General features: G+C 43.9%; 1 protein-coding gene and 1 pseudogene across 1 annotated transcript; both read right to left on the reverse strand.

Annotated features, from left to right (window-relative positions):
- Positions 1–34111: 34111 nt before the first annotated feature.
- On the reverse strand, positions 34112–106317 carry Tnfrsf21 (TNF receptor superfamily member 21). The gene is made up of 6 exons (XM_021186473.3): positions 105785–106317; positions 84253–84904; positions 82318–82812; positions 57672–57937; positions 37760–37988; positions 34112–35586 (listed from the first exon to the last, which is right to left on the reverse strand). Exons 1-6 carry the CDS (start codon positions 105878–105880, stop codon positions 35357–35359), a joined length of 1968 nt encoding a protein of 655 aa, XP_021042132.1. The 5' UTR covers positions 105881–106317; the 3' UTR covers positions 34112–35356.
- Positions 106318–115671: 9354 nt separating this feature from the next.
- Positions 115672–116004, reverse strand: LOC110312167 (PCNA-associated factor pseudogene; annotated as a pseudogene).
- Between the last annotated feature and the right edge of the window lie 28175 nt (positions 116005–144179).

Raw genomic sequence — 144179 nt, forward strand, 5'->3', positions numbered from 1 at the left:
TCTGAGAAGGAATTTAAAATTATCAGAATATGTAGAAAGCACAGAGACATAACGTCTAAAACTTAATACAGTTTGTAGGAACAACTGACTGCCTGGACAGTTCCCAATATTCCTTATACTGTTGGAGCATCTGTCTTCAGCCTTCTGGTCCAGAACGATCTGATGGACCATAAATGAAGCAGGAAATATAAAGGACTAGCTTACTCTGTTTTGGCAGAGCTTAGCAGTCAACTGTCCTGCATCCATTTGTCCCTTCTGGACAGTAATTGTCTGTGGAATTAAATTAGGCTATTTCTTACCAGTGGCTAGCTCATCACAATCAAAGCAACTCCAATTGGGAGGTATTGATACTCAATACCTTCTTTGCAGTGAGATGAGGGTACTGTTAGGAGCAGACATGTCTCCTAGTCAAAAGATCTATTAATAGTGAAATGATTTTAAATGCCATATGTTGTGGACCTCTGATGTGTTTGAAGACCATCTATCTATATGTAATATAATTGAATTGTTAAACATTGATTACTCTTAGTTATTTCCTATGTGAATAATCTTGAAAACACTTTATTGTAATTAAATCAGAATCTAATATGAGCATGAGTTTACTATCTGACCATTAACTTGCATCACATAATCACCCTAAACCGTTTGTGACAGTACCTATTAGAAGGACTGGGTCTAAGCCTTGTATTGTATAAATGAGTTGTATAGGCACAATGCCTGTCTAAGAGTAACAGAATTGATTTTAAATTTTATATCAATATACAAAGATTTATACCAGTGAAAACCTTAAACCTGTATCAATATATAAATTCTGTACCAATGTAAGAAAATATAACTTTAGGTCTGCATCAAAATGTAAAGATTTCTACCAACGTAAGATTATGACTATAAAATGTTTTGTTTAAGAGTAAATTTAATAATCCATCTCACATCCCTAATTTCCTATATTACTCTACTTCCCGTTTTCATTTTAGCTCTCTTCCTTTTACCTAAGAAAGTAAGGCTAGAGAAAAGGAAAGAAAGAAAAGACAGAATCCCTAAGTCTAACCTCTCTAGTTTCCTCCTTGTCTAAAATTATGACCATTTCCAAATTATCCCTAATATGTTAAAATATCTATAATTTATAAAATAGCCATAGCCAGACACCTAAGCCCAAGGAATCAAGATGACAACTCTCCATAACTACTTCCTGCTGAATTGGGGTGATGAATTTTTAAGGGGGTGGGGAGGGGTAGGAAAATAAGAAAACTTGGTTAGAGTTAAGAAAGCTACTTTTAGCATTTGTTATCCAGTCCCTGTATGCTTAGAATGTTCAGGGCTTAACTGAAGTCTTCGCTGGATCTGTCTGAAAGGCTGGATGAACTGATGTCATGGGAATCAGCAGCCACCCCTAAAGCTGCTCTGGAAGCAGGTCTCTGGAAACAGCATCAGGTGAGGCAGGATGAGGCAGCGAGCTGGGACAGCGGGTCATCTCAGCATCCCCAAGGATGAATCTTGTCAGAGCTGTATCTCAGTGTTTCATTCTGTAATATATGAATCTTACAACCAAATCTTTATTTCTATAAAAAATATTTGTATGGATTGTGAAAGGTGCACAGATCAGTTAAGGATGGATTTTTGCTCTTTGTTTGGGCAGGTGAAAGACAGCTCTCTTTTTCATGAATTAGTTTGATCAATAACCAATTGTAATAAGTCTTCATCCATGCCATGTGGAGGACGCTCTGTGCCAGGTGCACTAACCAAACAAACAGATGCAATTTGAAAATTTGTGAATATATCTGTGTTCGTAAAATTATAGTATATTCTCCAGGGGGTGGTGGCATACTCCTTTAACCCCAACACTCTGGAAGCAGAGCCAGGCAGATCTCTGTAAGTTTGAGGTCAGCCTGGTCCAGCATACCCAGAGCTATACAGAGAAACCATGTCTCAAACAAACAAACAAACAAGTATGGTCATAGTATAGCATCCCCTGTGCACATACACAAACCTGTGCGCATGCCCACTGAGGGCATTGAGTGTCCTCCTCTGTTACTTTCTGGCTTTTCATTTGAGGACGGATCTCATTCTGAATCAAGATTCAAAGTTTCCTGTCTGTGCTGGAAGCCAACTAACTCCAGCAATCAATCCTCCTGCCTCCACCTCCCTCCAGAGCTGGGGTTACAGGTTTTCCCCGGTATGTCAGAACACAGGTTCTGGAATTCACACTCCCATCTTTATGATTTCACAGAAAGTACATTTAACCACTGAGCTATTGCTCTGGCTTCTCGGACATGAGTCTCTCAAAACAAGAACTCGATACACAAGCCAGACTTACCCTGGGATTTACTCTAATGCCCAGGCTAGCTCCCATCTCGGGAGCCTTCTGCTTGAGCCTCCTGAATGATAGGGGTACAGCCCATGTCACCACCCAGCTAGGAGTTGCCAAGCTTTGTGACTGTGAACTAAGTTACTGTGCTTTCTCCTGCCATTTCCTCTTCCAACACTTAGATAAGAATACAGGAATAAACACATGTCAGATTGGAGTGATTTTGCTAATACTACCACCCACCCCCACTGTGCTAGGATCTCGAAATGCCAGAATAATCTTCTCTTCCCCTATTATATACATGCATATGTTTGTGCACACAATACAGAGGCACTGAAACAATTAATAAGATGAGTCTGAGGTGATGGCTCAGTAGGTAAGAGCATTTGCTATGCAAGCAGGGGGACCTGAGTTCAAATCCCCATAAAAAGCCAGGCATTGCCAGGCACTACCATGTATCCCTGTAACCACATCTTTGGAGGACAGAGACAGGCAGATTCCAAAAGCTTGCTGGCCAGCCAGCCTGGGTGAAATGACTAGCTTCGAGCTCAGTGAGAGGCCCTGTCATATAGAACAATATATTTGGCCTCTGCATGCTTACACATAGACTCGCACACACAAATTCATCTGTACACACACTATTGGCAGTTCCTTTAGGCTCCATCCAACAGCTTCCTAGCAACAGCTTGAGGCTTGCCGGGTGTGAGCCAACCTGGTGTATAAAAAGGACTGCTTGCCCTCCCCTTCCTCTCTCTCTCTCTCTCTCCCTCTCCCTCTCCCTCTCCTTCCTCCTCCCCATCTCCCTCCCCTCCCCCTCTCCCTCTCCCTCCCCCCTCTCTCTCTTCTCTTTTCTCCTTCCCTTCCTCCCTCTCTTTATCTCTCCCCAGCATGTTCCCAGCTGGCCTCTCTCTCTTTCTGCCCTCCTCTGTCCCCCACTTTCTCTGCCTCTGCCCCTTTTCCACGTCCCCTATCCCTTTTATACTAAGCCTGTGGTGTGACTGGTTCCTCAAAGCCTTGGCAGAGGCCTGCTGAGATGCTCCTCATCCCCAAACATTATACCACAGCTATTTTATGAAACACAACAATATGCACACCACACAACTTTTAAAAAAATAATAGAACTATAAAAGCAGCTGGGTGTGGTGGTGCAAGCTTTAATCCCAGGACTTGACAGGTCAGGCAGAGGCAGGAAGATGTCTGTGAGTTCAAGGCCAGACTGGTCTGTAGTAAGTTCTAGGACAGTCAAAGTTATTATACAGAGAAACCCTGTTTTGAAAAAAAAAAAAACAAATAAACACAAAACAAATTCTTTATATATATATATGTGTGTGTGTGTGTGTGTGTAAAGAGGCAATACTATGAAAAAAAACTCTTTAAAAGTCCTGCATATAATTTCTAGCTGATGTAAGCACACAGGATCAGGAGAATGGGAGACCGGGAATGTAAATGTGATCAGGATAATGAGGGTGTGGGGGGCAGAAGCGCAAGTGGAGGTGGGGCACTGAGGTAGGCACAGAACCAAAGGCAGAGAACTAACATTTTGGAAGGCCAGCAGAAGGCCAGCATCGGCCTGAGAAAAGGACATATCCTTGGCTTAGAAACTCGTAACATTTAGAGTTACATATTAGCTAAATGACCTTGAACCCAGTTGCTAGACCAAGGCTCATAATAATCCCCTCCATTACTTATGGCGAAGATTAATATAATTAAATGTGATGACATGTAAGAAGCAGATGACAGAGGGCATTGTGGAGGTCTAGTAGGGCTCAGCTGGGCCTCAGTTTGAATCTACTTTATAATTGAGTGTTGTTGATCAGCCTTGGTTTGGCTACATAGTGTGTTCATTGAGATGAAGGGGAAAAATCAATCAATTCGTTCCCTGTTACAATCCAGCTCACTCGTGCTAGAAGGAGTCATATCTTTTCTTCCCTAGAATTCAGATGAAGACTCCCATTGTGCTTCAGAGACAAGTGAGAGAAGTAGCTGGGGTTTACCAAAGACAAACTTCAGGGGGTGGGGGCTGGACAGGGATGGGAGGCGGGGGGGGGGGGGTAGGAGGGGGGAGGAGGGGGCGGTAGGGAGTGCGGGGTGTGTGGAAGGAAAGCACCAATTAGCTGCGAACACTTCCGCTGTTTTCAGTAAAATTTTGACATCTTCCAAGAAGTCGCCTTTCCGACTCTCTCGGGTTTTATCTGATTAACTGGACAGTCCACAAATTCCCCAACTGTCTCACCCTTTGTGTAGTCAAGGACTTGCCCTGGAGCGCAAACTGGAAATGAACTCGGTGTGTGTCATCGCAAGTTCAAGTTAACAAACAGGCTTGTTGCAGGGCGGGGGCTGGAGGCTTGTGAAGTGAGTTTCTTCACTTGGGAAGGCTCCGTCCCAGCCTGGAACCTTTCTGGACAGCACCAGGCAACCCATTCAAATAAGGCGTACAGTTGCCTTCCCTGGTTCTGCAGCTACGCTAAGTGGGGAGTATCCCTTGAACATTTCACAGTGACATTTAGGATGTCAATCAATAGGTCTCAGCAGAAGAGGGGACAGCTGCGGAGGAGGCTAATGTGTCACCCAGCTTATCTGTAGATAGAGGTGGGTTTTCTGTCTATTGAGCCATTAGTCTTCTGTGCACCTGTTCCTCTCTTCAGAGTAGCAGTTCTTGTTCATCCCACCTCCATCTGGCTCTGCCTTATCAGGGAATTCTTAAATGCCCTAGAGTTCAAACCGAGTGGGAGTCCTGGGTTCCTAGAAATAGGACAGTAAAAGAAAGAACACCTGGGAAGCATCCGTGTTCTAGGTGTAGCCCTTGTAGGTGCTGGGAAGAACACAGTTTCTGATGCTTTTGTCGGGTTTGGGGAGAGAGTTTGTCAACAGGGGTCTTCCAGGGGATTCAGTGCTCTAGGCCCCAGTCCAGTCCATTTCCCCATTTCCCTGAGGATCTGAGGAATGAGAGCCAAGCACCATCCAGGGCATGGTTCCTACTCCGTCTCCATTCAGTTCTCACAGCTCTGCCAGGCTCTTTGTCAACTTCTTTGTGAGGGGAGGAAAATATCAAAAAATCAATAAAAGTAGGTCAGGCAGTGGTGGCACACGTCTTTAATCCCAACACTTGGGAGGCAGAGGTAGGCGGATTTCTGAGTTTAAGGCCAGTCTGGTCTACAGAGTGAGTTCCAGGACAGCCAGGACTACACAGGAAACCCTGTCTCAAAAAAAAAACAAAAAAAAGAAAGAAAAAGAAAAAAGAAAGAAAGAAAGAAAGAAAGAAAGAAAGAAAGAAAGAAAGAAAGAAAGAAAGAAAGATCAAGATATTCTGTACCTAGGCCCACTTGTCCCTGACCCAAAGCCTATGATGTAGTCATTACTTTCTCTCTCTCTCTCTCTCTCTCTCTCTCTCTCTCTCTCTCTCTCTCTCTCTCTCTCTCTCCTCTCTCCCCCCCCACTGTGTGTGTGTGTGTGTCTGTTTATGTGTGTGTGTGTGTGTGTGTGTGGTGTGTGTCTGTCTGTGTATGTATCTGTGTCTATATGTGTCTGTCTCTGTGTGTGTGTGCGTGTGTGTGTGTGTGTGTGTGTGTGTGCGTGCATGTAGTTAGGGTACAAACAGAAAACTATGTGATCGAAGTAGAACTCTGGGTATTAGTTACCGCTCATCCTACCTTCACCTGATGGGCTGTCAAGACTGACACCAGCCATCTGCTTCACCTGCATCTCCATACCCTCTCCTGAGTGCAGGCCGTATTTGTTTTCTAACATCTTTCCACTCCCGTTTTCACGGCTCTCCAATCCATGCTTCGCTTGCCTCTGCCTGCAACTCAAATCTGCACCCGTCTCTACCTGCTGGAACCCTTCAAGAGGCTTCCATAACCATGACTCTGTCCTAGACATTGTTTTGAATACTTCTATATGAGGTCACTATGCCATACCATTTTCAATTCTGTTGTGGCGAGCTGCTGGCCGGCCACAACACAATTCCACTGTACAGCTGGAAAAGCGAAAACCTATTGAGTTATGTCCCTTGCCCAAGAACAACCACTCATTCATAGGTAACATAGCTATAGGATCAGCGCACTTAACCTTATACTGTATGCATAGTCTGAGCTTTGAACTTGGCTTCTCTAACCTCTTTCCCTTCTCTATGTTCAGCCACTGGCAACTGACACTTAGAATATACTGTGCCCTTGAACTCTGTGCCTTCTTGTCACTTGCCTGTCCCCTCTGTCAAAACACAACCCTCCACACCTACAATTAACCTGAATCCATTCTCTGAGGCTGAACTCAAGGGTCATAGTGTCTAAGGAGGACTTCCCATGGACACAGTCACTTTCCAAAGTTTATCTAGATGGATGGACCAGTTTGTCCTTCTGTCACTGCCTACTAAAGCAAGCTTAGGACTCATGAGAAGAACCTGGGTCTTAAACATTGTGTTCCTTCAGTAGCTGACACAAAGCAGATGTTCTGGGAGTTTTTTTCTTTTTCTTTTTTTTGGTTTGTTTTTTTTTGTTTTGTTTTGTTTTTGTTTTTGTTTTGTTTTGTTTTTTATGAAAAACGTTCAAGTAGTAAATACACATTGAAAAGCCTGAGAAAAGAAAAAAATTTAGAACGGACTGAAACATCCAATAATGTAGTTTGACCTAAGAGAGGTTAAATTAGTCTCCCAATGCTTTAGCCAGAAAATGGCGGATAAGATTGGAATCAAGTCAGTTGTCAAGGCTCATTCCAAATTTTTTTTTGTATTTTAATAGCTCTGCACTTAACCCATAGCATATGAAAACAAAGAGTAAAAACTAATGATTTGGACACTGATATTATTTGGAATGAGCATACTTCTTTCTTAGAAAAGAAGTCTCCATACAGTTGGGTAGTAAGGCGGGAGGCTTCTCAACGTGAATGAGCTAACACAGTGACTGGTTAATAATTAGAGTGAGGAAGCACAATCAACTCTGCTTGGAACCATCCACTCATGTCCCGACGACACCAGCTGCCATGTCAGGATAGTTTGACGTACTGAAAATTTACAGGCAGATTAAGTGTTTCCTCTGTAGCTGAGAGCCCTCATTCTGTTGGCCATAAAATTTTATACATTGGATCTTTGCCCTGAACACACTCTTCTCCTTCCCATTCCCCAGACACATGGAAACCTAACTTTCTACCTAACCAAGCCTCCAACCCTGCCACGACGGAGTCCTTGTTTCTGCTCTTCTGTGTCTGAAGAACAAAGATATCACCACCCCTCCCCGACTTCAGTTGTTCTCTGATCATTCCCATGTTACCTTCTACCCACTAAACCCAACTGTGACATGCTCTCTCTTTGCCCCTGCTCTGTGCCAACTTCCAAGTCACCTTTCACTTCCTGAAGATTTTAAGCACAATATCTAAATGTGATCATTTCTTTAATTTAGTTTTAAACATTTAGTTTAAAACATTGTTTCCTTTGTTGTTTCGCCCACAAGCTCTTCCATGTATACATTGGCATTTGTTGTTGTTGTTGTTTGAGTTCATACACATGCCTAGCTCTCAACTCACTTCTCTTCGTCTGCTTTCCCTGACAACCTTCACATCTTCATCTACTAGCTCTTCCCAAATATCTCTGAAATCCACGCGTCCTACTCAGGGAGCCCCTGAGCTACAGACTAATATCCTGCCGGCTGATTCTGCATCAGGAAATGAGCTCTCTGCCTCTCTTCCTTCTAAGTCTGGCTTTCCTTAGGCACTCTTTTCTCCTAGTGAATGATAACAGGGTAAAAGAGGATGCTGAATGGGACCTTGCCTCGCTATCAACTCCCAGCATTCTCTTGGGCACCATCCCTGTTCAATCCTTCTGTCTTGCTGTTCTTATAGATGTTGTGTGGTCTACCCTGCCAACCCTTAACTAAACTGACTTATTGGTTACACTACACTAGCTAACAAAGCATGTTACTACAGGAAGACTGGACCACAACTTTAAATAGCAGTTTTATCTGTAGAATTGCCTTAAATGTTTTAAGTGGAAAGCTAAAATCCTTCATCCAGCCTATTTCTTCTTTTGTTTCTTCCTATATAACCCTATTTATTCAACCCAGCATTCTTGATGCTGCCGGAATAACATATTTATTCATTGAATATTTATTAAGTACTTGATATTGATTAGCCTGACACTGTGCTAAGTGCTGGGAATATTATGGTAAACATGACTTTTACATTTGTAATCGGCTTATGCAAACAAAGAAACTAAAGAATGGCATGAGCTAATCTAGGAAGACAGCTGGGTACTCAGGCATTTATCTCTTGATAAAGTTTTATCTCTAGGCTCATTACTGGAAAGAGGCTAAGTTTGGGGAAACTGTTCCTAAGGGGAGTAATAATTAAGATGAGACCTGAAAGTTAGATATGAACCATTCAGGCATGGTGTAGGAGAGGGCATGTCCTTAAGACGGCAGGAGACATACTCATAAAGATGTAAGAAGAGGAAGAACTGACAGAGAAAAGGCATCTGAACATAGATAAAAAGGAATACAGCGGGGGACAGGATGTTACAGATGAAGACCACAAGGAACCCGAATGTCAGTGCGGACATCGACATCGAGGTTGATGTGACAAGTGACATTGGCAAGAGGCCAAGGAATGAGGGACTAAGGAGGATCCATCCAGGTAAACAGCGGAGAAGTCATTGGTGACCACTCCTTCTGAGCAAGGTGCAGGGACTAGATAGATCGCTGTGGAAAGAGACAAGAGTGGACCAGGGCTGGGGATGTGAGCCAGGCTGTGCTTGCCCAGAACACCAGAAGCCTTGGGTTCCATCTCTAGTAACAGCACAAGTCAGGCGTGGCAGTGCACACCTGAGGCAGGGCAGGGCACACTTGTCATCCCAGCACTGGGGAAGTACAGGCAGGAGAATCTAAAGTTCAAGGTCATCCTCAACTAATCACATGGTCTGAAACTATCATAGTCTATCATAGTCTATCATAGTCTGAGGCTAGCCTGGAACACATGAACCATGCCTCAAAAAAAAAAAAAAGAGTGGGGAATGTGTGTGTGGAGGAGGGGAGGATGGCCCAAAGACTGAACTGTTGATTAATCTCAGTGAAAATATCCAACAATGTGTCCTCTGGTTATCTCTTCAGCCCCAGTTAGACTCCTTCTCCTTTCCCTCCACTGCCTACATCTTCATCCCCAATTTGTCTTCCTGTTAAAGTCTTTTCATCCTTCATAACCAAATCAAAGACCACCACTGTGTCCTGCATGCCCCTGCCATCCCACAGTGAGGATGGACCATTTGGTAAGCACAGGGAATTTCGCTGTATTGGCATCTACTCCCAGCTCCCCAGTCTCACCCACAGCATGTCCTTTAAGTGACTGTCACGGCATCTGCTTCGCTGGCTTGTGGTCTGTTTAGCTGTGTGCACTTGTCTCCTTGGCTACAGAGTTCAGGGAACTGTCTGTGTATTTGTTATCTGTGAGCCTCCCATAGTTCCAGGCTAAGTGCACTGAGCACGGTGTCAGCAGCACAGAACTCTGCAGGCTGCCCTCTGACTTAAGCTGACTTAAGCATGAGCTTTTTTTATGACATCACCTTTGCCCTTGGAGACAATGACTTTTCAGACTATCGATATGATGTCACTTGGGCTTGCAAGATCCCTCGGAGTAGAAAGATGCTTGCTGTGCATGCCTGACTACTTGAATTTGAGCCTCTGAGCACACAGTGGAACGTGAACTCTGAAAGTTTGCCCTCTGACCTCCATATGCACACTGTGGAACATGCACATGAACAGATACACACATGCATACACACACAGTCACACACAAACACAATAATTATAAATGAAAAAAATTAAAAACACTATCTACAATAAGGCTTTAAGCTCTTTGAATTTGCTTAAAAAGTCGTCTCTATCTTCTTAATTTTTTTCACACTACATTTTATATACTTTACATATTCTCAGTTCTATAAAACAGGTCATTTCCTTTAGCATACATGAATGCATATGCCGTCTATAAACCAAGTCTATGCTCTAAGGGCAAGTAACTCAGCTTTGAAGCTTAGAAACCGGAGTGGCAACTGATTAATGAGGTTGAGTTAATTATTCACACATCTGTCTTTCTAGAGAACAGTCCAGGGAATTGTTTAACCAGTCCAGATGAGAAAAGTGACATTGAACGGAGGGATTTCTAAGGAACTATATGAAAGGGACAAATTCCAAGTGCCTGATATGGCTGACTTGAAGACAGTGATGACAATGGACAAAAAGACCCCTCTACTGGTCTCATGCACACTCCTGCACGCGCGCGCACACACACACACACACACACACACACACACTTGCATGCACGTAGAGATGAGAGGAAAATCTGTGAGAGCTGGTCTCAAGGCTCAACCTCAGGTCATCGAGCTCGGCAGCAAGTGCCCTTACCCACTGAGCCATCTCGTTGGCCCTAGATTCTTAGACTTTGTGTGTGTTGTATTCTGTACGGCCCTGGTTATATGTGTGCACATGTGAGTAAGAGTGTGTACATGTATGTGGAGGACAAAGGCCAACAGGCAGTGCCTTCCTTACTCCTGATTCTGCTTTATTTTATATATGTACTTTTTAAAGATAATGTCTCACTATGTAGCCTTGGAACTTGCTTTGTAATCCAGGGTGCCTTCAAACTTGCAGACATCTACCTTTTCTACCTCCCAGATGTGCTACCACACTCATATCTAGCTAGCTAGCTATACTATCTATCTAATCTATCTATCTAACTAACTAACTATCTATCATCTATCTATCTATCGCTATTGAACAATACTATTTCTATTTATCTATCTCTATCTATTTATCTATCTATACTATATCTATCTATATCTATCTAACTACATTATCTCTATCTCTATCCATCTAGGTATCTATCTATCACCTATTATCTATTTATCTCTATCATCTATATTATCTATCTATGTCTATCATCTATCTATCACATATCTATCATCTGTCTATCATCTATCTCTATCTGATATCTATCTATCTACATCATCATTATTATTAATTTGTGCCTGGGTATTTGCTTGCATGTGTGTCTGTGCACCATGCATGCATGCAGTATCCTTGGAGGCTGGAAGGGCACATCACATCCTAGGTCTAGGGTTACAGAGGCTTGTGAACCACTGTGTAGATTGCTGCTAGAGCTGAAACCAGCCAGTGCTTTTCACCATGAGCTATTGCTCCAGCCTCTCCCTTTACTTCCTGAGGCAGGTTCTCTCATTCATGATGGATCTCACTGATTCCTTGAACTGGCTGATCAGACAGCCCCAAGGATCCACTTGTTCCCTTCCTACCCCTGCTGGGGTTACAGGCAGGCACCGTCACATCTAGATATTTTTAGATGTTGTTCTGGATGTCTAAACAGAAGATCTCATACTTGCAGAACAAACACTTTACCATGGAGCCATCTCTCCAGTCCCCATCAGTGCATTTTAGACAGCAAGCACACGGTTGGCCACTCCGCCCTGGTTTTCTCAGTAAAGATGGAAATGAATGTACTGCTCCATTTCTTCAAGAAAGAAGGAAATTCAAAAGTACTGAGCCTAAATGTTAACTTCTGCTACCTTGACAGTAAAAGTATCCAAGCAAATGATGCATCGTCAAGTTCCTTTCTCTAAACATGAACTGTACATTTAAAAGGAAAAATATCCGGCTTTAAATTCACTAGACTACAGCAAAATGGAATACATTTTTTTGTACTGATCCAGTCATGTGACTTCTTTGCTTACTCCACAAGCACGTAAGGATCAGTTATTTCTTCAGCTTCGGAGGGAGAGGCACACAATAGTAATCAAGGGAAACCATGTGAGTCTGGAGTAAACAAAACTCTAAGCTCAAGTCAGAATGAGAATTTGGAGTAGTGAAAAAGAGGAGGCTGCCCCCGAATACTGAGGAGCATAAAAAGCACGCAGCCTGTCCTTGTTTGATCAATTATTGCGTATTTAGCAAGGGTGAAATTCACCACTTAGGAGAGATCGAATATGCTGCTTGCTCTTCATTACCGAGCATGGCTGTACAGGTCCAGACTCAGGACATATGTTACTATTACCAGATTAGGGTTTCAACCTGATCCCCCAGCTAGCCAGGTTTGGCCACCTATCCTGAACAAGCCAATTAAAAGAGCCAAATTAAAATGGAGATTTATTCAAAGTGGCCACAATGGAAAGAGGGACAAAGGAAATAAGTGACCACTGCATCCAAGTTTGATTTCAAATTCCATACATGAGGGTACATAAAAAAAGAAAAGATATGCATAGTTGAATAGTTCAGACAAAGGTGTGGCCTCTGCCCATGGCCGTCTCAGCGCCAAGTTTCTATGAAATCATCTAATAAGTTGCAAAATTCTTCACAAAACATAAGGTCTTCCTCTGGATGTGCCTGGGATTTTGGCTATTTCTTCTCCCAGCTGGAGATTCCTAGGGAAATTCTTTTAGAAGCCTGATAGCCAAAGAGGGGGTCATAAATGGCTCTTTAGAGAACTGGTTCTCAACCTGTGGGGCGTGACCCCTTTGGGGTTCAAACAACCCTTTCATAGGGGCTACCTAAGACTATCAAAAACACACATATTTACATTATGATTCATAACAGTAGCACAATTACAGGTATGAAGTAACAACAGGCAGAGGCAGGCGGATTTCTGAGTTTGAGGCCAGCCTGGTCTACAAAGTGAGTTCCAGGACAGCTGGGGCTACACAGAGAAATCCTGTCTCGAAAAAAAAAAAAAAAGATTAGGGGTCACCACAATCTGAGAAACTGTATTAAAGGGTCCCAGCATTCTAGACTTAGATTGTAATCATCTCTGCCAGAGAAGCTGACTACATGGTGACAGTTAATAGGCAACTACTCATGCCAACAGGGCTCCTTCATATGTAAGGTGGATGTCCCCAGGTCATTGATATTATCAGAAGTAAAGTCAATGGACCCAAAGGTTATGAAGAACCATTGAACCTAAGGGGAAAGACGGGCCAAGGAGCCCCAGGGGAGTGGACATCCAAGCACCCTGTTTCCTGAACAGAGACCAGATGCTACTCCTGATTTGGTTGTTAAGAGGCTATTTTAGGGGACTCGTGTGGTGTTTTCACACCTCCTCTCTTCCAGTTCAAAACTGCATTTATTAAACAGGAACAACACTTAGCACCAATAGGGAAACAGCATTGTGCTGTCGCTCCTCCCCTTGCCCGCCTCCTCAATGCACCTGCCAATCTCAGCTTGTAACGCCCACAGGAAACCCATGGTGAAAGACCATCGACATCTAGTTAAGCAGTTGCGCTCAGAACAAGGGAGGCAACAGAAAGCAAATCTCAGTCCTAAGCAAAACCATGTCCAACCCCTCAGTAGCAAGACAACCCCTCAATGATGCTCGATTCTCAAAGGCACTCTGCATTCATTAGCAGTGTTAAACTCATAACCAAAGCCCAGCCATCAACAACCTATAAAATCCACAGCAGCTGGGCATGGGTGGCACACACCTTTGATCCCAGCACTCTGGGAGGCAGAGGCAGGCAGTCCCCAGGTCAGCCAGGGTTCCATAGTGAGACCCTGTCTCAAACCAAACATGCAAAACAAAATAAGACCAACAACAACAATCCCACAACAGATGTATAAAAACCCTAGGTCTTGCTTGCTTGCTTCTTGGTGTTGTTTTGTTTTATACACTTTATTTTATGTGCATGCATGCATGCTCTGTGTGTGTGTGTGTGTGTGTGTGTGTGTGTGTGTGTGTGCGCGCGCGCGCACTCGCACGTGCACATGTGCTCACCAGTGTTGCTTATATGTATACTTCCACATGAGCGCACGAGTGCACATTAGTGTGTGAGTACTGGTTCTCCTGTTGTTAGGACAGCTAGTTCTTCTAAGGCTCTTTCTTTATCTTCCCTTTCAGAGTAGTTCTGGTTAGAACCAGGACTCATCCAGATCAACACACTGACCCTTCGAAGGGCATCCTGGAAGGCTAGAGCTCAAAAGGACTTAGAGAGGGAAGGACCTGAATCACTGCTGTGCAATTGGACCCTGAGGTCTGGAGATGGTGCAGAGATTAAGCCACTGAGTGGCTGAGTGGGACCTGCAGCTCGGGTCCAGCTCCTGCTCAGCATGGGAGTGGAGCACAGACACCTGCCTGGAGCTATGTTTGTTACCTAAAAATTCCACCAATGAAAGAAAGTGGGTGGACAGAGTCTCACCTTCTCATTAACTTGCTTTCCTGGATTTGGCAGCACATTGTGTCTTTCCAAACCTTGCTCCTTGGCCTAGTAACAACTTTTTTTTCTTCAAGGTTCCACCTGAAGAAGCAGAGGGGAGTGGAGAAGGTTTATGTAAGTCTTGTGTCTAAACAGGTTGGGAGAAGGACTAGAGAGAGGAGAGGGGTATTGTGATATGAACCAAAGAGCAGCCAGGGTCAGCTAAGGCCATTTGTCTACAAGGATCCCTGGTCAAAAGGGGGGATCTCTTTTTGCTTCAGGAGATGCCACCCAGGCTGGGTAGGTTCTATAGTTTAACCTCTGAAAACTCCAGCTTGCTTGGGCTAATGAGACCTGGAAATGTTACACAACACCACAGCACAAAAACAAAGCTGCTGGTGACAGGAGACACAGAGATGAATTGTTGGGTCCCATGGAAAACTCCAGGATTCCCACCCAGTCTGGCAAAAATGTAGCTTGAAGCCTGAGGCTGGAGGAAGTCTAGAAATTTCCAGCTCCATAGGGACTTCTTGACCCTTGGTCTGAACCTGCCCCAAACCGAGACACTTTATATCTCATGCCAGCCTAATCCTCCTGAAGTATGTTTTCATCTCGCCCCTCCCTGGACCAGGTCCCTCCCTGGCTCCTCGGGGCCTCCTGCTTCAAGTCTCAACTTTGCTGCCCCATGCCAGGCTCACCATCATCCATTTAGCCCTGCCTTCTTCCTGGTTCACATCCCTTCCCTCCCCTACACACTCTGCCTAAATCATACACAACTGCATCCTCAAATAGTTTCTCTGCTCATTCCTAGCCCTGGTACTCCTCCCCCCTCTTATATTCAGAAAACCATGTCTTCTCTCTGTCTATAAACAACCTATCCATCATAGCGTGTGTCTAACTAACTGGTAACTATTGACCCATAACACTAACTCTGATAGTAAAGCACAGATGTGAGATGCTAACAACTCACTGGACTAACCCTTAACACATTCACGGTACTAATGACCCTGTGAGTTAAGGACTTTGATTATCCTCCTTTTCCATCTCTGAACATAAGAAAGGGGATATGGCCTTGGCCATGGTAGGACCTCTCAGATTTGGTGTCTGTTGAATATAAGAGGCCTTCAGTGGTCACAGGAGAAGAGACAGCCCTACCCCATCCTCGGCTGTGGGGCCTTTAAGACTTCTCACCACCTTGCCCTCAAATAATTTTTCTCTGCACAATGCCATAGTCCAGGAAAGGCAGAATTTGGCCTGAAAGCAAGAGCTTAGGAAAATCTGTGTTCAGCATCTGAAGTACCCAGTGCCTTCTCGGGGTATCTTAGACAGTGCATATGCATATCCCATCTTAAAGGCATGTGTACGCATTCAGTTAATATTTAATGCCCTCCACTTGAGAAGAACCCATAGTTCCTGATGCGCTATTTTGTAGTTTTGTTGTGAATAATTGTCAAGTCCCCCCAAAAGTAGAAGCACCTTATAAACCCCTAGATTCTACAAGAATCAGTGCACAGCCAGGTTTGTTTCACCTGTGCCCTTTGACACGAATACCCCACTCCAGACCCTGAGAGATTTGTGCACAAAACCCTACTCACTACATCATCTCAAGGTGAGGATATCTGAAGAAGAAATGAAAAGTTTATGTGAATTGAACTTTCCCCTAATGAACAGTGGAGCTTAGGAAAGAGAAACAAACACACAAGGGATGGACAGAAAACACATCCACCCTGCTTAAATTGCTTCTCGACGTCATGTCTCCCTACTTTATTCTTTCCTTTTTCCTTTTCTCCCACATGTGTATGCTTGTGGGCTGTGTATGCATGCATGTGTATGGATGTGGATACTCCTTCATGCCCAAGCAAATGTGGATGTGGGAAAGAGAGATTGGCACTGGATGTCTTATTGCCTCCATCTTATTCATTGAAACAGGGTCTCCAGCTGAATCTGGAGCACTCTGATTTTGCTAGTTCAGCAAGCCACCTTGCCCTGGAGCTCCCTTTGCCTCTGCCTAATTAGTATTGGTATTATTGGTGGGCTGCCATGCTCATCTGGAATGTATATGATCTTGAAGTTCTGGTTTCCAGTCCTCCTGTTTGCTTAGCAAACAATTTATGTACCTAGCCACCTCTCCAGGCCACGGGTTATTCTGTATCGTCGTTGTTGTAGACATTGCCCTGTGCCTGACAGTATTAATGGTCTCATTTGTGTTTGCCTTATGAACTTTCCTTGCGTTGAGAGCACCCAGTTAGCCAGATCCCTTTTCTCCCCTTACTACACACAACCCCAGGTTTCATGTGGCTCCGTGTGGTTTACCATCCTCCCATCTTTCCATCTCAGTTCCCTACCTTCCTTCCAAGCAAATCTCTAGTAATGTTCTAACTTCCTTTTCTTGGCTCCTGGCATGCAGAGGTGAAGTGGAAGCACCTACCAGGCAAGTGAGGGTGGGAGCACCTCTCAGTCCATGAGTGAGGACTGAGAGAAGCCATCCCGGAGGGCATGGTGGTGTGATGAGTCTTGGAGGGGAGGAAAGAATTAGCTAGTACAGGAAGGGATGGAAGTACTTGGTGGATGGATGAAAGACATCTGGGGCAAAGGAAACATCTCCAACAAGAAGTAGAAGAAATTTAGGGTTATTGGGGAATGGGAAAAAAGTGCTATATAGCTGGCTCAATGAGTTGGAGTAGATAGAGGGGCAGATAGTGGCGCTTTAAACAACTTCAGTCTTAATACTGATTGGTCTTTGGGAGCTAGATGGAGCAGGGCTAATAGGAGGGAAGAATTCTTCCTATAAGTAACAGCCATGAGGAACTCCCCGACCACCTGTGGTCTCCAAGCCATTTTCATTTTAGACATCAACTTCTATCAGAATCTATTCTGTCATGACCAACATCACAGTGTCCTCCAAAGATCTGTCCCCGATGAAGAACTGACCTGACATCTAAGACTATCACCCATGGCATGCATATCTATTTAGTCTGCAAACACCTGCTTTCCCAGAAAATGTTTTCAAAACAGAAACGAGCCCAAACATTATTCTTACACATTTGCTTCATTGATGCAACAACATGGAAGGATGTTGGTATAAATAACTCACTTTAATGTAGGGATTGTTTTTTATCAGGTTGACGGTGATTTGCGGCACACCTGTCGAAAGATATTTAAAACAGATCGCATTCTAGCACAAAGGGCTGTCACATCACTTAGCTGAGACTTTTGAGGCTAGATGAGCAGGAACCAAAATGGAATCTAGGCTGAGTGAATGCCCGCTGAGTCGGGGCAGTGTGTGGACTCACTATGGCCGAACTGGTCTATTCACTGCCTGTGCTTAGCCACTGAAAAGTCTGTACTTTGCTCTGGACTTATTACACTTGGCCGGTTTCAGAGTTCAAAGGCTGGTGGGTAATGTTTTTTATTCTAGGGGTCATGACTTTGAATTGCTGTGAACTATGTGATAGAAAGCTCTGAAGTGGCACAAGTCATTAAATGACCTCTAATGTGCCTCCCTTTTACATAATGCTCCAGTCTTCATGTTATGGGTATCTAAAGCACTTAAATTTATGGCAAGTAAAAAGATTTTTTCTGGACTAAAATTAAACCAAAATTTAATCCACAGGTTAAAATGGACTTGTTTAGCTGGTGGAGGGAGGCATTTGACTGTTGGATCTAGTTTCACACTTGACAAGATTTAAACGCACAACTTCATCTGGGCTTGCGAGACTTAGTTTCAGGGATCAAGAGTCTTCATCCAAGAGAGAGCACTGGGATTTCTCCAGGTCCCCTTCCATCCAGATAATATTTAATTTCTATCCATACCCTTGTTTGAGCCCAGGGTTCACAGAACTGTGCTCCTCCTGTGGCTCATGGGTCTTTTTGTTTTGTTTTGGGTTTGGGGGTTTTTGGTTTGGGTTTTGACTTTTAGGGTTTTTTTTTGGTCTTTGGGTTATTTGTTTGTTTGTTTGGTTGGTTGGTTGGTTGGTTCATTGGTTTGGGGCTCTAACTATATTGTCTTACCTGATGGTTCTTCTCCCTACTCTTGTCTCACCTGGAAGCTCAGCTGTGCCCCTTATCCTAGGGATTAGATCCAATCTTACAAGGGGAGAGCTGTTACAGGGAGATCTTAGAGCCCAGGTTCCCTAGCTTTAAACTCTCCCTTCCCTCAGTCTGTCTCTATGGAGTTTCTGTCTTACCCGGTCATGTTTGACTGTCCAACAGAGGCTCCTAGCATGGTCCCTGTCTGAGTCTGCGCTCTGAGTCTAGGCTGGGCTCCCACCTATGCTTGGACTTTAGGCTTTTAAAGTGTGAGACCTTGAAATTGGTCCTTGCCACCTCCAAGTACTATATCCCTGAGACGAATGCCCCCCGGAGTCTGCCCCCCAAGGATCAACATCTGTGGTTTCATACAGACCTTCAGACCGCATCCGCTTTCCAGTCCACCCAGGCTCGTTGCCTGATAAACACAAGAGAAAGCAAATGCGCATGTCCACCTCTACCTCAGCCTTGGCTGGGTTGTCAGTGCCACATTACCACCTCCTAACTGCTTCTCAATGGTATCTGCTCCATCTCCAGACTCTGATTTCTGATTAGAATCAGAATAGTAACCATGTCTGTCACGTGACCTTTGGGTTCTCAGAACCCTCAAAGCCACCCTAGCATCTGGGATAGTCTCTTACTCTGAACTCTGAACTTGACTTAAATGTAAAGACATACCCAACAGTGACGGTCCTGGACTCCTGACTAGGACCAGTGCTCTTCCTGGGTGAAGCGGGATTACCAATATTAGTGTCTCTTTTATTTGCCTCTGAAGAAAATAGCTGTTCCATGAGGCAATTTAACAAATTGCATTTATAAAAGCAAGCAAATTAAGATTTTTTTAAATTAAGTTATACACTAATCAGTGTGTTTTACATTGTCATGCAAATTTAATAAGTTCTGTGTCAGTGATGTTAAGCAGGTTACTGCATTATAGACTTCTTGGGCCCTTTAATATACAGCTGGGAAACATTGAAATGTTGGTAATGAAGGGTGGTGAGGGGCGTCAGCAAATAAAATACTTGTACACAAGCCCTCAGACTTTAGCTCACTTCCTAGAAGCTAAGAAAGGTAAGAGAGAACTGACTCACAAAGCTGTCCTTTGGCCTCTACGCATATGCAGTGGCAGGCACACATCCTACCTCCAACTATCACAAATAAAATACCAGCAGTAGGTTGGCAAAGACAGTCAGGGGTGTAGTTGTTTTTCAAGTATATTGGCCTATTGACGGTTTTCTTGGGGTACACTGTATATTTTACCAGAAGTTCCATGAAAACAGATACTGTGCTAACCTTCATTCTCTGATACAAACTGGAGCTGCGTCCATCAATAAAAACTTGACTGAGAAGGAGAGTCAGGTTGGGGAATAGTCGGGGCTTTTCTAAACATTAAATGAAGTAGTACTCATCAGGGATGCACAGACTGTGGGTTCAGTCCCCAACGCTGCCATATTGAGAAAAAAAATTATGCTCAGAAGCAAACTCTGAATGAATTAGAGACTTAAAGGTAACACCACAGATGATAAAATTTTAGAAGAATACAGAGGGGGAAAGAGCTTTGCCTTTATTCTTGGCTACCATTTCATGGATACATCACCAAATGCACAGGCAACAGACGCAAAAGTAGACAAGGGGGACCCCATCTACATAGTTCCGTTTCTATTGCTGTGATAAAATACCGAGTACAAGGCGATTTATAGGAAGAAGATTTTATTTGCCTCATGATTTCCAGAGGGATAAGCGTCCATGATGGTGTGAGGCACGGCAGCAGTCGGGCATGGTGAAAGGAGCAGAGATCTGAGAGCCATGTCTCGGACCACAGGCACAAAGCAGCAGGTATGAACTAAACATGTGGGAAGCTATCTGTTCTCAGAGTTCACTCCCAGTGATACATTTTCTCCAACAAGCTTGTGGTATCCAAACCTCCCCCCAAAACACCACCAACTGGGCACTGTACTGGCTGGTTTTGTGTGACAACTTGACACAGCTGGAGTTATCACAGAGAAAGGAGCTTCAATTGGGGAAGTGCCTCTATGAGATCCAGCTGTGGGGCATTTTCTCAATTAGTGATCAAGGTGGAAAGGCCCCTTGTGGGTGGAACCATCTCTGGGCTGGTAGTCTTGGGTTCTATAAGAGAGCAGACTGAGCAAGCCAGGAGAAGCAAGCCAGTAAGTAACATGCCTCCATGGCCTCTGCATCAACTCCTGCTTCCTGACCTGCTTGAATTCCAGTCCTGACTTCCTTTGGTGATGAACAGCAGTGTGGAAGTGTAAGCTGAATAAACCCTTTTCTCCCCAACTTGCTTCTTGGTCATGATGTTTGTGCAGGAATAGAATCCCTGACTAAGACAGGAACCAGGCATTCAAATGCCCAGGCCTGCAGGGAACACTTCTCATTCAGACCAATATAGCATCACAGAAGAAAAGAAAACATTAACAGAAAAAAGAGACAACTCAGGAAAAAGGATAAAAATATTACAAACCATCCAGCCACTAAGGGGTTAATTATCAAAGTATATAAGGAACTCCCAAGATGTAATAAAATCCCCAAACTTTCCAAACAGCAACACATTTACTATCCTGACATTAAAAGAGGCTGAAAAATTGAGTAGAGCTGACTGATACAGCTCAGAAGTAATGCTCTTGCCTGGCATGTACGAGGCCCTGGGTTCAACCCTCATTACTATAGAAAGTGGAGAAGGGAGGAATAGGGGGTAAAATAATTAAAGTATTTGTACAAGGAAGTCATATGAGTGACCCACAAGAATATAGTCACTGACATCAGAAAGATGCAAATCAAAACCAACATGAAATATTGCTTTACATCTGTCACAGCTACCATTACGAAAATAAAGTTGTTGTTGATGATGACGATGATGGTGATGATGATGATAAACCAGTATTAATGAGGATATGGGGAAACTCCAAGCTTTTTGAACAACTGACAGAATGTAAAATGATATGCCATGTCAAAAGAGTATAGAAGGTTCTCAAAACTACATCCAGAAGATGATGGCTCAGTGGCTAAGAGCACTATCTGAACTTCCAGAGGACCTACGTTTGGTTGCCAGCACCAATAAAGCAGCTCGAAACAGCCTGTAACACCAGTTCCAGGAGATCTAACACCCTCTTCTGACCTCTGCAGGTAGGTACTGTACACGTGTGGTATACGTGCATGCTAACAAAGCACCCATACACACAAAATAAAAATAACTATTTTTTTCAAAATTAAAAATTGAACTCTTACATGATCTAGTATTCAAAAGAATTTTACCCAAAAGAACCAGTCAAAATATCACAAACAGACATTTTCACCCCATACTCATGGTAGCTCTATTCACAGTAGCCAACTTAAGGAAACAACCTGTATGATCCCTCATAACAAATGAGCAAAGAAAGTATGTGCATGTGTATGTGTCTGTACACATGCACATGAAAATTATTCAGCCTTAACATTATGAATATTTCTGTAATACATGAGAACGTAGGTAAACTTTAAAGACATGCTAAGTGAAATAACTCTATCATAGAAAGACAAATGCCACACCTGTCATTTTATATGAGATATCAAAACAAGTAGTCAATTTGTATTAACAAAGTGTACAAAGATAGTTCCTACCAGGTAGAGCTAATGACCCATGGGAATTACTAAGTTTATTAGAACAAATAAGTTCTAATATACACTGTGATGGTTAGCCTTAACTGTCAACTTGTCACAACCCAGAATCACCTGAGAAGAGTCTTGGTTGAGAAATTGCCTAGATCCTGCGAGTATGTCTGTGGGAGACTGTCTTGATTGTTGATTGATGTAGGAGGACCCAGCCCACTGTGGGCAGCAACATTCTCTATGCAGAGGGTCCTCAACTATTTTATGGCAGGGGAAAAACAGAAGCAGGCAGTCAGCATGCAGGCAGCAGGCATCCATTCATTTTTCTCTGCCCTTTACTATGCGTGTGATGTGACTATGCTTGAGTTCCTACCTTGCCTTCTCATAGACTGTCTACAACCTGGAACTGTAAGCCATAATGAGCCCCCTTCCCTTCCCCAAGTTCTGTTTGGCCAAGGTGTTTTATCACAGCAACATAAATGAAGTAAGAACAGGACTATTTTAAGTTTTGTAAGAGTGTAGACTTCAGCCGGGCGTGGTGGCATACACCTTTAATCCCAGCACTCGGGAGGCAGAGGCAGGTGGATTTCTGAGTTCGAGGCCAGCCTGGTCTATAAAGTGAGTTCCAGAACAGCCAGGGCTATACATAGAAACCCTATCTCGAAAAAAAAAAAAAACAGAGAGAGAGAGAGAGAGAGAGAGAGAGAGAGAGAGAGGAGTGTAGACTTCATGCAAACATCTACTCAGCCCAGATAAAGCACCAATGTCAGACTAAAGAAACTATCCTACCAAAGTGTCCATTCAAAAGCCAATGTGTTTATCTGGATTACTTACAGAATTATGGGCAAGAAATTACTTACAGGAACATTGGACAATACAAATACAATACTGCATTACTCAAAAACCCTGAGTATAGGTGATGATTCATGAAGGCTGTATCCCAAGAGCTCTCTACATGATTTGCAAACAACACAACAGACTGGAGAGATAATCCTGTCTCCACAGAGGTCCTTACTATTTATATAACCTTGGGAAGAGAGGGGTGTAATTGTCCTATTGTTGTGACAAAATATCATGACAAGAACAACTTATGGAATTAAGAGTTTATTTTTAGCTTTTGGGTCTGGAAGGAGAAGAGTCCATCTGCAAGGGACAGGCATAGTGGCAGGAGCAGGAAACCAAGAGAGAGACTGACTACATCTCCAACCACAAACAAGCAGTAGAGAGGGAGCAAATGGTAAGTGGAGTGGGGTTATATATTCTGAAAGCCATCCCCCAGTGACATACTTCCTATGGCAGGACTGACCATACCTCCCAAACCTCCCCAAATAGTGCCCACAATTGGAGACCAAGTGTGCAATGCCTGAGCCTGTGGGGGGCATTTCTCATTTAAATTAAGCTTACCTTTATCCAGTGTAGTGGTTTGAATGAGATGTCCCCCATGGTCTGGGCAGTTAAATACTTGGTCCCTAACTGATGGGTGTATGTGGAGGCTTAATAGGTGTGACGTTGCTGGAGGAATACATCACTAGGGATGGGCTTTAAGACCTCAAGATTTGTGCCATTTCAAATTTAGCCTCTCTGCTTGCTGTTTATTGTTCAAGACATGCGCTCTCAGCTGCTGTTGCAGCCACCGTTCCTGCCTCCAGATATGATGCCCCACCATGATGGCGCTGGACTCATTCCTTTATAAGCCCCACATAAACCCTCCCAAAAGCTGATTGTGTTTATGGTGTGTTATAAAAGGAACTAATACTCCCAGCGATCCTGCTCCTGGATATTTGTCAAAGAAATAAAAATCCATGTCAATACCGTTCTTATGTGGTCACAGCAGTGTTATTTGTAAATAGCTTCCATTAGAAATGATCCAAACGCCCTTCAAGGTGAGGATGCCTAAACAAACTATGCTACATTCACATCAACGAGGAAAAGCCAGTCTCTGGAGGTTACATGGTATGTGATCCTGTTTCTCAACACTCCTGGACATGTGTCCAAAGGGAGGAGCAAATTTATGTGTGGGTGTACATAAGTATGTACATGTGTGTAGGTGGAGACCAGAGGAGACCTTGAGTATTCTTCCTCACATGTTACGCACCTTGCTTCTTGAGACAGAATCTCTCATTGGCCTGGGCTCACCAAGTAGGGCTAAATGTGAGAAAAGGTAGCATTTGGCTTGCTACAAATCCCAGTGGTTCACCGTTTCTGTCTTCCCAGGGCTAGAACTACCAGTGTATGCTACTACCCAAGCTTTTTCTCATGGGTTCCTGGAACCCAACTCTGGTTCCTGTGTTTCCTTGGATGGTACATTCACCCCAGATCTCATTGATGTAAGACTCTGTAAGTGACAACTGTGTGGAAGAGTTGCCATGTCTGGTGGTGAAAGGGAGGGTACAATTGTGAACAAGAGTGTCCTTAGGGACATTTCATAGTGCTATTTCCAGATGGTAGTGGTGGGTACAGGAATCAGTACATCTGATGTTTAAAATATATCAGAAAAGTGTGTGCAGAAACCAGTGTGAACCACCTAGCTAGCATCCATGTTTGCTTGGTAATATAATAATGTCTATCTCCTGGTTTTGATTATATCTAAAGCTAACTTACTTGGGGGAAACTGGAGGAAAAGAAAATGTGAACGTTATAGTATTGTTAAACTTAATGTGTTTTAAGTTATTTCAAAAATTTAAAAAATAATCCAACTATCAATGTCAGACATGATGATGTGTGTCTAGAATATATCACTGGGATGGTTAGGTCAGGGAGTTCATTAGTCCAAGGATAGCCAGCCTTCCTACCACATGTAAAAAAAAAATAATAATTTTTTTTAACTAAGTGTCCAGCAAGCCCAGTCATTGACAGCCTGGGATTGATCCTTGGGTGGGTAAAGAACCAACTCTTCAATGTTGTCTATGATCTCCACATCCTGTTTGTAGCACATTCGTTTGCATACACACATAACAAATATACTTTACATTTTAAACGTATGTCAGTAAGGAAGGACTGGAGAGATAGTCCAGTGGTTAAGAAAGGGCTGGAGGCATTGTCTGGTAGTTAAGAATGCTTATTGCTCTTATGGAGGACGGGGGTTCAGTTTTCAGTGCCCACAGACAGCTCATAGTTTCCGAGGCTCCCTTGAGAAGCTGTCTTCTGTTCTCCATGAGCTCCTGCAAGCACATGGTAAGCATAAACGCATGCAGGTACATAAACACATTTGTCTTAGTCAGGGTTTCTATTCCTGCACAAACATCAGGACCAACAAGCAAGTTTGGGAGGAAAGGATTTATTCAGCTTCCACATCCACATTGCTGTTCGTCACCAAAAGAAGTCAGGACTGGAACTCAAGCAGGTCAGGAAGCAGGAGCTGATGCAGAGGCCATGGAGGGGTGCTGCTTACTGGATTGCTCCCCTGCCTTTCTTTCTAATAGAATCCAGGACTACCAGCCCAGGGATGGCACCACCCACAGTGGGCCCTCCCACCCTTAATCACTAATTGAGAAAATGCTCCACAGCTGGATCTCATGGAGGCATTTCTTCAAGGGAGGCGTCTTTGTCTGTGATAACTCAAGCCACACAGAACCAGTCAGTGCAATATGTGCATACATTTTTTTTAAAAGATACCTTTTTTAAAAAATCAATAAGGAGGAGTATGGTTGAGTCAAGGCAAAAGGTTCCAGGCAGGCAAGAGTCAAGTCACCTCACTTGCCACTTGCCATTTTATGATCTTGAGTCAGTCAGTTCTACAGATATTCTTCCTGGCTCCACCCTGTGCTAGCTGTATAATGCTGGGGCCATCACAATGCGTGTCTCAGATTCCTCATCAACAGAGTGGAAATAGTGCCTGTTCCTATAGCACAGGCTTCAAGTGAGACTGAGCAATGAGCACCCCCGGAGCCTTTGAACATTTGCTCAGAGAATGAGCTCCACCTGAGGTTGCACTTGGCCTGTCTTCTGCAAAGCTGCCACATGCCTGGGCCTCGTATCTCCTGATGATGGTTCATGATGAGCCTGGAAACAGGGGACAGCCACAGTAGAAAAGCTATGGCCTCCTTGCTTATGTGGTAGAGCCCACAGAACACCTACAGTTCACTTTAGAGCACTGGTTCTCAACCCGTGGGGGTCACGACCCCTCTTGAGGGTTGCATATCAACATTTACCTTATGACTTATAACAGTAGCAAAACTACAGTTATGAATTAGCAGCGAAGTAATTTTATGGCTGGGGGTCCGCCTAACACGGGGAACTGTTTTAAAGGGGCACAGCACTAGGAAGGTTGAGAACCATTGCTTTAGAGTCTAATGTTAAGCTGGCATCAAGCTTTTTCTTATCGTGGTCAAAGCTCTGAAGAGGATAGAATCGCATCGATCAGTTCCTGACTTTTGATGCGACTTATCATTGAAATTACTAGGCTTACACTAGAAAATTTTATATCCCTTTTCTTTGAGTTGTATTTGGTGTCTGGGTCTTCAAATACTTCTCTGGAATGTAACCATTATGCTTGGATATAATTAATTACTGTTTCCATATTTCTCATCACTTACCATCATTATAAGAACGTCTCTCTTCGTGTCTCTGGCTATGTTGTGAACTTCTGGCAGTCAGGAGCTTGCATTCACTCAGTTATTCAGCCTATAGCGTAAGTACATTTCTATACTTTGCTCTGGATGTCCAGGACGGAGCCTTGAACAGAGAGCTTCTCTTTCCTCATCAGCAGTTTCAATGCTCCATCAAATTCTCCCCATGTCTAGCCCCTAGCCCAGAACCTAGTAGCTGTTCAGATGCCTCAGACTAAGTGGAAGAACTCATCTGTGTTTCTGTGGATGGGTGTGTGTAGGGGTGCCCCGCCACAGGGTACAGCTACTTGGGGGGGACAGAACGCGGGAGTTTTGACCGAGTTTACCCCACACTGTCACCAGGCTGGTGTTGGTCTACGTGGCGCCGTGGAATACCGCTCCCAGGATGGGAAGCACAGTTTGAGATCCCAGAACAGCCGCATTTGGCTTGGTGGTCCCCGGGCCTACAAGGAGGCCCCGGCCGTTTGGTTCTCGGGCTCTTGGACACCCAGGCACACTGAGAGCCACAAAAGAGCTGAGAACAGAGTGGGGGCCAGCGGGCTGGATCTAGCCCAGGGCTGAGGGGGAAAAGAGAAGAGCTCTGGCTGTGTCCCACGGGGAAAGAGTCCTTGGCTTGTCTGTGGCGGCAAGCTTGAGCTTGGTGGCAGCCATGGCTGGGAGAGCAGAGAGGTCTTCTACGAGAGATTAGATGGCGGCTCTGTAGACAAAGAAGGTCTTCTCCATAGCAGATCCCGGTGAAAAGTAACCATGGTTTTAAGGCATTTATTGTCCTGGTGAAAGGTGGATGAGTAAAACCGTACCCCACTTCTCAAGGATGGCCTGAAGTTAAATACCTTTTTTTGCAGGGAGGAGCGTCTGGGAAGGAGAGTTTATTGGCTAAGTTCTCCAGGCCTTTAGGTACCTCATTAAAATAGAGATGTGTCTTGAGGCTAGGTGACCATGGGTCACGTCCTCTACCTGTGTGTGTGTGTGGGGGGGGGGGGCAGTGGCTTGCGGTGTTGCCCTTACATGACTGATGGCCACAAATCTATGGAGGGCTGTGGCCTCGTGCATGAAGCCTGGTACCTAAGAACCAGGCAAACTCCAACCATCCCTTTAGGGTCAGTGGGGTTTCTAGCCTTAGCTCAACCAGGAACCAGGCTGCCTTTCACCATCCTACAGGTGTGCTGCATTCAAACAAACGGACAAAACGAGATGTGAAATCCACGTGTCTATACTTATGGAAATAACTGTCATGTGATCTTGAAAATGAACTTGCTGTCCCATGTTCCTTCTCTGTGAGATCTCCCATTTGACATTATGCAGTGGATGAGGCAGAGGATGACTGAGTAGGAGAATGCTAACGAACACGGAACAGGCACATCTCCAATGGAGGGTTAGAGGACTGTGTGTGATACAATATATTTTTTAAATATTAAATATATATTTAAATAGATAATACTTAAGCATATTTATGTATAATACATAAGTATATAAACATATTTAAATATGATATATGTATATATGTATATATATACATATGTATATATGTGTGTATATATATATATATATATATATATATATATATATATAGTGTGTGTGTGCGCATGTGTGTACGACAACTCCAGAAATTTTTCATGTTTCTCCTCCCAAAGACCTTAAATATGAGAGATTTCTGTCCTAAGAAATAGATATTTGAGCCCCAACATAATTAGTGTGACTCACTTTTTTTTAAATGTTGAGTTTGAACCCTCTCCATTTGGACTTTTGTTTGTGTTTGTTTGGGAGAAATCTTAATCTCTAGGGAGATCCTAGAGAGCTGGAGAGACAGCTACTTGTAAGAGACAGAGCAAAGCTGGCTCCTTGGAAAGATTCCCAAAACCCTTTCTCACGAAGCTACAGCCATCATCTCAGGTCTGATTCATATAGGTCTTGCTGTCTTGTGGTACTGTGAATGAGAGCCTTGTAGGCTCGGTGGTGGTTTGAATGAACATGCTCTGCATGTTTGAATTCTTGATCTCTAATTGATGGAACTGTTTGGGGAAGGATTAGGAAATGTGGCCCTGTTGGAGGAGGTGCATAACATGGAGCGTGGTTTTTGTTTTCAAAAGCCCTGTCTCACTCTGTCACCATCTTTCAGGCATGATGTAAGCGCTCAGCTACTGCTCCATGGCTATGCCTGCCTGCCACCACCATGCTTCCTGCCATAGTGGTCATAGAGTAACTCTGAAATTATGTTTTATAACGTTTTTATAAGCTGTTCATAAAATTTATTTAATGTATATGAGGGCTCTGTCTTCATGAATGCCTGCAGGCCAAAAGAAGTTATCAGATCCCATTATACATGGTTGTGAGCTGCCATGGGGTGCTGGGAATTGAACTCAGAACCTCTGGACGAACAGCCAGTACTCCTAACCACTAAGCCACCTTTCCAGTCCCCTATAAACTGTTTATAAATTGATCAATTAAATGCTTCATTTTTTATAAGCTGCCTTGGTCATGATCTTCACAGCATTAGACAAGCAACCAAGAAGGGATCAAGTATTTGAATGCCTGATCCCTAGGAAGTACTGCTTGATGAGGAGGTACAACCTTGCTGGAGGAGGCAGATCACTTTGAAATGTTATATAGCCTCACCACTTCCAGCTCACTTTCTCAGCTTCTTGTTGAGGCTTAGCTTTCTGTTCCAGCTGCCTGCTGCCATCTCTTCGCTGTCTTTATGGACTCTCTCACCCAAAGTGGGAGCTCAAATTCTTTTTCCTTAGATTGCCTTGAGTCGTGATATTTTGTCATAACAGCAGGAAAGTGACCAATTCATAGCCCAGGGGTACAGTTCAGAAGTAACCCCAAAGGGCATGTGTTTAATCTTTGTGAACAGTTTACTATTTAGAAGTAGCAGACACTTTAAGAGGTGCAGCCTAATGGAGGGAAGTTGATTAACTGGGGAAATACTCTTCTAGGGTATACTGAGATTCTGGCCTTTCTTGTCTCTTCTATTCTGGTTGGCAAGATAAACAGGATTCCTCTGCCAGGCAGCCTCACTGTGTATTGTGTGACTTTTCCTGGAGAGACACAGAAAATGTCTATTTGCCTCAGATAGGGCACTGACAATGGAACAAAGAAACGATGCTTCTTGTGTCCAGATGAATTTCTTGCGGTTACTTATAGAACTATGAGTAGCCCAAATACAACTGCTCGTGAAGAAGCCCACCCTTGAAAGCTACATCCCTAGAGCTCTCTGCACAAATGCCAAATAGTTGGGCTTCGAGGAGTGTCCTTTCTTTTTGTACTGTTGCTGCTGTTATGCAATCCTGCTGGAGGAGGGGTAGGCTTTGTGTGTCCAAAGTTCTATGTCTTCCTTGAGCACCTTCCTACCTTATTATTATTTAGGCACAGACTCTCATGGACCCTGGAGCTAGCAAGCCAATAAACCCCTGGGATCCTGCTGTCCCTGCCTCCGCAGCACTGGGAGCATGCATAGGGCATGCAGCACTGCACCTACCTTATTTTCTAACGTGGGTGCTGAGGATCTGAACTCCTGTCCCCGTGCTTCTGCTGCAGGCACTTTTACCAAGCCCAGCCCCAACCAGTTGTAAGTTTTGACCAGATTTGCTTGGTTCTGGATGTTTCTTCAGCTCATCAAAGTGTGTTTCTTTCCCTCCTGGGAAATGAGTGATCGACTCCTGTGTTTGTTCTGCCCCTTTCCTGAAAGGTAAAGCATGATCCCAGGCTACCCAGTTTCACGGGGAAAAACAAAAACCCAGCAGTGCCCGTATTACCCAAGAGCTTGGCAGAAACACAGGATGCCAGCTGCCCTTTCCCAGAAGAGGACTGGAGAGTCTGCCTGTGAGCAGGACCTCCAGGTGTCTCATTTGCACATTAGAAGGGTAGACAAGAGGCCTCTGAGGGTGCAGGTCTAACCAGCTTCCCTTAGCTGTTCTCGTCCCCACTGTCAGGAATGGAAATTCTCTAAAGATAGTTTTCTAAGTGTGGTCCAAAAACCTGCAAGGGCTTCATTTTTGAATTTCACCACAAACCTCTCCAATCAGATTGTGGGAATCAGCCTTTTTTAAAGAGAACAAGCTGCTCACTCCCGGGTGACTTATTTACATGAAAGTTGGAGAACCACAGATGCCCGCCCAGCTCCTCTCCTTGAAGCAGTCTCTCCTTGAAAAGCAGCCCTATCTAATTGAGTTCAGCCTAAAACAGCCCACAGGATCTATATTACTCTCTGAAGAAAATGGAATCGTCTTGTTAGATTAAAGGAGCTCCGTTTTATGCTTGGCATTCATTTCCATACCCACTAGTCATTTGTCTCTAACTCCATTCCCCGGAAGATAAATTCCCAGTTACCCTGATTCAGTGACACCCCTCCTCCCCATACATAACACTTGTTACGACTAACTTTTTTTTTTGCCTCTGTAACTTGCTTGCACAGATACCCCAAGATTGTTTTGAGTTGCCTCAACCACTTAATTTGTCAAAATAGAACAATTGTTACTTGCTTGCATAGATATTGAAGGTCTTTGTGTGGTATTCTCCTTTTAAAGTCCTTCCCCGTATCCCTTCTATCCCTTCTGTGCAATAATCTCGAAGTTGGCTCAGAGATTACTCATCCAGCTAGCAGCTAATCGACAAATCTTTTCATTATAATTGGATCGAGTCTGTAGTCTTTTCCCAGGGGTCACAAACTCCTTCTTAGTCCTTCAAATGGGTGAAGAGACTCCTTCTCCTGCCTGCCCGCATGACATGGTTGGTGAAGAGACTCCTTCTCCTGCCTGCCCGCATGACATGGCAATTGCTTCAGTTTCTTATTCTTCTGGTTGCTCTCTTGTCTCCTCCGCCCTCACACTAGCAGCCTTCCTTTTCAGCTGTCTATACTCCTCAGAGGAAGAAGCACAAGCCAGAGACGACCTTTCTATGGTACAAATGGTGCTATCATTAGCTTTAATCAGAAAGTCGCATATTTTAGGATTTATGCTGGATTTTTGTTTTATTTCAGTTGTTTGGTTTGGGTTTTTTTTTTTTTACAGCATCTCATGTGTCCCAGGCTGGTCTCCAACTTGCTATACACCCAAAGATGATTTTGAACTTCTTATCTTTCCTGCCTTCACCTCTGGAGTGAAAGAATTGGGAGACATGCAATGTCACACCAAGTTTCTGCAGTGTTGTCGATCAAACGTCAATGAGCTATAACTCCAATAGCTATATGGCTGTTTTGAGACAGGGTCTTACTATGTAGCCCAGGCTAACCTTGAATCCCTCCTCTTTCTCCTCCTCTTCCTTCTCTTCCTCCTCCTCCTCTGTGTTTGTGTGTGCGTGTGTGTATGACCTTGTGCACACATATGTGGAGACTGAAGTTGGACATTGGATGCCTTCTTCCACCATTTTACACCTTATATTTTGAGATGGAGTGACTTGCCTGAGCCTGGTGCTTGCCAGTTCAGCTAGACTGGCCAGCCAGCAAGCCCCAGGGATCTTCCTGTCTCTGTCTGCCCAACACAGAGACTGTAGGTGTACACCACAGAGCCCTATACTTTGCTGTGCCAGGTATCCAAAGGTTCTCAGGCTTGTGTGGCAAAATGGCTTACTGACTGAGCCCTCTCCCCAGGCTGACCATAAGGCCTTGGTCTTCCAGCCTGCAAGTGAGTGCTGGGTTCCAGGTGTGTGCCATCCATCACACTTGACTCTGGGTACTTTAAGAAAGTAGCTGATGGTGCATTGTCTTCTAGGAAAGCTACGCATCATGGGATCACCATATAATGCTAATGTTTAGTTCTCATGCTTACCTTTGTACCACTTACGTTAACTTGCATTTGAACTTTACTCATGACCCAGACAGATTTCACTGCCATGTTTCTGCCCACGGTTTCAGGTGGCAATAGGTTTCTGGTCAGTGATCTTATAAAGAGAATGAACAGTCTTAGATTACAGCCACTCGCTCTACCCTTCTTCCCAAAACATACACCACACGGATTCAAGTCTAGCCTTGTTAACCTTCTCAGTGAGGTCTTAAACACATTCTTTGGTTTTATGCTTCGGATATTAAGTGTCCCCCACAAAGGCTCATCTATTGGAGGTTTGGGCTTCAGCTGGTGGTATATTCGACCATGGATGCGTTCACAGCTGAATAACTATAAGGTAGGGAGGGGGTCCTGGCTAGAAGAAGGTCATTGGACCTGTGCCACTGAAGAGGTATCCTGTCCCAAGACTCTTCCTGTATCTCTCTGCTTTCTGGCCGAAAGGAGGTAAGCAACCTTCCACCATCGTGTCTTCTCACCAGGTTTCTGCTTTACCATCAACCAAAGGCGGCAACAGAGCCAGCCAACTGTGGAATTAAAGCCTTGGAAACCATGAGTTAAGATAAACGTTTCCTCCCTTAAAGAGTTTCTTTTTTTCCTTTTCAGGTACTCTGTTCTAGTGGTAAGAAACCATCTCATATACTTAGCTTTACAAGCCCAATTTCATCTGTAAAATGGGCATAATAATAGGAACCCATTAAGACAAATATAAAGATCCAATAAAGTAATTAAACTTTATATGTTGTAAAATATAAAACCACAAATTTGGGTTACTAATAAAAAATTCCCAAATTGCTAATAAACTATAAACTTAACATACTAGTAATTAATAAGTGGATTGTATGTCTCAGTTCTAAATCTTCTGACACAATGAGAACCTGACAAAACCTGTTTCCTCCCCCATCATAACTGACCCATTCTTGTTTGTTCTTGTTGCTCTGTATGTGTGTGTGTGTGTGATAATTCTTTTTTTTTTTAAATCAGGGTAGCCCTGGCTGTCCTGAAACTCCCAGGCTAGCTTCAAACTCATAGATCCTCCTGCCTCTCTCTTCCAATGGACTAAAGGCATGCACCAACATGGGAAGGGAAACAAGGATGTTCGTCTTGAAAGCTGCCACACAGAGATGCGTGAAACCGGAAGACAGTCCCAGTTGTTGACGTGGGGGTCACAGTATACACAGTATCAGCTTCCAGGTTCTCACAAAAAGAGGAAGTTAAAGTTGCTAGCGTTTGATCATTGGAATTCTGCAGAGGTGGGGTCCAAGCTTAGGAAAACCTGCAGTGAGCTTGAGATAGCCCACCAACCCAGGACCACATCCGCCTCACTGCTGACAAAGCCCTCTGGAGTTGTCAGGGACAGTGAGGTTTTGACTAGAAGCCTGTGAATGTGTGCAGATTGTCCTACAGGTATCAAGTTACCTAAGGTTTAACTCGAAAGACTAGGAAAAGGCTTGGTAGTGCTTATCAGAGCCCTGTGCGGTGAACCTCCAAGTTCCTCTCCAAAAGGGACTTTTGCTAATAATATTCAGGATTTGCAGATTGGACAGGAGAAGGGTTTCAGAACACACATCCTTCCCCAAGATATGAACAGGGCTAGAACCTGAGCAGAGGAAAAGGCGAAAGTTCAGTAGTAAATATACCAAAACCACACAAGTAACAAACACCTAATTTTTATTAATAAATTAGTATACTTGAAGGCATTTTTTTCTGATATCAGTTCCTCACCACTAAGCCCGCCCACACAAAGGCAGCCGACATCCACCTTTGCATTAGAGTCTGACGACTAAGCATCAGAGGGCAGGTAGATAAATGAGAGCATAGTTGAAAATTTATCAGACAAGAGTTCTTACAGCTGCAGCCATTTTTAATGAAAGTGATTGGATGACGAAGAAAACCCAGCAAGGCCTTGAGGGCAGACTGGACCTATTGACTATGTGTATTTTTTAAAAAAGAGAGAAAGAGAAGGATAAAAAAAAAACAAGAAAGATATCTTTCAAAGCAAAGCTGGGCATAAAGTGCCACTGGCACTTAAGGTTGGCTTTCCAAGGTGCAGCAGAGGTGTCCCTAAAAGATGAAGATCGAGTTCTTTGGTGGCCCAGGTGTCAAGCCACTGAAACAGCAAGTCCTGGTGACTTAAAGATTTCATTCTCCAGCCCAGAGCATAGTAGCGTTAAGAGGTGCACAAGTTATCAGGCAGTGTACGGTGTCCAGACGAAAACCATACAATCAGCGCTAGGGAGTATGGTCAAGTTTCAGCCATGAATATGAACTATATAACAAGACATGAAGAAGACAACTCAAAGTCGAATAGAGTTACAGTCATCAACAGGGTCGTAGATTCCCTCCATCTCAAGAATGCTTGTAAAGCACAAACAATAAGACAAATAGCAATAATAATTAAAACAGAAAGAGTAGGTGTGAAGGTTGAAAGACTTATGTCTACTTCTAGGAGTCACAAGATGCCATTAGGTTTTTAAGAAGTTGAGAGTCTCGGGACCCAGCATATGGGAGAAGTCACACTGCGTTTATGTTAAGTTTTTAAAGTGCACAGAATAGTGTTGAAGATATATATAAGAAGGCAAAAATGGAGAATATATGGAACTTAAAAAAAAATTTAGTGGTGGGCAATTTCCAACAGTTATACATTGTAAAGGTTTTATACATTCACTTTCAGGAAGAAAGAAAGAAAGAAAGAAAAGAAAGAAAGAAAGAAAGAAAGAAAGAAAGAAAGAAAGAAAGAAAGAAAGAAAGAAAGAAAGAAAGAAAGAAAGAAACCCAAACTCAAGCACCGGCCATACACTCTGTTAAACACATACATACACACCAAAACACAAAAGTCAGAAACGAAATGAAATCACCCCGCCAGTAGGTGATTCCCAGAATGCAGTGCCCCTGTGTTCTACAATAGGTCAGGAAGATGGCTGTACACAGAGTCCAAGAGGGTCTGGCTGGCTTCTTGGCTCTTGACCCCAATGATCTCGAAGAGGCGGTCCAGTTTGTCCTCAGCCTGGGGAATCTCTTCAATCACCCGCAGCTCCTCGGGGTTCAGGATGTGCAGCATGTCATCAAAGATGGGCTGCAAATCACAGGGGTCCAGGCGGACCTGCCGCAACACTGTGTCCTTCTTTTCTGCAGGAGGGAAGGGAGAAGGAGAGAGAGATGAAAGGGATTGGAGGAGCAGATGAGGGGCTGCTGGCATTCTGAACCTAGTAGGTTTCCCCGAGCGTGAGTGAGTGATCTGGGACATTTTAAATAACACAAGCTTCTTCATTTGCTTGGCACGTAAGACCAAAAAAACAGTATTTGCAGGGATGTGGTGTCCCAATTCTGCAATCCCAGCACTTAGGGGTAGAGGCAGGAAGATCAAGGGTTCAAGATCATCTTCCAACCTAGGCTACAAGAGATTCTAGCACATAAAACAACAACAACAACAACAATAACAAAACAAAAGAAACAACAGAAAAAAAAACAGATCTGCTTAATAGAAATGAAACAAGAAACTACTAGAACTAGATTCATTCGATTTTAATCTTATTTTAAAATGATGTGCATATTATGTATCTGTGTGTGCACATGAATGTAGGTATGTTCATTTATGTGTGTATGTGTTTGTGCATGAGTGAGTTTATGTGCCTCATATATGCAGGCAGTATCCAGGGAGATCAGAAGAGGCTGCCAAATCCTCTGGCATTCCAGGAGGTTTTGCGAGCTGTCTTGTGGATGGTGGGAACTGAACCCAGGTCCTCTGTGTTAGCAGCAAGAGCTCTTAACCACTGCGTGTGTCTCCAGCCCTGGCAATGCCATGCTTCAAAAGCAAAGCAATGAAAGACTAAAGGCCCTGGAAATGAGAAAACGGTGTCCTTGGCTCACACTCTATAGTGCAGAAGAGAGACATCTATTAAAATCACCAAATATTTCCTTTAAAATAAAATATATGTGTTATAAATTAAAATAGAACTACACATTAAATATTATAATATATTATAACTTATAATAAAGTATAATTAAGAAATTGCAATAGGCCGGGCGTGGTGGTGCACGCCTTTAATCCCAGCACTCAGGAGGCAGAGGCAGGCAGATTTCTGAGTTCAAGGCCAGCCTGGTCTACAAAGTGAGTTCCAAGACAGCCAGGGCAATACAGAGAGACCCTGTTTTAGAAAAAAAAAAATGCAATAGAAATATGTAAAATTAATTACTCTAAATATGTAACGTCTATGAAACAGGAAGTATCTTAAAAATGAAATACAGAATAAATCTATAATACTCTTCACTGAGATGTGATTAAGAGTTGCCTAAAAACCAGGAAACTTCTGACAAAACCTTGTCATGGACACTGTGTGTAATCAAATTCACTAGCTTACTATCGGGGCTGTGTGAGGCGGCCCATTTAGAATCCCCGCATTCAGGGGAGGCAGAGGCAGGAGGATGATAGCAAACTCCAGGCCAACCTGGTGTACGTAATTCCCAGGCTAGCCAGGGGTACACTGTAAGACCCTGTCTCAAAACAAAGCTAACAGGTTATTTATCAACTTATAATTACTTGAATTTATTTTTTAACAGTTTATGTATCTCAGGCTATCCTCAAACTCAGTATGTAGCTGAGGACAACTGAGTTTTTTGTTTTTGTTTTGTTTTGTTTTGTTTGTTTGTTTGTTTTTGAGGCAATCTCATGTAGCCCCAGGCTGGCCCCAAATTCACAGAGATCTACCTGACTCTCTTTCTTAAGTGTTGGGATCAAAGGAGTCTACCACCACACCCAGCTGACTTTGAATTACTTATTTTCTCAAATGCTAAAATATCTACTGACAGCCACCACACTCTGTTTTTGTGTCTGCTGGGCTTCACGCCTGCTAGGCAGGCACCTTACCAACTGAGCCCTAGCTCCCTACTCTACTATGCTGAAAACGTGTGCAATCTAGTTTAGAGTGAATTTTAGGATCAATTCTAAACACGAAAACTACTTCTGACTCTCCAGATGGGTTTCACGCTTCAGCCTTAGACTCAGCAAGTGTGGGAAATAATTCTCCAGATCGGCTACACTGTCTTTTGTCAGATGTCTCCTGAAGCGCACATTTGATAGTATCCCAAGGATAGCAGCCAATGGGCCTGTATCAAAGCTGGTTCTGGATAGGGCACAGTTGTAAAGACTTTTTAGGTGTATCCATGTTAATTAGTGATGTGGCTCCCTTGAGGACACTTTTATCTTGGAGGTCTTCCTAAACAGGTCACTCAGTGGGCTCAGCTACAACTGGGCTGTCAGAGTGGTCAGGGAGATGGCCCCAGGCCTCACAGAGATGGGTACCTTTGGTAATAAAGGAGCCATTTCTGCTCAGTGCTGAAGAGCCACTGGATGTGGAGTCGCAACGCAGAAGGGGCTCTGACTCGTCCACGAAGAAGCACTTGTTCTTGTCCAGCGGTGAAGGCTCCACTGTCAGGAGAGTGGAATTCTCAAGTTTCACGTTAGGACTGGGGATGGGGCTCGGGCTAAGCGGACTGGGGCTCATGGGGAGAGCCAGTTTGTCTGTTTCCAACTGCGGAAAGAAAAAATAAATAAATTTATTAAATAAAATTGAAATTATGTAGAAACAAAATGAAACTAAACCCTCCTCCTTTAACATTTTTGTTCTGTTTAAAGTTTTTTTGATTCTTCCACTTGTGGGTATTTCTTATTTGCTGTAATATATATGCTGTAACACATATACAATGTCTTACTATGAAGCTCAAGCGAGCTTTGAACTCACAGAAGTCCACCTGCCTGTACCTCCTGAGTGCTAGGAAGATAAGGATGTGAACCATCACATCCTGCTCCAACAAATGCTTGAACCCTTTCAGAGTTCATGTGAAGCCAGGTGTGATGACAAACCAATTTGGGGTTTGAAGATAGCCTGGGCTAACAAGATTTTTATCTCCTCCCCCCAAAAACAAAACAACAGAAAACAACAACAGCAAAACCATGCCATCCACAATCCCCGCCCCCCCACACACATACACAAAACACACATGAGAGCAGATACTGTAATATTAATAAATAGGAGACCTATAAGGCGATGTATACCTGTAATCCCAGCTACTCTGTAAATGGCAAATTTGGTGCCAACTTAAGCCACCCAACAAGACACCTCTTTAAAAAATTGTAAGCAAAAACTAAAGGAGCACATGTATGCACTTATTTAGTTATTTTCCTTATGGATGTGATAAAATACTCCAACGTGAGAGACTTAATGGAGAAAGGACTTATCCCTGTTCAGCTCACAGATCTAGGCACACAGTCCATCCTTCTGGGAGTTGGTCACACGGTACCCAAAGTCAAGAAGCAGAGAGCACTGGATGCAAGAATTCTAGTGTGGCTTTTATTATGCAATCCTGGACCCCTGCTTTGGAAGTGGCCCTGCCTACAGCTAAGACAGATCTCCAGGCAAGGCCTGGTGGTTCAAGCCTAGCAACATGGAAGGCCAACATGGAGACAGAGTGGCACCTGTGAGTTTAGGCCTAGTCTCGTGGTTTTCAGGCTGCTTGGTGTAAGTGTGATCCTGTTCTCCTTTGAAAGAAAGATGAGAAAAAGAAAGGGGGAAAGGGAGGGAGAGAGCCAGAGTTCATGTCAAGTCTATTTGATCTCTCCACTCCACCCTTTCTTTTAAGAAATGTTTCACAATTACACCGGGCACTTTATGTCATCCTCTAGCCCACTGACCTTGCATCACTGGCTTCCCAAGCATCATGGTTAATACTAATTGTCAAGTTGACAAGCTCTACCATCACCTAGCAGTCAATCCTCTGGGAGTGCTTGTAAAGGTGGAAAGACTCACTAGAAATGTAAGAGCTCTTCCACTGTTGGTTGGAATACCAAGCCAAAGAAAAAGGAAACCATGGGGCTAGTGAGATGGCTCAGCAGTTAAGAACACTTGCTGCCCTTGAAGACCACAGTTCAGTCCCTGGTATACACTAATGCTATAAAACCCCAGCTCCAGAGGATCCAGTGCCCACCTCTGGTCCTCACAGACACCCTCATACATGCGCTATGCATGTATTCTTTCACACACAGACATAAATTAAAACAGAATAAATACTTTTTAAAAGAAGCCGAATTCTGACATCCATTTCTCTGTTTCCTTGCTAGAGAGGTGGTGTGACCAGCTGCCTCCGGGTCCTGATGCCATTACTGGACTGGATATCTTATATTGTTTCTTGTCAGGATGCAAGATAGCCAGTCACACAGCTGAGAAAACCACATAACACTCTCCTGAAGCTATTGACGACCACCTTGAGAATGAATACCCATTATTCTCGAAAGCCCGTTGAGAGAGAGGCTGTCAACCTCTCCAGACAAAACATTGACTCGGATTTTAAATGATCACATTACAAAGTCATATAAGACATGAAGGCGACATGCCTGCTTCTTTTGCAACTCTTAATGATTGGGACATTTTTTGCAAGTGATTGGGGACCTGCAGAAGTCACCAGTTCCTGCACACGGCTGACATTCTAGCTGGACATTCCGGTAAACCACCACCCACAGCTGGCTGTGAATCCAGAGTAGGTTCCAGAACTGGTTAACATGCATCCCCAGAGGGGACCTTCTGATCCCCAGATAAGAGTTACGTATATGCTTTGAGTTTTAATTCAACAGGCTCTGGCATAAGGCATATTGAATTAAATGCCCTGAAAATGCATGCAGTCCCTCATTCATGCCAACATCCTCCTTTGTGCCCCCAACTGACAAAGAGCACTTGTCTACATTCTGGATCTCAGGAACATTACACTGGTTGACATGGTCCATCAATATAGCACACTGTTCTTGGAAGGAAAAAAAAAGAGAACTTCCCACCCACAAATTCATGCCAACATAGAAGTCCCACCCACCTATTTCCTGTGCTCATTTAAAACTTTCCATCTTTAATTTCCCAGTGACTTTGCTAGAAGTCGGGAAGTAAGCACCAGATCTCCAGCATAATTGCACAAGGTCCCGAGTTGATGTCCCTGTTGTTAAAGCCAGGTGACTAGAAGGTGCCCCAGAGAATGCCTCAGCAGTGGAATTACCTAGTTAGTATGGCTAATGGCAGAGTCTGCATGGCAAGCATCCTTCTAAAAATCTACTCTCTGGATTTGGGTGCCTGGCTGCATTCTGAATCTACCTGAAAGTTATTTGCATTTTCCTCGTAAGCTCATAGAAACGTCTTTCCTCCTTTTTACCTAATATTTTCAACAGCTCTCAGAGCTACTTTGCAACCCTGAATCAGGTATTGTGTCTCCTGGAATATCTCTAACAGGCTCTATGGAATAAAATAATGGCTCTATTAATTATCAAAGTTCGTAATTTGGCATTTTGAGTTTATAGCAATAAAGAACATCAATATTAAGATGACAGTATTATTTAAAAGAGAAGATACTTGTGTTTGTTTGCTGGTTGTTTGTTTGTTTGTAAGACACAAACAAACTTATATGCCAAGCTGGCTTCTAGCTCACTATGCAGCCAAGGATGACCTGAAACTCCTGATCCTCTTGAGCCTAAATTCTGTATTACAAAGTGATGGGCTATCAAACACATGGCTCTGTGAGTATTAGACAACCACTTTGCCAACTGAACCACATTCCCAACCAGAGAAGATACTAGAAAAAGAAAGCCAGATTTCCTCAACAGAGAGTCTCATCTTCCTTAAAAAATGCACAAACTTGGTAAAACAAAACAAAACAAAACAAAAACCACAAAATAGAGTAACTTAATTTATCCACTAAGCATCTTTAGGCTGTCCAAATTCTCTGTGGGGGCATATTAATTTTCTAATAGAAAAACAAAGCGTGTTATTTTTAAAAGCATCCCCACTGATAAGTATATTTCCCTTCTGCTAATTTGAAGCTCTTGTAGCTGTGGTAACTTGTATTTATATTGGGCTAGAGAACAAGACTGCTGGCATCATGTCTCTGCAGCTCAGACCCTCTGTACTTTTGTGAGGTGTTCATGGATCCAGACTGCTCAAACAACGCCAGCTTACAGAACAGAGAAGCATTCTAAGACCTCCCAGAAGAAAGGACTCTGGGAAAACTTGTCCAGAAAGGACATGAATCCTCCAGATGTTTGTTGCACCTCCAGAAAGACTAGAAAACTGTGGCCTTTTTTTGCTTGAAAGCTGCTAGAGGAGAGAAGCAGAAACCAATGAGAGAAAGAAGGGAGAGCGAGAGAAACAAACAGTAAGAGGAGGGATGGGGCAAAGGGAGAAAGGCTCCGTAGGCAGCCCAACCATAACAGGTCTATTGAGTGTACTTCCAGAACATGCTATTTTCTTTGGCCCAAAGAGTCCTTAGGGCTCTCCCTGATTAGTCTCTAAACAGGTACACTTAGTACTTCCGGGTGCTTACTAATCCAAAGTGGCAGGGAGGGTAGATAAACAGCCACCCATACTTACAGCTGAGTCAGCCCTCTAGTCCCATGGCTGTTATGATTTCCTTTCAGAATATCAGAAACACGGCAGAGTCTAGGGCCTGAGTATATCTGGGCTCTAGGGGCTGTGACAGTGCGTCTAAGCTACACTGGAACATGGCAGCCATCTTCTCATCCCATTTCTACTGAATCCTTGTCAACCCTCCCAGTTCCGGGCTGAAGGGCCCACCACTCCGTGTCCTCAACTCAACTGGAAACCGTCACTGCTATTATGATGCTGAGAAATCATGGCAGGCCTTTCCAGAGAAGGCAAACTGAGACAGTGCAGTGCTTCTTGGCTTCTGAGGATGGTGAGGCATGAACATCCTGCGACAAGGGTGGTGTTGAAATCAAGCAAGGTTTTGACTTGTCTGCTTTGCGACCTGGCAGCAGCCCTGAGTATCCTTTGCCCTGGTCCTAACCTCCCTAGGTACTTCCTCAGGGTGTACTTCCTGTTCCCCACACTTAAATGCTCAAGAAATTAAATAAAAATTAAAGTGTCTCCAAAGTCGCAGAAAAAATCACATCTCATTTACCCAGCTGTGCGCTCTTAGAAAAACCGCTTCCCTTGGCAGACCAGCTCTCATAAAAAGCATAGGCTAGGTCACCTCTAAATTGCTTCTGTTCCATACTGCTTGCTTTATTGTTACCATTGCATTCTTTTTTTTTCTTTTTTATTAGGTATTTTCCTCATTTACATTTCCCATGCTATCCCAAAAGTCCCCCATACCCTCCCCCCAACTCCCCTACCCACCCATTCCCACATTTTGGCCCTGGCCTTCCCCTGTACTGGGGCATATAAAGTTTGCATGTCCAATGGGCCTCTCTTTCCACTGATGGCCGACTAGGCCATCTTTTGATACATATGCAGCTAGAGTCAAGAGCTCCGGAGTACTGGTTAGTTCATAATGTTGTTCCACCTATAGGGTTGCAGTTCCCTTTAGCTCCTTGGGTATTTTCTCTAGCTCCTCCATTGGGGGCCCTGTGATCCATCCAATAACTGACTGTGAGCAACCACTTATGTGTTTGCTAGGCCCCGGCGTAGTCTTGTTAGAGACAGCTATATCAGGGTCCTATCAGCAAAATCTTGCTAGTGTATACCATTGCATTCTTTTAACTACCTCCCCGCTACACACACACACACACACACACACATACACAAATCTTTTCATCCCTCTTTGCCAAGTTACCCCCCAATTAGTTCATTCATCTAAGGTTTATCAGAGTTATTGCCAGTTACCACCCAATGACGATCTCCCTGGGGTTGCACAATCTGTATTCACCAAACGAATTAACGGCTTTGATTCACCAGTGATCCGCTGAAATGGAGTATTAATTATGCAGCCTGGATGCTCCTTGCCAGCCTCTTAAAATGGTTCAACTTAACCCCTTAGCCCCTGGCATTCCCCATATGGATCTCACCATGCTCTCTTCCCTAGGACATAGCCACAGACTCCTCATGACCTCTAAGGAGGCTCATACACAAAAGCCACCCTTTCCACTTAAGGGCCCTTCTATATCTCATTTAATACCATGAAGGAAGGGAAGTTCTCGGCTTGCTCATGAAAAAAAAAAAAGTGTCATTTTACTAACGGTTTCAAGAATGCCCTTTGCTAATCCCAGATGAAACTAATTGCTAGTCCATGAGTTGTACAGCTTCCCACCTAGACCCCATCCCCAGGGCTCGGGATGCAGCTCAGTTGGTAATATACTTGTCTAGCATGCACCAAGCCCCTGAGTTCCATACTCAGCACCACATTAAACTAGGCATGGTGGCACATACCACCAGGTGGAGGCAGGAGGGTCAGTACTTCAAGGACAAGCTTAAGAAGGTGTGGAACTAAAAGACCACATCTTTGAAAAGAGTAGGAGATGGAGAAGAAAGAGGAAAACCTGGCAGTCACAGAATGCCAAGATGGTTCCATCCAAGCTGTCTGCAGCCCATTGCTGAGGAATGAGAACCCACAGCGCTTAGAGAGGCTGAGCCCCATAAACTCGTCACCAACAGTACACAAGCACATGAAGCTGCCCTGGCCTCTGGGCAGTGGAAGGGTTGCTCAGCAGGGGCTGCCAGGGCACGGAACTCAGAACTTTACGCTCCAGCTACGCAGATGCCCTAGGATGGCAGGGTGGGTGAGGGAGTCTGTAAATACCACACACTTCCGCTGAGACCAAAAATTTGTTTTCTATTTGAAAGTAGTGCAGAATCCAGCAGACCAGTGATAGATCAGTTAAGGAGGAACAAGCAAATAGAATTCGCACTAAAGGTTTATCTCAAGGAAACTCCAGCTACAAGGGAGTATAAATGACAAGTGGGTGGGGGGTGTGATGTTATCTCAAGCTTGTTTCCCTCATCTTCCCAATACAAATAATGAATATGAAATTACATTTCAGACCATCTGCAGGTCCGTGGAGGAATTTCAGCTTGAGCCTTATCTTTCTTGCCAGGTCAGTATTTTGTAATACCTGACTCTATCGAATCTGCTGGTCCTTATGTTAGAGAGCAAAAATTCAAATGATAAAGTAATAAAGAAGTGAAATCTGGGGCTGGAAAGATGGCTCAGTGGGTGAAGAGCCCTTGCTGCTCTTGCAGAGGACCTGAGTTCAAGTCCCAGCACTCACACAGTGGCATCCAACCCTCTGTTACTCCAGTTTCTGGTGATTCCATACTTTTTTCTGACCTCCACAGGAACCAGGCGTGCTTGCAGTACACATACTCAGGTGCAGACAAAACATGCATTTTCAATTTTTTTAATTTTAAAAAGGAATTTAAGTCTATGTGCTCTCAGGACTTCAGAGAAGTCAGATCATAACATTTTTATCTGAATCTATTTCATTCCCAAGTTCACAGACTGAAGAATGCCTGATACAATGATTCCTTAACAATATACCAATATAATAAAAAAGATGATGTATTTGAAAGAGGGAAAGAAAGGGTATATGGGAAAGTTTGGAGGAAGGAAAAGGAGGAGGTAAATATGATGATGAAATATCTTAATCTCAAAAAAATACCCAAAACCAAAAGAAATAACAACAACAACAAAAAACCACATTGCCTTCATTAAAAGGAGGGTAGGGTTCCTTTAAATCTTAAATGAGAGGAGACAATAATTTTAAAAAATATTTATATTACTTATTTGCGGGGTGTGTGTGTGTGTGTGTGTGTGTGTGTGTGTGTGTGTTCAGAGGAGAATCAGATCCCTTGAAGCTGAAGTTACAGGCAGTTGTAAGCTGCCGGATGTTGGTAACGGGACTCAGACTCAGGTTGTCTGGTAAAGCAATAAGCTCCCTGCACCACAGCACCATCTCTCCAGCCCTGACACTAACTTTGAAATTATCCTTCTGAAGTGTGAATTCATGTTGTACCCAACTCAGAACAAGGAGTCCTACCTAAAATAAATCAAATTTACCGAACACTTTTGTTTTTCGAAACAGGGTTTCTGTGTGTAGCCCTGGCTGTCCTGGAACTCTCTCTGTAGACCAGGCTGTCCTCGAACTCAGAGATCCTTTGCCTTTGCCTGCTGAGTGCTGGGGTTAGAGGAGAGCATGAGCCACCTTCACAGCTATCACCCCTACTTCTACCCCCAAGCCCCCCAGGATTTGTTTTTTCCAAACAATAAGTACATAGATGGAAATGTCATGATGTTGATTCCCAAACCTTTCAGGAAATACTGGTCAGTTATTTCATATTTGGAGTCACAGACATGCATTATTGTATTGGAAATAGCCACATATATAGAGATAAGGCAAGTATGTTGAAATAAAAATAATTCTTAACAAGCCGCTTCTTTTCTTCTTTCCTCTCCACCAACCTGGCCCAGACCTCAGGTGACATGCAAAGAGGTATATTTATTGCATAAGGAAGGAACTGTGCTCACAACACTTCCAGTCTAAATCACCAATTAGCAGGCAGACAGCACAGGCCCTCTACTGTCTAACTCTCCCTAGGGTCACTGAAGGTCATGGGATGGAAGTAGGAGTAGGAACAGAAGCCAAGACGGACCTCCCTGGGAACTCCCTGGCCAAGCCGCAGAAGAAACATAGATGAGTGAACAGAGAATCTGGGAGCCAAGGCAAAGCCCGGCGTGAACTTCTCCATCACAGAGAGAAACTCAATGCTAACCTGGCTAGCCCATGCCTGAAGCCACTGGGAAATTAGCTGAAGAGTCACTTCCTCCCACCCTGATTAGTTGAGGCCCAGACAACCAGATAGGATTTTACTACAACTGAAGTCTTTCTGAAGACTCTGCGTAAGTTAACCACAGATTAATTAGCCATGATAGATCGCATCTTAAAACCCCTAATTCCAAATCAAGGTAGTTACTGTGATGTTGCCTCTCTGCGGCATCCATGAGTTCTGACCATTCATTCCTGAGAATTAGTTTCAAAAAAAAGGGAGCCCAAAGATTAGCTATGCCCAAGTGTGAACCGTCAATCTTGGTCCCAAGCAAAAGAACTCCCCCCTCCCCACAACCACCACCCTCCCGTGCGCAGATGGAAAAGCTGCGGGAAGCCACAAGACGTGCTTCAAAAGCAGCCAAAGCTGGTAAGAACCAGCTGGCTCCGGAGGGCGGGCGGGAGTGCCCCGCCCAGCTGCTGGGGCGGGTGTCTGCAAGCTGTCCAGGCTGCTGACAGCAGTAGTGCTGCCGTTGCAGCCGGGAGCTGACTCATGGGGTGAGCTTTCTCAAAAATAAAGGAAGTGAGGAAGAGAGTAAGCGGGCTTTCTTGGTTGCGAATGGGAACCCACTCACATCTTAGAAGACTGTAGCCAAGCTCAGCACAGTCAGGATCCTGGGAGATCATGCCGCTTAGAAACCAACCGGGATTCCCCTTAGAGCAGCCTAAACAGTTTTAACCACGAAAACACGTTGCATAAACTTTTAAAAAATCTTGCCCGAGGACCCGAAGAATGGAAAGCAATTTCACAATAAATAATGCCTTGATGTAAAAAGACTCAAGTTAGTCTTTGTTAGTAAGTTTTTGTTTTGCTTTGCTTTGCTTTGCTTTGTTTCTGGAGACAGCAGCACCTCTCTAACACAACCCTTGCTGTGCTAAACCACACTATGTATATATACCAGGCTGGTCCTGAATTCACAGAGCTCTGCCTGCCTCTGCTTCCTGAGTGCTGGGATTAAAGGTTTTACTACCATGTTTGGCTCAAGTAAAAAAATTTTTAAAGATTTCTCCTTATGTTTTATTGTTTAAAACATATCATACCTAGTGTGTGTGTGTGTGTGTGTGTGTGTGTGTGTGTGTGTGTGTTTTGTGTGGAGGTCAGAGGTCAGTTAGGTGAAGTTGGATCTCTTCTTCCTCCGTGTAGGGATAGAACACAGGTTTGACATCAGGTGTCTTTACCCACTGAGGCACCTCAGAGGCCCTCAATTAGGTTTTGTGAGCCTGACAGATTTGATTAAATTAGTATTGCTGAATAAATTCAACCAATTGGTGCTGTTATAACCTCAACACACCTGGTCCTGATGGTCCCCCTCTCAGACTTCAAGGTTTCAGCCCCTCAGGTTCTGTTCCCATAGAGGTTATCCAGTGTGTGAGCAATTTCCGGTGCACTGTTCCTCACGTCTGTGTGTACACAGTACCACTAGGCAGGGACAAACAGTCTCCACCCACGCCACTCATTCTCAAGGGGAAAAGTCCTCTGATAGGCGTGGAGACACTTACCTTCTCTGGCATCCCTGTGGCTTCTACTCTTGGGATAGCAAATACCATAGGCAGTGAGTATGCAGGGTATACAATTTGCATCTCTCTGGAGATATGTAAGGGGGTAGAAGGAAAACATTTCTGAAAGCAGAAGAAGGCACGAGGCTGTGCCCTTTCCTGTCTGACAGTCTGAGGCTAAAGATCTGCCTATGTTACAAGTCCTCATTTTCCTGTCCAATACCAACTGACTCTTTTTCTTACTTTGTACAAATTTATTTTCTTTGAGGAAATTACTCCTGTGCTGTAGACAGTCTCCCCTAGCTGTGTTTATCTGCTTAGGTTAGAACATCACACACTGTACACATTTCAAAAGACTACATATAGCCTCTCATGGTGGGGGTGGGGGTGGGGTGTCTGGCCGATCTCACTGAAGTTTATGTCAAGTGACCCAGGATTAGACTTTAGAAAGACTTGTATGCATCTCCCATAGTCTTTGCCATTTTCAGAAGTACCCTGCCAAAAGTGGAATTATAGATACACAAAATCACACATCCCCCCCCCCCCGCCCCATGTTTTTGGCAATGATTTACGTTAATGATAGGCGAGTCCACCCTTCATGATGCCGACTGGAGCTAAGTGGCTGTTTCCCTGGTGACAAGTTTTAATAGGAAAATCAAAAGCAATGTTGGTCTGTCGTTCAAGGAAAAGGTTGAAATTAAAACAGCTGCATAATACCTGAAGACAGGTCGTGATTTCCTCATGAGCTAGTAGTGACCGGTTCGTGACATGAGGTCATGACAGACCAGAGTACAGTCTAGAAACACAGGACGGAGAAACCTGACCAAGCGGAAACTGTCAGATTATCCCCATGTGTGTTTGGGCTTCGAAACAATAGAATAAAATGTGTTTTCCAGTTCTGGTAATTGATGGAGAAAACAAGCATCCCCCCCCCCCCCGCCACCCCCCATCCATAGTATGGATTCTGATTTTCTTGCTTTTGGAGAAAAAAAGATGAAAAATGCCATCAATAGTAGGCTTAGCCCATGTGGAATATTGAGTCAGTGTGTCTAGGGGAGTTAAGAAAAAGGAAATGTCCATTTCAATCTCTTCATAGCAGTTTCACAGAATATATTTTTAAAGATTTGTTCCACATACCTGAACCCCCTGGTTTGTCCTTTGCTACTTTCTAGGCCATGCCAGTTATAGGGCTCAACACATAAGGAACATGGGATTAATGTTTACTAAATAAAGTGCCTGTGTAAAACTATATTGCCCTTTTCAACAGTGACAACAATAAAATAACCATAGCAGTTATAAAGTGTGTGTGTGCGCGCTTGTGTGTGTGTGTGTGTGTGTGTGTGTGTGTGTGTGTGTGTGTGGTGTGTCTCACCAGTGTGTGAGGCATATAGTGTATCAAGTCCATTTCTGAGCCATGTAGTAGTGCATGCCTTTCATCTCAGCAGTTGGGAGGCTGGTGAATCTCTGTGAGTTTGAGGCTAGCTTTGTTTGCAGAGCTAATTCCAGGACAGCCAGGGCTACACAAAGAAACCCTGTCTTAAAAAAAAAAAAAAAGTTCTAAATGCGGTCGATGGATTCTCCGCAGACACTTGGTCTACTCGCCCTTGCTTCACAGTTGTTAGTTCACTACACTAAAACAGTGGTTTTCAACCTGCCTAATGCTGTGACCCTTTAATTATATTGTAAATTTAATCTCTATATTTAATATTTAATGTATTACATTATATCAGTATTATAATTAATAACATTTATATTTCATATAACATTTTATATTATTGCTATTATAATAATATATTAATATTTAATATACCATGTAATAAAGTAATAATATAATTCCTTATATTGTGGTGACCCACACCCATAAAATTATATTTGTTACTACTTCATAACTATAATTTTGCTACTGTTAGGAATCATAATATAAATATCTGATTAGCAGATGGTCTTATGCGACCCTTGTGAAGGGGTCATTCAAAGCCCCCAAAGGGGGTGTGACCCTCTGGTGGAGAACCACTGGCCTAAAAGAAAACAGAGGAGCCACAAAGAGCCATGCCACTAAGATCCTTGTCACTAAGATCCACATGAAGTGCAGGACTGAGTCCATACACCCTTTTAGTTCAGAAGAGCATTACAAAGCTGTCTGGAAGAAACTGAGATGTGGGGACAGAATGGGGCTTGCCCGAATTCACACATGGAGTGGAGAAAACAAAATTCAACTCTGACCAGGGGAAAGCCCAAATTTCTCACTCCCATGATCTGTTATTGGACGTCTAAAGCCCTGCATTTGATGTGGAGGGCACATTAGAACCTCACCCCTGTGTCTTTCTTACTACAGACCAGTCCAAAGTTTCTGTAAAGTGTAAACTTTACTACTGAGCCAAGTAGAACAGGATGTAAGAAAACACTCCATGTTTGCAAAGGTGCAGGGTTGAGAGGTCCTACTGCAAACAGGCAGGTGTGGCTGCCTACTGTAAACAGAGAAGAAAACCGAAGAGCCGTTCTGAGCGAAACCATGATCTTGTCCTTTAAAACACACAAGCATGCAACAGCTTTAAGTATCCTGGGCATGTCTAGATGAAGAAAACCCCCTGATGCTGTAAGCGCTCACACACATTTCCAAGGGAACATCTGCTCATGTCTGTGAATTGTAATTATCAATCAATCCTTCATCCTGGAGAGGGATGCTTTGAGAGGCAGGGACCACTTTTCTTCTTCTTCACCCAGTACCCGGCAAGCAGCTACTACATCACAAGGCCACTGCAAATAACTAAGAATCTTTACAGAGCATCTTTGGTTCTTGTTTTGTTTGTTTGTTTGACAGATTCTTACTGTGTACCCTGGCTGAACTTTGTAGCCCAGGCTGGCCTCAAACTCTTGGCCATCCTCTTGTTTCAGCATCTTGTGCTAGTAGTACAGGAGTACTACCATCTTCAGCTGAGACTTAGGGATACAGTAATCAGTGAATCAGCCTGAAATGCCACCAAACATCTTCAGCCTATTCACACATATGTCTCCTTTGTGCCACATAACCAGCAACACGAAACACACCTGAGCCTGAAGATGTCATCAATCCCTCAGCAACTGTCCTCCTACTACCCTGAAAGTTCCCCAGGGCCCACAGTCATGCGGAGATCAAGTAACATGTCCTTAAATGACCCTCTATGCTGTAGTAAGTGACACAGCAAAGAGCAGGGGCCAGGTCCACGAGTATTTGCCTAAAGGTCTCAGATCCCTTAGGCCCGAGGGTCTGTTTTCTAGAAAATTAACAAGAACAAGGACCTAAAAACAAACCTCACTTGAATCACCAAAAAGCCAACTGAAATGTACAGCTGGTATTTATCCCAACTCGCTTTCACAACAGTTCTGAAAACTGCTAGTCCCAGTCAGACCCATAGATACGGACAGCTGCTGTATCCTGAAGCTTGGCGGCAAAAAATAAAAATAAAAAAATAAAGCCAGGAACTGTGCTACTCTGCAGCCAGAGCATCGACGACCTCAGTACGGAACACAAAGGCCACTGTATGAGACTGAGGGGAGGCGTGGAAGGAGGAAAGGGGAAGAGAGACAACAGAAGTGTGGCCAACCACTCCCAGCCTGAGAGGAGTGGGTCTCCGAATTGGTTCTACAAAGGCTGAAAATCCCCTAAAGGCAAGTAAGCATTCAAGTAAAGAACAACGAAATCAGCTGTGTTCCAAAGCTGTTCCATGGCTGTGGAGCCTCACCTACCTTATCTCACTGGGCCGAGAGTGTGAGCGTAAGGCAGCCATGCTCAGCTGCCCTGCACCCACACCACTCACGGCAAGCATCTGAAGTCAATGAAAATTCAACTGCTTCTCTCTCTCTTTCCTCCCTCTTCCTCTCCCTCTTCATGTCTTCTCTGTTCCCCCTTCCTTTCTTTCTTCTTTCTACAGAATCTTGCTGTGTTAGCCCACGTTACCCTCAAATTTGCAGCCCTCCTGCATTAATCCCCTAAGGATCACGGGGATGTTCGATTGCACTTAACTTTCTATTATACCCACTTCACTTTATTTCATGGCTATGAACATTTACCTTCATGTATATATGTATGTATGTATGTATGTATGTATGTATGTATGCCTTGTGCACAAAGATGCCAAAAGAGGGCATCAGACACCTTGAAAACATGAGTTAGATAGAGTAAGCCTACATGGGGTGCTGTGAACTGAACCTGGATTCTCTACAAAAGCAGCAGGGCTATTAATTGCTAAGATATCTCTCCAACCCCTTAGTATTAAAAAAAAATAAAAATAAACAAAACAAAACAAATACCCCAGAAACTTGTTTTAAAATAGACTCTCTCTATAGCCCTGACTGTCCTGGAATTGGTATGTAGACCAGGCTGGCCTCAAACGTAGAAATCTGCCTGCTTCTACCTTCTAAATTCTAGGACAGCCAGAGTAACATGGTGAGACCTGATTTTTTTTTAAATCAGAATAAAATAAAAGGTGTTGGACTTAAATGAGGTTGTCAGATTGTTCCAGAACCTTGCCACTAGCCATAGCTCTCACACCTTGTTTTGTGTATCCCAGAGCAGGACACAGTAATGCCTTGGTCAGTTCCAATAACCATTTACTAGGTGCGGTGCAAATAGAATGAATGCTGGCTTTCTAGAAGCCTGTCCAATTTGCATGGGCATTCAAGGCCATCTTCTTACCCCACCAAAGGGAAAGGGGTTGTACATAAAAAGAACAGAAAACAAATATTGCACTCACTAAGCCTCGCTGCGTTCACAAAGAGTTAAAAGTCAAAGTAGGGAAAAGGAGAAAAAAGTAAGTTAAAAAGAAAACCTAGAAATCCAGCTAGCCAGCTTCACTTCTCTTGAGAGCCAGGAGCTGGGAGAAACCATTATCTTCAAACACACCTTTGTTTTCTTGCAAAGGAGAACATTCCAGCCAGCACTCGCTCAGGCAGGAAGGAGTAAATATTTACAGTTAGCTCCATTTTCTAGTTCTTGGGCACTGAACCCAGGCAACTCTCTGCCTTGACAGACCATCCACTTCCAGAGGCTTGGAAACCTGGTGGACCTCCCCATCCAAAACTATGTGACCCCAGCCTTCAGGATTTAAAAGGTCCATTATGTGTGTGTGTGAGTTGGAGTTGGTTAGGAATAAGTCAGGGAGTCATTACGTCCAAAAGAGAAATAAACATAAATGAATTGCTTTCTGGTGGCTATGCCACATCCATCTCCGAAGCGACCAACCACAGGCATCATGTTCAGTTGCGAGGAAACTGAGGCAGAGAAGCACGGTGGTTTACCCAGGGTCCTCAAACTGAGTATACCCTGAGGAATTTGGCAGCTTGTCAATCTCCACTCTCCTTTTCCTACTGGAGTCTTAATGGCTGCTTTCAAGAACAACCAGTACATTAGTCCTCCAACCTCCTGGACTCAATCGCTTGGATCACACAGATCTGTGTGGGGTTGCTTTCATAACTCAACTGCAAGCTCCCCTTGACTTCGTTCCCTGTGCCTTACACATCTGCAGGGCCCAGAGTGCTTGGTATCATACTGTGCTCATAAATGCTTACAAAATGGAGATTCCAAGATAAAAATCCTCTCCATCTACTTGCTGTTCTGGGAGGAGGAACAGAAACGCAAGCATTAAAGATACCAAAAGAAAGTAACCGGGAAGCCAACCTTCTAATTCCTAGCTATCCCTCAAAACTAGAGTAAAATAATAGTTTGTGTTTATTAGTTATTATTGCTTATTTATTGGGTACTGTGTGACCCAAACCTGAACAGTGTGGTTTAAACAAAGGGGAATGGCCCAGGTAGTTAGATAGAATATCCCAGGCTGGTCTCACAAACTCTTCCTATAACTGAGGATGATCTCGAACTCCTCATCCTCCTACCTCCATCTCTGGAGTTCTGTGATTACAAAGCATGTACCACTTTGTCTGGTGTATGCAGGGCTGAAGATGGAACCCAGGGCTTCCTGAATGCTATGCGGCCACTCTACCCACTGAGCTACATCCCCAGCCCCCTAAAATCTTGACAATGAAAGCAAAACAGGAGAGGGGGAGAGATAGAACTAACGTTTTCTGACACTGGGTGAAAAGGACACATTTATAACATACTTTGTAGCTTAAGTTATGGATGCTGTAGTCCTCGTGGTATTCATTAAAAATATGTGTGTGTGTGTCTGTGTGTGTCTGTGTGTCTGTGTGTGTGTTACCCTTTTGTTTGTTTGTTAAGTAGCTTTGTTTGTGGGAGAGGTACTAGGGGGAAGGTGCACTTGCTGACCTTTTAAAGGACTGGAGTTCAGTTGACAGCACCGACATTGGGCATCTTACGACTTTCTGTAATTTTGGTTTCTTGGGTGAGGACATACATACACACACACACACACACACACACACACACACACACACACACACACATACTTTTTAAAAGAATTTGGATAGATCTGTCACAATCCCATTCACCTCCAACTATCACCCCACTGTGTAGCTACTTCTCCCAAATGCACATGCCTGGAAGAATCCTTCACGATTCTGAAGGATCTGTGTTCAGCTTTAGACATTGACCTTAGAAGAAGAAAGCCCCTCGGATGAAGAAAGACCCAGCCTCAGGAGGCCTTAACAATGAACACCATGGTTAATACAGGACCAGCTGGTCTGGCGAACAGTAACTAAAAGCCACACTAATGCCAACCCTTTTGAATAGCAGGATAATGTAGGTGTTCTCAGCCTCACGAGAGGGAAGAAACATTAGCCATTAAAAATGAGTCATTTTTACACATTAAGAGTCCATTAACTCCTGGGGCAAAGTCCCAAGTCCTCAGGAGTGCCACAAAACACAGGAAAAGCAATTCCACCCGAAAATGTGAACAGTGAGTCTTAATTATGCCCCCTGCTTTCTGAGTCTCCAGCTTGACTCAACAAACCTCAGAGAGAAGCTATGGATGGTGGATTGTTCCATACTGTGCAGTTGTTATGAACTGGCAGCCAGGAATCAGGCTTGTTGGCTTCTAGAATTAGAGTAAGAATGGGACCCAGGATGTTGCTATACAATGATGCACATTACTAAAACATGTGATAAGGAGTTTAGTATTGCCCTCTCAGCATGCATCATAATACCCAGGCTACAGAAAAAACAAGCTGGGAGCTACAGGATGCTTGCAGAGTATTATCTCTCAAAATACAGGAAGAAAAGAGAGAGAGAGAGAGAGAGAGAGAGAGAGAGAGAGAGAGAGAGAGAGAGAGAGAGAGAGAGAGGAAGGAAGGAAGGAAGGAAGGAAGGAAGGAAGGAAGGAAGGAAGGAAGGAAGGAAGGAAGGAAGGAAGGAGAAAGAGGAGGAAAGGGGAGGGGGAAGGAAGGAAAAGGTGGATGGATTTTCTTATTTCTTTTCATTTTTTTGTTCTGAAGAAATGAGAAAAGGAAGTGTGCATAAGATTTTAGCATACTGGAAGAGGTACTTTGTGCTTTATAAATTTCTTATGCCTCTTAGGTTATTAATTGTTCCATTGCATACTAGTCATCTCTTATTTTATTGTAGTTAGTTTGGGGTTTTTGTGTTTTGTTTTGTTTTTGAAAGAGGGTCTCACTATGTAGCTCTGGCTGTCCTGGACTTCATTCTGTAGACCTGACTGGCCCAAAACTCACAGAGATTCACCTGCCTCAGTGTTGGGATGGATCAAAGGCATGCACCACCATGCCTGGCCACAGTAACCTCTTATCCTTTTGGAACCATCACAAATTCGGAATAACCAAGTTCTAATGTAGCCTAATTTGCACTATCTTCCTCCTCAGTGTTGTCAAGGAGAGCAGGCAGTTCATCCCCAAACTGCTGAATCTATCTTCAGTCTAGTCCTTCCCACTAAAGCCAACAACCATGAAAGCATAATAAACTTTCTCTGTGCTCCCTCTATTTTAACTGCAAGTATCTTATTTAGATAGAGGATAAGTATTCCTCTTGTTTTTCCAAACCCAACTATTTAAAAGCCTAGCTGTAGCTGGGTATAGTGGTCCTCAGAAATTAACTCTTAGAAATTCACAGCACAGAGCCACAGAGGTGGCTTAGTGGTTAAAAACACTGACTGCTCTCGAAAAGGACCTGGGTTTGACTCTCAGCACCCACACAGAGGCTCACAACCATTTGTAACTCTAGTTCCAGGGGACCCTACACTGTCATCTCGCCTCCGACGGCAACAGGCATGTACATGGTGCACACACATACATGCAGACAAAATACACATACACATTGTGATGGTTTGTATATGCTTGGCCCAGGGAATGGCACTAGTAGGAAGTGTAGCCATATTGGAGTAGGTGTGTCACTGTGGGTGTGGACTTTAATACCCTTGTCCTAGCAGCCTAGAAGTCAGTATTCTGCCAGAAGCCTTCAGATGAAGATGTAGAACTCTCAGCTCCTCCTACATCATGCCTACCTGGATGCTGCCATGTTCCTGACTTGATGATAATGGACTGAACCTGTAAGCCAGCCCCAATTAAATGTTATCTTTATAAGCGTTGCCTTGGTTATGATGTCTGTTCACTGCAGTAAAATCCTAAGACACACATTAAGAACTCTTTCTTTAAAAATTACAACACATCAGTATGTGCGATTTAATGTTTATAACTGACTTATTAGTAATTTTCCCCAACGTTTCGCATTTCAAAGAGATTTAAAAGAAAAAAAAAGACTAAGAATTTTGAAGGCCACTTTCAAAGTCAGCCAACACCTACACAGTTTCACCCTAACATCACCACTAAAATACAACTCATTTGACCTATGATCACACCACTAATGAAGAGATATTACAGATAAAGGAAACATAACCCTGAGTCCCTTGCTATACAGAATTTGGTGCAGAATGGTCATGAATTGAGCTGAAGTAGTGAACTACTCTCCACCCAGCTTTTACAAATAGTGGATATGGACCTCAGAACACATAACACGTGCAGAAGGGCCTTTAACCTCAAGTGGGTTTTATCAAGTCTCACTGGCAGAACACATCGAAAAACTTTAATCAAAGTCAATTTGACACATGATCCAAAAACAAATTTTCTACTTAATTCATGGGTTTTTTTGGGGGGTGGGGTGGGGGGGAGCTGTCCAATAAAGAACGGCTGAGTGGAATGAGTTACATGATGGGAATCGCCATGCTAGAGTAAGATCAGTAACTCAGGCGCCTGAGACTGCATGTTCATACTGTTGTTATTAATGCTTGTGTGATGGTTTGTATATGCTTGGTCCAGGGAGTAGCACTATTTGGAGGTGTGGCCTTGTTGGAGTAGGTATATCACTGTGGGCATGGGTTTTAAGACCCTCATCTCAGCTGCCTGGAAATGAATATTCTGCGAGCAGCCTTCAGATGAAGATATAGAACTCTCAGCTCTGCCTGCACCATGCCTGCCTGGATGCTGCCATGCTCCTGCCTTGGTAATAATGGATTGAACTCTGAACCTGTAAGCCAGCCCCAGCTAAATGTTGTCTTTTATAAGACTTGCATTCGTTATGGTGTCTGTCCATAGCAGTAAAACCCTAACTAAGAGAGCCTACAAAGAAGGTTTGCAAATATGATCAGTGTCAGAAAAACTGGATGTAACCTATCTTTGATCACTTCTCTAACATGTATTAGAGCCTGGATTCAGATCCAGGGTTATTTGGCTCCAAAAATAGTGCTCACAGACACCAATAATGTAAACCCCTGGAATGTCCTCGGTTCCCCATCTGATGAAGGTGGTTGAATAAACAAGGTGGGTCAGTCCTCATACCACTTGCTGTTACATACTCCCAAAGGCAGGGATTCTCAACCCCACATCCTGGAATCACCTAGGAAGCTTAGAAAACAGATGGTTCACAATGCCCTCCCTTAAGGGTTCTGTTTAACAGGTGTGCAATGGGGTTCCAAGCATCACACAACATCCGAAGTCCCACAATGGCTGTAAAACACAGCCACTGAAGACCTCTTCCCTAAAGACTAGAGCTGTACTTTTAGTGTAGGCGCATGTACACAGAAACACACACACACACATGTGCCCTCTCGTACCCACACATGCCCATGCTTACCCAAACACCAGATATCAGCTGTTTTTCCTTGCAAGCATCCCTGCTGAAGTGTGAAGTTCTAGGACAAACACAACCGTGGAGGGCTCACATTACCTGCGTAGTGTCTTCCATCAGCCCACGAATCTTCTCCACAACATCATTGCGTCGGTGCTGGCGCAAGGCGCTAATAAGCTGGGCAAGGCTGGCCTCAGGGCCACGGATGGTCCAGTGCTGCAGAGCCGCGTAGGCCCGTTCATGGTCTGCAGTGTATCCATTGGAGAAGGCCGCCACCTCCCTCTCGCTGGCGTTGCAAAGAAACTGATAGATGTCCTTCCACTGGCTTCCCACCTGGGCTGCTACAAGCTTCAAGATGTCAATACCTGTGCCAGAGATAAAAGACAGTAAACGTCTATGCAAGCATGTTCTATAAGGAAGCCTTTCTGTTATGCTGGGTCAGATAAATGAGTCATCTTCCATAAGTAATTGGCATATACACAGCCCATCATGGAGATAGCGTGACAGCATTATAAACTCTATTTTATGGAGGAAAGATGTGAATCACTGACAGAACACTGGCCTAACGTGCATGAGGTGCTGGGTTAGATTCCCAGCAACACAGAGAGAGAGAGAGAGAGAGAGAGAGAGAGAGAGAGAGAGAGAGAGAGAGAGAGAGAATAAACAAACAAATAAAACGAGTCTTTTGACAATAGGTTAGCTTCCTGAATACACAGGAAAAGATCGGTTGATCTTTGTGGTGAGACAAATTGTCCCCCAAGAACTGCTTTTGAAAGCAAACCAATCAAAGCAAACAAATCAATCTTTGTTACTACTAATTACAATTGCAATAAAATAAATTAGAACTACACACACACACACACACACAAAGTGATGACTTCGTTGAAATTTGGAAAACCAGAAACCACAAATGAAGACTTGAGTGTACTTGACACAGTCTTGGCTAAGTAGTATGCAGATTCTAAGACCAGTGTCTTCTATGTCAATTGACCACACATCCAACTGTTCCAGTCCAATGGTGTTGTTGTTTAAGAACATGTAACTAGGAGGGCTACAGAACTGGTTCAGCTGTTAAGAGTTCAGATTTCTCTTACTGAGGACTGGAGTTCATGCACCCATGTGCAGGGGCTCGAAACCACCTGTAACTCTAGTTCCAAGAATCTTACTTTTTTTTTTCTGTCCTTTGAGGGCACTGCACGCATGTACACATCCCCCCTCCCCCCATACACACAGTGACAGACAGACACACAGAGACAGGGAATTAAACGTAAAATAACTTTTTAAACATGAACATCTACCATAGTGAGACATAGCAGATAGTCTGTAATCCCTGAACTAGGTGTGTAAAGGCAGAGGGATCAGTTTGAAGGCAGCCTAAGTTACATGGTGAGACCCTGTCTCAGAAAGAAAAAGAAAAAAAGACCATCTATCTTCTCAAATGACTCAATGAGCAGTTTTCTGCCCTCTTATTCAGCCCTCTGCGTTGACTTGTCAGTTACGATGCAGACAATGGCCCCAATGACAGCATCATACTAATAGCAGTTATTATCTTCCAGGTTTCAAGTTAAGGCATTTAGCTCACGGAACATCTCCAAAAGGCATTAATATTCCAACTGCACACTTAGAATAAGAGGGGAAAAAAATCAGAAAAGTTAGGCTACCACCGCTAAAGTAGGTGTGGTTGGGACACAAGCCCAGTTACCAGGTTAGACATAAGAAATCCCATAGAAGCAAACACCATTAAATGTGTGACTACATGCTACCTTCCATGACAGGAAAATGCTTTTGAGTAAAGAATCAATGCTGGTAATTCTATAAGAATTCTTTACCCTGCCCCAAGATTTAATATCCACTAGTCCCCCTCATCCATAGAATGTAATCCAGGACTCTCCATAGATGCTTAAAAACATAGAGAGTGCCTAACCTTGTAATCTGATGCCTCTCTCATCTTAACTGGCACCTATCGTACATTGTAGTCCATACCTTCTAGTATGAGGAACAGACAAAACCAACATGCATTCCTTTTTCCTTCACAATTGAAGAGAGGGTTCATTTTTACTGTGTCAACAGACCACATACCCAACTATTTCGGCCCAAGATAATCACTCCTTAAGAACATCTAACTTAACAGGGCACAATCAATCGTACTTGCAACCTCAATATACAGAAGGTAGGGGCTGGGGTGTGGGGGTGTGAACACATCCTCAGTTATAGGAGTTTGCTTTAAGTTGAGAAGTCTACCTTTTCACTTAAAGGGAGCACTTCGTGGCTTCCTTTTGACATATTCGAACAGCTGGCCTTGTTACTTCAGCAGCCCAAGAGCACTGCTAAGTGAAATGATTATCTTAACCTGTTAACTAGGACAGCTAGCCACTGTGTGGTTATCGAGAAGGTAGGGTGCCCCGGGCGAGCACAGTGGGCAGAGGGATGGAGACTTCTGGTCAGAATGAACTGGATGCTAAAGAGACTTCATCACATTTCTCTGCAGAGAATACACCTGTGGTCAAAGTGGAGGTTATTCGATGGTCAACAAGCGATCAGTGACATGTCATCTCTGTGAACACGTGTGTTAGTCCCTAAATCCGATGCATCTAGAGTAGAATCAAAGCCCCAGGTCCACAGCCTTAGATAAGCATCTGGCGGAAGCCTCTGTCAGGCAAAGGGTGTCTGGTGTCTCCGGCTGCTTCTCTCTACAATCATAAGCTGCTTGAGCTTGGATTTATATGCCGTGTTTTGTGTCAATAGGAGTGTGAGCGATTTTCTACACCAGAACTGTTAGTGGTAGTGATGGCTTGCTTAAAAAGAGCTCTTTATTACTTATTTCTTTTCAGATGAGGTCAAGTTTCCAAGTGAGGTTTAGGGAAGAAGAAAAGAGAATAATAATAATAATAAAAGACACTTTTAAAAACTTTCAGTTTTTGATGAAAATATTTGTGACACGAGCTAGCAAATGCTGGCAAAGAACAATGATACAGAAATCTTTCTGAAAGCAGTGGACTTGGAACTCACCATAAATTCTTTCCTTGCCACTCAGTTCTGTAGGGCTAGATGTGTTGGGAGATCATGTATACATAATAGGCCAGGTCAACCCCTAAAAACTCTTTCTAAAACCAAAGATTCTAATAGGATTCTAATAGGAGGCTCCTTTCTTGTCCACGAAAGTAGAATGCTACTCTGTGTGTGTGTGTGTGTGTGTGTTTGTGTGTGTGTGTGTGTGTGTGAGAGAGAGAGAGAGAAAGAGAGAGAGAGAGAGAGAGAGAGAGAGAGAGAGCGAGCGAGCTACTAATTGAGACACTGCTGTTCTCCTCAAGGTGAGTCTCAGACAGCTGGCTTTTCAGTTTTCCTAGCAATTTTTAGCCAGATGTACAGCTTTTGATCTCAAGCAAACGAGTCTCCTGAGAGAGAGAGAGAGAGAGAGAGAGAGAGAGAGAGAGAGAGAGAGAGAGAGAGAGAAGAAAACAAACCCAAAGCCTATTTAAAATTTCTGCAGGTAACTTTAAGAAACAAGCCAGCTCTTTGTGGTCAATGTGGTTTAATGTGGTAGGTTCTTTCAAACACCGAAAGGCTTGTTAGTCCCTGATTCTTAATTTAGGTCAATTTGGCTAAGACCCATGGTGTCTTACATGAAAACACGGGTGCTTCAGCTTCTAAGTAGGACCATTGTTTCCATCCCCATGAAGCCCACGACAGTGTGGCTTTGGACAAACCACTAATTGTCACGTGCATTTCCTCAACTTACAATGGAGAGGTTCACTGTCATCCCTGGCAGTCAACACTTCCTATGAAGGTAATTCGTCTTAAAAATTAGCTACATGAGCCGGGCGGTGGCGGCGCACGCCTTTAATCCCAGCACTCAGAAGGCAGAGGCAGGTGGATCTCTGGGTTCAAGAACAGCTTGGTCTACAGAGTGAGCTCCAGGACAGCCAGGGCTGTTACACAGAGAAACCCTGTCTCGAAAAACAAACAAACAAAAAAATAGCTATGTGATTTTAAGTGCTTCGTATATGCTGAGCATAGAAACTTGAGGCTCAATGCATGCAAATACTTTACAGAGTAATTACAGACTCTAAAAGCCTTTTTTTTTTTTTTTGGTCACAAAAATAAAGAGAAAGGAAATCGGAAGAAATGAGAAGAAAAACAGAAGTACAGGGACAACGACACCTTTCTTGAACTCAAATGAACTTCAAACTAAATTTAAAACCTCCAAGAGTTGGGTTTCGCCGTGCCTTCTTCCCCCATGAGACGTTTCCATTGTAAAATGCAGAGTCGGCTCCACAAATGCCTGTGCCAGCAGCGCCCTTGGCCACTGTCGGCTCCCATTCTGGATTTGATAATTTAAAGATACAGTAGACAGTGGCTCTCCCAGGAGACAGTAGTCTTTCAAAGTATTGTCACCAAACCCCAGGGAGAAAACCAGTCAGAACTAGTCCCTGGTCCCGCCCTCTCCATCACCACCAGGGGAAAGAGAGAGACTTATAGAATATTTCGTAGCTGTCTGAGGAGCGCCACTCTGTCAGGCTAATTTGTGAGCATCACACTTTCTGAAACATGAAGGCAGAGGAATATATTAACAAAAAGTGGATCGATATCATGGACACCGAAAACAGTCAGACTTTGAGCAGTTTTTCTGTTGGGGGACGACTGGGCTTGGTGGGCCTCCTGTAATTTCAGCCCTTAGAGTGTGAATAGAGGGGATCCCTGGAGCAAGATGGCAGCCAGACTAGCTGAATCGACGGGTTCACCCAAGAGACCCTGCCCCGTGAACTTGTCAGCACATCACACACAGAGATACGGGCAGAGAAAAGGGATAAGGGAGAGCAATACAACTGTAGAGATTGGTACAAAATTAGAGTGATAAGCCAAGTCGGGAAGAATGAGCAATGTGCTCAGAAAGACTTCAGAGACAGTTATTCAGATTTCTCTTTCCTCGTTGCTTTTTATTTATTATTCCTTTCTAAATGTATTCACAACACAAACATCAAACACATAAGTCACACTTCATATAAGTAAGTTCTGTATCTGTGAGTTTAAACAACTCTAGATCAAAAAGAAATTAGATGGATGGATAGATAGATAGACAGGGCAGACAGACAGATAGATAAAGAGAGAGAGATGATAGATAGATAGATAGATAGATAGATAGATAGATAGATAGATAGATAGATAGATAGATAGGGTCTTGCTCAACTCTTTTGGTTTCTTTGCTATTTTGTTTTGTTTCTTGAGAAAGGACCTCATGTGGCACAAGCTGGCTTCCAACTCCCTGTGAGACTGATTCTGAGGAGGTGGAGAAATGGATCAGGCATTCTAAGAGCGCACAGCCCTTGCAGAGAACAGAGGTCTGGTTCTCAGCACCACAGCAGGTAGCTCACAAAGGCCTATAGCTACAGCCCCAGGGGCTCCATTCCTCTCACCTCCTCAGTCAACTGCACTGGCACGTGGATTCCATATAGGCAAGCACACGTACATAATTTCAAAACCAAAATAATCTTTAAAAAATGGACTGAAGTCACCTTAAATTCATGATTGTCGTGTCTAGCTCCAGGAAGGATGTACATGTACGACCACCCCCATCTCCAGCATGTTTTCTTGAAATCTATCTGTATTTGTGCTGGATGTGTGCAGGCATCTTTGATGATGACTACTGTGAATGATACAGCAGAAAAACTATTTATGAAGTATTCAAATTACGTGATGCATTATTAGTAATCCAGAGAGGATTTAAGATATCCAGGAGTGTGTGTATAGATTATATGCAAGTACTATGCCATCTTACATAAAGGACTTCAGTAGCTCCAGACTTTGGCACACTTAAACGGGCCCTCAGAACAGTCTCCCATGGACACCAAAAGACCTCAGGACATATTATGATATTAATAACTCTAAGACCAGTCTCCTATGCATGTTAAAAGACTGATATCTGTCATATACAGGTTTGGATATTGAGTCAGCTGACATATATGTATTTGTGGATAGTGAGAGACCAGTGTAACACAAATATATATCTGAATATTAATATCTGTGCTGGCTAGTTTTATGTCATTTTGACACAAACTAGAGTCTTTTGGAAACAGGGGACTTTGATTAAGAAGATGCCTCCATCAGACTGACCTGTGGGCAAACCCGTGGGGCATTTTCTTGATTGATGATTGATGTAGGAAAAGCCCAACTCACTGTGGGCTCCAGTACCCCTGGGCAAGTGGTCCTGGGTGCTATAAGAAAGCAGATTGAACAAGAGAGGCAAGCCCATAAGCAACACTCCTCTGGGGCTCTGCTTCAGTTCCTGCCTCCCCGTTTCTGCCCTCTGTGAGGTAACTTCCCTTATTTCTCTCACTGACAGAGCATGGCCTGACAGTCACAAGCCCAACAACCCTTTCCTTGCCAAGTTGCTTTTGGCCATGGAGCTTTATCACGGCAATAGAAACCCTACCTCAAACAATATGGAAAGACCACTGTGCTTATGACATAGAGATGCATGTAGACCTTAGAATCATGTATTGACAGCCTTTCATATTATTTGTAATCTCATGTAGAGAGATTTGGGACCACTACAAGGCCACTCGGCTTCTGTTGTGGTTAATCGGGAGTGTGACTCAAGAGAGTCATGTAATCAGCCCCTGTAACTCTGCTTATCACTGAACAGGGCCATCCGGTGTTGATGTGAGCCCATTCCAGGCTGGCCATGGCGTGGGTGCTTCTTCCTGGACTATTCGTTCTTGCCACACTGACATTAGGACAGTTTGCTCTGAGGCTAGACAGTCTATTTCTTTTCTTCAAAATTAAACCCTAACCATGCCAAACTCAACAAACTCTGTGCCAGCAAAAGTGTCTGCGACTTTGAGAGCGCGTCAGTCTTTGTTGCATGATTCCTAAACACTATCGTAGTAAGAAAACGGCTCTCGGGACAACTACAATTTGTCACAGGGTTCTAACACAATTCGATCTACAGAAACAGATCGTGAGGTCGATACAGTCACGGACCACAGTTATTTAGAGAGTTGATAACTAGCCACACACACACAGCATACACCTATTGACAGGTATTTTAGTGAAGACAGTGAACAATCCCACTCAGTCATTAGTTTATATATGAAACAACAGCAGAGAAAACAGATCATTTCTTGGCCTCTGTCCAAGTAAAGTTCCGAATCCTAAAACACAGATACAGACTCTATCTGTTGACTGATCTGCTTCGTTCAACTTTATGGAAGGTTCACTCTCCTTGTCCTTATATTGAAAATTATCAAGACCCTCAATCCACTAATGGGCTGGCACAGAAACACTGAACCCAGCATTGCTTTTTCCACTGTTGCTGGATGCTGGAATTCTGGAGATTGATTGACATTCTTCCACCTCAAAGAGTCTTGTTGCCCTGACTGGCCTGGAGCTTCCTGTCTAGACTGTCTAGACTGAGATAGCTCAAACCATCAGCTATCCCCCTGCCTCTGCTTCTCAGGTGCTAGACTTAAAAAGCATAAACCACTATGCCTGGCTCTAATGATCAACAATTTTAAAGAAACTGTTGAGGGTATCAAATCATATGAGCCAGAGGCTGCATCTTCCAGGAACTGCCAAGGAATGTAGGTGGCTTTGGATGTCAGGGGGAAGCCCTGAAAACAAAGGGTCAACTTAATAGAAAAATGATAAAATGAAAGTCATCAGATAAGGTTTCAAACTCTAACGTCTGTCATTAGCAAAGAACAACCTTAATAATGTTAATATCTTCCGCTCCTAGGGTAGGAAAAGTAAGAAGACTTACATGGTATCAAGTGGGAAATGCCTATCTCAACACCTTGGCAATACTGTAACACACCTTCCTCTACCTGTCCCAGATCTGCATTGACGAGGGTCTCTGGGAGAATGGACTATGAGCCATTCAGTGTTCAGCACTGAGTGACGGGCAGGCAGTGGATTTCTGCTGCTCATACTGTACGAATCCCACAACTACTGGGGTAAGTCACATCCAAAATCACCTATATGGTAAGTGGAGGAGAAAGTGCTACTGTCCCATCCCTACCACACATGGGAGAGGTCATGGCAGCATTCACTGGGTTCTTCCAAGAGTGGTGAGACATTCCCAGTCCACAACAAGAAAACCTAAGAATAGAGGCATGACGCGCTAAATGGTTATCATGACAAGTGTTATTGTCCAGAACATGCTAGAGCTCTGAATTCTGTCGTTATTAACACCTGAACTCTGACTTTTCCCCATTGGAAGAAGGGTTGAGGCTCTTTTGTCTTTGGAGACATAAACATCTAAAATGATTGCTTCCAATAAGGACCTATGTGAAAGCCTTCCTTGAAAGAGAGGGATGAACAGCAGAAGTCGTGAGTCAGGAGAGACAAAGGCTGGCTGTAGCCCCAGAACAGACACAATACTCTGAGTGTACTGGTTACCCTTTGTCAACTTGACACAAACTAGAGTCACCTTGGATCTCTGAGGTAGGGAGAGCGCGCACGTATAAAAAGGGATCCACTATGTAGAAGTCCGAGAGAGGAAGGAGGAACCAGCCAAGGAGAGCAAGAGGAAACAGTCAGCAATACAGGAGGAGAATAGGAGTCTATAGAAGGGAAAAGGTGTATCAAGGAAACAGGACACGAGTGCTAAATGCTGCTGCAGGCCAAGCACATAAAGACTGAGAACCACACTAGGATTGTGTGCTTAGACTGCACAGAGCAAAAGTGTGGCTAAAATACTACCTTGTTTTATCATCACTCTGACCGTGCAAATGCATATCAAAACCTAAGCCTTCCCATGGCTTAGGTACACCATGGGTCATGGGTTTGTTTTCTCCCTTACAGGTATCTAACAATACTGGTAGGTCTCACAATTGGTAGTGTCTCAGATTTGATCAAATGCAGCCTGCTATGACATCATCGGGTATTGCTTTTAACCAACTGCAACTCTGATGTAATCCACCAACCAAACACATTGAATCATATACATTGGCTGTAGTATTAACAAACCAATGATTTATGAAGACCCTTCAGCACAATTTCAGAAAGCCTTTCTCCTTTGTAAAAGTTGTTTATGTCATGTCTGACCAGGCTGATTTAAGGACACACATTAAGGATATTATTTCTTCTACTTGTATTCAGGTCCTTTGTAGGGAAAATGCTAACTTGTTTTTCACTGTCTCAAAGAACTTATATTGGAAGACAGTTGGGCAAAGGCCTGAAAATATATTTATAATAGTAAATTCCTTTCCCCTAAGACCTAGAGGCAGAATTCAAGGCTGGATGCCTGACTGGCCAGCCTAGAGAGCACAGCTGCCTCAGATGCCTCTCTGGTCACTTGGCTACTGTGCACTTGTTTATGAACGTTCAAGGCTATAGCTGGAAGAGCCTTGCTCCTCCAGCAGTTCTGTGTACTTCAAAGTCCTCCAATGGGCTCGTAAAGTTCTTACATTGTAAACAATGAGGATCTGATCTTAATCCCTAGAATGCATGGGGGGAAACATCCAGGCGTGGTAACAAACAGTGCTCTTGTGATCCCAGTCCTGGGTGAATGGAGAGATGCACATCCCCGGAACTCATGCACCAGCTGGCCTAGCATGCTGCCCATCTCCAGACCAATGGGAAGTTACCCTATCTCAAAAAACCAAGACGGAAGCCAAGCATGGTGGTGCATGCCTTTAGTCTCAGCATTTGTGAGGCAGAGGCTGGCAGATCTCTGAGTTCAAGGCCAGCCTGGTCTACAGAGAGGGTTCCAGGACAACCAGGGCTATACAGAGAAAGCCTGTCTCAAACAAACAAAACAAAAAACAAAAACCAACAACAAAAAAAATAAGTAAACAAAAAACTGGGAGGGGTGGGGGCAAAGTGGACGATACTTGAGGAATAAAATCTGATGTAGTCTTCTGGTCTCCACATGCACACAAATATACTCTGCAGGAATGCTCATGTATTTATATACAGGTGCCCAACTGCATGCGAGAACACACACACACACATACACACATACAATAAAATCTAATAGCCTAACAGGTAAAATGCATAGAAGAAGCTGAGGTTACTGAGATTATAGCTCAGAGGTAGAGTGCTTGCATAACATGGACAAGCCCTGGAGGAGACCGGGTGGGTGATGGAGTAAGGGCGAATGGACCTTAGAGTTTTCAAACAGGAAGGTACTGTCTGCAGGGGAATGACATTCCTGAGAGCAAATGTGGGCTGTTCGGTGGGGGTCTGGGATGGAGACCAACCATTCCCACCCTGTCGTGATGGCAATCCTGGGCTGGAGGGGGACAGTACACAGCAGCCTCTAACCTCTAAAACGGAATAAGCCACTCGCCTTTCAGCCAGGCCTCCTGGTGCTTACACTTCAAGTCTACTTCCCATAGGAAGTCTGGACTGACTGACAGGGTGACCGTCTGGGATTCTGGGTCATGGAGTTTTCCCGGCAAGGGAAGGTGAGGAGTGTTCAAGCTGACTGGTATTGAGACAGCATTGAGCCACACAGGCAAATGAGCTGGACCAGGAGGACACTGTCAACTCTGACACCACAAACAGGTCTCACTTTTCCAAATAGTTCCTACTATGAGTCTGTTGCTCCTACTACGAGCCAAATCAAACCTCTTTCCTCAGGTTGCTTCTGACAGAGATTCAGTCACGGCAACAAGAAAGGTAGCTAATAAACCCTGTTCAGGAGCTTTAAAGAGCTTATTTTTAGGGGCCAGGGAGAGAGCTTTGTGGGTAACGGTGTCTATCATCCAACCTGAGAACCTAGTCTGACCCCTCGAGACCCCAGGCAGTGGGGAGACAAAAGGGATCTCCAGGAGTTATCCTTGGACCTCCACATGTGCACGAAACACACACACACACACACACACACACACACACACTAAAATGAAAAGGGAAATCTATTTTAGTAGACAACATCTTCGAGTCTGCATCCTGACATCGTCTTTGGATCCCTCATGACGAACATCCCATTACCTCACTCTAAACAAAATTGGAATGAAGAAGCATTAATTCTGTTGCCAATCCCTAACCCTTGATTGTCCCTTCACTTCTGAGCACTGCACATAGTAGGTTTACTGACGTGGGTGATGGACTGTTTCCTTAAAGTGCTCCTGAGTCCTGGGCTCACTATTTTTTCTGATATACCCAGGGCACACACATCTGTCATCTACCTACCAGCACTGCAAAACCTCTGAGAAACATGTACACATGAAACACAGACAGTCCCACACCCAGAACGGCACTACCTCGTAAACCAAGTCCACAACTGGGGTAGATCTACTGCTTCCCCCTAGAAGGAGGAAGAAAGCATGTGAAGAGGGTGCTTCCTTCACACTCCTCACCTCACAGACCAATCCTGACAAATAACACTTGAGACCAACGGAAACCTTGAAGCCATCGATTGAGGCCAAGAGAAACCATTTATCCTTGTGCGCCAGGTAAGGTGGGATGACGTTATGTTTCATTTGCTTTGACAGTGAGTTAGTTGGAGACAGAATGGAAGAAATGGTAAATGTTCTCTCCAAAATTTCTACACTGAAACCACAGCTCGGTTCAGCAGCAGGGTCTAAACCTTTTAAATATGAACACTAAGTAAACTGAGTCCCCCTTTACACAGTTGCTGCTGCCACAAGCCCAGTGTTGCATAGCATTGGGTCATAAGCACCATGCCGATAAGAGGCAGGCCACCAAGCCAGCCAGTGTCTACTTTAACTTTACTCTTTCATTTCACTGTATATGGGAGGGATTTGGTTGTAAGCTGGGGCTCTTTGTTTTCTGAGACGGGATCTCACTCTATAGCCAGGGGTTGGCATGGAATTTACTATATAGCCAAAGCTGGCTTCAAACTCACAGTGATTCTCCTGCCTCACCTTCTAGGCATAATTACAGGCATGAGCCAACACCTCCAGATCCCCATTCAACTTTTGCATCGTGAAGAATGGGAGTTTAAGAAAGAAAGAGATATTAAAGTTATTTGAACGTTCATGATACAGGTCTCGCAACATTCTGACCCCACTAGAGCCAAGTTAGAGCTGCCTCTTCTACACCTCCTACGAGACCAGGTATCATGTCTGCCTGTGCCTCCAGTGGTCCCTTCTCCCACATCCCTAGACTGTACCAGTGCCCTAGGAAGAGTTTACCTCACTGCCAGTACAGACAACCAGAGGAAAGGTCTTAGCCTCCAGCCTCTAAAGGATTAGACCCTGACTAGTCAGGCGATAGTCAACCTTCTTTTCCAACTCCTTTTACAATGGACAGTTAGACTCTGTGGCATTTTATAGCCAAAGTTCCTTGGGTAAATATTTTTTTCCCTTGTAGTCATCTCTCTTGCCACACATGACTCATTTAATTTTACCCATAAGAATTTCTAACTGGGTTTAAAACACTGGGTCTCTGTCCCAAGCTCAGCCCTCCATGAATGAACGCCTCGGTGCAGCTATGGCGTTATCTTCATCAGCAACAGGGAGCCAAGCTAGTAGATCTATTAGTATTACATATGATCTCATTCAGCCCATAAGAGGAAGCCCATGAGAGAGGAGCCATGCCCACAACACAGATGAGAAACTGGGAGGCTCAGGAGCGTATCACAGATGTTTAATCCTCAGTGAGGTTGACTCATGGCCCTCTTCTGTCACCATGCAGCTTCCTGGGGACTAAGGGTTCCCTAGTCCATCTTTACCAGTCTTGAATGTGTCTTTGTGTATGTGTATATATCTACACACGTGTGTGTTATTTTTACATGGGTTCTAGGAATCGAACTCAGGTCTTCAATCTTGCAAGGCAAACACTGTACTGTCTAAGCTATCCCTTTAGCATCTGTCTTTTAACATAAGTATTGTTAATACGGCTCCCCCATAACTGCCTGTTTCCCCCCCACAGGGCCATAAAAAAGCAGGCAGGTAGGGGAAATTTTTGTAATAGTATAGTTGCAATGGTCTGGCTTCCTGCCAATGGTCTGTCCACATCACAACCCTCCTTCTCCATAAAGGACAGAAGCAAGAAGCAGTGTTACTTAGAACCAGCTGGAGTCCCTCAGCGCCTCTCCAGGCCTGCTACCAACTGGGTATGAACTCAGGATACTGGATCTTCCTATGCCTCTGTTCCTGATAGGCAAAAAAGGGTACAATATTTACACCATAAAGTTTTCCTGAGACTTAAAATGGAAACCTGCAGATATATTTCACAGCGCAGGGTAAGCATTTGACATAAGTGAGCTATGATTTTTTTTTCTCCCCCCCCCCCCACCAACCAGCCTTAATAATAAAGTGTTTTTCTAGACTGGGCTGGGGAAATGGTTCGGTGGGTAAATCCCTTGTTGTACAGCATGAGCACGTGAGTTTAGATCCTTGGAAGCCAGATGCAGCTGTGAGCATCTGTAATCCTGGTGCTCTATGGAGACGTGGGAGGCAGAGATAGGAGAATCTCTAGATGGTGGCAGATCAGCTTGGCAGACATATACAGCAAGGAAGAAGAGATCCTGTATCCAAACAAGATGGAAGATGAACACTGACAGTAGAGACTGTCCTCTGACACACACCCCCACACACATAGACACACACACACGCACACGTGCATGCATGCACACACACACCCACACACGGTCATGCACATATATGTATATATAAAGAGAGAGGGGAGAGGAAGGAAGGGGAAAAGGGTTAGGGATGGAGGGAGTAGAGAAAGGAGGGAGGGAGGAAGAAAGGAAAGAAGGAAGGAAGGAAAGAAGGAAGGAAGGAAGGAAGGAAGGAAGGAAGGAAGGAAGGAAGGAAGGAAAAAAAACCTGATAAATTTTCCTTAGACAAGAGAATTTTCAAGGGAACCTGAGTTGGGTGTAGTCAAAAGTTCCCCATTCTCTGAGGTGCAGGCTGTTGGGATGAAAGAAAAGGGGACTTGAACTTCCTTGGCTCTTCAAAGGTGGAAAGTTTTGTGTGTGTTAAAAGACTTTAACAATTTAAGTTTATACCTTTCACGACCAAGACCTCCATTTCCGAGCGATTGGTTTTTGTCTTCCACACCCTGGAATCATTGAGCTGGGGTGGTTAGCAAAAGTAGAGACACACCGGGTCCCTCTCTTACTGATTAGTATTCACGGACCATCATCCTTCTCGTTGGGGCGATCTTGGGAGAGGTCAAAGGGTGTTCCTCGTCTGGGACAGGCCATCTCTCCATCTCTTTCACACTCATCTACTCCTTGGCCACTACTGAAGACCTCCAGGGTCCTCCAAAGCCAATGACCTCTCTGTTGTCTTACTCCCAAACTGTGGGCAAAATCATGCGATCCTTTGACTGGCAAGGCAACATGGATAACATAAGAAGTACTATCCCAGAAGTCGGGAGCCAGGCCTTAACTTCCCGCCCCCACCCCCATACTAAAGCATCACAGCTTGAGCAAATAACTTCCTGTGCTCAGTTCTACCATCTGTATAATGTGAATGGACATTAGACAGCAGGAGTTCGCCTCTTTTTCCCCCTCTCCCTTCCCCCATCCACACCGCTGCAGTCTCATCGATGTCCAACCTCTAGGTTTTCCAAAAAGCAAAACAAAAACTCTTCTCACATGACCAGGGCCCTGTAAGCCCTAGACTGCTAAGACTGAACCTCGATCTCGATAATCAAGCACACATAAATAAAAAACAGCACTGAAAACAATTTAGAAATCAACCTTTACAAAAAAAAAAAAAAAAAAAAATTCCAGGCTGTCGAGATGGCTCAGCAGATAAGAGCACTGACTGCTCTTCCAAAGGTTCTGAGTTCAATTCCCAGCAACCACATGGTAGCTCACAACCTCTCATAATGAGACCTGACGCTCTCTTCTAGTGTATCTGAGGACAGCTACAGTGTACTTATGTATAATAATAAATAAAATCTTTTTTTTTTAAAAATCCCAGTGTTTTCTTTACCTTAGGATTCCTTAAATGTGATGCTGGCTACCAACCTCAACCATATTTCCCCTATTGTCTGAGAATAAGCCCGAACAATGCACCTGTGCATGCTTGCTTTCCTGTATGACCCAAACAAGTAATTCCGCTCCAGCTGGCTGGCTCGTCAGGTTCTCCTCAGGTAAACAGCTCACCAGTAGCTAACAATGATTCCCAGATGAGAGGGACTATAGCAAGAAGCTGAGCTGAGAGGGAGCAGGGAATAACTAAGACAGAGAATAGAATCTCCCTCTAGCCCAACATCCCTTGCTTCAGTTGTCCCTGAAGAAAGCCACGGTTGTCATGGCTAAAGATGTCCCCAACAGACAAGAACTTTGCCTGAGTCTCTGGAGAGTCACCTTCTTCAAGTCACTTACCCCACGGGCAACACCAGGCTATGCCATGGCCTTTCTGCAAGGGAAGTAACTCATTTCTGGAACTTGAGTTTTCTATCTCTATATGAGTGACCATTTCTTCCACCCCCATAGACCACTTCGGAGTATCCTACAGAACTTAAATTCATAGCTGCAATGGATTGCAAGCAGGCACTAGCCTGTGGTAAACATGTAACTTAAAAATCCTTTTACTACTCGACTTACACTCACACTAATAGACCATGGTTAGAGTATGTAAATTTTAAAAAGGCTTCAGGTTAGCCTAAACTTTATTGCTGGATACCAAGCAATGATTGGGGGGACATTTAGACATGTCCATCCCTAGTCCTTGTTTTTTACAGATACATAGGAGCTGCTGAGCTCTTCACAGAGCTTCACAGAGCCACAGCTCTTCACACTGGCTTCTAGAAGCTCAGGAGTTGTAACTGGGGCTCCACCATGACACCAAGGTCTCTCAGTATTCAAGTTCAGAAATAAATGCGAGCCTTAGTCATGGCTCCCCCATTGCTGGGATTCACAATGCATGTTGGACTATTGTGCCACGTTGAAAAGATTGTCTCCAAACATTAGTTCTGGAATAGTTGTTGAATCTCTCTCAATACTAAGGGATCCCCTACACCCCACATAAGCGCAGAGCCCCTATATGGTCTCAGCCTTGCCCAGCCTCACGTGACACACACAAGTAGAAGTATTTACTATTCTACCATCACTCTGTCATCAGCTGTCCTTGGTGTTTTGGTGAACATGAGATCCTTCTGTAGCCTAAAGCTGGGATTAAGCCTGGCTTCCCTTCTCTGAGTAGCCATACACTACTCCCACACTACAGCATATGCAGGACCCACATGGCCTACATTTCTATCAAATATCAGGGTGACGTGACGTGCACCCAGCTAAGGCAAAAAAACACATCATCATATTAATCATCTTCAGCCTTGACCTCTGGGACCTAAGCCTTTAGGTGTCCTGATTTTATTAAAAAGCCTCATTACCAAAGAGAGTAATGTCTGGTCCAGGATCATCCACAGGCTTTTTGCAGTAGGTGGGAAGATCTAGGCATCAGCTGTCCTAGCCACATGTCATTTCTGCAGCCTGTGGCTGCACTTCAGGACTACAAGCAAACCTTTAGGAAATGAGTTCGTGCCTCCACTCAGCCCTCTCTTACTTTTTAAGCACTTGCTTTACAGATGGCTCTTGCCTGTATAATCCTGCACTTTCCCTTACCTTCCAGCCCACACATACCTCAGTGAATACTGATTTGAGACAATCAACCCTCTCTGTTTTTCCCTTCAGGCATACAGATTGGTGTCGGAGTTCCAAATCTCTAAGCATCTGTCCACTATCTCCCTTAGACTCACTCCCCCTTCAAAGTATATTGGAAGTCGAGGTTTGAACCCAAACCACCGTGTCCTCCTTCCTCTACGGTTCTGCTCTGATGAAGAGACAAGCTGTATGAGGTCCGTGCAAGGACATTAGTGAGGTAGGCCCACATGTAAAATGGCAATCTCTGTGTAAAAGCCAGGATATTACTGGGAGGGGATGGAGGGATTTCTAAATCATTTGAAATGATGAGGACAGCTATTACACATTATAGACCTCTCAGTCACTCAGCTTTGTTATGCATCCCTGTAGCAGCGTCAGCAACGGATGCCCCTAAAGGTAAAATTGAGCACAGTTAAGCTCAAGGAGGGTTCCAAGAGGCGTGGATCCGCTTACCTGAGCTGCTCCAGTGAGCAGAAGGTGAAAGAGAAAACTCCTGAGAGTGGCAAACCTATGGCCACGGCCCAGCATGTGCCACCTGATCTTACAGATCAACTTTTGTTAGACTCTGACCCCTCTGATAATTTACACACTGACTGTGGGTTCTTTTGACACTACAAAAACAGAGGCCAATGGTTGCAACACAAACTGTACCATCGCATCCTGCAGTTATGGAGATTTCCTGTGAGGCTCGAAAGTAATCGGTGCTGGAGTCTACAATTGACCTACAACCCACCTACCCTAAGAGCCCTCGGTTTAAGGGCTGGAGAGATGGCTCAGTGACTAAGAGTGCATACTGCTCTTGCAGAGATCCTAAGTTTGCTCCCAGCACCCACAATGTGCCTATACCCCACACAGATTCACATAATTAAAAAATAAAATAAATCTTGAAAACAAAAGCTTTGTTTACTTTCCTAGCACAACATCATTGTAAGCCAACAGGGACAAACTCAATGGTTCAATAGATTTACATTGAAACGATCACCTTGCAACCTTGAAAGAATAAGGAGACCGGTCCTTGGATGTTCTAGACCACTGCTATCCTGCAGGATGTGCTAGACAATGGAAATGTTCAGTCTGTCCCAATGTGATCAGGCAAGTATTAGTTATATATGTCAATTAGGCATTCAGGTTATTATTGGTGCAACCGAGAAGTTGAATTTTGCTTTTTAGTTAACTTTAGCTTAAATACCTCAAGGCGTGTTGCTACCACAGGAAATAACTCAGGCATAGGCCATTGGAGCCCCAAGGCATAGGCCAAGTGTAGGGCCAGCCACATGTTAAAACCTAGTGCCTCTCCTCTAAGAATTTACAAGCTATGAGAGGAGATTAGGCAAGATAGTTACAGTGACCGATGGAAAGAACTAGAAATTCAGAAAGAGTATCTTAAAATAGATTGCTATATAGAATATTACAGGCGTAAACTTGACAGGGTGTTTGTCTGCATACACAAAACCCTGGGTTCAGCCCACCGCACCATAAGCCAGGTCAGACATACCTATGATTCCAGCCCTCCCGGGATTCAGGAAGTGAACGCTGAGTGGTCAAAAGCTTAAGGCCATCCTCGGCTATGCAATGTAATGTCCCCAGCCCAGGCTACATTAATCCCTTTTTAAGTACAGAGAATGACCTCTCTCCCTTGTGGCCACCAAAGCAAAGCAGTCCACACCTAAGAGAGCCCCAGAAACCTCACAATGTTTGCTGCTGTCCACAGGTCACGTGGTACACACTGTCAAATGCATGCTAGCTGCCTAAGGCAGACCACTGAACAACTAGGCCAGCCAGAAGCTACACACACTCTAAACTAGGTAAATCCAGTTCCCCTTTCTTACTCCCTTTTCTACGTCTCATTTTAACTCATAGTCTAAAACCTAAGAGCAAAAGGAAGCATAATCCAACACAGTAACAGCAGGGCCGGGCAGGGTCGTGTTCCTCTCCGCTCTTTCCCACACTTCCCCCGTCAGTACATGGTGGACGCTGGTCTCAGCTTCAGGCACTTTTGAAAATGCAAGGAATGGGGAAAAAAGACATGAGAGATGGTAAATAATTGAAGGAAAAGAAACAGCAATGGCACCGGTTAGAAACAACCGTGAGAGCGCACAATTGGTTCCTATTCTCAGCACTTCACTGCCAATGGGGCTGGACCTTCTGCAGACATAAGGAAGTGAACAAGGTGGCTTTTGGGGGGATCTTCCCATACTTCCTCAGTGCAGTTGTAGGGAGACTAAGTTTTACTATCATTATCATTTAGAGTGTGTGTGTGTGTGTCTGTGTGTGTGTGTGTCTGTGTGTCTGTGTGTGTGTGTGCTTGTGAATGTGAAAAAAAAGGTCAAATAAAAGAATTTTCTGTGTAGCCTCCATTTCTTTCACCTTATTTGTCTGTTTGTTTATCTGTTTGTTTGTTTGTCTTTTGATTCACTGTGTAGTGAGGCTAACCTACAACTCATTTTGCTGTCCTAGAACTTGTAGCAGCACCCCTGCCTCAGGCTCTCAAGCGATCTTGCCTCTATGCCTGGCTTTTGCACTGATCATCTTTAGAAAATGTTTATTTGTTTAAATTACATGTAAGTGCACGCGAGAGCAGGCGCCCACAGAGACCAGAGACGTTAGCGTCCCTTGGAGCTGCATTATCTAAAAGGCTGTTCCAAGGCTGTCTCTGGAAGAACAGTTTGGGCTTGTAACCACTGAGCATCTCTCCAGCCCTTTCATTCCCATTTTAAATCAAGTGGAACTTTTGTACACCCACCCACACTGACCCCATTACCTTGGGGTTATAATACAAAAAGAACTCTATTTCCACAAAGACGACAAAGGATGGCAATTAGAGCCCAAACAATAGGCTCACATCATTATGACAGCTTAACCTCATAACGAAATCTTTAAATAGGGCTCATAGATAAAAACTCTAGAGGGATTTACTTACGATCCCCAGTGCTACAGTGAGTATATTGAAAGAAACCTCTGCTTTTTCCGACCATGCCAACCTCTTCTGGCTTTGGAAAGGAAGGAAGCTATGGAGTACCAAAGCACGTAACCTCCGAAGGTGCAACTCCTGCGTCTAACCAGAGGATTCCGTGAGAGCAGAACCACAGTGCTTGAAACATCAACTTTAGAAACTGTACATCAATGGCAGACAGAGAAGCCCAAGAGGACTTTATGGTAAGAAGACAAAAGAGCTGAGGTCTGACAAGGCAAGAAAGATCCCGCAGGTCACTGAGACACAACACAACCATTGCAGCCATGACACACAGCAGCAATGAGATCCGTACCTGCTCAACATTGAGACCTTCAAGGTCACATCACAGGAATAGGAAGTGACATGACCCCCTCCCCCACTCTGTTCCTGAAGATATGTTTATGGACCACTATTGGATGCTATGGAACAGGGCATCGTTTTCTTTAATGGGGAAGTAAATAGGAGGCTAGTTAGATAGAGGGTAGCATTCAGAGAGAAAGGAAGATTGATACCAGAGCTAATGGCTAGAGAATATAACCACAGTGCATTGTGTGTCCAGATGAAACTGTCATGCAATAATAACAATTTTGTAAAGAGGAGCCCGGCATGTCCCTGTTACAATGGGCAGTGGTAAATAAAGGAGGTCTTCCAGGACCTTTGATGGAAGACTCCTGGGTATTCAGTCCTCATTCTCATAAGCCATTCAGTATGAATGGACAAGAACCAGGAAAGGATCTCGTGAGGCGGGATAATCTGCGGCCCGAGCACAATACAGTCAGATCAACGAGGCATTGTTCGTAGCGAGCCCAGCGCACCTGCTGCAGCTTTCACGGAACAGACCCTCTCTTTGTAATAGGATTTTACCTGCTTGCACCCTTGAACCTAGCAATTTGGAAAGAAAAAGGCCTTCCTCAGAGAAACACCTCAAACTGAAATATCCCAATGCAGAAACCCGGGGAAGGCTGAACTACAGAAGGGGCTACTTACACCCGACAGAGATGACTGAAAGACACCCGGTTAAAGGGACCAAAGTGTGTGACTAGGTTGGATTTGATTTGTCTGCTTCCATCCCTTTTATATAAACCAGGATGTTGTTGTAAGGACACATGACATTTCATGAGGCAAAAAGAGCTGTAAGAATGTTGAAGGTCGGACTGATGAGGTGGCTCAGAGGGCAAAAACCCTTGGCATTAAGCCTTAAGACCTGGGTTCTATCCCTGGGGTCCACATAGTGGTAGAAAAGAACTGACCCCTATAAATTGTCTTCTAGCCTTTACCCATGCATCGTGGCATGCAACCACCTCAACACACTATGTAAGTAATCAAATAATCACGTAATACATTTTTTAAAAGAATGCTTGAGGTCATCATTCTCTAGTGCTTTCTGCTCCGGGGCCAGCCTTTATTACCACAACCTGCTGTATTCTTAGAATTTTAAACCTACGCTCCAAAAGCATGTTTTTAAATATATCTGATCACAAACTATAATAGCCAATTATTGAGTAATAGCATCATCACAGAGAGATAACTTTGCATTGACATCATCTTAAAAGGAGAAGTCACATGTTCTATTAACAAGGTAGACTCAGAGCACAGGTAACTCCAGGGGGCAGCTGAATATGAAATTTGATCCTAGACTAGATCTGACCCTCAAGGGAAAAGTTGTCCATCCTCAGAGAAGAAAGTGCTCAGTGAGACAGTGCTGGCCATGCAAGTGTGAGAAGGAGAGTGTGAATCCCTAGCACCCAGATGAGAGCCGGGTGGGGCAAGGACCACCTGCAGTCTTAGGTGGTGATGATGGAGGATTTCAGAGGAAATCTGGAGAGCTAGACCACGCTGAGGCTTCCGTAAGAGACCCTGATCAGAAAAGAGAATGGAGAGAGAGCTCAGAAGACACGTGATATCAATATCTGGCCTCCACACTCACGTGCACATATGTACATACACATGCCCACACATTTACCCACCTACATATAAATACATACACACACACACACACACACACACACACACCAAATTAAAAAAAAAAAAAAAAAACAAAAAAAAAACACACCAGACAGTGGTGGCGCACGCCTTTAATCCCAGCACTTGGGAGGTGGAGGCAGGCAGATTTCTGAGTTCGAGGCCAGCCTGGTCAACAAAGTGAGTTCCAGGACAGCCAGGGCTACACAGAGAAACCCTGTCTCGAAAAAAAAAAAACAAAACCAAAAGCAAAAACAAATGTTCTTTCTGTAAAGGGCCTAACTGGATATGTTAGTTGTTTGATTCTTGAGGGTATTTTAGTGGGGTTGTTGTTGTTGTTGTTTCTTTGTCAACCTGACACAAGCTAGAGTCACTTACCAAGAGGGAATCTCAATTAAGAAAAATGTCTCCATTGAATTGGCCCATAGGAAAGTCTGTGAGGCACTTTCTTGATTAATGATTGATATGGGAGGGCCCGGCCCTTTGTGGATGGTGTTACCTCTGGGTGGGCTGTATAAAAAAAATCAATCAGGGGAGCCTCGGGGAGCAAGGCAGTGAGCAATGCTCCTCCAGGGCCTCTGCTTCAGTTCCTGCCTCCAAGATCCTATCTGGGTTCCTGCCCTAACTTCCCTCCATGATGAACTCTGACATGGAAGTGTAAACCAGATAAACTCTTCCCCCACCTCCAGGTTTCTTTTGCTTATCATAACAACAGGAAGCAAACTTGGACACCCGGCCAACAAAAGAAGCCATGTACACAACAAAGTATTGTCCCAACTTTCAGTTTACTGAGGTTGGAAACTACGAAATATTTTACAAAGAGAATATCTTTGTTGTGAGGAAATATATTAATTTATTAAAGGGTAAAAGCCCATGAAACAATTTGGGAAGTTTATTTTGTCTATTGAGTAAATGTGTATATAAGTATGGCATGTGTTATAGATACATGCCATTAAATATAACACATTATTCTGCAATACAATCTCTATTGTGTAAAATTACTATATGGCTTCAGAAGCAAAGAACAGATGACAACGGGTAAAATCTGAAGGTGGGATGTGGTGGCACATGTGTGTAATTCTAGCATTAGGGAGTCGGAGGCAGGAGGATAAGGAATTCAAGGGCAGCTTTGGCTATGTGGTGAATTTGAGGGCAGCCTGGGCTGCGTAAGACACTATCTCAGAACAACCACAGCAATAAGACCAACCTGACAACAGGAATACAGGTATTGTTTGCCCTCCTCTCCTCACAACTTCTAAGTTAGAATTATGTGACCAGAGGAAGGTTTAAAAAAAAATTATTAGAAAGGCAGAGGGTTGATGGTGAGGCTTTCTAGCCACCAGATTTCCAGAGAAGTCTAGAGGGTCAACATAGGCTATCAGCCAGATATGGCCAACCAGCAGCCCAAGAGCCATAGGCATCCCGTGACAGCTATGAAGACAGCGCAACACACTCACAGGAGACAACTTGAGGCTGTCACATCAGAAATTGGACAGTTCTGGGAGTCTGAACCAGGCAGAGTGCTGCCCCAGCATTCAGCTGAGCAGTCTCCCAAGTCTTTAAGGAAGGCAAAATAAGTTGGGTTTTAACGTTCCTTTCCAACTTCCTGTAATGGTTTTATTATACAAAACTTGTACCATTTGTGGGGTACTAACAAAAAGAGGGGTAAAAGGACAAAATCCTACCACACTGGAACTGTTCTTCATGCTGGCATCTTTCCTTCCAACCTCTGAAGGTTTAAAAGAGTCTAGACTGTGGCAAACTATGAAGCTCTGTCTGTTCCTTTTATGCGATATAAATGACTCTTTGGACTGGGTGAAAACATCCCATTATACATGTACAGTTCAGCATTTGCTCAGCTCTTTCCCTAGAATTGATACTTTATTTGTTTGCAATATTTTTGATTTACAAGGCTAAGTTAAATAGCTATAAGGTTAGCCAGGCTTGCCGTCCCATACCTCTAATCCCAACACTAAAGATGCTGACATAAAGACTCACAAGTTCAAAGCCCGCCTGGCTACAGAGTCAGACTTTGTCTCCTCTCCCCACAAAAGAGCGTTTATGTTCACTGTGCTTGCTTTTAAAAAAATATCTGTTTATACCTCAGTAATAGAGTCCCCAAATAGAATTACTATACCAAAGAGTATATGCACTTTCAAAACCAGTTTGTCGGAAGGTGAGCATACACCTTTATCTGTAAATGGGAAAGGAAACATCTGAATGGGATTTCCAGAACCTGCCTTCACTCAGGAAAGGAAGTTACAACCACAGCGGGGAACAAAATTGCTGCCTTCATGTCAGACTGAGCACAGAGACAAATAAGTACTGTAAGCTATTTTTGCCCTTAAAAGAGAAAAGACCAAAATATTTCAGCCTCTATCAACACACAGAGGCTACTAAGTGAGAGGCACAGCCTCAGATGAAGACAAACCTCTTATGGTGTATATCCATCACTTAACAGATATTTCTGTTCCCTGGATTGGGTGAGATTCTAAACATTTAAGAGGGAGGTGTGTGTGTGTGTGTGTGTGTGTGTGAGAGAGAGAGAGAGAGAGAGAGAGAGAGAGAGAGAGAGAGAGAAGATACAAAGCCAACAGCAAGATTCACATCTAAACCTTGCAGCCCAGCTAACTTATAGCAATTTAGTCTTGAACTCCCATTTTTTTCCTTCAGCCCTGCGACAGAAAAGGGAAGTGTGGGCTGGCAAGATAGCTCCGTGTACTAAAAGCTCTTTGTTACACAAGCCTCAGTTGGATCTCTGGAGCGCACAGTTAGAAAAGAGAACCGACTCCCAAAAGTTGTCCTCTGACCTCCACATGAGAGTATGTTCGAGCATGCATGCATGCACACATGCACATACAACCACAAATAGTATGTGCTTGGGTTTTTTTTTTAAAACAGAAAGAAGGAAGGGTCACAGTAGTAAGAGACATGGTGCCATGAGTCCTGAACAATTAATCTCTTGTTTGAGTGAAACCTCGCTAGATTAAATTCCAGCTTTTGCTAAAGAACACAGTTAAAACATATAAGTCCCTCACAGTGACTTACAGGTAGGTCCCTGATTCAGTAACCTTTTCCAGTTTCAATGGTGCAAGGGAGGGAAATGGAAAGAGGTGATCCTAACTGAATTGCATCATTTGTAATAGATGATTAGAATCATGTTCTAGAACCTGCTAGATCCTGGAAAGTTCTTGGTGAGGAAAAGGGACTCCACACACTACAGATTCCCCACCCCTTGAGAGACCAAGAGTGAGGACGAGCGCTCTACACGCAGAGAGGAAGCAGAAGAAACTCACCATGGCCGTTTCGGTAGTAGATCCATTTCTCCCGGTTCTGGGTGGGAGTCAGGGACTTCTTCAGCCCTGCCTTTTCCACTATGGCACTGGGATCCTGCCGGGGCCCCTTTTTGAGAGTCCTGGAGCTCTTTCGGATACTGCACACCACTATCAGCACCAGGACCAGCAGAAGGAAGAGGACGATCATCCAAGGCAAGTGCTCATTGATGTCGAAATGCTTGTGTGCGTTCTGTCTGGGGTGGCCCCTCTTGGGGGCCTTGATGGCTGTGCTGGACTTCTCACCCGTGGCCTCCATGGATGATGGCAGCAGCTTCAGAATGTGTCTGTGGTGGGGGGCTTGCTGGTGGGTAACTTGTGGTGGGTTTGGCAGGGTCCTATTAGTGCCTTCCTTCCCACTCGTTGAGCTCGTATTGTCAGGCACTGTCCCTTCCTCGATGCCACTTGGTACCTTAGTTCTAACAGAGGCAGTAGAGTTGGAATCTGTTGAGTTCATGCCTAGAAAAAAGAGTAAGGAAGGGGGGAAGAACTTTTCCATATTTGGGCATCTACACATTCTCTCCTGTCCCTTGTCACCTCCAAGTGAGGGCAGATAATCAAGAAAGAGATGATTGTTGGAGCTAAGATTAAATATTATTTTGCCCATTTTAATAAAGGTCCTAACAGCATCTTTATATAAAAGATAAAAATATGAATAGCTAAACTCTGTTTCTGTGCCCAGAACATGGGCATCTTTGGGGAAACCAATATTTGAGCTCCCTAAACAGCTTCCCCTCGATTTTTAAGTTCTACGTGGACAAATGTCTATCTGTCACTAGTAGCCCTTCATTGATTGGATTGTGCAGAGAACTCATTTCAATTAAGTTCCTTTGCTTGCTCTCCTCCTCCCTCACCTTTCATGACTCAATGATGAAACAGAGCCCATGGCAAAGATAAAGGGAAGGGCTAGGGCTCCACGCCAACCCTGTGCAACAGGTCAGTCAATAGAGTAAGGCTGGACTCTCTCAGGAGCCATCTCCAAGCTCACACAGGGTTGGGGCTGGCTCTGTGAACTGCTTTCTGTGACATTTCCACAAAGCCCTCATGAAAAGAGTGTGAGGGATGGAACCTGAGACAGAGCCTGACTTGTGTCAGCCACTGGAGCTACTCATACCTGTCTCTTCATTTCAAAATGGCGGGCATGAGAAATCGTTCCCTGCACTTGAAGGCCAGACATCATCACACATGACACAAATTGTGTGCTAGCAGACACAATTTAAGTTGGCCATATCTCATGGGAACTAAGTGAAATGAAAGAGGATCTAGCAAATTTTGAACTTCTGCCTGAGTGTTGATGGGAATGTGACAGACATGGATAAAGGCCATGAACTCAAGCTAAAAAAAAAAAAAAAATTAAGTCATTTTTTCCAGATGCGAGGGCTGGTTACCTTTACTCAGATTTAAACTTCTCTTTTTTTGTCCTACCTTGGAGTCAACATTCCTCCCTTCCTTCCAGACATAATGACAAGCTCTCCCTTGCTTTCTCTTCTTCTGGTTCCATCTACACACGATTAGCTCCATTTTACATAACTTTTTTAATCTGAAAGGAACCTTAAACAACTAAAATCAGTCAACTCACTCATTCAGGCCCAGCACTGAGTCAGTTAAGTGATTTACATAAGGTCACACACTGTCCTTATTTCTCGAAGTTCTTTATTCGCCAGTTTGATGTAACCTAGTTTCTAGATATCTGTTGTCTCCTAATAGAAACCTTCTGAGTTGCAATATTTCTATTAAGTCCAAAGAAGCCAAATTTAATTAGCCACAAAAAATGAAGGTTCCCTCCTCCAAGGGATGATTTTTTAGATTTAGCAAAGTGGAGAGAACATCTTTGGTTAGCAGCTCACTCTACTGGGCTCAAAGCCTTCCTCAAGCAAGTAATTCGTGGGGTTGAGTTACCTTGGGGCTCATAGGTGGAGGAAGGGACATCGTGGGGTTCCATATGCTCAGGGTGAGAAAAGGTAGCTGTGCCAGAGGAAGGTGGGCTTGTGCTGGAGAAGAACAGGCGCATGCCACAGACGTTGTCTGTCTCCTTGGTCCCTGGCTTGACCACCACCAGGTTCTGACCCAGACAGTCCGTGTGAGCTTTACACTTCATCACACTGGAAGGCACGTCAGAGAAGGTACCCCGAGCGCACTGCTTACACCGCACATCTTCATTCTCTGTCCCTTTCTTCCGCACACCCCAGCCCACGGGGCACACTGTATGGGGAGCGCAGGTACCATTAGACTGATACATTCCAGGTGGGCAGATGCATTCTCGGTCAGTCAAGGCAGCACAAGGTAATCTCTCAATCATCGGCCATGGACATGGCTGACTACAGTCATGGCATCTCTCTATGCCGTTCTCGTGCCTGGTAAAGGTCCCCGCGGGGCAGCTGCTGCAGACTCGCAGGCTCATGTTGGTACAGTGCTCGGAGACGTACGTTCCTGCTGGACACTTGTCGCAGGTTAGCACCTGGCCAGTGGTACGGTCAACATGGCGGTACGTGCCAGTGAGACTCAGAGTCTTTTGTTCTGGTTGAGCTGTGATGGTGCTGAGGAATCCAAGCTGAAAGAAATAAGAGAGGTGTCAGAGGAGCAGAGGAGAATAGAGCAACAGCAACAGCAATAACACGGTCATCACCACTGTTCAAGATCTGGCGGGTACCACACCAACTTGACATCAGAAAGAGGAAGGTGTGTGCCAAAGTTGTCACTTCTATAGCACCTGCATACCTAATGATAAACTTTTGTTTTGTTTTGTTTTGCTTTGTTTTGTTTTGTTTTGCTTTGTTTTGTTTTAACAAACAGGCATGCTTTTGACAGTCCTGGTATGTGCATTCAACAATGGAGCTGATGCTTTTAGATTCAAACCCAGTTTGTCCAGTCTCTGAAGGCCACAACCGATAGACACAATCTCTGCAGGCATCCATTGAGAAATATACCCATTGAACTTGGGTCCAGCAAGAATAACTCAGTGTTCATGTTCTAAAATAAAAACTTCACCCAGCAGGTCAGAGTTTCACCAACTTCTAGATTAAAAACTTGGAGGACCCTTTGGGTGTGGTAGCATATGCCTTTCATCCCAGCACTTGGGAGGCAGAAGCGGGCGGATCTCTGAGTTTAGAGCTAGTCTGGTCTACCAATCGAGTTCTAAGATAGCCAGGGCTACATGGAGACACCCTGTCTGGACAAACCACACACACACACACACACACACACACACACACACACACACACACACACCTGGTCCCAAGTTCCAAGTCCTGAGATGCTGTGAAAGAGAAGCAGGGAGCAAAGACTAGAGTGACTGCTTCCCTGGGGCTGTCAAAATGAAGGCCCTGATAGTCTTTGCCATCCTCAGTGAGATGGAGAAATTTGTATGAAAATCATGGCTGCCCCAAGCTACCAGCTACCGAACAAATTCCTTCTAGATTTACAGATTTACAGCTACATCAGTAACTGAAAGAAAAAAGAAAAAGAAAAAGAAAAAAAAAAGAAAAAGAAAAAGAAAAAAAAAACTGTTTGCAAGGTGATCAAGAGTTTGTCTTCTTAGCATCTCAAAACTTGACCCTAGTCTATTCTTTTCCCAACCCCACAGTTATGTGGGGCCAGGGTACTTCCCGGCCTCTCACCGGTTCTGGAGTTTTCCTCCTTAGAGTTTACGGTATACTTAGTTTTCTTCCTTCTGAGTCTGAAAGTAGGGGGAGAGACGGTTGGCAATGGATAGTGGTTGGTTTTCTTGTTGGGAAACTTAATTTCATATTAGAAATTGAGAAAGAGAAGAGCCTGCTACTTGGTGATAAGTCTCCCCTCTCAGCGTTTGGCTTGGCCCTTCCTTTTCCTGCTCCCTCTACTTGCACAACCAGCCCAGACACCCTCTCCTGAGTTCAGCAGATGCCCAGGGTGGAGGAAACTATCTGTCCAATGGAGCCCAAGTACAAGATTAGTGCCCCACCCCCACTGTAGACTCAGAAGTGTGCACCCTGGGGAGATACACAAAGCTCTAGGAAATGGAGCCTCAACCCCAGCCTCCCCCACCCAGGGTTCCTGATCCAGGGAGCCACCAGACTAGACAAGGATCCAGACTTTTATTCTAAGACAGGGATGATAGGTTCTTTCCTGATGTCTGACTTGTTGGGGTCACTTAGCTGTGTTCAAACCCCACCCAACAATCGCACATTCCCTACACTCTATACCACGCTTGCTCCATTTGGGATTCTTGATTTTGTGGGGGTAAAATTATTTTGAAGATATTTTGTTTTGAGATAGAGTCTTATTTTATAACCCAGGCTGGCCTCGTGGAAATCCTGACTCAGACTCTCCAATTGCTGGGATTATAGGTATGAGCCACGGAGCTGGGCTAATCCGTTTTGCTTTTTTTTTTTTTTTTTCAGTTTATTTGGTTGATACAGAGTCTCAATATACAACCTAGGCTGGTGTCAACTTTGTAATCCTCCTGCCTCAGAATCACAAGGTTATAGGTTTGCACAACCATGCCTGGCTCCTTTATCAGTTTTTAAGGGACTATAATATTGACCTATAAAATTACCTCATCTATCTCCTGCAAACAGAATAAAGGAGAGTGTGAATTAACTGTGTTTAGCGAAGTGGGTGGAGGAAGAAACCAGTGGGACAGAAGCAAGTGCTGAACTGGACAAAGATCACAGGGCTGCCTCTTGCCAAGGAGCAATGGGAGGTAGGCTCCAAGCCCCCTCATTTCTGTCTCAAACAGAGCAACTCTGCTTTGCAAAGCCTAATCAGAGGGAAGGCCTGTTGAGAGCAGAGCTTATTACTCCAACAAGACTACAGGGTCATCTAAAGTCTCTCCCAATTCCAGAGTCAATAGCTAATCCCACTGTGCTATTTAAAGAAGAAGAAGGAAAAACTATCTAAACAAGAGTTTCCCCTTCCAAGTTATGGAAGTACTTGCCGGTACTAGGGAGACTCAGACAAGAGGATCACAGGATCCAGACCAGTCTGGGCTACATAAAGAAACTTTGTCCCAAAACAAAACAATATCCCCTGGTGATGGCGCAAGTTTGTAAACCCAACACTTGAGAGGCTGAAGTAGAAGGATCAGGAGTTCAAGGCCATCTTTGGCTACACGTCAAGTTTGAGAGTCACTTGAGCTACCTGAGAACATGCCTCTACATACATACATACACACATACATATATACATACATAGTACACACACACACACGCACACGCACATGCACATCCACACATGCACATATGTGCACCTCACACATTAGCTCTTCCCTTTAACCCCATGGATCTGGGCAAAAATAGACCAAATGGAAGACAATATTTAAAGATGGCCCCTGCACAATATAAAAAGATTATAGCAAAAGCTAACACTAGAGGAGAAAACAAACAAATGGGAAAGGGGAGACAAGGTCATGGATAGTGAGAGTCAAGAAAACCGAGGTTGGGTCCTGCCAGTTAAGACCCTTGATTTCTCCCCCCAACCCCCGCCATGTGTATAGACATGGCTAAGACAGGTCAGAGAGATCTAACATAGTTTCAGGCTTTTGAGTACAATACTGAAATTGCCTGGGAAGAGTGTGTATCCAGTGGATACATCAGTCTACCTGTAATCCCATCACAGAGATGTCAGGGGATTCCTAGAAGAAGCAGGCTAGAGAGATGACACATATCACTGAGCTCTGGGTTTGGCTTAAGCACCTGCCTCGACAAATAGGGAGGAAGAGCAATTGAGAATGACTCCCAATGTCAACCTTGGGGCTCCATGTACACATGGAACCACACATGAGAGCCCAGACACACACACACACACACACACACACACACACACGAAAATGGAAAAAGAAAAAATAATACTGTCTGAGATGATTTTTGAAAATACTTTCTTCATGTACCTCGTCTTATCTCTGAGACCGTTGTGAGTCTACAACAGGGTGAGGAACTTATTTTGTTTGGCTGTGGGGTTTTTTTTTCTTGCCTTTTTAATCAGTCTGAGTGTTTCTGGTATCAAACTAACTCTTGAGTCCCTAACACTAAACCAAGACCCCTCTGACTGTAAAATTCTTTGATCCTGAGCCACATTTTGGACAGAGTCCAATCTCACTATCAGAGTCACCCCCTGGATCTCTACCTAACCTGGCATTTTTAAATAACTCAATATTAGCATTTTACTTCCAACCCCCCCCAATAAACATCCATATAATAGTCCTAGCAATTTGGAACTACAGATTCTCAGCTTCCCCATTCTCTTGTTTGAGTTGGTTTTATGTATGCAAAGGGAAAAAAAGCCAACCATGTTGCTCTGTGATTTCTCTTTTACTAACTTCTGTTACATCACCAAGATCTGTCTGTTTTAACATACAAACTTTCTCATTCTAACAATTCAGAGCTCTTCAACAGAATGAGCACATTCTAGAGAGCTGGCTTAGCTGTTAAAGGCTAGGCGCACAACCAACAGGATGGGTATGTCTTACTTCAGAGGGTCTTCCCACCAAGGCTTCATTGACTGCTTTCTTGCATGTATATAGGTCAGGGTATAGTTTTCTATTGTGCACAACTGCTTCTTCCCTCCCATACCCCTCACCTAGCTTCTCTTCTCTCCACATCAGTCCAAGTAGCAGACACTATCACCCTGGCCCCAGTCTTTTGACATCCTAAATGCAATCGATAACCTGGAGCGACTCCATTCTCTCACCCCTAACAATATAAAACATATACACAAACATACGTACATAAACATCCCTGGGTGGATCAAGCAGAAAAAGTCAGGGAAAGAACTGGACAAAGATTTTGAAAAGAGGAGGCATGCTCTTACCCAACCTGTTGGGAAATCAACGGGATACTGGTTTGCTCACTTAGGAAATGAGCAGGTTGAACTCAGTAGTAGTATTCAATCAACTCTACCCTCCTGCGTGTTGTGATTCTGTCAAATCCCGCCATCCTTATGTAGCCTTTAAATCTCTTTCTAAACACCCAGATGCCAAGCAGATGAGCAAGTAGCCCATCACACTTCCTGTTTCTGTCTATTGTACCAGCGTCTAATTACATAGTGTCTCTTAATGTTGGTTGGCAGTCCCGAAAGTGTATATACTTATCCTTCCTTAATGCGTATAAGCAGCTCAAGGCCAGGGACTACTGTACAGACTATACTTCCTCTCTTGCTCAACTACCTAATGAACACTAGGAAAATAATAAGCAAGCCATCCTTCAAGCCAGGGGCCAGCAAAGGAATGCCAACATACCAGCTCGTCTTATAAACAAGCTTCCTAGAATCCAGACACTGATGTAGCTAGCACCCGTGGCTGCTCTCAGGCTACTGTGGGAAAGCTACAAAGCTATGACAGAGATCATTCTGCCCAGAAACCTCAGTTAGCTTACAGTTATCACTTGGCCCTTTATAGGTGAAATCTGCCAGCTCCCAAAATGGGTATCTAAAGAAATACAAACAATGCAGAGACCAGCTGCTCAAAGAAACTTCCTGGCCTCCCCCATAAGTTTCTCTATGAACAGAGTGCTCTCTCTCTCTCTCTCTCTCTCTCTCTCTCTCTCTCTCTCTCCCCACCCACTCTAACTCACACGCTCAATCTGGTTCCTTCACACTCGGCTTCAAACTCTCACTTCCCCCTGACATCTGAGAAAAAGCAAAATCATCCAGAGAGACAAGACTTCTCCTTGGTTTCTTCTTTTCCCTACATGGTTGTCATCGTTTTCTTACTTACACACTTATACTCTGTGTGTCTTCCCTGGAATCTATAATGCGGAACAGCATGTAGACTCCGTATCCATTGACTGGACCACACGCCCTCTTTTCCCTTCCTGATGAGAAGGGATGAGTTGATGAGACCCACTGATGCTATCCAAATCCTCAAGGACCCAGCTCATTGATACGGACTTGTTGACTAAACGGGTGAATTTTCAGACCACGAATAATTAAAATTAGTAAACTAAACAATAATGGTGGAGGCGGCTGCTGGGAGTGAGAGACACCAAAGCCTTCACAATGGTGCCATAATATTAACTGAAAAATCCCAATAAGGTACCCTGGTTCCCTTCAGCATGAAAGCAAAGAATTTGTTCACCTTCAAAGACACTGAAGACATTACTTTCCTTTTCTGAAAGATGTACTTATTTATTTTATGTATGTGAGTACGCTGTCGCTGTCTGCAGACACACCAGAAGAGGGCATCAGATTCCGTTACGGTTGGTTGTGAGCTGCCATGTGGTTGCTGGGAATTGAACTCAGGACCTCTGGAAGAGCAGCCTGCGTTCTTGTTTGCTTGTTTCCCCACCTTGTTTGTTTGTTTGTTTTTTGTTTCTTGTTTTTGTTTTTTTCCGAGACAGGGTTTCTCTGTGTAGCCCTGGCTGTCCTGGAACTCACTCTGTAGACCAGGCTGGCCTCGAACTCAGAGATCCACCTGCCTCTGCCTCCCAAGTCCTAACAGAACTATAATTGGCTTCTAAGAATTAGCTTCTTCATGATACTCAAAATAAAAAAGCTAATATACTAAAGAGTACAAATATTCTTCTCTCATTTAAAAGAAAGAAAAAAAGAGAAGATTACACTTTGTGCTTAAGATTATAAGCAATATAAGAAGGTTAGATTCTCTCTGTGTTTAAACTGCAGTTATTATGAAAATTCCATGTATCTAAGAACGTCACCTACAGGGCGGAGGGAGGGTATAGGGAACTTTAGGATAGCATTTGAAATCTAAATAAACAAAACATCTAAAAAAAAGAAGAAGTAGAAGAATGTCACCGTCAACAGTGGATAGACGCATCAAGTATCAGCATGCTGTCTCAAACTGTGTATTTGGTTAAAAAAAAAAAAGCAACCAAAAACTCTACAAGTGTTTATTGAATGATTAGAAGCTTAAACGAGAGAAGCAGAGATCAAGTGGAGAGCAGCACTTGGTGCAGGTGACTGACTGTGAAGGCTTCCAGAGTCTCACCGTGTATCCTGGTGGCCTATAGCACACCTATGATGTGTCACTTGCAGTTTACAGCACAGGTGGGCCTGACTGAAGACAAGAAGCACCCGGATGTGTGAATCCATTTCAGAATGTGGACATCTACTTATTGTTCAGCAATTCCGCTTCCATGACCTCATCCTTCAGATAAACAAGAGATCCCTTGGTAGCTTAAAGGTTACAACAGATCTGTGCCATTTGACGTTATTCTGTGTGTGTGTGTCTCTCTGTGTGTGTGTGTGTGTGTGTGTGTGTGTGTGTGTGGTATATGCATGTGTGTGTACAGGTGCACATGCCCACGGGGAAGCCGGAGGAGGATGTAGGAAGATATAGAGTGTCCTACTCCATCCCTCTCCACTTTGTTGCCTTGAGACAGGGCTCTCTCATCGAACCTGGAGCTTGCCATTTTAACAAGACTGGCAGCCAGCAAGCTCCAGCAAGCCTCCTTGTCTCCAGCCTCCATAATGCTGGCACTACAGGTGCTCACAAGACCACATCCAGCCTTTTTACATGAGTGCTAAGGATTCAAACTCAAATCTCTTCACATTTGTAAGCCAGCATCTTACCCACTGAGCCATCGTCCCTGCACCAGGCAGACATCACTTTCATTTTCTCTCAAGTTCTAGTAACATTTCATTGTAAAACAAGCAAACTCAAGACAGAGGTGGACCTGCTTTTCCTTAGTGAGAAGCAGGAAAATTGCTCTGGACTTTGATATAGAATTTTTTCATACATATATACATATACATACACATACACATATACACACATATATATCTGTATAGTTACTGTAGAGATTGTAAGGTAATAAAGTTTGCCTGTGAGGATGACTATGAAATATGATATCTGATGACAAAGACAGAGCTGGTCAGCCCTCAGAATTGTTGACCAGATAGCTGGGCCATCATTTTTAATTTGTAATATAAACACTGGATGGCTATAATTTCCCAGATCCGAAGTTGGGGAGCAGGTGGGATACATACAAACAAACGGTTCAAGGACAAAGGTTCCACAAATCACAGACAGGATATTTCCAGTTATGTTATATAAACTTGGTTGGCTCTTTCATTTCTACTGCCTTCTCTGAAAAGAAGGAAAGAGGAAGGAAGAAAGGAAGGATGGAAGAGAAGGAGAGATGGAGGAAGAGGAGGATGGGAGGGGTGAGAGGAATGGGAAGGAGGGAGAGCCATCTCCTATTGCCAAAGCAAAGGAAGCAGGGACTGTTTTTAAAGCTGGTGACTATAGAGAATGCCAGAGCCAGAATGTGCTGACTGTAGGAACAGAAGGAGGCAAGCTCAGGGGACACTGGAGAGGAAAAAAACAGGGAAGATTTTACCTAGGAGCTGTTTTCTCTGAAACCCGCAATGCAGAAGAGAAAGTGCATACAGCAATCAGTCTCTGGACCACAGCCCCGTCTCCCTCCAACACAGTAGTTATTTCTTTATTCTCTGCTTACTGAGAGATGCCAATAGGATGCCCAGTGAGTAATAAGTGAAGTAGTATCACACAGAAAACAGTAGATGATGGAAGGATGCAACTTCATGCTGACTGGGCATGTCCGGAAGAGCATACAACCCAGGCCAGTGCAGCAACTGAAGCTTCAAAGTATAAGGAAAAAACCATTTAAGCCTAGAATGTAGCACATACGCCTTGCTCGCCCAGGTACCTGCTGGCTGCCATCCTGTGATACTAAGGAATATAGATGTGGTCTCTTCCCATGGATCCCATCACAAAGTAGGAAAGCTCACAGCCAGGGTGATTAGGGTCTTCTGGGTGGTGATGCAATGACAGGGGGTGGAGGCTCTGAGAGGGTGCCACCAAGATGGAGACCAGTGGTCAGAACACACAAGGTTTTTATATTCAGCTTGCTACTTTCAGTTCTACCTCAATCTCTGGGATGAGGAGAGGGGTTGAAGGTTAAGTTAAGTCACCAATGGCTAATGATGTAGTAAATTGTGCCTATGAAATGGCACCTCCATAAAACCCTGAAAGGACAAGGTTCAGAGAGCTCACAGTGTCCAAGGCAGACACAGTAGCTCCCCAGCTCCACGGTGCTCCTTATATGGCTGCCCTAAGCATGCCTTCCTCTGCATGCTTTATCATGGGCCTCCTTTATGTAGAAGAGAGCGATATTCAGAAAGTGTTTCCCTGAGATATGTGAGGCCATGCTTACAAGTTAACTGAACCCCCTGAGAGCCATAGGAACTCTGACTTACAGTCAGACAACAGAAAGCACAGGTTATAACCTGACTTTTACTCTTGATACCTGACGTTCGTTAGAGTCCGTCTTGTGGAATCTAGCCTTCCAACCGGTAGCTATCTTGAAGCAAATAGGGTCGGGTGTGAATTGAAGATACCCTGTGAGTGTCAGCTGGTGAATCTGGTTTCTGGGCTGAAGAAAATTACATATTTTTTCTATCTTTCTAACCTGGGAAAGAGCCAACGTCCAAGCCTCTACCTCCTCACTTGTAAAATGGACACAGCAATAATAACTGCCATTCTAAGTTGTTTTGATAATTAGTTACACAGAAGGAGTATGGAGAACATGTCTGACATGATAATTGCTGGATGAATACCAGTTTGGGAAATTATCACCCCACCAATTTATGATTTTACCAGACTTTAAGTTTATTACCTGTGACTAGACAATGTTTTAAAACATTTCAATTATATCTTAAGTATAAATTTGAGAAATGTTTCCTTTTTGTTTTGTTTTGTTTTGTTTGTTGTTGTTTTGTTTGTTTGTTTTGTTTGGTCATGCTGCAATTAAATCCAAGGTTGTGTGTGTGCTAGGCAGGTTACATTTCCAGCCCCCAAACTCTAGACTTTTTTGTTTAAAGGTGTACCCAACTCCAGCACAGTGGCATACACTGTAGTCCCAGCACTCTGGGGACAAAGGCATGAGGAATATCCCAAGTTCAGGGCCAACTTGAGGTATGCAGTGAGTTCAAAGCCAGCTTGGTGTACTTAGTGAGTTCAAGGCCAGATGGATATACATAGTGTATTCAAAGTGAGGCAGGGATCCACACCAAAACTGGCTCAGAACAAGCAAACAAGAAAAGAACTGCCAGCTGGGTACACGCCTATGTGCCTAGTGGTACTTGCCTATCTACATGGTGGTCCATGCTTATGACCCCAGAATTTAGGATGGAAAGACGGGAACATCACAAAATCCAAGGCCAGCTTGTACTAGACACTGATTTCCTATTCAAGCTGATTTCCATAGGGATATTCTTTCTCAAACACCAAAAATTTGGTTATTTCTTTTATTTAATTTAATAAAAGATTATAATCCTGAAACTCACTTCCCCGAACACAGAACACACTGTAGAAGTTTTGTTTTAAAGCAGACGTCAAGATAAAGACAGGAGAAAGCAAACCTACTTTTCACGCTATATTAAAAACAAACAAGCAAACACTTGGGATTCTGGGGATGTGGCTGGCTCAGCTATTTGAGTGCCTGCCTGGTGAGTTCCGAGACCAGCACACACCATAATCCCAGCACTTAAAACGGAGGCAGCTCAAGGTTAGCCGTGGGTCAGCCTAGTCAACCAGAGACACTATCTCAAAGTAAGTTAATTAATTAAAATGAAATAAACCTTGGCTTATAACAAAAAAATAATAAAATAGAAAGGATTTATAATTAGTAATCTCACTTTAGATGCCCAGAGCACAATTAAGTAAGGGTTTTCCAAAGTGAGTTGCCCCAATTTGCTCTCACACAATATTAATGCCCTGATCTAAAAGCAGGCTGGACTCTATCGCCGTCTATTTTTGTATAGCCTATAGGCCTACAACAGTTTTATAGTCTGATAGCTGTGAAGTGAGGAGGATGAATGAGTAGTAATCTAGCACCTGTGAAAACTGTGTGAAACTCAAATTTCATTATCCACATATAAAGTTTTATTGAAACACAGCCAGACTCACTCTTCGAGACATTGCCTGCACATGTCTTGCACAAAGGTGGAATTAAGTAGTTACCACAGATATCATAAGATAATCGTACTGCCTAGCACTTTACAGAAAAAGTCTCTGATGCCCTAGTCTAGAGTTCAGAAAATACTCCATATATCTTCTGGATGGGTACAATTAATATATCAACTATCACCTGTCCCAGAGACTCCACGGAAGAACAGCCTGAAATGGTGAATCAGCTGGGCCCAGCACTCCCCTGTGTGTTTACCCACAGAATCCATTACACACACACACACACACACACACACACATATATCCTTCAGAACACACCAAGGGGATTCCCACCACATATACGACACCAATATCCAGAAATATCAACAAGTCAACCAATAACATTATAAAATTCAAAGCAATCAGGATTCTTTATAACTACCTGTCAAAGGATGAATTTCTAACAAAATGGGGGAAAAAAAGAATATTCTCAGACCCAGAAAGGAAAAGGTTTAATAACACAATCCTATTTTTTATGATATTATAGTAGAGTCCAGTATTGGTGCAATGGATCATTGGGCAATGGGGCTTAACACTGAGCCTGACGGGTAGAGAATTCTATCCCCAGGACCCATAGACTCCATAAATTGTCTCTGACCTCCACGCACTGTGACACAGAGATGCCCACGTGCACACAAACAAAGTAAATACGTAAACATGATCATAAAAAGTCAATAGGATGTAAAGCAATGCCCTTACAGCTAGTAAGAACCTATAACCAGAATGATAAATAGAATTAATAAAAATAAGATTAGCATAACTTCTACTCGCTAGTGAGACCATGAGTCATTAAAAGTCAAGCATCGTGCAAGTATGTTTATTATGCCCCTAGAAATGACTAAACTGTCACAGAGACCACCAAAGGTCCTTACATCGCTGAATTAAAAAGAAGATAAGTAATTTGAAATGAGAAAGTCCAGTCCCGGCAGATTCATGGACTAGAAAGCACATTTATAGGTGGCTGGTGGCATGCTGAATTGATTGTCTTCCTAAAAAACAATCTGGCAATCTGCAGCGAACGCCATAAAAACCACTCATTCGTTTCCTCTGACCTGGCAATGCCACTTTGGGGAATGCAATCAGAGGAAACAACCTAAAGGGGGAACAGAGCATTGCTCTACACACAGATGTCTGTGCTGCTGGATGCTGCGGAGGAAGGACGGCAGCCCAAATGCCTGGTGACGGTCGCGATGGCTCAGTGCGCTTCGGACCTGCAGAGAGTCAGCTATTTTAAAATGGCAAAATCAAGGCCCAAGCCAATGTTCATCACCAACACTTCAAACTTAACTCACTACACATCAGAAATTTAGGGTTCTAATCCTACCTGCCACGCCCCCAGCCCATCCTTCCAATCACAGTCTTCAATTTAGGAACCTAGGAGCCCGCCTCCTTTGACACCACTTGCCCCCTCCCATCTCACCACCAGTAAATTCTAGAAAATTCATCTTCACTGTCACTACCCCAGGACTGTGCTCTCCACCCTGTGGAAGCAGCGGACCTCCAGCTTCCATCCCCCAGCAGGCTTCGGGAGCGATCTGAGAGCTGAGTACAACTCAGAGGTAGAGCACTTGCTCAGTATGTGAAAGCCCTAGGTTCCATCCTCAGTATGAAAAGCAGGTTTGTTTGTTTGTTTGTTTGTTTGTTTGTTTTTCCTTATTGATTGTGGCCTGATACCCAAAAGCAAGCAGTTAGCCAACACAAACTGTACTCAATGCAAGGAGGCTCGTGCGAGAGGGAGAGAAAGTTGGGTAAGTCATGCGGTGGGGAGGATCTGGGAGGCGCTTCAGGAGCAATGGAATCAAAATACACTAAATGGAATTCTCTAAGGATTAATTAAAACTTCTTTTTTCAGTGTTGGCAGGTGGGAGTGAAGCTCAGTGGCTAAGCACTTGCTGGTCTTCCAGGGGACTGCATTTGGTTCCCAGAACCCATATTAGTGTCTCAAGACTGCCAGGAACTTTCTGGAGATGTGAGATCTGGAGATACACAAGGTTTTTTTTTTTTTTTTTTTTTTTTTTTTAATGTTTCAAGCCATGTTATTACCCTGCTTCTCCTGCACTGAATGACATCTTCACTGTTTCAAGGGTCCCACGACACACAGTCCCACTGCCTCTTCCCAGTCATAGTGGTCAGAGATGAAGACACAGACTCTGTCCTCCACTGGGGCTATTCTACATACCGGCCCCTTCCACTGAAATCCACTCCCTTCTGCTTTATGACGATTACCATGAAACATCACGTTTTCTGGGAACTCCAAGGGAAGACTACAGATAACCTGTAGTCACTTCTATAGACCCACACCCTTGCCATGCCTGCTACTTAATAGATAGTCCTTAACGCTTTAGTAAGTTGATGAAAAACACAAATATACCCCTGTAGGAGAAAGGGAAATAATTATGGAAAGAAAAATGGGGCCAAAATAAGCACAAACATACAAGTTGGACTGTTCTGAAAACCTGTCACCTTTGCCTGCAAGTTTCCTTGTCTCGTTCGTACCTTCCTGCCTCTCTGAGTCCTTGCTGAGCAGAGCTAGCTAGCCATGTCTGCAGTGAAATCAGACAGTGGTCTTGTCACAAAGGTTTTTGGGAGACCAGACTCCAATCTCTGTTCTGGGACTAATACATCATTTCCTTCCAGCTTTTGGCTTTCTCTGGTCTGCTAAGGCTACAAACTGGGATTTCAACAGATCTCAAAGCTCATTTAATTAGCGTAGCTCCCTACCCTTCCAACAGTGTAGTAGATGGGAATCAAAAAAAAAGAGACCTACGCCTGGTCAATGGACAGAGAATAGAATACCTAGAATACCTTGGAGTGTTAGGTGCTCAATGAGACGGATGTATCTCAGCCCCTCCCCCACAAGGCTCAGGGATCTCAAAGAAGAGGAGAAAACTTGTAAGATCCAAAAGGATCGTTTGATTATAGTGAAACAGTATTTGCTAGAAATGTCAGGTCCCTGCACACATGAAGTGTGCATGGTTGGGACTGCATGCACAAGACCTGTATAAGACCAAGCCAGTCAAAAGCCTGCGTGGGCAGGAGATGGAGCCATAAATTCTCACCCCTAGCTGAGCAGCCGTTAGGAATTGATGGCTGTTTGTGGAGGAAGACTCCATTTTCTTTGGGGATGGGGCTCCTGGCAGGCTGTCCATGCCTCAGTAGATAGTCCTACACTCACGTACCTACAGGTGCATGGACTTAGTGGGTTTAGAGAAAGAGCACATGAAATTGGAAGGGAAAGGTGATGGGGAGAGGGGGCTGTTGGGAGAAGTTGAAAGGGGAGAGAGTGAAGAGCTGTGGATTTGATCAAAACGTATCATATGCATGTATGAAGCTCTCTCCTTTTTTCTCTAACGGCTTGTTTATGAGGGTGCTCCAGTAACTGTGGCAACCTACCCACTACATTCCTAGCACGAACCACTCAAACCATGGAATGAGAACCGGAATGAAATGTGGACAGATGCTAGTCATTGCTGGTACAAGCTATTAGCTTATCCTATACAAAGAGTCAGGCTGGCAGCAAAGAAGACCCTAGCAGGTCCTCAGGTGCTCAGACTAAAGGAGCAGAAACTAACTACACAGCAGAGTGGAGCCCACACCTCGCTGTTACTCATTAAGCAAATATTTTTCAAAGTGACCCAGGGCTGCAGGAGAGCCAACACGCCCGTTCCCTATTTATAACGTTTCAATTTGCTGGGGTGTCTTTCCATCTCAACCGTGGCACCATGGCTCGTCAGAGTCACACCATAGGAAAATGTTCGCCCAATGTCTCCACGCCCTCCCCTTTCAGCTCCCACACACCGTGCTCACAAGTACCAGTAGTTTTGGCAAACCATTCAGGTACCACTGTGAAACTCAGAGAATAAAACGGGCATGTTCATCTCTTGGGTAAAGCCATTCCCTTTAGAGAAAACAAACGTATGTATGGGAAGTTGAAGTGAGCCATTCTGTTCACTTGTTCCATACTCTCTTGGCAGAGAGAGCTAAGTGTTTGAAACTATGCTGAGCTAGATTTCATCCCTCTCTCCAGAACGTAATAATGGGCAGATATCGGAGCAAAAACTCTATTAAACCTTATTCTGGATTCTGTAAAATGAGACTAAAGCTGTCATGTCTGGGACTTGTAAAATGTACGCTGTAGGGCTTTACAGAAGATATTCAATGCAGTAATGAGAACCATTTCTATAGTATATGAATGAATATATTACATAATACTTTTTATAATATGTAAATTAAATAACATCCCAATATAAGGGGTTAGCAGCCATTTGCTTAGTCCTCCTCCAAAGACCACTAACACAGGAGCTCTACTGACTTCACAGCTGCTCTCTTGAGGCCAGGGCACGTGGACAAGCTCCATGTTCTTGTCTAACTCTATTAAGCCCATGTTCCTTTTCCCTCCAGATTTTGCAAATGGTGCCAAGCAACAGAGCCACTACTGTGATCCTGGTTGCAGAGAGCAAATGGAACACTATATAGGCCTGTCTCATAGCTCTACTAGCCGGGTTCTGATTTGGCTATGTGCTTCTCTTCAATTCTTTTTATTTGTCTTAGACCTGCGACGAGTCATGCATAGTCTGCAACCATTCTGAAGAGAAGATCAAAGGACATGGGGCAGAATCCTGCCAGCTTACCGAGGCCCTGCTGCATCCCACACCTTCCTGAGAGCCCCCTGAGCACAACTTTCCTAACACTACAGACATGTTGCCTCCAACCAGGACACACACGACCCCAACTTCAGCACTCTTCATGAATGTTGATTGCGCATCTGCCTTCTGTCAACAGCCCAGTCATCAAAACCTCTCTCCATAAGCAGAGGCCCCACCCATATTTCTGAACATCTGCCAGTCTCCCTCCAGGTTAATAATCACTGTCCAACCAGGTGGCAGCCTTCAAGCCAATTTAAGATCCTGTTGATTTTTAGGTATTTGACAAATATAAACACTGGAGAAAGCCAGTGTTTATCCACGATCTCGCCTCTATTCCTAAAGAACACGACTCAGCGACCTCTAATGCAGAAGCAACCAAGTCCAGCCTCCTGCTGACACTCAGTGGACCAAGCTGCTCCTACTAATGGCTTCAGTTGTCATTCTGTCCATCCAATATATCTGCATCTCCTGCTCCAAACGGACTCAACTCCAAATGACCACCGGATACCCACCAAAGTCCTGAGTTAATCTGGGCCCTTTTAGTCACAGAAGAGAAGCACCTGAGTTTGCCAAGAAGTTGCTGGTGGTGACCTGGCATTACTGCAATTTGCCAGGCCTGTGCAGGGGGGAAGCAAGCCAACAGAGTATTAGTGCTTTCTGGAAAATAGGCAGAGCTGTTTACGCAAGGAAAAGTCACTCAATTCGTCCTGGCCCTTGAATAGTCTGATGATGCATCTCACCGTTTCCCGTCACCAAAGGAAAAAATAATAATAATAATCGTGAACTTTATGTAAGCCAATTATAGTTTGCCTGCTGGCTGAGTTAGCACAGAGCCAATTTGCAGCTTTTCTACCAAGCCTCCCAAAAAGCTTTGCCTCTCCTCAAGATGGAGTCAAGTGCAAAAGTCAAGATGTGATGTCCCCAAATTCCAAAGAGAAGACACCAGCTACTCACTGGACCCAGCTCTGAAGCCAAACCCACCCCTGACGACTGGGGAAGGCAAACTACCCCGCCCAATATGGCATTAACTATGGTTGCTTTATCTAATTGGTAGACATTGTCCAAATGTATAAATAGTCAGCGGACCTGTGCCCGTGTAACTACAGAGGTTTTTTTTTTTTCATACTAAGTATACATCTTATTTGAAAAGAATATTTTTCTTGTAGATTCATCTTAATTGCTTAGTTGTCCTGGAGGCTCTGTCTGTCTGTCTGTGACTAAATCTTGAGAGCCAGAGATATACAGTAAGTCCAAATGAGAAAGCCTGACCCTACTCTAAACTTTGTGGGGATAACTTATGGGTTAAAAATCAGGAGTTGTTCAATCCAGGAGAAGATCTGGGTCACTTGTTCCTCCTCATTAACAACTTCCCATAAGTCAACTAGCATACATCATTCCAAGATTGGAAAGTTTTCCAAAATAGAAGTGTTTTCCTCCTCTGACAGACTTCATATTTTGAAGATGTGAACATCACATCTGTGTCTCTCTCGGGGTCTAGCATGCTCACCCATTGATCCATTGACACCGGCCACTTGTTTTATAAGCCACAGAAACGAGCTTCATGCCAAGCAAGGTTCTAATCCCACTTCATCACTGGGCTTCCACTGCTTAGGATCCCGCCTCTGCACCATGTAGATTTGGTAAAATGAAAAATAGTCACTTCCGCAGTGTAGGCTGTTCTTTCCCTCAGCCAAGCAGTGTGGGGTGTTAGATCAGTAACAGCTTAGGTTCCCTCCCAGCTTCCACAGTCTAAGATGCTACATTAAAGTATATCAAAGGGAGAGAGCCCTCTGTATGCCCGCCAGCTCTGATTTCATATTCTAATTGGATCTGTCACCAAGGCTAGGACTTGAGTGCCCCACCCCACCCCAGATGACCTCACATGTACACTCCTGCCCAGGCAGATAGCCATTTTCTGTGATAGTTGGAAGTCAGAAGGTAGAACTCAGGAGCAGTGGCCAACAGTAACACTTGGGACCCTCTAGGTAAGACGATGTGTCTGATGATGTGTCTGACCATTTCTCACCGGCAAAAGAAAAAAAAAAAAACATAAGGTATTTTTTTCTTTTGGTGACCAGAAATGGTGAGATGCCAACTGCCTAGAAAAGGGATGGCCAGACAGCTGGACAACCTATTGTGTGGAAATCTTTCCCTCCTTCCCTTTCCTCTCGACAGCCAACCTCTCATGTACCAGCCTTGCACGACTCAAATTCATGGCATTATTTTCAATTGCTATTACATATGTGCACATGTGCATAATACATATGCACATGTGTTATATTCACATACATATACATGTGTGTGCATATGTTTGTATTTATGTGTACATATTGTACACACACATATATATTCCTTAGTAACCCATATTTCTAATTTTTTTGACTAGGGCTGAGGCCCTATGAGGTTACCCGCTTCTGTGTTAGCCTGTCTACTGGTGTTATCCCTGTTCAGATCCTGCTTAGACAGCCATGCTGTTGAAACTTCATGAGTTTCCCTGACATTTCCAGGAGACACGATCTCACAGCAACTTCTGTTCTTCTGGCTTCTAGAATCTTTCCACTCCTTCTTCTGCTATGCCTTCTTCCCTGTGCCTTCAGGGCAGGAATTCTCAGTCCGTGGATAACAGCAGTTTCCAAAGCTCCAAATCCAATGTCTTTACCAAGGAGGTTGCTTTCCTCCCTTGACCAGCCCTTGCAATCAGTCTATCTGTATAGTCAAACCAAGCTCCCTAAAGGCAAGAGGCACCTCTGACTGCATCTAGCATTGCAGTAAGCAAGTCCTTCTAGGACAATCCCTAAACCACTACCGATCTAAATGTCTCATTTAAAGAACTTTGGCCTGGAACGTGTATGCTGCGTTTCAGTTTGTGAGTAACTTCCAAACATGACACGGTCACTTCAACACATCAGCAACAGAAATGCAAGCAGCTAGACTGACTCACTCCAAAGGTCCTTGTGAACTTCTCACTTATATTCCCCAATTAATCAAGCCACCGTCTCAGCTACCTGCCAGCAATCCTTCTCTGTCCTTATACTCATCAAACAACTTGAAGTTGTAAAACGGGCAGTGTGGTACCCGGGTGAGAGAGAGTAGGAGCCAAGGAGTTCCAGCCCAGAGTCACCACATACTACAACAGACCAGTAAGATTCTTGGAGACTATTCTCTCATCCATAGAATGGAGGTGACACCTGTTTGACAAGGATGGTGGGATATTATGTGTAAATTAGCTCGCTGCTCTTTTGACAAGTTCATACAATAGGCATACATATCAGAGCCTATAGTAAGCTCATCATGCTAATAGAAAAAAAAAAAGAGCCACTAAAAACAACAAAGACTGCTATGGAAAAAAAAAATGAGAGAAGGGTAATTGGAAGCCATCCTTATTTCTTTATCTAACCACCCTGTATATACATAGCATTAACCTTCGTGTATCCCCCCATTATTCTTCTAGGTACCTCACACCTTGTTTACTTGAGCTGTCCTACCTGGTGTCTCCGGTTAATGCGGCCAAGATTACCAATGGGACCAATTCTCCTGAGAACAGTCACCAGATCACTGTTGTATACAGAAACAGGGCCCGTCCTGATGACTGGACCGTCCAAAGTGGGGATGGAGAGGGTCATCGCATAGCTCCTGATGGTTCTTGGCTTATCCCCACACTCCAGGATAGTCAGCTCATCCTCCTCCTACTCCATCAATTTAAAGAAAGCCCTTTTGCCATAGTTACCAGGAAATCAAGGGACCCTGTAGCATCGTCACCTTGAGATTGTCTCTAAAAGACCCTTCATAAACTTCATCAAACTGTCAGACTTCCACTGTCAGGTCATCGGTTACAAATCTGGGTGCAATCTGTGGGTACATTGAGTTTGATCATTTAATAAAAAGAGCTAGGCCCTTTCTTGGTTAGTTAAAGCATATGTTTTTACTATACTGAGACCTTCAAGGACCTATATCAGGCTAAAAGATAAAAAAAGAATTCCAAATTACGACTATACATTGAGCAGTAACTTTAGATTGGATGTGAGTGGACTGATCTATAAGGATTGTATCTGTGTGGAGCAGGGACACACAGCAGTATATGTGCTCATCACTGAAGCAGGTCTAAGACCTTTGGAGGGAACTCAGCAAGGGACCTAACTCAGGTCATTAGGATCAGTGCTTCCATGAACTCGCTCAATCTAAGACTGTCAACTCAAGTCCACGGTCCCAAAGACTCTCTGATTGTTTACTATCCACACTTGTTTAAAGGACTTGGACTTTGCCGTTGTTATAAAAAAAAGACAGAAAAGAGTCTGTCAAGGGTTCACTGAGATTTACCTCATAAATGCTAAGAACAACAAACTTTCTTTAGCCTCCTCTCTTTCTCTCTCTCTCTCTCTCTCTCTCTCTCTCTCTCTCTCTCTCTCTCTCTCTCTCTCTCTGTGTCTCTCTCTCTCTCTCCCTACCTAAACACACACACACAGAGAAAGAGAGTCAGAGAGAGAGAGAGAGAGAGAGAGAGGGAGGGAGGGAGAGAGAGTCAGAGAGAGACAGAGAGAACCAGAGTGTCTGTAGAATGAATTCCCAGGCCATAGCAACTGTCATGCCTTGGGATGGAAGCAGTAGATCTTGGCTGGCCAGGCAGTAAGCCCTTTAGGGAAAGGAGACAAGAGGCCTGCCTTCCCTTACACAGCCCAACCATGAAAACAAGCTCTTTTTTGTTTTTGTTTAGTTTTTAGCTAACAACCTTCATCCTCCCTGCAGGGATGAAAGACATGATTGGTTTATGGTGTCTCAAGGGTTTGAATTCAAATTTTCTTCCACCTAATTCCCCACTTGGCCCCAATATTGGAAATAAAGGGCCAGCTGGGGGTAAGTTTTGGATAAGGGATGATGTCAGGCTTTGATCAGATAAAGTGATGGAGGATTGCGATCCGGGCACGCCCCAGATTTGGGTGCTGAGAGAGCCTGCATCATCTTGCTTGGTGACATGTCTAAACACAGAAAAGGAGAAATAAGAAAAGGATGGGAAAAATTAATCCCCTTTATGTAGCTCTTTCCCCTCCCCCTCGACTGAGAGCCACAGCGCCGGTTGGCTCCAAGCCTGTGCTTTAGAGGCGCCTGGGTCTCTGGGTCCTTCTTCTTTTCCTCCCCCTCCCACCCCACCCCCACCACCCACCCCCGGCTCCTTCTTCTTCTTCTTCTTTTGGCGTGCAGAAATCAGGACCCATCTGAGCCAAGAGGGAGGAGAGAAGCAAGGAAGCTGAAGCAAGGGGTGGCCTGCGCCCTACTCCGGAATGCCTCGCGCGCGGAAGCATGCAGCGGTTGCTCGCGTCCGGAGCGCACCGGTCCGGCTGTCTCCACTGCGGTAGCATCCGGACATGACATTGCAGTAGCGACAAAGGAGCGGCCACAACCGGCAGCTGGCTACTGACAGGACTACTCGGGCCTCGCACCGCACCGAGGGTCTGGCAGCGAATGATATTGGGGTGAGGCTGGGTATTGGGGTGCGAGATAGGCCGAGTCGGGGGCAAAAACCCTGAAATGCGCAGAACCTCGAGGCGGACACCTCTCGCGCCTCCTTCAAGCAGCCAGGTTGCAAGAAAAATAATTAACACTCACTAGCCTTAGCTCTCTCTCTCTCTCTCTCTCTCTCTCTCTCTCTCTCTCTCTCTCTCTCTCTCACACACACACACACACACACACACACACACACACACACACACACACACAACGATCTAGTAGGAGTCCTCCTCGGTCTGGCTATTGCCTTGTAACCAAACCCTTCCAACCCGGCTGGTCCCACCGCGCGCCTCCCGCACTACGGGCCCGAGGACCCGCCCGGCTCCCGGACACAGGCTCGAACGTAGCCGCCACCCCAGGGTCCCCTCCTATCGCTCACCAGGAGAAGAGAGCCGGCGACCATCGTGGCTCCGACTTGGCCGGCGGTGCGGCTGCAAGAGGCGAGGGCGGTGATGCTGCTTGCCGGGGTCCCCATGGCCGAGCCCGGGGCTCGCAGCGGCGCCCGGGGCGCTCGGCCCCACGGCAGCTGGAATCGGTGGCTGTTTCTGCCCAGCGCCGCATCCACCGCCGCCTCACGGGCGGTGAGCCCATCTACCTCAAGCAGCCCATGTGCACTGCAGCAGCCAGGCGGCCAGGCGGAAGAGGGAGGCAGCAGGGGAGGCTCCGAAAGGCGCTCAGCACCTGCCCAGGGGCGCTGGCGCCCGGGCGGGGAGAAGCAGGCGCGCTCGCAACCCGCGCCTCCCGGTGCTCTCCAACGACAGCGGCTGCGGAGAACCAGAGAGCAGGGCTAGCCGCGACAGTGCTAAAGAGCGACTTCCCATAGCGAAGCTTCCAGCCACTATCAAGCACTCGCCTCCTCCGCTGCCTAGACCGGCCGGCGAGGGACTGAGTCGGATGGCCACTCAGCTCGGGGACACACGTGGTGGCGCCGAAGGGGCGGAGAACGACCCTTTGTGATGTCACCCGGGAGGAGGCCGGGCTCTTTGTGCAGATGGAAAGAACTTAAGGCGCTCCAGAAACCGAGGGGAAGGAGAGGGTGCCCCTTGGCGTTAGCTGGAGGAATTGCGTTTGCTTGTTAGCCTGCGAGTCCTGCACACAACCCTCACCCCGACTTAACTTAAAAAAAAAAAAAAAGATTCCAAGTAGATTGTATGTAAAACAGAGACTATTTTCTTTTCCTAACATAAATATTAACAACAGCCAATATAACTTGCGCATAATGGCGCACGCCTGTATTTTCATTTCCAGGAAAGCTGAGGAAGGAGAATTTGAAGTTGGAGGAAAATTCTGAGCTACACAGAAAACTCTTATCTCGTGCATAAATGAATGAATGAATGAATGAATGAATGAATGAATGAATGACCTGAGCATAACGGTGCCATTAAGCACTCTGTAGAATGAGATATGAACTTTTCCAATTCCAGACCACCAAAGTTGAAGTTCCACACAAGCTTGGCTTACAAAATCCAGTCTCAGAAATCAATCAATCAATCAATCAATCAATTAAAGGAGCTAGAAAAAAAGCAAAAACCATGAAGCTTACATCAATTGCCAGACACAAAGAGGACTATGGGTTGGTTCCCAAACTCTGCTGTGTTTTGAGGTGTGCTGTGGTCACACTGGAGCAAAAGGTAAAAACAAGTGTAGTCTCAGCATTTATGTGTGGCTCCCCCTCTGCTTCCTGACTGCAGATCTGCCTCCTCTCCTCTCCTCGCCTGCCTCTCCTCTCCTCCCCTCTCCTCTCCTCTCCTCTCCTCTCCTCTCCTCTCCTCTCCTCTCCTCTCCTCTCCTCTCCTCTCCTCTCCTCTCCTCTCCTCTCCTCTCTTCACCTCTCCTCACCTTTCCTGCAATAACTGTATCCCTGAAACTGTTAGCCAGAAGAAAGCTCCCCATCTCTCAGTCTTGTTGGGTATCTGTTCTCAGCAGTGAGGAACCTGGACAGAAACAACACTAAGCATCCCTGACAGGGAGTTGCCATGGTAGGAGCCCTATTTCCTTCCTTGCCAGTTAGTACATGGAGAGTTGGTTCTTTTTCTCGGCATTCTTTGGAAGAAAGAGATGTATTTAAAAATTAATATGAGGATTAATCCTACTCTCATCTTTCAAACATCTGCCAGTTAAAGAAATAAAAAATATATTTAAAAAAAGCTTGACCATAAACCCTGAAGGGGAATGCTGTAATATTAAGTTTCCAGTAAAAAAACTTTTTTAAAATTCTGAAAAATACTACCCTTAAATACAGAATTTTGTGAAAGGGGGTGATATTTCAACTTGAAATTCTCAAACTCTCTACGAGGCTTCCAAAAGTGAAAGGGGGTTACTATGTCTTCATGTATAATAGGGCCCAATTAATTCTTCAAAACTTCAAATTATTGGCCACCACAATCAAAGGTCTTTCTGTTTAAAAGGGGGGGGAGTGAGATATTAAAGAAAAGGGGTCAGCTGACACCTTGCAGACAAATATGAGTTACTTGAGGTAATGTATGATTTGTTCTTCCTAGCTGGGAGAGTTTAATTTGCGTAAGTGTGGTTCTGACCTGTTAGGTCTCTTTGTTCTTTCTATTGCTTTCATGTTCCATAAGGTCCTTATGGGGCACTAATCATCTCAATTCAAATTTTCACGGGCCTTTGGGTTTGAGTTTGGTTTGGCTGGCTGGCTGCTTTTGGGTTGTGTTTTAGACAAGGTCTTGCTGTGTGGCTCAGGTTAGCCTCCAGGGCATGGTCATCCTCCTTCACCCCCACCTGGGTTACAGCCATGCAATCACGATGCCTCTTGATGCAATATATTCAGTTCATCTTGCTTACTGCTAACTAAGTAAAAACCCCTTGGTATTCTTCATCACAAACAAAAACCAAACAAAAAAAAGTGTCTATTGAATCTAGTTAGAATATAAAATGCTGGTGAGATGGCTCAGCGGGTAAGAGCACTGACTGCTCATCCAAAGGTCCTGAGTTCAAATCCCAGCAACCACATGGTGGCTCACAACCATCCATAATGAGATCTGACGCCCTCTTCTGGTGTGTCTGAAGACAGTTACAGTGTACTTATTTATAATAATAGATAAATCTTTGGGATGGAATAAGTGGGGCCAACCAGAGCAAATGGGGTTGGCTGGAGCGAGCAGAGGTCCTAAATTCAATTCCCAACAACCAGATGAAGGCTCACAACCATCTGTACAGCTACAGTGTGTACCCACATACATAAAATAAATAAACAAATCTTTTAAAACAATATATACAATGTCATTTCTCTATTGCATGTTTAAAATAGAGAAATGTCTTTCATTTTACACTGTAAACTGTTTTAATTACTTCACAGCCACATATTCAATGGCGTACAGATGTCCTTACTTACACATAAATGGTGAATACTCAACCATAAATAATGGATTTTCTGCCTAAGCTCCAAAGAGAGAGGTAAGTATTAATAAGATGTGACTATAGCTAAAATGGAGAGCTACAAATGAGGCCAAGCTAGACAAGAGCAATCTCATCTTTGCCATAAAATAACTGCCTCTGATCGCCAGCCGAATTTAAACTTTACATGCTTCTTCCAAAACTGTACAAATCTGGTTTCCTCGCCTCAAGCTCATCACCCTTAAAACTTCCCATTTCCTCGGTATATTTCCAATCAATGCATTTTTCCATGTTTCCATTCCACCACCACCCCCATTTTCTAGGTAAAGCCTCTGTGTGCTGAAGGCAGCAGTAGTTTTGCCATCTTCTCCTCTGTTGGTTATATTTCTAAACTCTATCCTGATTCTTCCTTTCGGAAGCTGTAGGAAATTTTCAGCTCTAAAAAGTGTGTGGCATGTGCGGGGTTCTAGCAAAAAGGGAAGGGGGAATAGGAAAAGGGGTGAGGCTTTAATGGGAGGGGGAAGAATAAAATAGAGGGAAAAGAGGGAAGAGGCATAAATAAGACTAAGTGAGTTTGAAAAGGCAAAAGGAAAAGTTTATTTCATGTTATAAATCCACGCATAGCGGGGCGAGGCTGAGTGGTTAAAAGCACTAACTGCTCTTGTAGAGGACACAGGCTCAGTCTCCATCACTCTCGTGGCTGCTCACAACTGTCTGTAAATCCAGTTCCAGGGGACCTGATGCCCTCTCCTCTAACTCTCTCAGGCATCGATACACATGTCCTGCATGTACACGGATGCCGGCAAAACATTCACACACCTATAATAGATCTCTAAAAAGAGCACATGAATAATACATAAATGAATACAAGTGTAAGTATATGCATGTACTGCATACGTGTGCTTTAAATGGTGTTATACCAGCTTGGGCTATAATGCTCCCTGCAAGAGCCAAAAACTATCTAGTACCATGTATGAAAAACCTCCATGCTGTTGGTCAGAGAAGTCCCAGCGGCTTCTGCTGTTCTCTTTGGTGCCTCCCAGAACCTGACATTAAACGTGTATGGCTAAAGACAACACACACTTTGGACACAGGACTTGAAGGAATCAAACTGAAACTGACCTGGAAACCTCTGTGAGGACTAGGTCTCCTGGTAAAAAGGGAGAAAAGCCACCGTCATCTCTAACTCCAGTTCCAGAGGACCTGGTGCCCTCTGCTGGCCTCTTTGACCATCAGCCGTGTAAGGGGCGCATAGATAGAAGCAGTCAAGACACCTAGGCATATAAAATAAATAAATAAGTCTCAAAAAAGAACAGAAGAAGTCATAAATTTTAGAAGGGAGTGGTTGGGGGTAGGAGCCAGGATAAGTGGGGTGGTAATGAGGTAAATAACAGTATTTGTGTATGAAACTCTCTAAAATATTAACTTAAAAAAAGAACACCGGCTGCTCTTGCAGAGAACCTGGATTTGATTCCCAGCACCCACATAGCAGGTCATAGTATCTATAACTCCAGTTCCAGGAGGTCCAGCAAACACCTGCTCCTGACCTGTACAGGCATCAGGCATGCACAAGGTATACATGTATACATACAAGCAAAACACTCACACACATAAAACAAATAAGCTCATTTTTTTTAATGGAGGGACGTACAACATTTGGGTGTAACCAACTGCTTTCTGATGGGACATAAGGTCTGCTGTGTAGGAGAAAATGTGTGTCTAGTTCTGTAAATCTATTCAAAAGCCTATGATTAGGCTGAGCTATGGTGGAGTGGATTTAACAAGACTAAGGTTGAACACTAAAAACTGTATGAAGCCAAGTTCAGAGGGGGAAAAAATAGAGCATGAAAAGTTGCCTAAACAGGAGTGAAATTGTGTTTCCACGGGCCCTGCATATTTGTGTATGTAGGTGTACAAGGCACTGTTGGGTACCAGAGATACAGTAAGAATCTTTCTTTCTTTTGAAAAGCCCGCCATCTCCTCTCCAGAGGAAAGGGATACGAATCGTTAATAGTACAGCATAGCACCCAGGGATAAGTGCCTGTCTATCATAACGTGTGAGGTCAAGGGTTCAATACCCACCTCTGCAAAAGGAGAGAGGGAGGGGAGGGAGAGAGGGGGAGGAAGGGAGGAACAGAGAGAGTGTGTGTGTGTAAGTCAAGGAGTGTAGCTACAGCATAGGTAGGCATGGATTATAGGAACTGCCATTGTCCCCATGACAACCCACACACCCTATTTTCAGCTGACAGTGTGGCTGCCCAGAATAAGAAGACACATCTTCTACCCCTCCCCTCCCCCTGCACCGCATGTGGCTAAAGATCTGCCCAGTCAGAATTCCTTCTAGAAAAGTTCCCACTGGCTAAGGCTGAGGAGTTATCATCAAGCCATTCATATGGGATCTCTGAGATTGACTAATCTTAATTCAAATTGTCTTCTATCTCCTGGAGTTTGACCCTTCTGCCCAGTCAAGCCTCTTTCCTGGATGGTCGCTATTCCTCCTGCTTGTTTTTCTGTGGTCTCTCAGTCCTTCAACAAGTTGATTATTCATGTGCTAATAAATAAATAAATAAACCTATTATCTTTGGGGACTTTCAGGAGCCATGTCAAATGGCACTTTACCTAGAGAACTTTATACATTTGCTGTATGAGACATAGACCCTTTTCTACTTTCCCCTCACGTGGCTCAGTGTCATGTATGATATTATCCTATGGCCAGTTTACATCTGTGTACCTCAAAGGTCCTCAAAGGCAGAGTACGTATCTTAATTTTCAATTCTCTGTAGTGAAAATTGGAGGTAATGACCTTGCTCAAAAAATATTTGTTAAGTGAAACAGGCTTGGAAAGGCTGGCAGCAATGGAGGAGTTAACACATGGGATCTGCCCGGCTTTTCCAAGACTTAAACCTTTCCAAGCTGTATACAAACAGTAAAGCTTTCACCCAGGATGTACCAATGTCCTGCTCATCCCTGGACTCGGATCAAACAACTTCTCTATGGCTCTGATTCCCTACAACTCACTTAACAACCTCCTGTTCTTTGGTCTCCGAGGAAATATCCACCCTTCAGTGGCCCATAGCAAGATCAGGTACCTGTGCATCAGGTCTCCGTGGCTACGGCCACAAAGACGGCAGCCCTGGATAAGATCAAGCGGGGATAGCATTGCAGAGACAGCATTGTTCTGAGGCTTCCTTCTCTCTTTGATGATAAGGAAGGGATGATTTGAAAAGCAAGCTGGCCAGTCTAATCAGAAGGTGTGACACCTCTGCTTTGCTTCCGAGAACAGTGGGGTGATTCTGCCTAACATTTCCTGAAACAATGCTGGTCAATAATAGGCGCAACACTGCACAAAGATGCTTGCCTAGAAATACTCGTCCCGTGTGCTCTTGGGAGTCCTACCTTTAATAACTCTTCATTTTACCATAAGATTGGGGGAGCGGTTATTATGGTTTGTTTTGTTTCTCTGAGACAGGACAGGGTCTCATAACATAGTCTTTGTTGACCTAAAACATGATTTGTAGATCAGGCTGGCCCTGAACTTGTAAAGATCTGTCTTCCTCCCTAGTGATGAAATTAAAGGATGCACAGGTAAGCCAAGATTTGTTTTTATTTGAGTGTGTGTGTGTGTGTGTGTGTGTGTGTGTGTGTGTGTGTGTGTGTTTGTCTCAGAAAGAGAGAGAGAGAGAGAGAGAGAGAATGTCTTCTGTGTACAAGTATCCTCACAGGTCAAGAGAGAGTGTCCAATTTCCTGTAGCAGGTTGTAAGATTTCTCCCATGCCCCCAATTCCCTAGAAACAAAACATGCATCCTAGCTGCAGGCATCCTAAATAGCTGAGCCATCTCTCCAACCCTCTATTACCTATTTATTTATTTATTTATTTATTTATTTATTTATCTATCTATCTTAGCTTGACTTTCACATTAACCAACAGTGTGGTTTAGGATAAATCTCTGCACTTCCCTGTGTCTATTTGAGATAGCTTTTAGACAATTTTTTTTATTTTTACTTTTGTGTTGGGCCTGCATGTATATATATGTCGTATGTGTGCGCCTAGTACCCATAGAGGTCAGAAAAAAGATGTCAAACACCCTGGACTAGAGTTACTGATGGTTGTGAGCCACCTTGTGGGTGCTGGAAACCAAACCCTGGTCCTCTGCAGGAGCAACAAGTACTCTTTACCAATAAGCCATCGCTGTAGTCCTCTGGTATTTTAAGCTTCCTTAAATGAAAGATGATAAATATGGACTAAGAATGTGTGTGTGTGTGTTGGGGGGGGGGTGATCAACCCAAGGCTTCATGCATGCCAGGCAAGCACTTTGCCATTGAGTACTCCCAGTTTCTAAGTCATTTTTATATCCTTTCTACTACTGAAATTCTAGAACACTAACTGGGAAACATCCTATGGATGTTTTCTCCTGGTTATGAATTGTGTAGGCAGTCTGAAGAAGGAGGAGAGACAAGAGGGAAGAAGGAACTGTTTGGACAGGAGCTCTGAGCAGATGCAGGAAGACTTAATCTGTCTGCCATCATAGGTGTCTCAACACAAACCCATACGGTAAGGGAATATATACTTTCATCTCTCTGATTAAAGATGACTACCCGACTTAGTACTACTGTACAAGTTGTCACCTTGACACAACATAGATTCACCTAAAGAGGAAGTTTCAGTTTTCAATTGAGAGATCTCTTTGATAGTATTGGCCTGTGGCCATGTCTCATAGAGAATGTCATGATTGATTGATGTGGGAGGACCCAGCCCACTGTGGGCAACACCATCCCTAGGCTAGCAGGCCCGAACTATATAACAAAACTAGTTTCATCATTCCAGAGCAACAGAACTAAGGAGAGACAGATAACAGTTAAACACATACACTGTAGTCACCACCTCCCTCTCTCTGGAAGTCTGTGGTGTGTGGTGTGTGTGTGTGTGTGTGTGTGTGTGTGTGTGTGTGTGTGTGTGTGTGTATACATGTGTGTCATTGTGGGGAAGAGGTGAGAGACAGGAAGGACAAGTTAGCTAAGAAAACAGTGTAGAGAGTGTAGAGTCCTGACACAGTCAGGCCTGAATTAGGAAGATGGAGGACTGCTGCTTTCAAACTGGTCCTAATCATGTTAATTGTGTGTGTTAATGAGTCTGCCACCTTTCCTCTAAGTGATGTTGACACATGTCTGCTCACACAAATTAACGGGCCCAAGGACTCACACATGCTGACTAGTGTCAGAGAAGACACGTGTGCAGAAAAAGAGGAAGGCAGAGAAGAAGAAGCAATATAGGAAAATAACTACTGACTTTTGTTTTTTGAAACAATCTCACTGGTAGCCCTAGCTAGCCTGGAATGCACTATATAGACCAGGATAGCCTTCAACTCACACAGATCTGCCTGCCTCTGCATCACTAGGATTAAGGAATGCACCAACATGCCCAGAGCAATGTACTGTATTTTTGTAAAGCAGTAAAATGGGTGGGGGTGGAGCTCTCAATACTAACAAGTATTAAAAAGCTTAAACAGCTGGAAATGTCGATCACACTGGCTTGATCTTTGCATGGTCTATTTGTATATCAAATGATTTCAGTGCATCTAAATATATGTGTGTATGTGTGCATGTGTGCATGTGTGTATGTGTATATGTGTATATGTACATATGTGGTGTGTGTGTGTGTATCTTTGCTCTCTTGCCTGCCGCACCTTGTTCCCATCTCTCCCCTTTCCCTTCCTCTGCGCATCTCCCCACATGACCCAGCTCAGTCTAGTCATGTCCACTCTGAACTCTGCCAGATGTCCCTGCTTCTGGCTAGGCTTTCCCAGCTCCAGATGATCTGATGCCTTCTTGTGCCTTCATGGGCACCACATTCATGTGCACAAAGTCATAGACACAGACACACATAATTAAACATAAAATCTCAAACAAACAAATAAATGAAAATGTGATTAAAGATAAGGTATGATTGTAACACCTAGGAATATGAGTGGGTTAAATAATTTTTAAGAAACTGTTTAAAGGAAAGATGAGACAGTGAACAGCCTGTCAATCCTCGGCCCCTTCCAGCTGTGTAGAGGAGTCTACATGTTTCCCTAGCTTTGTTACAGTCAAGCATAGTCCTCACAGGCCCGTGTGTTTGAACACTTGGTTCCCAGATGGTGGATGCTGTTGGAGAACTAGCGTATTTGCTGAAGGAAGCGCATCCCTGGCGGCTGAACTTGAGAGTTCTTTTCTTAGCTTGAGCCCACTTTCTGTTTGCTGTCTCTGCTTCCTGTTCACAGTAAAGGATGTGATCACTCTGCTTCCTACTCCAGCTCTCAGGCCCCACTGCCTTCCAATCCCCCTACCATGAGAGACTCTTTTTTTCTTTCTTCTTTTTTTTTTTTTTTTGGTTAATATTGAAATTTTTAATGTAAAAAAGACTAAGTCAATTTTTTTTCTTTTTTTTTCTTTTTTTTTTTTTTTTTTGGTTTTTCGAGACAGGGTTTCTCTGTATAGCCCTGGCTGACCTGGAACTCACTCTTAAAGATTAAAGGCGTGTGCCACCACGCCCGGCCTAAGTCAACTTTTTAAAGCAAACATGCCGTAACAATATGACGTCATTTCCATAATCAATGCCCATAAAATGGCATCAGTACAAAAATCTAAGCAAAGACCATAGAGTAGTAATTACAGTATCAGGTAATGTTGGCTTTAAGAAGAAGCTTTAACAGGTAAGAAAGGAGGAGCATAGGACATAAATGTAAGTGTGCAATTCAAATTTACAAATTATAAAAATTCTCCATTCTTATATCTGGTTTCTTTTGAATGGCTAAATTTTAGCCTAATCTTTTTTTCCCCATCAACAAGCCAATTGGACAAACTCATTTACCCGAATTTACATGTAAGTAATGTAGAAAAACCGGAGACATTATTCAGATGAGTAAATTCTATTCGTTTTCATCATCTCTGTGATCAGGTTGCAAAGGACAAGCTTTTCTCTTTGCTTTTCCTAAGCCACTGCTTTCTGCTTCTGCAGGAATCTGGTTCTCCTTTTTAGAACCTTTAGGGGACAGCCTGAAGAAATCCCCGATGCCTTTTTGCCACTCAGGAGTTGGGCGCACACAGACTGGGTTCCCTCCTGCATACTTACTTTCAGCTTTTCTCGACGAACTTGAAGAATTGGTGACAAAGGTGGAGGAGCCAAGCACCTTCCAAGGGGCTTGAGAAGCCACCACTTTTCTGTAGGCTCCTGGAACGTAGTTTGCTTTGGTCCGCACCATGTTCACACAAGAAGAGACAACTTTCACCGACACCCCAACTGCAGATGTCTCACTTAGAGAAGAACCCCCATGAGAGACTCTCATTCCTCTGCAACTGTAAGCCCAAATAAACTCTGACTGCTGTAAATTGCCTTAGTCCTGGTATTTTATCACAGCAACAGAAGATTAAATAATACAGAAATCGATACTCAAGAATCCCTGATCGTGTTGCTTTTTGCAGGACTGTGGACGACCTTGGAACTTGGTACTGAAAAAGCAGTTGAATACTGTAAATAGAACAGAAAGGCCATTGTGGTAGAGTCATGGAAGACAGTAGTGCTCAGAGAAACAATTAAATGTTTACCCTTTGTAACAGGTGCCTTGGTCATGGGGTCTCTTCCCAGCAACAAAATCCCAAGACAGTCACTTAATGTATCAAAGTTTTGGTTTTCTTATCTACAAATTATGGATAATAATTTTTAACATTTGGTAGGATTGCCATGAGGATGGAATAAGAAATAATGCATTTACCACAACACTTAGCACAGAGTAAACTCTCAACCAATGCACATGATAATACTGGGCAGACGGTATCTTCCCTTGCCAAAGGCGCACCGAGAGAGATACTATCTTCATCCTTCAGATAGCACTGGACTAAAAGCATAGTCAACAACTACTGAAAAAACAGACTCACCAAATAGAACTATGGTGTTCAAGATCATAAAGCCTGAAGAACCAAGACAGCAGTGTGGCTGGTGTCTACAAAGCCCAATATCTCACCACTACAGCGCTTTGAAATATATGTAATATCTTCCCCCTCGTTCTCCTCTTCTTTGTATTGCTGAAACTGAGGTTGTAGCTCAGTTGAGAGAACACTTGCCTTGCATGGTGGGAGCCTTTGTGGTTTGATCCAGCACCATATAAACTGAGTGTGACAGCTCACTTATGTAAATCCAGTACTCAGAAGGTGGAGGCAGGAGAATCAGAGGCTCAGCATCATCGTTGGCTACTGTCTTAGGGTTTCTATTCCTGCACAAACATCATGACCAAGAAGCAGTTGGGAAGGAAAGGGTTTATTCAGCTTACACTTCCACATTGCTGTTCATCACCAAAGGAAGTCAGGACTGGAACTCAAGCAGGTCAGGAAGCAGGAGCTGATGCAGAGGCCATGGAGGGGTGTTACTTACTGGCTTGCTTCTCAACTTGCTTTCTTACAGAACCCAGGACTACCAGCCCAGGGTAGTCCAGCACCACCCACAGTGGGCCCTCCCACCCTTGATCACTAATTGAAAAAAGTGCCTTACAGCTGGATCTCATGGAGGCATTTCTTTAAGGGAGGCACCTTTCTCTGTGATAACTCCAGCTTGTGTCAAATTGACACACAAAAACCAGCCAGTCCAGCTACATAGTGAGTTCAAGGCCAGTCTGGGTTTTGTGAGACCTTATCTTAAAGAAAATACTATCAAAGTGTTTTCTGAGTTTTTTTCTAGTATTAATGTTTCTCAAGTTTTCAATTTGTTTGCAGCCATGATAGACAGAGTGCTGACCAATGGTTCTCAATTCGGGAATATCTCCTGGCCCCAGAAGATATTGATCCATTTCTACAGATGTTTCTGGCAACTACAGGGAGAGGCCAAGGGATGCCTGTGAACATCCCACAGCATACAGGGCACCTTTTCATGACAACGAATTCGTTAATGCTACCAAAGCTTAGAAACCTTCCCTATAGATAAAAGGTTCCATAAGCACTTGTTGGCATCCACAAAAGTGTCTGGGTTTGGTGACTGTATATGGGATGGATCCCCAGGTGGGGCAGTCTCTGGATGGTCATTGCTTCAGTCTCTGCTCTACACTTTGTCTCTGTAACTCCTTCCATTGGTATTTTGTTCCCCTTCTAAAAAGGATCGAAGTATCCACACTTTGGTCTTCCTTCTTCTTGAGTTTCATGTGCTTGGGAATTGTATCTTGGGTATTCCAAGCTTCTGGCCTAATATCCACTTATCAGTGAGTGCATATCATGTATGTGTGTCTTCTTTTGTGATTGGGTTACCTCACTCAGGATGATATTTTCTAGTTTCATCCATTTGCCTAAGAATTTCATAAATGTATTGTTTTTAATAGCTGAGTACAAGAGCTTGCTGACAGGAGCCTGATATATCTGTCTCCTGAGATGCTCAATCAGTGCCTGACAAATACAGAGGTGGATCCTCGAAGCAAACCATTGGGCTGAGCACAGGGTCCCCAATGAAGCAGCTAGAGAAAGGACCCAAGGAGCTGAAGGGGTTTGCAGCCTCATAGAAGGAACAACAATATGAACTAACCAGTGCCCCCAGAGCTCTCAGAGACTAAATCACCAACCAAAGAGTACACATGGTGGGACTCATGTCTCCAGCTGCATATGTAGCAGAGGATGGTCTAATCGAGAGGCCTTTGGTCCTGTGAAGGCTCAGCGCCCCAGTGTAGGGGAATGCCAGGGCCAAGAAGCAGGTGTGGGTGGGCTGGTGATCAGGGGGAAGGGAGAGGGCATAGGGGGCTTTCGAAGGGGAAACCAGGAAAGGAGCTAACATTTGAAATGTAAATAAAGTAAATATATAATAATAATAATAATAATAATAATAATAATAATAATAATAAACAAAGGTTCTCTAAGAGCAGGAGCTAGTTGCTTTTCTTGCGGCACTTATAGAGCTGCCCTTCCAGCGACAGCCTGCAAGGCTGATCCTCTTGGAAGTTGCTGGAGTGACCCATCCCCACCCCAACTCCACCCACTGCCAAAGTAAAACAAAAACACAGACACAAACACAAACAAACAAACAAAAACGCCTCTGACATAATCAAGTGTGATGGTACTCAACTGTAATGCCACACAGAAGCCGAAGGACCAAAAGTTGAAGGCCTGTCTCCATTATACAGGGAATTCGAAGCAAGCCTGGAATAGATGAACCAGTCTCTAAGTTAAGAGCGTGTCTGTGAATCTTTCAATATGGCTGCCGAAAAGGGAAAGAAAATTCTCTCGTGACACCCGACCTTCTGCTTCTCAAGGGTTAGCCTCACAGATTTCGAGAGTACGCAGGTCCCAGCAGCTGCTCAGCAGGTACCAGCTGCACAAATCAAACTGTAGCTGGATTGAAACAAGTACCCTCCACATAATAACCAGAATGCAACGGCTTTACGGCCCTTCGAAGACCATAAGGCCCACAGACATGTCCGTTCCCTCTTGAGAGGGATGCTGATGAAAGTCCCTCAGTGTGTGTTCCCCCAGCAGAGCCCACAGCTTCCCTTCCTGGGAAAGCAGGAAGCCCCTCTTTTCCCAGTGAATGGGGGAGTGGGGTGTAGAGGGGGCACTTCCAAATGATGTGACCATAAATTCATTCACATGGCTTAACAGTTTGATTCTAAGTGTAATATCACCCATCTGTTGTTACAACGAACTGTTTCCAGATTGAGAAGAGTGGGATGAAACCAACTCTTTTTGTAGAATTGAAAGTTGAAGTCACATAGACGTGGAGTACGTCCTCTAAGAGCAGGGCTGCTACATGATCTGGGCAAAAGCGAGATTCTCACCCCTTTCCATCTGTTGCTTTTCTCTTTGAGGTATTTTACGTGAAAAGCGGGGCTTGCTCGCTCCTTGTTGGTTTGGCAGCCCTTTGGCAATAGATGGCGAGGCCCTTGTTTCCAGTGCTGAGATTCAGAACACACACGCTCCACACCTGGCTTTTGGATGGGTTCTGGGGCTCCAAATTCAGGGCTTCCTGTTTGCAACTGCGTCATCTCGGCAGCCCTGAAATGTTTTAAATGATTTTCCTTTTATAAATTATTTGTCTCTCCCCCTCCCCTTTCCCCTGCCCCCTCCCTCCAGCCACTCTCTGTTTCTCTCTCTCTTTGTCTCTTTGTCTGTCTGTCTCTCTCTCTCTCTCTCTCTCTCTCTCTCTCTCTCTCTCTCTCTCTCTCTCTCTGTGTGTGTGTGTGTGTGCATGTGTGTGTGTGTGTGTGTACACGCTTCTCAGTTGTGTATGTGGATTCAGGGATGCTAGTGTCATGACACATGAACAGAGGTCAGAGGACCACTTGAGGCGTCTGCCTTGTTTGAGGCAGAGTCTCTTGTTCCTCTAATTCCGGCAGCTTTTTGGAGACTCTCTTCTCTCACCCTCCTCTCTTCCCACAGGCTCACCAGAGCTGCAGCTGCAAACACTGCTGAGCCCAGCTTCACGTGGCTCTGGAACTCTGAGCTCAGTTCCTCAGTTTTCCACTCCCAGATTCAGAGGGCTTTCCTTCATCCTTCATGATCGTTTTACCTTAGCTTGGTGATAACCGGATCACTAGGCTAGGAAGCGTCTCAAAGAAATCCTTATGAAAAAGCTTAAGATTTCTGGGCTCTCCGCTGGCCACATAAGAAGAGATGTTCTTGCTGAGACCTAACGCCCACCCCATCCTCTTTAGGCACCAAAGACGTAAGACCCCTCTGCTCTCTACTGACTCACTTCGAGGTCTGGAGGAGCTTGAGAGGAGGCGTTTCCACAGTGTCTTGTGGGATGGACCCTTACTTGCTATGGGATGGTAACAGGGAAGCTTTTGATTAAACAATAGATACAGACCGTGAGAGCAGTCAGACTCTGTGGCTCACTTTAGTATTTTCAGTTGCTAAGGAGGAGAAATAAACTATGATATGCATGCCTCATGGGTCTAAGTATGAGGTCAATAAACAGGAGGCCATTGCTGCAATCCTCCAACACAGAAGCAAGGGCCTTGTCAGCTAAGTAGGATTCTCATTGATGATTGAGATGTTGTGTTGGGCTCAGATGCTCCCCTCAGACGAATATAGAAGAGTTAAAGCCAGACATACTTATTACAGTCTACCACCCTCACTGTCCAGCCAGAACACCTTGCTTCATTTTCTGGCAAAGAACTTCTTCAGGGCAGACCTCCCACACACGGCTGAGACTTTCCTGGAAGCCCACTAGTTGGGGTGTCTGAGGATTTGCTAAAAAACCTCTTTCCGTAAACAGTGTAGAGAAGAAATGAAGAGGAAAGCCAGAGGGAGAGGGGTCAGAAGAAAGGAAAGAGCACTTCCTGGTGAGATAAGACTTAATTCATGCCATGAAGAGGGATTGCAATCTGGACGGTAAATTATAGGGCTACACCTCTGAAGACTGGGGAAATTCCAAGACAGGACCAATGGTCAGGGACAAGAGAAATCTAGGACCACGAGGAAAAATAATGTGCAGATATTGATTGAGAGCTACGTTTACTTAATTCTTACAGTGACTCAAAAACTAGATATAATCTCTCCATTGTTACTCAGGAAATTGCTGCACAGTGGAATTAAAACCACATGCAAACTCATTCAGTTAGTTAATTGAGTATAACTTTCTACCAGATGCGCCTGTCTCTGGTCCCCTCGCTCAGTCCATGCTCTCTTGGATTTGAAGTGAGAGCTGGAGAGCTGTTATGGGTTGGGGGTGGGGTAGTAATAAAGTTGGAGCCATCCCAGGCAATAGTTAGGTAAGTCTGCTAGTACCTTCTTGATGACCCAGTGCCTCAGGGTCTTGCCCAGGCAGCTTTGTAGAGACAATCCAACCCAGTCCTGGAAAGTTCCAGAAGCCTCGTCATGCTTTCATGAGCAGATGGTGCCACGTGGACCACATGTCAGAACTTACAGATTTTAGCCCGCCATGGTTTTATTTTATTTTCCCTTTCATTGTGTAATTCACACAAGCCGTGACAGCTTGCCTTATTGAAACATTCTCTTTTTAAAGTGTGGTGTCCTTTTACCTGACTGAGCTACTGGCCAGTCCAAACAAGTAAAGCTTTCAGAATACAACTCAGACCTGGGTTTTACAAAAGTAATTCAAACCTAGTTTTATTGGTGTGTGTGTGTGTGTGTGTGTGTGTGTGGTGTATAAATTTTCAAAGTCTGTCTTGACTATTTATCTCCCTGGTTCTGGTGTGACCCAATAAGATAATCCAAACCAAAAGGAGATACAGCACCAGCTGGCTGCACTGCCCAGCCCTGTTGCTCACACATCATGGAATCCTCATCACTAGGATTCAGCTCAGAAAGACTGATTGTACCTCTTGTCTGCAGCACACTGCTGATAACGCCTATGTAATCTCTCCCTCTGTGTAAGTGTATGCAGGTGCGTGTGCACATATATATGTATGCATGTAAAGGCCATAAGTCAATATGGAATGTTTCTTTAATTTTTTTCAACTTATTTTTTTGTTGGTGGTGTGCATGTGTACGTGTGCATGCCAGTGGAGTGTATCCATGTACTGTATAAGCATGTGGAGAGGTATCTACATGTGCGTGCAAATGCCAGAGAAGGTGTTCCAGACTCTTTCACTCCTCATCTTACTTCCCTGAGACAGGTTAGCTTATTGAACCTGAAACTAAGCTGGTGGCCAGTCAGCATGTCCCATGATCACCACCTCCAAGGAGGTGTCACAGGCATAAGTGTGTCTACACCCAGATGCTCATGCAAACGTTGAGATGTGAATGTGCATCCTCCTATTTGTACCGCACCCACTCTGACCCACAGGGCTATCTCTTGAACCTCCTGTCTACCTGGGGAGGAAAGGGTTGACTTCAGCCTACAACTCTCAGATACACTCCATCAGTGAAGGACATCAGGGAAGGAACCTGGAGACAGGAAGGGACAACTTATCAGCTTTTGCCTCCCGCTGCTTGTTCAGTCTGCTTTCTTACAGCACCCAGGACAACCCACTCACAGGATGCTGGGCTGGGCCTTCTCACATCAGTCACTAAGAAAATGCACCACAGGCTTTCCCATGGGTCAGTCTAGTGGGGGCGTTTTCACAATTGGGGGTTTCCTCTTCTCCCATGACTCTAGCTGCGTCAAGTAAAACTAAGTCAGCATACATTCCAGCTGTTATGTTTGTTTGAGACAGTGTCTCCCTAACCCTGCAGTCCATGGACTCAGCTGAGTCAGCTGACTACTGCGCTCCAGAGATCTGCCTGTCTCTGACTCCTCAGATCTGAGCATGTGTTGCTCTGCCTAGCTTTTTACACGAGGACTGGGGATTTGAACTTAGATCCTCATGCTTGCTTGGCAAGTCCTTTACCAAGCCATCTCCTAGGCTTTAGATTCCCTTCTGAATGGAATGGGAATCACTGCCTCCTCCAGCCATTTTAATCTCTTCTCTTACCAGGTACCCGCGCTTATTATCCTAATGCATGCCATTCACCAACCACAGCTTCATTCTTAAACGGATGTAACAATGAACCACAGAAACCATTACATTCACATGTTACATAACCTTTAATATGCTATCATCTAATTTTGCTTTTTTATTTTTACGATCCACAGCACAGTTAGAAACCGTCCTTGCTGGCGTATGTAGATCGATTGGTTCTTTCATTTTGACTCACATAGATATTTCTTAGTAGACCTACAGAGCCTTGGTCACCATTCATAACCCGTAGGTGTGTAGGTTAGTTTAAGATCGTATTGGTTCCCTATTTGTGCTTTAAATTACCTTCCTCTAGTTTGTTTATGGAAGATGTTCTAAGGTGTTAACCCAAGAATGTTATTTCCTTAGCCATAATTATATATACTTAATTTCACTTAGTACCACCAAGCTGCTCCTCAAAGCGTAGTTCTGTCTCTCTATCTTTTTCCCACCAAGATTTGATAAACTGCTAGATAGTTTTCACCAACTTCACACAAACTGTAATCACATAGGAGGGAGAGATCTTGGTTGAGAAAATACCTCCATCAGGGATGGCCTGTGGGCATGTCTGTGAGGCACGTTCTTGATCGTTGATTGATGTGACAGGACCCAGGCCATTGTGGGCTGGGCCATCCCTGGGCAGGTGGCCATGGGAGGCACGAGAAAGGTTGTTGACCCTGAGCCTGGGGGCAAGCCAGTAAGCAACATTCCTCCATGGTCTTTGCTTCATTCAGTTCTTCCTCCGGGTGATGTAGGCCTTTCCTTCCCTCAGTGAAGGAGGATGACCTATAAACAGAATGAACCTCTTCATCCACAGGTTAGTTCTGGTCTGCATTTTATCCCAGCAACAGAACCAAATGAGGACAATAACATATAAGTTTTGCCCAATGGTGAGAGTATAATATGACCTCACCTTAACTGCATGTTATTCATTTTTTTTAAAAAAAAATTGTATTTACATTGACTTTCGCATCTATTTGTTTACGTGGGCATGCATTTGTGTAGGCATGAGTGAGTGCAGCACAGAGTGTGTGTTAAGGTCAGAAGACAGTTCTAATAGTTTGTTCTCTCCTTCCACCATATAAATTCTGGAAACTGAACTCATCAAGTCAGTGGGCATTCCTAACCGCCAAGCCGTCTCACTAGCCCTTAGCTTTATTTTTAAAAATTGCTTAGTGATATTTGTTGGGTTTTACTGCTGTGAAGAGACTCCATGACCAAGGCAACTCTTATGAAGGACAACATTTCATTGAGACTGGCTTACAGGTTCAGAGGTTCAGTCCATTATCATCATGGCAGGAAGCATGGCGGCATGCAGGCAGACATGGTACTAGAGAAGGAGCTGAGAGGTCTACATTTTGATCCAAAGGTAACCAGGAGAGCTTTCTTCTGCACTAAGTAGAGCTTAAACATAGAACCTCAAAGCCCTCAACAGAGGAATGGATACAGAAAATGTGGTACATTTGCACCGTGGAGTACTACTCAACCATTAAAAATAATGAATTCGTGAAATTCTTAGACAAATGGATGCATCTGGAGGATATCATCCTGAGTGAAGTAACCCAATCACAAAAGAACACATGATATGCACTCACTGATAAGTGGATATTAGCCCAGAGCTGACAAGAATCTTACCAACAGAATCACTGCTCCAGCTTCAAAATTTTTATGAATTTTTCTTTTCTTGTCATAAAATCTGTATATGTAGATTATCATAATTTCATGGCTGTAGTAATCAAATCAAATAGAGAAAATGGAAAAAAAAAACCCTCAAAGCCCACCACCACAGTGATGCAGTTCCTCCAACAAGGCCACACCTCTTAATAGTGCTGCTTCCCTTGGGCCAAGCATATACAAACTGCCTCAATGTAACCATTTTTATGCACTTACTTACTTTGAATGTGTGTGTGTGTGTGTGTGTGTGTGTGTGTGTGTGTGTATTATTGTATGTGAATACCTGTTTTCAAATATGTGGACACACTTGTGTGTGGGTGCATTCACATGTGTCCACATACATGAAGAGAGTCCTGAGATTGACATCAGGAGTCTCTTTTTGTCACTCTCTCCTCCCTTCATTGATTCAGGCTCTATCAATTGAACCCAGAGCTTACCAATGTGGCTAATCTCACAAGCCAGCTTGTTCTGGGGATACCCTGACTCCACCTTCCAAAGCTAGCATTATAGTCAGGCTGCCACATCCTTCTGACATTGGCCCAGATACTAGGATCCAAACTCCGGTCCTCCTGATCCCCCCACAAGCTCTTTAACAGCTGAACCATTGCCTTGGCATTTAAATGCATTTTAAAGGATTTAATAGTGTTAAAGCCCCATTCATGAACTTGTCATTTTGAAAAGTTTTGCCTTCTGTGAATTTCCTATTAATACCTATTGTCCAGTTTTCTACTAGATTTCCCACTGTTTTCCTGTGTGTTTACAGGAATTGGGGTTCATTCTAGATTTGGATGTATTAGTAGCCAGTAGTATCTTATTATATATAATATAGTATAATATAATATAATGTGTTATAATATAATGTGTTATAATATAATAATATAATGTGTTATAATATAATATCATGTATTATATGTTATATTTGTTATATAGTATATGTGTTATAGTATATTACTTATATATTAATTATAGTATATTACTTTATAATATATAGTAATATATTACTTTATAATACATTACTTTATAATATATAGTATATAATATGTACTATATTATATACTTTAATATGCTGCCTAGTGTGCACTGGCTAATTTTTTGCCTCCTTGCTGACCAAACACTCTTCTGTAACTGTGTATATCTCTTTCTTTTAGTTTTAGAGTTTGTCTATAAAACCCCCAACTACTCCCACTTCTATAACAGCAGCATCAGGAACTGTTGAGGATGCACTTCAAGGAAACTGCGAAGATTCCTAAAAATTGTGCAACGATGATCATCTAGAGTCTGTGGAAATTGTCCTCAGAGTATACGATAGGTGAAGAAACATTTGTTGGAGCGCTTTCCTATGTCTCAGAACAAGCAGAGCTACGGTCTGTTCTCTTCACTGTCTGCATCCCAGTGATGGAGATGCAAGTACAGTATGTGGCCGAGAGAGCAAGCCCCTTCCCTTTCAGCCTACAGCCAAGCCCTAAGCCGGCCCAGCGACCAGGGAAGCCCACCCTGTTTGTCCTCCCATCTATCTCCAAGCTGTTGAGGCTGAATTCTTAGAAGGTGTAGCTAAAGGTATAGGACATCTTTGTCCATCCATCTCCCATTTCTAGGGGACAAGATTTGACCCCAGATGTGGCAAGCATCAAATAATGAGTCCCTTACTGTTAGTCCAGATCACTCATAAGACTGAGATTCCAGGTGAAGCTAGCTGAGAAGATTAGAGGTTGTCATGCCCACACAGCTTGTTAGTGTGGTCCCACTCTGTCCCCTAAAGCTTAGATAGGCAGGCAGTTCTAAAGACCGGAGACACTGCACTCTTCCCAAAGGGATGGTTTTATTTGAAAGTCTGGGGAAGTTCAAGTCTCAAGTTACTTTGGAAAACAAAGAGACATTGGTATGAATCTTGTAAGGGGAGGCTGCGTGCTCAGTGCAGTAAGAGGTTGAACAAGATGCCATCTGGTTCACCAGAAGCGCTAGGGAAGAGGCAGCTGGGGTCATCCTTCCAAGAGAACAGAAGAAGCCCCAAAGACTTGCCACTAAAACCGCCTTTGTGAAGAGCCGGGATTTCATTGGCTCAGACTGCGGAGCAGAGATCTGAACCAACAGAAGCAGCAGCCGCGTGGTGGAGAATCAGACCTTGACAGAGCAGACAGTTTGACGGAGACAGGAAAATGAACAAAGCCAGTTCTGATGAAATCTCCACCATTCCAGTTTGACGATTCCGTTTCCAATGGTTTTTTTTTTTAATGTTTAAACATATTTATTTAGTCCTTTTCTTATGTGTATGGGTGAATGGTCTGTGTACCATATTTGTACTATACCAGTGAAGGTTAAAAAAAAAAAAGCGGGGGGAGCGGGGTTGCCATGCCCAGCAGCAGTGCAATCCTTTAACCCCAGCATGCAGGAGGCAGAAGCAAGCAGATCTCTGTGAGTTTGAGGCCAACCTGCCCTATAGAGTGAGTTCCAGGAAAACCAGAGCTAAAAAAAAAGAAATCCTGTCTTAAAACAGCCACACACACCTCCAAAGGAATATACTACTTGGCTATTTGGGATAGAAAAAATACAACAATAAAAGCAAGCAATCTAATTTAAGAATAAGCAAAGGATTTGAATACATATTTTCCAAAAGAATATGAGCAAATATTGGGCAGAAGTTATATATTCTATCCTAAACAATCTAGTTGTTCTATTTTTAAAAGTAAAGTGAAATTAATTTTAATTAACATACTTATTAATGTTTGTGTATGTGGAGGCCAGAGGTTCACATCTGGATGTCTTCCCAAAGTGTTTCTCCACCTTGTGAAAGTGATTTTATTCCATGCATTTTTTGCATTTTATTTAATTAAAGAAATTAATTTAGTTAAGGAATCATTTTATTTAATGCAATATATGCACAACATTACTAGTTTAACATATAATTAACATGGTAAAACTATTTATGAGATTGTCTATTTTTTATATGACTTATTTATTTTTATTGTATGTACATTGGTGTTTTTGCCTGCATGTGTGAAGGAGTTGGATCCCCTGTAACAGAAGTTGCAGACAGTTGTGAGCTGCCATGTAGGTGCTGGGAAATGAACCTGGGTCCTCTGGAAGAACAGCCAGTGCTCTTAACTGCTGAGCCATCTGTGCAGCCTGTCTACTTTATTTTTTTTTTTGGGGGGCATGTTTTACTTATTCTTCACATAGCAAACTTTCAAGTTCTCAATACCCAATTTTGCTGTCAAGATGACTCAGAGGCATCTTCCAGTAAGGCTGAGAGACTGAGTTTGATAGCCAGGACCCATGTGGTGGAAAGACAGAATTGACTCCCAAACGTTGTACACACACAGAGAGAGACACAGACCAAGTCAACACCCATATTGGTTAAGAACACTAATGCCCACAGTACTTCCCTCAAGGATATTATTTAGGTTTGATAAACAATCCCCCTTTAGCAGTAAGGTCCCTAAAGGCAGAGACTGCATACAAACTTTGGCATTCGTGTGTTCCAAGCATCTAGCACGGGCAGCCAGACTGTCAGCTTGTTGAGTGCTCTGGTATGTTGATCTTTGTTTTTACTTTGAGGTGTTTGCCTTGTGACTTCCATCTGCCCTGAATGCTCATAAAAATCTCTTGAGTGTCTTTCCCAGAAGGGAGTGTCACTGGAATCCTCCGTAGTATTAATTATTGCTACTCTTGGCCAGTATTTGAGGGGCCAGAGAGATGGCTTATCAGTTAAGAGTCCATACTATAAACGTAAATGTTTAAAACTATGTTTTTTTTTTTTTCTGAGTGGAGAGTTCAATAACAAAGACTTGCTTCATTTGCCAATTCCCATGGTTTGAGTTTTCTCATGACTGTGAGGTCAAGCTACCCGCATGATATCTGCTCTGGAATGGAGAAGAGATTTACCCAGATGGAAGATAGTTCTAGCCTGAGACAGCCCCAGTGCAGAGGATTTGCCAAAGCAGCTGGCAAATTTGACAGGTAACCTAGGTAACTTTCAAGATGTCTCAACAACATTGCCTTAATTAATCATGATAAATGTTCAAAGGAGGTATTATTACCACTTACAGCTATGGAGAATAAAACCGAGGGCGCATAGGATAATTAAAGTTACTTGCTAATACGTGGAATTATACGTTGGCTAAATTAATGGCCAACCCCTTTTCTCCTTTTCAACTCCCTCCTTGTGTATCGGGTCATCTGTACATGGTCTTAGCAAGAGTCTCATTTTTCACCTGGAGTGGGATTCTATACTATCTCCCTCAAAAACGTGCCCCACAGATGTATTCACACACATGCTAGGCTCCTCACCCATGATTCCTAGCGCTTTACTTCCTGCTCCTGAGAACTGTGTACGTTCTTCTGACTACAGAGAGCAGAAGCCTCATGGGTACGAGGATGGGAAACTACCCATGGGAATTCAAATGTTTGCACAGTTGCTGTGGTTCTGGGGCATTCCTTTGCCTACAGGGCTCATGGTACACAGGATGTGAGAACAGACAATAACCACTGTGCCTAGGGCTGGGGAAGGACATTTCCTTCCCAGGAGTCTCCGCTGTAGCCAAGGGTGAGTCCGCTGGGGAGATACTTCCAGGGAAAAAGAAATAACGCAGAATTGGTGGGTAGGAAAGCAAGGGCAATTTTGTGAAGCAAGGTTCAGTCTTTTTTTTTTTTTTTTTTTTCAAGACAGGGTTTCTCTGTATAGCCCTGGCTGTCCTGGAACTCACTTTGTAGACCAGGCTGTCCTCGAACTCAGAAATCCGCCTGCCTCTGCCTCCTGAGTGTTGGGATTAAAGGCGTGCGCCACCACCCCTGGCTCAGGTTCAGTCTTTAAAACTCACAGCTACCCCACCTGCCTTCAGGTTATAAAGCAATCTTTAGCTGTTCTCTGCTACCTGCGCCCACAGTGCCAGTCATTGCACTTCCCTTCTCTCCTCTGTAGAGTCAGAAAACAGTGTCTTCTGCCAATTATCCAGTGGTACAATGAGGTCTGTGATTTACACACGTGTCCCTCCTTCTCCCTAAGGTTCTATCATTATCCCTATTTTAATCTTGAAAACGGGACTAAAGCCTTTAAGTGATTCGACCCTCAACTACTATGTAGCAGCGCCCAGCTGTGAACCTGAGTCGACCTCACTCCACGCACAAACGTCTCTGCTACACTCTCCCAGGATGGAGCAGCGAGTTCCACTCACTCGGCAGTCTCTCTTGGGCTTTTCTCTGCCTCCCATTTCCACTGTTCCTTGTTTGCCTAGTCAGCTGATGCAATCTCAGCGTGCACACCAGGCAAGTGGCACCTGCAGTGTGGGAAGTCAGGTCATTAAGATTCTCTCCACCCGCTGTTCCCTTTGGTTAGACAAACAGCAGCTAATGAGGCTTGCTGACGTCAGTTACAGTCGCGCTGGGAAGGTGTGCTGCTCACTCACCCATTTCACAGATCATCTGGGCAAGCAGAGGACCCGGGAGCAGAACTATTCAAAACAAATAGGAAGAAAAACCCAACTTTCTTCCTGTTCCACGGAGCCTTAAACGCCTGCTCATCTCTGAGATAATGTTAGCATTCTACTACTGTATGGGGAAAGGGCTATTTCAGGATTTTTCTAGAAGGGCAAATTATCTGAAGGGCTAGGTGTGTTTTCTCCCATGGTGTACTTCTCAAGACTTTTTTGATGTTCTCTTACATAATAAATAATATACACCTTAATTTTTTTAACTTTCTGCTTATTTAGTGCTTGTGTGCACGCGCACGTGCATATTTGCATACACCTGTGGCGGTCAAGAAAACAACTCGTGGGAGACAGTTTTCCCCTTCTATGGTGTGGATTTCAGGGATTGAGCTCAGGTCATCAGACTTGGCAGCCGATACCTTAAACTGCTGTGTCATCTCACTGGCCCAACAATAATGAATTCTTCACCCTGAAGGGAACTTTGATATATATATATATATATATATATATATATATATATATATATATATGTGTGTGTGTGTGTGTGTGTGTGTGTGTACATATGCATATGTGTGTACATATGCATATGCATATACACACACATATATACATATATATATATGTGTGTATATATATATATTTGCAAAGAAATATAGTAGCACTGAACTTTAAAGGCAAGTGAAGATTTCCTTTCCAATTAGAACACACACACACACACACACAAACACAAACACACACTGCCCAGGGATCTGCAGAGATGAATGCTTGAATGCACAGTGTCATGTGGAAATTGGACCAATGATACAGCCTGTGACAGAGGAATGGTGTCAAATGGTTCTCTGGCTTCTGTGTCAAGGGAAGCCCCCCAACTTTGTGGTTAAGGAGGTCAGAGACAGGTTTCTACTTGTCTGTCGCGAGGCTGAATCACTTGGTGTTCAGCCTCCTTAATAATATGGCATGCGGGCTACAGTGATGACTCAGTGGTTAAGAGCACTGTCTGCTCTTCCAGAGATTCTCTTGTACTCAATACCCATATGGTGACTCACAGCCCTCTGTAACTCCAGTTCCCAGAGATCTGACGCCCTCTACTGGCCTCCTCAGGCACCTGCATGCAAGTGGTGCACAGACACCTGTAGGCAAATACCCATACCCATTTACAAATATAACCCTGAGGTAATGCATGAGCCCTGTACTGATTGAGGCAACAGATTTTTATTGAGCCTCTGCACATGCCCTATGCTAAGCCAAAGACTGAGCAGACAGACAAATGGACAATTCTTCCTTTTGTGAATAAACACCTTGGTTCAAAATGCAAAGAAAAAAATTATTCAAGTACAAGAGTGTTGATTTCGCTGCAAATAACCATGCCCAAGGTATCTGGTGTGTGTGGGGGGGGGTGGATGTCATCATTTAGAGACAGAAAAACAAGACACCTGGAAAAAAAATCTAGACTCACAAATCTAGAAAATGTGACTGACCTAGATGTGACTCGGATTTCAGATACCTGCATGTAGTGCTGTGTCCAAACATGGGGACATCCACTTCAGCTTGCATCTCCTTAGTCAATAGGCTAGAGGTTAAACAGGACCATGGATATAAATGACCAGGTGACAGCAGGGTCTGTTCATAGCAGCAGACAACAGAGGAGGACTAGGTGGAGATGCGGTGCTCGACGCGAAGCTACTGCAGATCAAAACTACGTTTTGTCCCTCTCACTTGGTGAGGTAAGCACAGTGGTGCCTAGCCGTCATCCTCCAGGCACCCTGGATGAGACAAGTAAAAAGCTCCTCTCTCAGCTTCTTGTTTTCTAAGATTTATTTATTATTATATCTAAGTATACTCTAGCTGTCTTCAGACACACCAGAGGAGGGTGTCAGATCCCATGACAGATGGTTGTGAGCCACCATATGGCTGCTGGGACTTGAACTCAGGACCTTTGGAAGAGCAGTCAGTGCTCTTAACCACTGAGCCATCTCTCCAGAGCCCCTTTCTCGGCTTTCAATTGCATCTTTGTAGTGAACGACAGAGACTGGTTCAACATAGTCCCATTGACTGAAGCTTTAGAACAGCGAGCGAGTGAAGCCAGCAAACAAAAGGCTCAGACCAAACAAAAGGCTCAGACCATCAACTATCTCTGGCCTGGTTGTCCTTCGTGCTGTTTCCTCCCTGTGCTACGACAGCACCAAACCCAGCCTGGAACATTCTAAAACTGACAGAAAGCAAGAGGGACCGGGACACAAGTGAGAATTGGCATCTGCTTCGCTTCCCAGAGGCCCCTATGTCACCTTCTTATAACCGCATCTTTTGTGCCCCAGCTTATTCACTAAGCACTTTTCTAAGTCTTGGAGACTGCAAGCTGAGCAAGAGAAACAAGCTCTTGGGGACTGGGGGGATGGCTCATCTGTAAAGAACACTGCTGCTCTTCCAAGGGACCCGAGTTTGGTTCCCAGCATTTACACTACGTCACCCACAACTGCCTATAACCCAGTTCCAAAGAATTCAGTAATCACTCTCGGCCTCCGTGGGCACCTGCACGCCTGCGGTGCGCAAACAGGTAAGCAGGCACACACGCACAGAGAGAGGGAGGAGAAGGAGGAAGAGGAGGAGGAGGAGGAGGGAGGGAAGGAGGGAGGGTTGCTTTGATGTGCAGCTTGAAGAGAAATCACAAACACAGGGAACCACCTGTCATGAATGAATCGATTATAAAAGCATTGTCAGGACATTCATTGGACTTTTGAAAAAGATTTTATTTGGGGTTTAATTCACATATATGCGCATCAGTCTGTGCCTGCCTCATGTGTGTTGTGCATGAGAGGGGCCAGAAGAGGGGGTGGGATCCCGCGCAGCATCAGTTACAGGAGGTTGTGTTGTAAGCCCCTGACATGGGTGCTAGGGATCAAACTCGGATCCTCTACAAGAGCGGTGCACACTATTAACCTCTAAGTCATTTCTACAGCCCTAATAACATATTTGTTTTAAGTTGGCACTACTGAAATTCTCCAACAGAACCCCTTAAAAGCATGTATCTTCATAAAGAAAAATAATATTTTTAAAAGTGTTTAAATTTTTGTCTATATATTTTTTAAATACAATGAACAACATTCTGTCACTTAAAAACAGCATAGACTATGCTTTAAGTAACCGCTATAAAGATGAAAAGCCCAATGTACCTCTACTTCAAAAGTGGATATATAACACTGGAGAGATAACTTGGACATGGTTCAGAGCACTGGCGACTCTTCCAGAGCATTTGGGTCAGATTTCCAACACCCACGTGGTGGTTCACAACCTTCAGTAGCTTCAATTCCAGGGGATCTCACACCCTCTTCTGGCCTTTGTGGGCACTGCATGCAAGTATTTACAAAGGCAAAACACCCTTATGCATAAAATACAGATATCTCAAAAATAAGTAGATATATAAAGATTAAGAACAAAATTGATTAGCATATGTGGGGGAACTTTCTGATATCTATTTTTACCTCTGTGTATATCATGCTACTAAATAAGACATTTTTTCCACATTGGACAAAAATGTTAGCTTTTCAGGTTTTCACTGTTTTAAACATTTAATGTACTTTGATGTAAGTCACCTTGCTATTGTACATTACCCAGTGCGTTCACTCTGTGCTGGTGTGTATTAGGAATCCAACCATCTAAAATATTAGCAGTTTATTATGTTAACCTGAGGTATTTTTCCTTTTTTAAAATTAGATTCATTTATTGCTTATGTGCATGTTCATGGCAGCATTCATGTGGAGGGTCAGGAGTTGGTTCTCTCCTTCTTCCACGTGGATCCCAAGGATTGAACTCAGGTCTGGGCAACAAGCACCCTTATTCACTAAGCCATCTTGCTGACCCAGAGGTATATGTTTAAATACATCATCACATCCTGTTCTCCCTATAAAAGTTCCTCATAAGTGACCGTACAGGCTGCTGATCACGAGGCTTAGTGGAACTGGAGAATTTGTTGCTTATGGAAGGGTAACTATGCTGAGATTAATTTGTTCTTTGACCCACCAAGCCTCAGGAACTTAGCGCTGGGGGTCCCCTCTGTGAGACTCTCACGTCCGCTGCACACGTAGCTTCTGCCTTTTACTACGCACTCCTACACACACACTAACGCTGGACGCCAAAGTCCTTTGCTCTCCCCTATATCTTATTTTTGCATATCCTCCATTCACTTTTAGGGTACTAAACTAGTCAGTCGTTGTCTCCAGTGTCCATTGCGCGTCTCCACCAACTTCTCTTTAACATGGGCTCCACGAGGGCAGGATGTGCGGACCTGCTGAGCTTACTGTGGTCGTACAGCCCTTGGAACTGACCTTGGAAAGGAGATGTGAAAAAGAAACATTGGTTGAACGTTAAAGAAATGAGGGAGGGAAGGGAGGAAGGAAGGGAAGGGAAGGGAAGGACATTTTTATTAGAACAGGTGAGTAAGCATATTTACGGATAAACAAAGTACAGCGAGATCAAGGAATGGAACATAATATGTACTTGAAAAAAAACACTAAAGTAAATCATTAAACATGAGTAAGAATGTTCTGTAGGTAGTGTTGGGGAAATGTTTGACAATACTGGGGAAATAATGTAAAAGGCTGGGCTGGGCTGGGCTGGGCTGGCAATCAGTATTAAACCTTGTTAACAGTCATGAGGCGGTAGGTGGAACAGTGTCCCGCCCTTCTCCATTCCCATCCCCACCCCTGTTCCCTGCAAAATGACATAGGGCAGCTGGGTCAAAAAATCGCAGATGACAAATAAAGTAAGAGACGATAAGGTCTGGTGAGATAGCTTAGGGGTTAAAGGCACTGACTGTTTTTCCAGGGCACTGGCCCACAACCATCTGTAACTCCAGTTCCGGGATATCTGGCGCCCTCTTCTGGCCTCTGCAAGCACTTCATGCATGTGGTGCACAGATATGAATACAGGCAAAATAACCCATAAAAATAAAAATCCTTTTTTTTACTCGGGTTCGTAGATTCTGAGGGCAGAAAGGGTTTTGAAGAAGGGACCTGTGGTCAGCACATGAAATTCAACCTCTTTAGGACTCTAGAAGGCAAAGATGGGTTTCCAGCAGAGGAAGGGAAGCTCGGTTGCAGGCTGGAAACATCACTGAAGAACAAAATTAAGGCACATTGTCTAGATCCAGAAACTCCAGAAAAAGAACAAAGGCACTTGAGCTAGAAAGATGGCTCAGCGGTTAAGAGCACTGACTGCTCTTCTGAAGATCCTGAGTTCAAATTCCAGCAACCACATAGTGGCTCACAGCCATCTGTAATGAGATCTGATGCCCTCTTCTGGTGTGTCTGAAGACAGCTACAGTGTACTTTACATATAATAATAAATAACTCTTTTAAAAAATGAAGGCAGTCATAAGATAAGAGAAACAACGTTCCAAGTACTATGCTCGCGGCAAGGGATTGAAATGCAGATGTGATACGTAAAGAAACGTGTGGTAGCGGCGTGGTAGTTTTAGCCGTCTGGTTGTTATATGCTTGCTATTCACTGAACAAATTACAAGTTAAAGTCAACTTCCCTGAGAACATCCATTAAGTTCACATTTATCCCTATTATCAAGTTTAACGAAATTTTTTTTTCAAGATTGATTTATTTATATGAGTACACTGTCGCTGTCCTCAAAAACACCACAAGAGAGCATCGGGTCCCATTATAGATGGTTGTGAGCCACCATGTGATTGCTGGGAATTGAACTCAGGACCTCTGGAAGTGCAGTCAGTGCTCTTATCCACTGAGCCATCGCCCCAGTCCCTTTAAGTCACCTTTTATTGCTGCATTCATCCCCGGATTTCTCCCATTTGCATGTAACCATTTGGTCACAGTCAGTCACTTGGGTGTTTTCTTCCAAGACAGAGAGCCGGAAAGACATCATGGGATGTGAAGAATTTGTGTAAAAGACAGTCCCAGGAATGTCTGTGTTTGATAAACGAGCAAATAATATAAGGAAAATAAGAAAGTAAACGAGAGAGATCAAAGAACGAGTGTCCACCATGGGTAGCTGGAGCACATGCCTATTAGAGGTTTCTGGGAAATGGTGTAGCCCACACTGCCGGGCCACCTGGACTAAACCAGAAACTTCCGCCAGCATCTTCCATCCAAGGTCAGTTCCTAGCTTCATGGAAATGGCCTCCTTTCCAACCAAAATCAACTGGGGAGGAAAGGGCTTGGTTGGCTTACTCTTGCAGGTAACAGTTTATCGCTGAGGGATGCACTTACGGAAAGCCAGAAGGCAAGACTGGATGTCTTTATCAAATCATCGCCCACCATTGAGATGGGCTCAGTCTTTCTCTGCCCCACTCCCTATCTGGAGCTAGTTGATTTGGCTTGACTGGCAGCCCAGCAAACTCCAGGGCCACTCTTTTGTCTTCCCAGTGCTGAGATTACAGACATGTGCTGTATGCATAAGACGGAGTGCTAGGGCTCAAACTCAGGGCTCCATGCTCTAGCAGCAGGCTTTGTACCAACGGCGCTGTCTCCTAGGCCCCCTTCCATGTTTTTGTTTATTTGTATGCCGAACATATGTGACATAGTATACATGTGGAAGTCAGAGGTCAACTTCAAAGAATCTACTCCCTCCTTCTATCACGTGGGTCCTAGGGATTGAACTCAAGTTGGCAGGCTTGCTAACAAGCTCCTTTATCCACTGAACCATCTCACCAGCTCCTCAACCCATTTTATAGAAACATAACGTAAAGATTCTTATACTACCCTTAAAGGGGTGTAATATTAATGATATTGTAATATATTGTAATGATTTAAAAATATTTGTTGTGAATCTTTTCTCTTTCTTTTAGCTTTTGGTTTCTGAGACAGGATTTCTCTACTTTCGGATTATCCTGGAACTCGATCTGTAGACCAGGATGGCCTCAAACTTGGAGATCCACCTACCTTTGCCTCCAGAGTGCTAGGATTAAAGGTGAGTACCCCCACCGCAGTACTGTAAGCTTTAAATCAATAGAACAAATAGACTTAAAAGCCAAAAGTAGAAATAAAACTGGAACACTAGACAAGAGCTGTGCCACTGAGCTACACTGGAGCCCCTAAGCTGGAATGCTAATATATATAATATATGTATGTGTGTGCATATTCATTTATGTATATGTGTGTATACACATATATACGTGTGTATGTGTGTGTATATTCACATATGTATATGTGTGTATACACTTATATGTGTGTATATACATATATATGTATGTGTATATGTGTGTGTGTGTATACACATGCATACATATATTCTGAAACAAAGTAGGGGAAAAAAGTAAAGGAAATTTAAAAATGAATGTGACATGTAAGACATAAATTGCTGTGTGGTGAATATATAATAATAATAATAATAATAATAATAATAATAATCCACCAACACACTAACACTAAATGAAGGGGCTGAGGTCTGAGTGTCATTCTGCTTATTGAGTGTTGGCTTACTGTGCACATGCCTAGCCCCTAATAAACTGGATGTGGTGGTGCAGGCCTGTAATCCCAGCACTTGCGAGGAGGAGGATCAGAAGTACAAGGTCCTTAGAAACTTCCTTTCTACTGGCCTGCTTTCATAGTGCCAGGAAGTGCTATCCCTGCCACGTGGGGAGAAAAGATGGACTTAGCCTCTGAGGACCATTCACGCTATAGGAAAGCCCCGTGATGTAATAGTGGCATGTTGGTTGTTGGGATAACCAACTGCTTTTTCTGACTGTCTTTGAGAGCTGCTTCACAGGAAAAAGTTCATGTCTGGTACCTACAAACCTTGTCAAGGACCCATGAGAGCTAGGCTGCAGGACAGTGGTTCGCAGCCTTCCTAATGCTGTGACCCTTTAAGACAGTTCCTCGTGTTATGGTGATGCCCAACCATAAAACTATTTCAATGCTACTTCATAACTAATTTTGCTACTGTTGTGAACCGTAATGTAAATATCTGTAGCTGTCCAGTGGCCATGGACAAACTGGGTATACCTGAAAGGGGGGGAGGGCTGGAACTGAGAAAAAAACTGGGTGCAAGAGAAGGATGAAGCAAAGACAAAAGTTTCTGATCAAGGCTCAAAGTTAATTTTCAGCACTGAGAAAGCCCACAGACCTGATCCTTTGTTTCAGCAGGATTATGTTGCAAAGCAAACTCAGTGGGTGGTCTACTCCTCAAAGCTCTATAGGAAATTGCATATGTGGTGAGGTCAGAAGACTCCAGCTAGGTTGTAAAACTATCATGGGTTTGTTTAGCCTATTCAAGGCTGAGGGAAGGCACAAATATCCCTGTGCAGTTGGTATTAGATGACCCCTGTTGCAAGGGTTGTTTGACAGCCTCCCCCACCCCCATCAAATTACCTCCTTGTAAGCATTTATGGGGTTTTTTTGGTTTTTTTTTTTTTTTTTTTTTGGTTTTTTTTTTTTTTTTTTTCGAGACAGGGTTTCTCTGTATAGCTCTGGCTGTCCTGGAACTCACTTTGTAGACCAGGCTGGCCTCGAACTCAGAAATCCGCCTGCCTCTGCCTCCCGAGTGCTGGGATTAAAGGCGTGCGCCACCACGCCCGGCTAGCATTTATGTTTTATACATGTAGATTACTATTGTTTTGCCCAGAGAAGACTCCATTTGCAGTAGGCAGCAGTCAACACAGACTCATTACTGGCCACAGTTCTGAGAGTATGTGACCATTGAGTAGTCATCCATAAATGGGACATGCCTGTCACTTCTACTACAAGGCTCGGGGGTACATACATCTTAGCAGAGGGAACAAAAGAACCGTAGGAGCCAGAGGATAGGGACGAATGCTGTGAAATGCTGTCTTCAGGATGTGGCATGGCACTCAAGCCAGTCAACACCCAATATGAATGGGAGAGGAACTCATGAGACTCCATTCCTAGCTGAGAAGTTGCTGGCAATTGGTGACAGTTAGGGAGAGGAAATAACTTTTCTTCAAGGGTGTAGTCACTGATGGACCAGCCTGACGCCATCTTAAGGACGGAAGCCATTTTGTTATAAGGTCAGAAGTTCATTTCTGTCTGCTGCAAAATTCAGGTTGGCTGTGCTTTCGAGTGTTTCTGGAATCCAACTTGCTCCCCACCCTCTGGAGCCTGACTCACACCTTGAATGCACCCTGATAAGATAAGATGTTCTGCTAGCCAAGTTCCTATGCAATCAAAATTCCTCTGGAAGTCTCCCAACCCTTAAAAACCCCCAGGCTTGCAGGTTTTGGGGGCTCTACAAGCCCCACTTTCTCTTAAGTGTCATGCTATATTATCAAAGTCTGATCTAGGGAGCTAGCCCTGTCTAACAGAAAATTAAGCTTGCTTAATTTGACCAAAGAATGTGTGTAATGTTCAGTGGGATTACTAGTAGACTGGCCACGCTTTAGATGATGGCTCTACATTTATGCACTTGTAGACAGTACTATCTGGACTTGGAGGGTTATTTCAAAAATAAAAAGAAGAGAAAGAGAGGGAAATTATGGTAGGAAAGATGTTTGGGGACTGAGAAGAAGTGAGAGGAAAGGTTTCTGTTGGGTTTGACCAAAACATATTGTAAACATGTATAAAGTTTTCAAAGGATGAATTAAAAATACTTTGGTGGTGCAAGTCTTCAATTTCAGCACTCAGGAGACAGAGGCAAGCAGATCTCCAAGTTCGAGGCCAGCCTAGTCTACATAGTGAGTTCAAGGACAGCCAGGGCTGTGTAGTGAGACCCTGCCTAGAAAAACAAACAAACCAAAAAAGAAATTAAAGGCTGAAGTCGTCCTCAGCTATACGGAGAATTTTGAAGCCAGCTTCTTTTCAAAAGTAAAAATAAAAATGAAAGAAATAAAGAAGAGGGAGAAAGAGGGACGGAAGAGGGGAGAGACAGAGCGGGGAGAGGAATAAAACCCCACAGCATGTCAAATCTCGTGAGATGTGGTTCTTCTCAGTTTGGAAGAGTTTAGGTCTATTATTCATGAAGCCTGGGTTTGATTCCAAGTACCAGGTCAACCAGGAATAGTGATACGTGCCTGTGACCCCAGCACTCTAGAGGTGAGGGCAGAAGTTCAAAGTCCTCCTTGACTACATAACAAATTTAAAGCCAACCTGGGTTACATGAGATAACATTTTTAAAAAGCAAAAATAAGCCGGGCATGGTGGCGCACGCCTTTAATCCCAGCACTCGGGAGGCAGAGGCAGACGGATTTCTGAGTTCAAGGCCAGCCTGGTCTACAAAGTGAGTTCCAGGACAGCCAGGGCTATACAGAGAAACCCTGTCTCGAAAAACCAAAAAAAAAAAAAAAAAAAAAAGCAAAAATAAAAACAAAAACAAACCTTCTCTGTGGGTTGGAGTGTGCTGTGTGCACAGGGCAGCTGATGTGAATGGTGGTACAGGCTGGCAACGCCCATCCAACACCCTGCTCTGATTGAAGAGATGGTCACAGCTCCTCTCTCCACTCTGTGTGGTGAATGTTCCCTGCCTGAGGACAGGTCATACCACACCCCTACACCAGTGAGTGTTTGGTGAGGAAAAAGGTCTGTTGCCTTGCCTCAACTGGGGACAGCACGATGAGAGGCCTTTGCTGAAACTGTATTGCAGGTTAATTTATCCCTTTGATTAATATTTCTTTTTCCTTTCACAGTGGCTGGGTCCGCCAAGCACTCTCCAAGGAATGCCTTGCTTACTAATATCTTCCTCAGAGCTCTGCCTGAGACGTAAACATGAACAGCTCTGCACAGACATTTACAGGTGGAACCAGCACAGGAAGGTGGAGTATCATATTCTACCCCTAACCAAAAAGCTACTTGCAATTGATACCTGCCAGGAAAGGGAAATTCACTTTTCTTAACTGAGTGTCACTGGGTATAGCAACCACACTCCAAGGAAGCCTGAATACCCAGGAGTAGTTGACCAACACAAAACAGACTACATGTTTTGTGTTGGTACACTTTTTAATTTTATTTTGGATTTTTTGTTGTCTTGTTTTAAAGATTTATTTATTTATTAAATGTAAGTACACTGTAGCTCTCTTCAGACACCAGAAGAGTGCATCGGATCCCATTACAGATGGTTGTGAACCACCATGTGGTTGCTGAGATTTGAACTCAGGACCTCTGGAAGAGCAGTCAGTGCTCTTAACTGCTGAACAATCTCTCCAGCCCTTGATTTTGTTTTTTTGTTTGTTTGGTTTTTTTTTTTAATATTGCTGATTTTCTATTTTTATGTACTTACTTATTTAATTTCTTTGTTCTGACTTTCTTGCTACTTATTTTTGTTGCTTTCCTGGCATTTTTTGGTTTTGAGAAAGAGAGAGAGAAAAAAAAAAAACATGAAGTTGGTGGGTCTGGAGGTAGGGAAGGTCTGGGAGGAGTTGGAGGAAGGGAAAGAATATGATCAAAACCTAATGTTTATGCCCCAGTGTAGGGGAATGCCAGGACAGGAAAGCAAGTGTGTGGGTTGGTGAGCAGGGGGAGTGGGTATGGGATAGGGGTTTTTGGAGGGGAAACCAGGAAAGGGGATAACATTTGAAATGTAAATAAAGAAAAAAATCTAATATTAAAAAAATAAAAATAACTAAAATAAAATAAAAACATAATATATAAAATGTTATTTTTTTTTCAAAAAGAAAGGAAAGTGAGAGAAGGAGAGATGGCTCAGCAGTTAACAGTGATTATTATGCAAACGTGAAGGTCTGAGTTTAGATCACACATACACCCATAAAAGCCATATGTGGTCTCATACATGCCTGTACCACCATTGAGAGGAATGAAAACAGGAGGATTACTAGGATTGGTTGCTACCCTAGACGTATGTATGTATGTGTGTGCGTGTGTGTGTTTGTGCGTGTGTGTGTGTGTGTGTGTGTGCGTGTGTGTGTGTGTAATATATTTATATATATATATATACACATACATATATATAACATATGTGTTATATTACATATATATGTCTAGGGTATATATATTATGATAGCATATTATATATATTTATATACATATAATGTGTATATATTACATATATATTATATTACATATATGTGTGTCTAGTATATATCTATATTATGGTAGCATATTATATTTATATACATATGTGTATATATATTACATATATTACATATATATGTGTGTGTTGTGTATATATCTATATTATGGTAGCATATTATATGTATATATTTATATATACATATAATGTGTTTATATCTCTGTGTGTGTGTGTGTGTGTGTATCTACATATATAAGCTCTGGGTTCACCAAGATGTTCTGCCTCAAAGGCACAAGGCAGAATGATAGGGAAAGACATCTGAGACCCTACCCTGGCTGCTGTACACCTACTTACCCACTCGCACATACACACACAGCACACACACACACAATTTAAAAAAAAAAAAAAGTGAGTTGCCAAGGAACACCTCAGAAGAGAGGGCGGAGAGAATTCAGAGCCAGAAGTCGGTAGGCACACTGTAAAACACTCTTTGCTGGATGTGCTATGCCCACTGCACTCATGAATTTATAGCCTCTGTGGTTACTTAGGAGATCAAGCCACTCAACATTTCATTGTGGCTGGGGGAGGGGCGCGGGAAGGACTCCTGACAATTAATGGTTGCTAGGATAAGAGAGGTAATTCGTTCTCTCTCTCTCTCTCTCTCTCTCTCTCTCTCTCTCTCTCTCTCTCTCTCTCGGTTTTTTGTTTGTTTGTTTTTTTTTTTTTTTTTTTTTGAGATAGGGTTTCTCTGTGTAGCCCTGCCTGTCCTGGAACTCACTCTGTAGACCAGGCTGGCCTTGAACTCAGAAATCCACCTGCCTCTGCCTCCCAAGTGTTGGGATTAAAGGCGTGTGCCACCACTGCCTGGCGAGAGATAATTTTCTTAAGTTGCTCATACTCATGGCAGCAACTCTAATTTAAAAAAAAAAAAAAAAAATTTTTTTAATTCAAGACAAGGTTTCTCTGTGTATCCCTGGCTATCCTGGAATTCGCTCTACAGACCAAGCTCGCCTCAAACTCAAATCCACCTGCGTTTGCCTCCAAAATGCTGAGATAACAGGTGTGCATCAGCACTGCTAATAAAATTTAGTTGGTCAAACACACAAAGACGTGAGAGGAGATGGGGCTTGGGAGGAGGCGGGGCTTGGGAGGAGGAGGGGATTGTTGGAAAGAGAAAGAGGCTCAGTGAGAGTGGGAGGGTAACAGAGGTTGAAAAGGACCAAAATACAGTATGCACATGTAGAAATTTGTCAACGGATAATAAACACTCACTTTAAAAAGTAAAGAAACAAGAAAAGAGGGACAAAATTGAGCTGTGAGCAAAACAGAAAGAGAGCAGAGATTTCTGCCATCGGGAGGATGGCGCAACTTTATTGTCATAATTTTAGGTTGCAGAGGTAATGTCCAGAAAACCACTCCTCCTATGCTACATTGGTAATACTGAAGGTCCCCTTGATATTAGGAAAACAGTTAGCGTTTAGTCTCAGCTCCCGGAGAAACAGGCATCTTTTGCTATGGTTGTGGTTTGCTGGAGCTGGGAAATTTGACAGAAGTAAAATAAAATTTAAAAAAAAAAAAATCTGTGTATAAAAGTAGCTAGCTGACCCAGTATTATTAATATACACGACTTAAAGGTAGAAGAAAAAAATGGTTCTTTTCATCATTCATTCTGATAAAACTCTCAACATACACCTTCTTACCCTGTTACTTTTTTCCAGTAATTTACAAAGAGAAACACCTAAGCCTGTTCTCACTGGCTTCAGGTCGCAGGCACTTATCTGTCCATTCCTCAGCGTTGTGAAGTGGGTTCTTAAATTGTCCTTTTTGCTTTTGCCTTTGTTTTTGTCTCTAGACCCATCCCTAGATATGGGCCAGACCTTGGTAGTTTTTAAACCTCTCATTTAAAGACTTTCATTGACACCTTTGATGTTACACAGCATGTCACACACTCTGTGCCCATAACTTCCCAG

The sequence above is a fragment of the Mus caroli genome, unplaced genomic scaffold (genome assembly GCF_978045245.1).
Source record: "Mus caroli unplaced genomic scaffold, Mus_caroli_1 scaffold_18, whole genome shotgun sequence".
NCBI lineage: Eukaryota > Metazoa > Chordata > Mammalia > Rodentia > Muridae > Mus > Mus caroli.

What these genes read in the sequence shown, in the direction of transcription:
- Tnfrsf21 (XM_021186473.3), bottom strand. Translation starts at nt 105,880, where the DNA reads ATGGGGACCCCGGCAAGCAGCATCACCGCCCTCGCCTCTTGCAGCCGC. An exon ending in TCGCCGGCTCTCTTCTCCTG is followed by an intron (nt 84,905 to 105,784) that starts GTGAGCGATAGG and finishes TATTTCTTTCAG; the next exon opens with CTTGGATTCCTCAGCACCAT. An exon ending in CTCCACCTATGAGCCCCAAG is followed by an intron (nt 82,813 to 84,252) that starts GTAACTCAACCC and finishes TCTTTTTTCTAG; the next exon opens with GCATGAACTCAACAGATTCC.